The following is a 144179-nucleotide window of genomic DNA, read 5'->3' as shown; positions in this document are numbered from 1 at the left end:
GGTTACTTTAGTAACCTCGAACGTTCCTCCACTCTGTTGGTTTTAGGGAAGGAGGAGGGTGGGTCAGTTAGTCAGCCAGTCAGTCAGTCAGTTGACAGCGGCCTCAAGTGGATTTTTGTGAGATGAGCAGGCACGAATGGCAATCACAAGAGAATACTAGAAAACAGAGCCCTTTGGTGAATTTGTGAAAACAAAAACTGCAAAAAAAAAAAAAAAAAAACATGCCTCCTAAGAAATATTTGGTGCTCTAAAGAAACATTAAAGGAACAGGTCACTGTTACGCACCGTCTAGGGATGGTGCACAACATGAAAGACAAGACAAAAAAAATGAATTCAAAGATTTATTGGGGTTTGAATTCGGGAGCTGACAAGGCCAAAATAACAAACAAAAAATTCCTTTATATTAAATCTCTAACTTACCTGATCACAAATAAAAGAAAAGAAAGTACAATTCACTTCCCTAACTACCTAACACAAAAACAGAGGCAAAAAGGTTTTACAAAGAAAATGGCGTCAAACTCCTTACTATCCCAATATATACACTATTTACAATCTATTTACAAAAACAGGCAACCATATTTGAAGGACAATCCAAAATCAATGTCAGCAGGCAACAAAGGTCAAACAAGCCGGTGGAACAAAGTATCATAAACAAAGCAAACACTAAAACAAACAGTACTCACAATTCTCAATATAATCTCAGAACTCAAACAAAACAAACAGTACTCACAAATCTCAATATTCTCTCAGAAGTCAAACAAAGCAAACAGTACTCACAAATCTCAATATAATCTCAGTCCTAACACATCCAAAAACTCTGCACTATACCACAATCAAACATTTCAACAAACACAAGCAAGTGACCAAAAACAAGATGGCTGCCAAGGAAGTGGTGTCATGGCTTTTTAAAACACTGTAGGCCAATCAGGATCAAGCAAGCTGGAAGTGGCCAATTGGATGTGTTCTAAGCAAAACAGGAACAAGAAAAAAAAACAGATGAGACAAGACAAACATAGGATTGTAACACCCCCACACATAAGTGTAAACATGGTTACAAGTTTACAAATGTGATCTAGACAATGAATCTGCAATTATATTGTCAGTACCTTTCTTGTACTTAATTTGTAAATTAAAACTTTGACAAATGAGAGCCCACCGCATCAGTCTTTGATTTTTGTTACACATTTGTTGAAGAAACACAAGTGGGTTGTGGTCAGTAAATACTTCAATGGGTTTTGGACGGGATCCGACATATACTTCAAAATGTTGCAATGCTAACAAAAGAGCTAGTGCTTCTTTTTCAATGGTACTGTAATTAACCTGATGACGATTGAATTTTTTAGAATAGAAACACACAGGATGGTCGATTCCTTGTTCATCTTCTTGTAGCAGGACAGCACCAGCCCCCGTACCACTGGCATCCACTTCAAGTTTAAAAGGTCGGGTGAAGTCTGGGGCAACTAAAACAGGAGCATTACACAACAAATTTTTAAGACATTCAAAGGCAAATTCACACTTAGAGTTCCAGCTGAAGGGTACATCTTTGCGAAGGTTATCAGTTAGAGGTTTTACAACATCAGAAAAGTTTTTACAGAAATTTCTGTAATAACCAGCCATTCCAAGGAACCGCCTGAGGTCTCTTTTAGTTTTGGGCACAGGAAACTCAACAATTGCCTGAACTTTAGCCCCTAGAGGGCGAACAGTACCATGACCAACTTCTTTTCCCAAGTATGTTACAGTGGCATGACAGAACTCACATTTAGCTAAATTAAGAGTAAGATTAGCTGCTTGAAGTCTTGAAAATACTTCCTCCAGTGTTTGTAGGTGATTACCCCATGTATCTGAGTAGCATACCACATCATCTAGATATGCTTCACAATTTCTTACATTAGCCAATACTTGATTCATCAAGCGTTGAAAAGTAGCTGGAGCGTTTTTAAGGCCAAAAGCTAGAACTTTGTATTGTAAAAAGGAGTCTGGGGTGGCAAAGGCTGAGATTTCAGAAGCACGCTCCGTGAGCGGCACCTGCCAGTATCCTTTAAGCAAGTCTAACTTGGTCACAAATTTAGCACTTCCAATGCGATCAATGCAATCCTCCATTCTGGGAAGAGGGTAGGAATCGGATTTGGTTAATTGATTCACCTTTCGGTAATCTGTGCAAAAGCGGTAAGTTCCATCAGGTTTTGGAACCAACAAACATGGAGAACACCAGGGACTACAGCTTGGCTCTGCCAAACCATTCTCAACTAGATACTGGGTTTCTTTTTTCATTATTTCACGCTTGACTGGATTCACACGGTAAGCATTCTGCTTTACTGGACGATGGTCACCAACATCAATGTCATGCATCAACACACTAGTCACAGTTGGGACATCTGAGAAAATACTAAAATACTTGTCAATTAAGTGTACAAGCTCACTTTGAGATGAACTTGGCAAATGGGAAAGTTTTGAGGCAAGAGATTCTAAAGTTTCAGAATTTTGCAATTTAGCACCAGAAAGATAAGCACTTCCTAAATGAAGATCATCTAGGCAAGGAGAATACTCTGGACAAACCACATCTATGGATGTTACAACAGCAGGAGTTACCACCGGAGAACTGACAGAGTCTTTACAATCAGGGCGAGAGACATACAATTTAAGCATATTGATGTGGCATATCCGAGTCTTTCTTCTTCTTTCAGGAGTTTGTACGACATAATCAGTTTCACTTAATTTTTCCTCAATCACATAAGGGCCTGTGAATTTTGCTTGTAGAGCAGAGCCGGGTAAAGGCTGCAATACCAGAACTTGATCACCAACCTTAAATGAGCGTTGGACAGATTTCTTATCATATCTGCTTTTCATTCTGGACTGAGAGGTTGCTAACGACTGTTGTGCTAGTTTCCACACTAAATGTAAACGTTCACGAAATGAACTCACATGGTCCAATACATTCTTAGGAGGAGTGACTGACTGACCTGTAGAAAGTAACTGTTCTTGTAACAGTTTCAGTGGTCCGCGAAGAGTATGTCCAAATACTAATTCAGCTGGGCTGAATCCAAGTGATTCCTGTACTGTATTACGAATAGCAAACAATAAAAGTGGGACATCTTCATCCCAATCTTTCTCACGTTGCACACAGTAGGTTCTGATAAGGGTTTTGAGGGTCTGATGAAACCTTTCAAGAACACCCTGCGACTGCGGATGGTACGCACTAGAGACACAATGTTGAATGTTTAGCTCTTTCATGACCTTACGGAAGATTCTTGACATGAAATTTGACCCTTGGTCCGACTGAATAAACTTTGGCAGGCCAAATGTGGTACAGAACTTCACAATTGCCTTCACAATGGTTGGAGCCTTTAAGGAACGCAGTGGGATGGCTTCAGGAAACCTAGTAGCAGAACACATCAAAGTTAACAAGTAGGAGTGACCAGATTTAGTCCTTGGTAAAGGTCCAACACAATCAACTACAAGTTTCTCAAATGGCTCAGTCATTACTGGAATTGGCTTTAAGGGAGCTGGGGAAATAACCTGATTTGGTTTGCCAGCAACCTGACAAGCGTGACAAGATCGACAATAGTGAGACACCGTAGACTTCATTCCAGGCCAAAAGAAATGTTTCAAAAGATTGTTATAGGTCTTCCTTATACCTAAATGACCAGACAATTCATGGTCATGAGCCACACTTAGCACATATTCTCTGTAATCTTTTGGAATGACTACTTGAAATACAGAGCTCCAGTCACCCTTCATGTTTTCTGGACTCCACTTGCGCATAAGTACCCCGCCATCAAAAAAATAAGCAGCTGGATGATTGGGTAAGTCAGATATCTCAATCACAGCAGCAAAACATGACTTCAACGTATCATCTGCACGTTGTGCATCTATCAAGCGCTGTTTGTCAAAAGGAAAGTCAAATTTAGATTCTAGACTCAGATTCTGTAAACAAGCATCTTCAGTTTTGTTCTCAACATCTGGTAAATCTGAATTCATGAAGGAATTAGAAAGATCAATTTCCTTATCAAGTTTACGAGCTTGTGCACGAGTCACAACACAAGAACGAAATACACTGGGAAACTCTCGAGTCAACACATCCTCTTCTGGCACACAAGGTACCTCAGTAACCTCAGGAAGACAAGAAACTTTGTTCCCTGCTAAATCATTCCCAAGGATAAGGGAAATTCCCTTCAGTGGTAACTGAGTACGTACAGCCACTTTAACTAAGCCAGTCACAATGTCAGAGCGTAAATAAACAGTGTGCAAAGGAACCCTAACCACACCAAGTTCAATTCCCTGAACTAATACATCTGAATTACAGCTGGACTGTGAAGAGAATGGAAGCACATCTGCCAGAATAAAAGACTGAGCAGCACCTGTATCCCGAAGGATGTGAACTGGTTTTTGCTCCTGATCTAATTCAGAAAATGACACTACACCTTCAAACACAAATGGATAAAAAGAGGGATCAATAGAGTCTACTAATTCAGAAGTGTGAGTACTCGCAAAGGCCACAGTTTTAGATGCATCCTGAGCTTTTCTCTGATTTTTGCGCAGTAACACAGGACAACCAGCAATTAAATGCCCCTTTTCATGGCAGTAATAACACTCGCGGGACCCTGTTGAAGATTCAGCAATGCGATCATCTTTTGACACAGCTACTGCTGTTCTAGAGCTACCCCTGCGATCTATAACAGCACGAGATGAACGTGGGGACGTGAATGCAACCTTGTGTGTGAGCACAAACTCATCAGCAAAAATCGCAGCCTCAGATAGTGATGAAACTTTTTGTTCATTCAAATAAACTACAATCTTTTCTGAAATGCAATTCTTAAACTCTTCCACTAAAATGAGTTCTTTCAGCTGCTCAAATGTGGTAATTTTGCTAGCAGCACACCACTTTTCAAACAGTGTGGTTTTCTCACGTGCAAACTCAACAAATGTTTGACTGGGGTTTTTCACATGCTTCCTAAACTTTTGTAGATAGGCTTCTGGAACGAGTTCGTAAGCTCTTAACACGGCAGCCTTAACCGAATCATACTCCAAACTATGCTCAAGTGTCAGTGCAGAACATACTTCTTGTGCTTTGCCAACCAGTTTGCACTGTAACAATAAAGGCCAAATATTTCTTGGCCACTTTAACGTGGCTGCAATACGCTCAAAAACAGTGAAATATGTGTCAACTTCACTCTCTCTAAATGTAGGAACCAATGAAATTTGTCTGCTAATATCAAAATCAGTGTTAGGACTTACCGGTGTCACAGATGGCACTGCAGGAAGAGGAGAGGAGGCATTTACTGGACTCTGCACAGGAGTGCTTCCCTTTGTCAGGGAAGAAGGTGGACATGGATTTTGTCCAGTCTTTAATTCAAGTTCCAGCTCTTTCAGCCGGATGTCTCGTTTTGTCTCAAGCTCAACTGCTCGAACATGTAAAAGCTGGCTCTGATACTGCTGTCGACTTAACTCCACCTCCAGTTCTTTCAACCGGATTGCCAGCTGTGGATCTGTTAGCGAAGGCGGATTAATGGGATCCATGCTCGCAACATCCGTAGGTTTGAACTCTGCCTCAGCAGCTTCCAACTCTTCAGATAATGCTGTATTTGCAACACCCAAACCCTGCACATTCGCATCAGGTAAGATCTTTTGTTTAACAAGCTCCATGTACAATGCCTCTCTGATCTCCTTTTTCAGTGCATTTCGAGGTACGACTATATCAAAAAAATCTGCAATCAAAAACAAATCGTCTTTGCGACATTTATCTAATTGCTCCTCTGTTGGTGCAATTGTAAATTTATCAAGTTCAAATTTTGATGCCATGCCAATCAAAGTAGTTGGGCCAATCACTATATTTCCTCCCTTATCAAAAGAAAAACCCCAGGCAAACAAATGCAAAAACAAATGAGCCAAGTAAATTCAGCTAATAGAGCATATAACCAATGAACGAGCCCCCAATTTCATGTTACGCACCGTCTAGGGATGGTGCACAACATGAAAGACAAGACAAAAAAAATGAATTCAAAGATTTATTGGGGTTTGAATTCGGGAGCTGACAAGGCCAAAATAACAAACAAAAAATTCCTTTATATTAAATCTCTAACTTACCTGATCACAAATAAAAGAAAAGAAAGTACAATTCACTTCCCTAACTACCTAACACAAAAACAGAGGCAAAAAGGTTTTACAAAGAAAATGGCGTCAAACTCCTTACTATCCCAATATATACACTATTTACAATCTATTTACAAAAACAGGCAACCATATTTGAAGGACAATCCAAAATCAATGTCAGCAGGCAACAAAGGTCAAACAAGCCGGTGGAACAAAGTATCATAAACAAAGCAAACACTAAAACAAACAGTACTCACAATTCTCAATATAATCTCAGAACTCAAACAAAACAAACAGTACTCACAAATCTCAATATTCTCTCAGAAGTCAAACAAAGCAAACAGTACTCACAAATCTCAATATAATCTCAGTCCTAACACATCCAAAAACTCTGCACTATACCACAATCAAACATTTCAACAAACACAAGCAAGTGACCAAAAACAAGATGGCTGCCAAGGAAGTGGTGTCATGGCTTTTTAAAACACTGTAGGCCAATCAGGATCAAGCAAGCTGGAAGTGGCCAATTGGATGTGTTCTAAGCAAAACAGGAACAAGAAAAAAAAACAGATGAGACAAGACAAACATAGGATTGTAACACCCCCACACATAAGTGTAAACATGGTTACAAGTTTACAAATGTGATCTAGACAATGAATCTGCAATTATATTGTCAGTACCTTTCTTGTACTTAATTTGTAAATTAAAACTTTGACAAATGAGAGCCCACCGCATCAGTCTTTGATTTTTGTTACACATTTGTTGAAGAAACACAAGTGGGTTGTGGTCAGTAAATACTTCAATGGGTTTTGGACGGGATCCGACATATACTTCAAAATGTTGCAATGCTAACAAAAGAGCTAGTGCTTCTTTTTCAATGGTACTGTAATTAACCTGATGACGATTGAATTTTTTAGAATAGAAACACACAGGATGGTCGATTCCTTGTTCATCTTCTTGTAGCAGGACAGCACCAGCCCCCGTACCACTGGCATCCACTTCAAGTTTAAAAGGTCGGGTGAAGTCTGGGGCAACTAAAACAGGAGCATTACACAACAAATTTTTAAGACATTCAAAGGCAAATTCACACTTAGAGTTCCAGCTGAAGGGTACATCTTTGCGAAGGTTATCAGTTAGAGGTTTTACAACATCAGAAAAGTTTTTACAGAAATTTCTGTAATAACCAGCCATTCCAAGGAACCGCCTGAGGTCTCTTTTAGTTTTGGGCACAGGAAACTCAACAATTGCCTGAACTTTAGCCCCTAGAGGGCGAACAGTACCATGACCAACTTCTTTTCCCAAGTATGTTACAGTGGCATGACAGAACTCACATTTAGCTAAATTAAGAGTAAGATTAGCTGCTTGAAGTCTTGAAAATACTTCCTCCAGTGTTTGTAGGTGATTACCCCATGTATCTGAGTAGCATACCACATCATCTAGATATGCTTCACAATTTCTTACATTAGCCAATACTTGATTCATCAAGCGTTGAAAAGTAGCTGGAGCGTTTTTAAGGCCAAAAGCTAGAACTTTGTATTGTAAAAAGGAGTCTGGGGTGGCAAAGGCTGAGATTTCAGAAGCACGCTCCGTGAGCGGCACCTGCCAGTATCCTTTAAGCAAGTCTAACTTGGTCACAAATTTAGCACTTCCAATGCGATCAATGCAATCCTCCATTCTGGGAAGAGGGTAGGAATCGGATTTGGTTAATTGATTCACCTTTCGGTAATCTGTGCAAAAGCGGTAAGTTCCATCAGGTTTTGGAACCAACAAACATGGAGAACACCAGGGACTACAGCTTGGCTCTGCCAAACCATTCTCAACTAGATACTGGGTTTCTTTTTTCATTATTTCACGCTTGACTGGATTCACACGGTAAGCATTCTGCTTTACTGGACGATGGTCACCAACATCAATGTCATGCATCAACACACTAGTCACAGTTGGGACATCTGAGAAAATACTAAAATACTTGTCAATTAAGTGTACAAGCTCACTTTGAGATGAACTTGGCAAATGGGAAAGTTTTGAGGCAAGAGATTCTAAAGTTTCAGAATTTTGCAATTTAGCACCAGAAAGATAAGCACTTCCTAAATGAAGATCATCTAGGCAAGGAGAATACTCTGGACAAACCACATCTATGGATGTTACAACAGCAGGAGTTACCACCGGAGAACTGACAGAGTCTTTACAATCAGGGCGAGAGACATACAATTTAAGCATATTGATGTGGCATATCCGAGTCTTTCTTCTTCTTTCAGGAGTTTGTACGACATAATCAGTTTCACTTAATTTTTCCTCAATCACATAAGGGCCTGTGAATTTTGCTTGTAGAGCAGAGCCGGGTAAAGGCTGCAATACCAGAACTTGATCACCAACCTTAAATGAGCGTTGGACAGATTTCTTATCATATCTGCTTTTCATTCTGGACTGAGAGGTTGCTAACGACTGTTGTGCTAGTTTCCACACTAAATGTAAACGTTCACGAAATGAACTCACATGGTCCAATACATTCTTAGGAGGAGTGACTGACTGACCTGTAGAAAGTAACTGTTCTTGTAACAGTTTCAGTGGTCCGCGAAGAGTATGTCCAAATACTAATTCAGCTGGGCTGAATCCAAGTGATTCCTGTACTGTATTACGAATAGCAAACAATAAAAGTGGGACATCTTCATCCCAATCTTTCTCACGTTGCACACAGTAGGTTCTGATAAGGGTTTTGAGGGTCTGATGAAACCTTTCAAGAACACCCTGCGACTGCGGATGGTACGCACTAGAGACACAATGTTGAATGTTTAGCTCTTTCATGACCTTACGGAAGATTCTTGACATGAAATTTGACCCTTGGTCCGACTGAATAAACTTTGGCAGGCCAAATGTGGTACAGAACTTCACAATTGCCTTCACAATGGTTGGAGCCTTTAAGGAACGCAGTGGGATGGCTTCAGGAAACCTAGTAGCAGAACACATCAAAGTTAACAAGTAGGAGTGACCAGATTTAGTCCTTGGTAAAGGTCCAACACAATCAACTACAAGTTTCTCAAATGGCTCAGTCATTACTGGAATTGGCTTTAAGGGAGCTGGGGAAATAACCTGATTTGGTTTGCCAGCAACCTGACAAGCGTGACAAGATCGACAATAGTGAGACACCGTAGACTTCATTCCAGGCCAAAAGAAATGTTTCAAAAGATTGTTATAGGTCTTCCTTATACCTAAATGACCAGACAATTCATGGTCATGAGCCACACTTAGCACATATTCTCTGTAATCTTTTGGAATGACTACTTGAAATACAGAGCTCCAGTCACCCTTCATGTTTTCTGGACTCCACTTGCGCATAAGTACCCCGCCATCAAAAAAATAAGCAGCTGGATGATTGGGTAAGTCAGATATCTCAATCACAGCAGCAAAACATGACTTCAACGTATCATCTGCACGTTGTGCATCTATCAAGCGCTGTTTGTCAAAAGGAAAGTCAAATTTAGATTCTAGACTCAGATTCTGTAAACAAGCATCTTCAGTTTTGTTCTCAACATCTGGTAAATCTGAATTCATGAAGGAATTAGAAAGATCAATTTCCTTATCAAGTTTACGAGCTTGTGCACGAGTCACAACACAAGAACGAAATACACTGGGAAACTCTCGAGTCAACACATCCTCTTCTGGCACACAAGGTACCTCAGTAACCTCAGGAAGACAAGAAACTTTGTTCCCTGCTAAATCATTCCCAAGGATAAGGGAAATTCCCTTCAGTGGTAACTGAGTACGTACAGACACTTTAACTAAGCCAGTCACAATGTCAGAGCGTAAATAAACAGTGTGCAAAGGAACCCTAACCACACCAAGTTCAATTCCCTGAACTAATACATCTGAATTACAGCTGGACTGTGAAGAGAATGGAAGCACATCTGCCAGAATAAAAGACTGAGCAGCACCTGTATCCCGAAGGATGTGAACTGGTTTTTGCTCCTGATCTAATTCAGAAAATGACACTACACCTTCAAACACAAATGGATAAAAAGAGGGATCAATAGAGTCTACTAATTCAGAAGTGTGAGTACTCGCAAAGGCCACAGTTTTAGATGCATCCTGAGCTTTTCTCTGATTTTTGCGCAGTAACACAGGACAACCAGCAATTAAATGCCCCTTTTCATGGCAGTAATAACACTCGCGGGACCCTGTTGAAGATTCAGCAATGCGATCATCTTTTGACACAGCTACTGCTGTTCTAGAGCTACCCCTGCGATCTATAACAGCACGAGATGAACGTGGGGACGTGAATGCAACCTTGTGTGTGAGCACAAACTCATCAGCAAAAATCGCAGCCTCAGATAGTGATGAAACTTTTTGTTCATTCAAATAAACTACAATCTTTTCTGAAATGCAATTCTTAAACTCTTCCACTAAAATGAGTTCTTTCAGCTGCTCAAATGTGGTAATTTTGCTAGCAGCACACCACTTTTCAAACAGTGTGGTTTTCTCACGTGCAAACTCAACAAATGTTTGACTGGGGTTTTTCACATGCTTCCTAAACTTTTGTCGATAGGCTTCTGGAACGAGTTCGTAAGCTCTTAACACGGCAGCCTTAACCGAATCATACTCCAAACTATGCTCAAGTGTCAGTGCAGAACATACTTCTTGTGCTTTGCCAACCAGTTTGCACTGTAACAATAAAGGCCAAATATTTCTTGGCCACTTTAACGTGGCTGCAATACGCTCAAAAACAGTGAAATATGTGTCAACTTCACTCTCTCTAAATGTAGGAACCAATGAAATTTGTCTGCTAATATCAAAATCAGTGTTAGGACTTACCGGTGTCACAGATGGCACTGCAGGAAGAGGAGAGGAGGCATTTACTGGACTCTGCACAGGAGTGCTTCCCTTTGTCAGGGAAGAAGGTGGACATGGATTTTGTCCAGTCTTTAATTCAAGTTCCAGCTCTTTCAGCCGGATGTCTCGTTTTGTCTCAAGCTCAACTGCTCGAACATGTAAAAGCTGGCTCTGATACTGCTGTCGACTTAACTCCACCTCCAGTTCTTTCAACCGGATTGCCAGCTGTGGATCTGTTAGCGAAGGCGGATTAATGGGATCCATGCTCGCAACATCCGTAGGTTTGAACTCTGCCTCAGCAGCTTCCAACTCTTCAGATAATGCTGTATTTGCAACACCCAAACCCTGCACATTCGCATCAGGTAAGATCTTTTGTTTAACAAGCTCCATGTACAATGCCTCTCTGATCTCCTTTTTCAGTGCATTTCGAGGTACGACTATATCAAAAAAATCTGCAATCAAAAACAAATCGTCTTTGCGACATTTATCTAATTGCTCCTCTGTTGGTGCAATTGTAAATTTATCAAGTTCAAATTTTGATGCCATGCCAATCAAAGTAGTTGGGCCAATCACTATATTTCCTCCCTTATCAAAAGAAAAACCCCAGGCAAACAAATGCAAAAACAAATGAGCCAAGTAAATTCAGCTAATAGAGCATATAACCAATGAACGAGCCCCCAATTTCATGTTACGCACCGTCTAGGGATGGTGCACAACATGAAAGACAAGACAAAAAAAATGAATTCAAAGATTTATTGGGGTTTGAATTCGGGAGCTGACAAGGCCAAAATAACAAACAAAAAATTCCTTTATATTAAATCTCTAACTTACCTGATCACAAATAAAAGAAAAGAAAGTACAATTCACTTCCCTAACTACCTAACACAAAAACAGAGGCAAAAAGGTTTTACAAAGAAAATGGCGTCAAACTCCTTACTATCCCAATATATACACTATTTACAATCTATTTACAAAAACAGGCAACCATATTTGAAGGACAATCCAAAATCAATGTCAGCAGGCAACAAAGGTCAAACAAGCCGGTGGAACAAAGTATCATAAACAAAGCAAACACTAAAACAAACAGTACTCACAATTCTCAATATAATCTCAGAACTCAAACAAAACAAACAGTACTCACAAATCTCAATATTCTCTCAGAAGTCAAACAAAGCAAACAGTACTCACAAATCTCAATATAATCTCAGTCCTAACACATCCAAAAACTCTGCACTATACCACAATCAAACATTTCAACAAACACAAGCAAGTGACCAAAAACAAGATGGCTGCCAAGGAAGTGGTGTCATGGCTTTTTAAAACACTGTAGGCCAATCAGGATCAAGCAAGCTGGAAGTGGCCAATTGGATGTGTTCTAAGCAAAACAGGAACAAGAAAAAAAAACAGATGAGACAAGACAAACATAGGATTGTAACAGTCACCCATAAACTTAAACTACCCCATCATTTACTCTCCCTCACGTGTGTTTAACCTTCATGAGATTCTCTCTTTAATTGATCGCATAATAAGATATTTTTGAAGAATGAAAAATACAAGTGAAGGGTGAATTACAGTTTTTTACAATTGCTATGACACTTTTATCAATACATTTAACAAGTTTCCTAAACTCTTAACACAGTTAGCACAACATCCGTCTTCGTAGGCTATACAATTAACACATTTCTTGTTGTTTTGACACAAAATGCATCCAGTTAACACAAATTTAAAATGCTTTAACTTCTTTTACACACAAACACAACTAAGAACAAAACAATGTAATTTTACAGTCAAATTTACAAATGCTTTAACACAGTATGTCAGAACAGATAACACCATGTTCTAAACAGAAATTAAATAGGATAAAGTCAAAGTGAACAGCTGTTCTAATTGTGAATTGAAACAAATATATTCCCTGTATTTTATTCAATTGCCAATGAGAAACAGCATATTGCTGTTATTGAAATATATATATATATATATATATATATATATATATATATATATATATATATATATATATATATATGTGTGTGTGTGTATGTATGTATATAAAACCGCAATATGCAATATGTCGCCGTAGGAAGAACATAATAGGCCAAAGGGCCACAGTTACCGTGCCGGGCCACACAAGATATCAAGTGTAATGTGGATGAGAACATGTGGCAAAAGACCGGGCAGAATAGAAGATTACTTTGTTATGTTATTATAATTGTGGTGCTTTTTCTGTTTGCAGTGATGTCCTTCTGCAAAAAAAGTCTGTACTGCAGAAATTCTGTGTCTGTATTTTTTTTTACATAAACTGTAAATTTTATAAAGCAATTTTTTTCTTTGTTTTGTATAGAATTTTTGCAGTAAAAGAAAGAAAATGCATGCATTTACTTAACCCAACAAAATGAAAATGTAGAGAGTCTTCATATATAAGGGCAGAGCTGACAAATAAACTAATGCAGTTTCTGTAATGTCAGCTGATGATAGTGTTTTTATTGTCAGTGTGTTCTGATTGACTGAATGTTTCTGTTGGAAGAGAACATGTGTTTGTGTTTTGAACAATAATTTCATTTTGAAACATGTTTGCAGTGTTTTGTTAGACATGGTTTATTGTGTTTGTTTATTATTGTATTTTGAAAAGTAGTTTAGAGGTTTAGTTTACAATGTGTGACTTTGAGCATAAAATTAACTGTTTTGTCAATTGTGTGTTTTAGGTGTGTTGCTGCGTTAAGAGTTTAGCAAACTTGTTAAATGTATTGAAAAAAGTGTCATAGCCATTGTAAAAAACTGTAATGATGACAAATATTCCATTTTTGGGTAAAACCATTTATTTAATTCTGCAGCCAAACTTAAACTTGCAAACTAGTACCAGTTTCAACATCTTCCAAAATAAATAAATGTAAAAGTACCATGTTTATTAGCATTCTTAGTGGTAAAACAAACTTTCAAAACATCTCCTGCAATTAGTCTGATATACAGATGTGAAGCATATTGGACTTCAAAATAAATCCACCGTCCTGTCGCCGTCAGCTGAAAGAATCCTCAAGCTACAGCATTGCTTTTGATGAAAAACGCAGCGCTGACCTCGCGATGAAGTGTCTACCTCTCAATATCCGCTCAGCGTCCTGACCATGAACCCATACGCGAGCGCACACTTACCTCTCCCTTCATAAATCAGCAGGCAAGGGATTAAGGATGTGATCTTCAAAGGAGCTTAGAGCTGCCTGTTATTTACCTAAACTGTCCTCTGTCTGGCTCCGCTCCCGTGCAGCCGTGCGACTGCTTTAACCCACATAAGAAAGGGATTTCAATACCAGATCAAGGTGCGTCACAAAGCATAAATAAAAGTTTTTGATATGAGTGACACGAGGAGAAGAGGGTAACGATGTACACACAAACAGTAGCATCAGAGCAGGTATATGCCACTCCAATAAGGATTTCCTCAATCCGTAGAGAGAGCGAGAAAGACAGTGACAGGTAAACCAGACAGGGATCTCTCAGAGGACTACGGCTTGGCAGCTCTTAAATTTTGAAGGTTACCAGAGGTTTGGCTGGGACAGGAGGTGGAGAGAACCATATGGCCCTACTGTGAGAGATAGCGCAGAGTCACTGGCGAAGGGCCTGTGAGAAATCAAGCGATAGCGCAAAACACAACTTGCCCTGTCAGCTGTTCCACACTCTTTCCGTGAGGCTAAAAAAGGTCTTAAATGACACCTGTTCACCAGGTCAGTGACATTAGGACCCTTTAATGCTCTTTACTCATCTTCAAATCATTATTTTTCAGAGAAGGGCAGGCATTGTATACACTATAATGTGTAAGCTTGAAGTGCTAATCATGCTAAGTGCTAATTGTATTGTGATTATGTAGTTTTGTATCGATTGTGTAGTTTTTAATGGCTGGCTATCATTTAATATGGATGATACTTGACATCCATTTCTATATAATGATGTCCTTTTGACCACCAAAATAACAACACAAAAAAATGTTATGAGAGAAGTTTTATTTATCTGAAAGCTCAATTACAGCGGCACAGTGACTCAGTGGTTAGCACTGTCGCCTCACAGCAAGAAGGTCACTGATTTAAGTCCATGCTAAGCCAGTTGGCATTTCTACCCTGCTGACCAAACCAGCTTAAACCAGCCTAGGCTGATTGGCTGGTTTTAGCTGGTCGACCAGGCTGGTTTTAGAGGGGTTTTTGGTTATTTCCAGGCTGGTTTCCAGCCATTTCCAGCCTGGTCTTAGCTGGTCAGGCTGGGAGATGACCAGCTAAAACCAGCTTGACCAGCCTAGCCAGGCTGGGAGCCCAGCCAAAACCAGCTATGTCCAGCTCAAACCAGACTGGTCAAATTAAACCAAAACAATCCATTACAATTGGCTTAAGATTGGCAAGCAAAATTTGGAACATTGCAACCTGCAGAACTTGGGTTTTTTTTCTTTTTCTTTTTTTTTTTTTCAAGGGCACAAGAGTCAATTGGCATTTCTGTGGGGAGTTGGTTTCCTCCAGATGCTCTGGTTTTCCCCACAATCTGAATTGAATTAGGTGAATTGAGGAAACCAAATTGGCTGTAGTGTGTGAATGTGTATGTGTGAATGTATGGATGTTTCCCAATACTGAGTTGCAGCTGGAAGGACATTCGCTATGTAAATCTTATGCAGAATAAGTTGGGGCTGTGGTGACCCCCGATAAATAAAGGGACTAAGCCAAAGGCGAATGAATGAATGAATGAATGAACAGCTTTTTGATAAACTTTATCCAAAAAACATACAGATGACAATACTAATCAAATATTATATACAATCTTTCAGTTTAGTTATAAACATTCAAGCGACGCAGTGGCGCACTAGGTAGTGCTTTCGCCTCAAAGTAAGAAGGTTGCTGGTTTGAGCCTTAGCTGGGTCAGTTGGTGTTTCTGTGTGGAGTTTGCATGTTCTCCCTGTGTTCGCGTGGGTTTCCTCCAGGTGCTCCGGTTTTCCCCACAGTCCAAAGACATGCGGTACAGGTGAATTGGGTAGTTTAAATTGTCTGTAGTGTATGTGTGATAATAAGTATGTGTGGATGTTTCCCAGAGATGGGCTGCGGCTGGAAGAGCTTCTGTTGCGTAAAACTTGCTGAATAAGTTGGCGGTTCATTCTGCTGTGGTGACCCCAGATTAATAAAGGGACTAAGTCGAAAAGAAAATGAATGAATAATCAAATTTATTCCATGAGTCACCTTTAAACATTTTCCTTAAAATATTGACTGAATTAAATGATCTCTGACATCCTTTGCAAAAATACATTCTATATGATTTATAGTCACAAATGGTTTACTCCTCTACTTTTAATAAATATGAGTGGGTACGACTTAAATGGCCAATTCTACATCGTGCATGTACAACCTGGGTCATGTCTATTTTTGAAACGGTAGTAATTTATTTCATGTACTAATGGATGTACTTCATACAATTTGCTGATTGTCTGTTTGTACATTCATCCCATTCCATTCGCCATTTTCTCATTGATGTACAAATCGAAAGCAGGTTTGACATCTGATACAGGAATTTTACTTTTCTGGTGCGTCCAACTGAAGGTCTTCCTTAGATGCTTTATCTGCTTGTTCATTTCCAATTAATCTCATATTGCCAACAATCCAACATGCAATCATAAAATGAGTTTTTATTGACTCAAGTACTTATAAGCAAGACATAGAATCTGAGCACATTTTTAAAAAAATTACATTGCTGTTAATTTTCTATTTGTTCAAGAGCAAAAAGTAATGCACAAACGTCCAACACAGTCTCATTGTGGATACATACCCCTGTCTACATTTCTGGAAAGCATGAATTCAGAGGTATGTATGGCTTTATTTTGTTTTTTAAATGAATGATACGGGGTAGTATGATGCCGCCGATGGCTTCTTTTCCTTTTAGCGCTACCAGCTGACCGCTTACCTCCCTGCGGACGGCTTTTCTGATGTTACAAGTTTACCATAGCTCACTGTGTACCCTGATAGGCATGGGATATGGAGCTGACTTGACCATGACGACGGTGTATACAAATAAACAAACAACAACCTGAAAACATGGTAAAATCACGTGGCCGCAACTGCTTTTCTTTCTTTAGATTGCTTTTGAAAACACCATTGGTTGGATTTATGCAAGAAGAGAAGACATGAATTCAATTTAAAATCATCAAAAAGTATACACAGCGGTCTCTGGTGGATTTACAAAAACAAACTTCCAGTTGCTTATTTCGCTATCCCCAGACTTGGGTACGTATCTGTAATGAGCCTGGGTTACAACAAGATTCACCTGTAAACATAGAGCTTTGTCCAAGAATACTCTTTCTTAAACACTTTGAACCAATCAATACTGCAACAGATGTAGTAGTAATATACATTTATTACCTACTGTACTATGTTATAAATTGTATAACATATTAATTAGTAATTTTTTTCTAAAATGTAAATTTGTTTCGTTCTTGGTAAAATAGTTTTTCCTATGTAATTGTGTCTGATGATAGATAAAAATGTTTTTTAAAATGTCAATTTGTCTGCAGCTTTGTAAAAGTGTTTCACACTTTGTAATGTTGTTTTGCACTTCCCGGCCACCGTAAATTTTGTGTTCAACCTTCCAACACCATTTCGGCACTTACTTACCAGTACATTAAAATCCAACACAGATCACGAATGAACTTGGGGGATGATCTATGAGTGGCGATATCCAAAACTAAACCAAGAATGGACTTACTGTGCTTTAAACATTGTGCAATATGTGAATGTTGAAATAAAACATTGGTATTAATTACTTTTTTTTTTTCAGCTCAGTCCCTTTATTAATCTGGGGTCATCACAGCGGAATGAACCACCAACTTATCCAGCAAATGTTTTGTGCAGTGGACGCCCTTCCACTGCAACTTAGTACTGGGAAGCAACTACACACTCATTCACACACATACAGTTGAAATCAGAATTATTAGCACCCTCTGATTTTTTTTTCTTTTTTAAATATTTCCCAAATTATGGTTAACAGATCAAGGAAATTTTCACAGTATGTCTGATAATATTTTTTTTCTTCTGAAGAAAGTCCTAATTGTTTTATTTCGGCTAGAATAAAAGCAGTTATTAATTTTTTAACACCATTTTAAGGACAACATTGTTAACCCTTTTAAGCTATTTTTTTAATAGTCTACAGAACAAACCACTGTTATACAATAACTTGACTAATTACCCTAACCTGCCTAGTTAACATAATTAACCTAGTTAAGCCTTTAAATGTCACTTTAAGCTGTATTGAAGTGTCTTGAAAAAGATCTACACTGTTAGACCTTACCGGGCGTTTTTACAGTAGAATACTGGCAACACTGTTGCCAGTTACTCACTGTAAAAGTTTGGTTACAGTAAGTAACTGGCAACAGTGTTGCCAGTTATTTACTGTAACTGAACCAATACAGTGAGTAGCTGGCAACAGTGTTGCCAGTTAATTACTGTAATAGAGCAGTAGTGGTAACTAACTGGAAACTGTTTAAAGTTAATTACTGTACTGTAGTGTTACAACTCACAGCATTATACTGCATACACATCAATAGTATGTCATAGTCTTACTAAAAATAATTAGTATTCTTACCTGTTATTAAAAATAGAAGGCATAAAAATTTAGACAAATGTATTTTATTGTTTTGGCAGCAAACAAATATACAACAGAAAATGTATAACAAAATTAAGAAATCAGCAGATATAAATGTCATCTTTCATATTACAGGTCTGCACAGTAAGGCTGCGGTCACACTAACGTTTGAGCATGCAAAATTCTGTCATACGGCACTGCGAAAAGAAGTGGGATTAAACAAAATAATTAGAGATTGAAAAAGCAAGCGACTGGTCCATAGTTTAAATTTTTGTTCAGACAGGTCATGTTTTGATCTTTGATTGGTCTCAAGCAATCACATGATGTGATTTCGCAGGTCAGAGATCTCCAAGTTTGAACTTTCCAATGCTGCGAACAGTTACATTTTTCGCATGAGCTATCATTCCAGTTCTGCAGCATTCATATGCGTATGAATGGAAGTCTAAAGGAAGAAAAGTGCAGTGTGACTGGGACTTTAAGCTGTAACTCTAATTGAACACACCTGATCAAACTAATTAAGGCTTGTTAGAAATCCACAGGTAATGTTGAAGCAGGGTGTGAACTAAACTCTGCTGCGCTGCAGTCCTCCAGGAACTTGGAGTTTGACACCCATATAGCATATTTTTAAAGCAACTGCCAACATTTATCACAATCACATATCAAATAAAAAAATGCACACACACACACACACACACACACACAGAAAGTGCTGCAGTAAAATGTGTTTCTCTCTCCTCAATGCTGACCATGCAAAAAAAAAAAACTAAACAGCAAAAAACACAATATTTATTTTATTTTTTAAAGTTTCAGATAATTAAAAAATAAGCATATGAAAAGAACACACACATACTCTCTCTCTCTCTCTCTCTCTCTCTCTCTATATATATATATATATATATATATATATATATATATATATATATATATATATATATATATAGAAACATGTTTGTCAAACACAGGCAGATACTGTGTCAATTCTCAATAAAAAGTTTAAAATAATTCTAAAAAACAAAAACAAAGTCGGCAATACCGAAAATCCAAAGGATCCAATCTTTTATTGTTATAATTATTATCTACTTTAAAATCTCATGACAACAAACTTTTCTATTGTTTCTAATATAAATTCATAGGTGGAAACACAGCTCTGAAAAATACTTAGCAACAAACTCACAACCTGTGACCTGACAGTGGAGCTTTAGTGTGTGGATAGTTATTTGAATCCTATTTTTTTTTGATTCCCTGTGATTATTTCTGTGCATGTTACCTTACTGAGGTGATGGAATTTATTGGTTTTTATGTGCATAAACTTTTAGCATCTGTACATTATTGCAATATGCAATATCCAATAAATAAATATACTTAAAAGCGAGGAGAGGCTAACTAGCTAACAATGTAGCTTTCAAGTACACAGTTCAAGCCTTATTTTAGAAACCCTCAAAAACATTTGAACACATTTTACTTACTCATTGTAGATTCTTATTTAAAGCCTAAAACATCAGACTCTACATCTGAATTGATAGACAGAGAATAGAGCGCACTCAGCAGTAAACAAATCAAACACCTGGCTCCCTTAAAGAGCCAGCATTTTCTGAAAACTTTTTCTAATACCTTTGTGTTTAGAATAAGACAGCCTGTGGGAGTGTGGTGAGGCCTAAATCATTGTCTTCTGCCTTTAAAATGCACGTCTCTATAAACAGCAACATAAAGCATCAGAGTATATGGGACAGTAATGGTTGAACAGTAATTTGCCATTTATTGTCACAGTACATAAAGTAAATTACTGTAATTTATCCTTTGCATTACACAATTTTATACAAACTCTACTCCTTTTACAGTAAAATACTGTTTCCTTTCATTACAGCAAAACACTGACAATTTTGCAGTTATTTACTGCATAATCTACAGGGTAAGAGTGCAGTTAAGCTTTACCCTAATTAAGCACACCTGATTAAACTAAATCTTAAGGTAGTGTGTTGAAGCAGGGCTGGAACTAAATTCTGCTGGGCTGCGGCCCTCTAGTAGTTTGACACCCCTGGAGCATAGCATATTTTCAAAGCAACTGCCTACATTTATCACAATTATGCACATATTGTTTAATAAAAACAATTAAAATATGCAAACTTCATCCATAGGAAAAAAAAAATGATAATAAATAATCTGATCCTCATGTCGTTCCAAATCTGTAGTAATAATAAAAAAACACAAAAATTACATGATTTATACATTTATTTAGGAAAGCCTTTATACTATACTGTTAATGCCACTTTTACTTACTTTAATTGAAGTTTTCCAAACAAATTCATTGAGTCTCTGCAAACATGTATGTACGTGCTGTTTAAGATATTTTTTTTTAAATAACACATTTTTACTAGTCATTTAGCAAAATACTAATATTCAGTTGAAAGTGCAATTTAAAAGCTGAACTATAGGTTAAATTAGGCAAATTAGACTAATTATAGAAACGTAAACAAAGTTATAATAATTATTATGACAATTTCTTTGCTCTGTGTGAATATTTTTGCCTTTAAATGCATTTTATCCATATCTTATGCTTAGCTTTTAATGATCTCTGTGGCATTGGTTGACTCCTGATACTCAATGTTAAAACATAAAAGAAACCAAAGAAAACACATGGCTGCAGTAAAATTCAGCTTATCATCAATGCAATGTCCCACTCTCCCCTCAATACTGACCATTCACATATCAAAACTGAACAGTAAATATATGTAAATATATAAAATTATATAATAAATATAAATAGCAACATAAAGCATCAGATTAGATGGGGCAGTAATGGTTGATCAGTAACTTACCATTTATTATGGCAGTAAATATCTGTAATGGGTACATAGAGTAAATTATTGTGATTTATTCTTTGCATTACAGAATTTCATACAAATCCTGCTTCTTTTACAGTAAAATACTGTTTCCTTTCATTACAGCTAAACACTGGGTATTTTACAGTTATTTACTGCATAATCTACAGTAAGGGTTAACAGTGTAGTCAATTTTAGTCATCATGGCAAAGATAAAATAGATTTTTTTATTAGAGATTTAGCAGAGATGAGTTATTAAAACTGTTATGTTTGGAAATGTGTTGAAAAAAAAATGTTCTCTACGTTAAACAGAAATTGGGGAAAAAAATGAACAGGGAGGCTAATAAGTCTGACTTCATCTGTACACTATGGACAGTTTAGCCTACCCAATGCACCGCATATCTTTGGACTTGTGGGAGAAACCAGAGCACATGGAGGAAACCCACGCAAACTCTACACAGAAATGCCAACTGACCCAACCAAGGCTCGAACCAGCAAACTTCTTGATGTGAGGTGAACATGCTACCGTGTATTGTGGCACAGGCAGCCTGGTATAAATTACTATGCAAAATACAGTCTGTTGCATTTTTGTATTCATGTGTGTGTGTATGTGTGTGTTTGTGTGTGTGTAATGTAAGTATGCTTGTGTTTATATGCCCATGTGGTGTGTGTGTGTGTGGCATTGCATGCATTGTTTATATATTTATAACCTCCTCCAAGGATAGTGGGGGTTGCGAGTTACTGGCATTGATATTCTCATGGTTTTGGGCTGTATATTTTGAGAATCCCTAAGCTACAGAACAAACCAGTGTTGTCCAGTGACATTCCTCATTAGCCAAGCTTGCATGAATATCAATTTAAATCTTTAAATGAAACTTTAAGGCGAATACTAGTAATCTAGTGCAACATTATTTACCATCATCATGGCAAAGACAAAATAAATGAAAAAGTTCATCGTTTTCTCTGTTAAACAGCGCTTGGAAAACATTTAAAAACGAATAACAATTTTACGGGAAGGCTAAGTGTTTGACTGTATGTGTGTACTGTGGAGATACAAAACCTGCCCTGTCAGAAGGTAGGAACTATAAGCAGATGAACTCTGTCCTGAATGTGACGGCTGGTGGGTTGGACGTCCCCCCAGAGAGGTCAACAATTCATCCAATCCGCTGGGTCGAGACCTGATGGGCTTCTGACACAGATAAATAGAGAGAGAGAAACAAACAAACACTCTCCTGTCCCACTTCTTCAGTTAACTAACATCTGGCCTAAATCTCTCTCACTCTCTCTCCTCTCTCTCCTGCTCCTCTCCTACTCTGTTTTCTTATGAGCAACAAATAGAGTTCTATTATTTCTCCCCCCTCCCGAGCACACCGTTTGTCTGGGACATAGAGAACTCTGGGTAACAATGATTATGTTTGCTTGTTGTGTATATGATCTCTATCCACTCTCTATCCACTAATCGCTTTTTTCTAGGTCTTCATTTTCACTGGTGACTAAAGCAATTTTCATTAGGAGGTGGAATTATTGGTAGATAGAGCTTTTACTGTGTTTAAAGCATATTTACATATTTGTGTTAAAGTGCTCTAGGTAAGATGATAATGAAACCCTGTGGAGCCCTCAAACTCGAACGGGCATGCAATTTACATTCACTTTTGTGTTAGAAAAATAATTATGCCCTCATGCGTTTTTTTCTTTTGTTAGGACTAGGATTAATCAGTCATAAAACAATATATTTTTAAAAATTGTTGAAAACCTATAATCCTGTAAAAAAAAAAACTGTTTTTCCTACTATAATTGTTATATAAGGTTACAGGTTTCAAACATTCTTTAAGATAATGTATTTTGTGTTCAACAGAAGAATGAATCTCAAACTGGTTTAGAACAAGTGAAGGGAGAGTAAATGATAGTAGAATTTTCATTTTTGGCTGAACTATTCCTTTCAAGGAATTGGCCACCACTTTTCTTTCTGTGAAATGTTAATGTACATGAATATAAACAGTACATGCATCAATACATAAATTCAACTCTGTTATTTTAATTGTTTTACAATTCTTTTCACAATTCTGACCAGGAAAATAGAGGAAAGCAAGTTAGAAAAGTATTTAAATTCTATATCTTACAGTTTCCCCTTCAAATAGTTAATATTTGGAAGGAAAATAATTAAATACTCGTTTTATATATATATATATATATATGTGAGCAATATCACACTAATAGCAGTGCGATATGGCTTTATATCCGCACTGGTGGGAGGCGTGCATTTAGTGCCCCCACCAGTGCCGATATACAGCCATATCGCACTGCTACGAGTGTAATATTGCGTTTATACAACAGTTTGACGGCATAATTGTGTATATAAAAACAAAATCAAACATGGAGAGACTCAAAAACCCTTTTGTATGAGGAACTACTTTCTTCCGGATTCAAATCATAAGCTGACAGTTAAACAGATGAGCAAGCATCTTGTCAACTTAAGATCTGTTGTGTCTGCTTTTTGCTTTCTGTATGTGGGCAGAGTAATACACAAAGGGTAAAGAGGCTGTACGGGTGCTGATATTACTTAAATATATCACGGCTATCAGCCAATCAGATTCGACAACCAGAAAGAATAATGGTGAATTAGACATCTCTTCTTTTTTGTAAAACAGTTTTTCTATAGTTTCCCAGAGATGGGTTGCGGCTGAAAGGGCATCCGCTGCGTAAAAAGTTGCTGGATAAGTTGGCGGTTCATTCCGCTGTGGCGACCCCGGATTGGTAGGGGGACTAAGCCGACAAGAAAATGAATGAATGAATGTTTTTTTATAGATGCTTTACAGATTATCATCTCTCTCTCTCTTTTCCCATATATGCAAGTGGGTGTTTGTGTATTTATGCCAAATTTATGATGATAGTAGACTTTGCTTGTTAAATTATTTGAGTGCCATTTGAGATGTTTAAATAAGTCATGTGACCGTAGTACTCAAAAGAGACTCTAGACGCACCTGATCACTGTTACCCTGATGAAGGCAGACTTCTGCCGAAACGCGTAGGTTTTTAGAGATTTAGTCGTGTGAATAAAGGCTTTTTAAATTTTTCACTTTATTCGAGTGCCTTGGACTGATTCTTGTTACCAGACAGAACTGTTGTATAAATGAATATATATATATATGGTGGTGGGGTGTTATTGGCGCTAACGTGCTGCATTAACGCAAGACTTATCGTGTGATAAAAAAAATAGGCGTTAATCTAATCTTAAAGTTAGGTTGGGAGTTGGGTATGTTCTACGCAAGCTATAATGTCTATGATGTTTTTCACCTTTTAGCGCGGATGTATACCTGACCAGTGAGCCGTCTGACAAAAAAGTGCCCTTCTGAATCAAATCAGTAGGATGCCTGACTTTAAAGGTACAGTAGGTTATCTTCCACAATGGTAACAGCTTAGCATAAATCTCTGAATCACAGTCCCTCCCTTGCCATCCAAAGCCACGCCTCCTGAAAAACGAGCACGTGTACCCTAAAGATGACTGTAGAAGAACCCTCTCTCATGTGTTAAAAGCAACTAGTGCTTGTCCGGCGGCTTGCAGGAATTACACTCATTACTAAGCCAAACTGACATGCTATTTCAAAGCGAATATTTAGAGTTGCAGTATAGGGAGAGACTAGGCGGAATAGCTGTATTTACTTGTGTTTTGTTGTTAAACTAATTAAAATCTACATTATTGATGCTGTAAAAGGTCCCTTATGAAAATGAAAATAGTCTTATCAATCTTTCACTGGAAAATTTTTAGTGGCTGAACAACAGTCCTGTGAAAATATAACCCATTTGTAACAACAACATCTAACGCTACATCAGCTTTGCGTGAAGCTAAAATAGTTTTAAAACAGAAACTTACCTTCCTTAGAGAGAAATCCTTCAGCATGGTGTCATTCTTTCTCCAGTGTGCAAAGGTAACTACAAATATTGATTCAGGATTTTAAAAAGTTTTAATTCAGCATGTTTTACTGATCGCGCGCGTCTGCTCTCTCTCTTGTGAACGCGCAGCATGTCTATGCACAAACCTCGTTCGGCAGAGCTGCGTACAAATGGCTGCGGTTGTTCAAATCTGCATTTGCTGACAGAGAGTTTGAGCTACTTATCGTAATTATGAGAGCTGTTGGGCTGATTCTATTTAATTGCATGAAGGTTTTTTTTGTTTTATGCCTTACCCAAAATATAAAAATAAATATAAACACATTTAGATCATTTACTTTAATCATTACTATTGGAATGTGAAGAGACTTTCAACCAGCATAACAACAAATGTTTCTGAAGACAATCACCTACTTCACCTTTAACTGCAGTTTGGCAGTTTCACTTTAACTCATGAACATTCATTAATCCCCCATGAAAAACTTGGGTATTAGACGCAAATAAGGTGTAAGGACTGGTGAGAGTGTTATGGAATTTAATAACGCACGCCAATTGGAAAAAAAAAAAAAACTTCCGCAGCAACCTTCTTGCTGTGAGCTGACAGTGCTAACCACTGAGCCACCATGTCACCCCACTATATTACAATGCTCTCCAAATGTACGATACGATTCGTTCTGATGTCTTTTTAAAGGTCAGAGACCATTCGAAATCATTTAAAGGTCAATCAGTGGTCAGTTGAAGATCCAGTTTTACATTAAAACTCACGAGGGAAGATCATCCCGCATCGGTCAATACAAGATTGATGTTCAATTCCAACCTCATCGTCAGAAAGTCATGACCTGCACCTCTGGTTTTTAAAGCTCTTCGTGCTCCTGGAAATAAATGTCCCTGTCAATATCACAGCGCCACGGCACATCGACGGTGCTAAATCATATCCATTGATCAGCATAATGCTTTGCAGAGGGGCAGATTATGGTATAATCTATAACAAGCCAGATTATGAAATTGGAGAGACTTAATCCGTGCAGAGTCATTCACCGAACTACAAGTCATCAATCGTAGAGTCAAGCGGTGTCTTGACCTTCATCGGGTCGCAGCGCAGAGCATCACCGCACACAGCAAGTGCTGATCCAGCAGCCCTGCGCATCAACTTTGCAGGTCACGAGCTGCTCTGACTCTGCCTGAACAGCACACAAACACACAGGTACAACACACACTACAAAACAACTCAGGTGTATGTATATCTGAAGTTAACTTCAGGATTTTGGACAGTATACAGTATAAGACTATAGTTTTTAAAATGGATAGATGGAGATAGATAGATAGATAGATAGATAGATAGATAGATAGATAGATAGATAGATAGATAGATAGATAGATAGATAGATAGATAGATAGATAGATAGATAGATAGATAGATAGATAGATACTTGAATAGGACCTACCTGACGAAGTGAAGTAGACCAAAAGATCCTCAAAATATAGTTAGATAGACAGAACTGAGTAAACTAAATTGGCCACAGTGAGAGATTTGTTGGATAATTAGGAGAGTGTATGGGTGATTCCCAGTAATGGATTGCAACTGCAAGGGTATCTGCTTCATAAAACATATGCCAAAGTAGATGGGGGTTCATTCCATTGTGGTAACCCCTGAAAATTCAGGGACTAAGATGAAGGAGAGTGAATAATATAGATTTTAACTGCTATATATGTGTCAAGATGCTTTTTTCTCTTATTTGTCTAAAGCCAGTTAGAAACTGGTTCAGGTTAGCAAGTTCGAAAAGAGTCAGTCAGCACAATACATTTGTGAAAGCAGTTTTAATCAGCGGGGCAACACGGTGGCGAGGTAGGTAGTGCTGTCGCCTCACAGCAAGAAGGTCGCTGGTTCAAGCCTCGTGTCAGTTGGCATTTCTGTGTGGAGTTTGCATGTTTTCTCCAGGTGCTCCGGTTTCCCTCACAAGTCCAAAGACATATGATATAGGTGAATCGGGGAACCTAAAATTGTCTGTAGTGTATGTGTGTGAATGAGAGTGTGTGAGTGTTTCCCAGTGATGGGTTGCAGCTGGAAAGGCATCCACTGAATAAAACATGTGCTGAATAAATTGGCGGTTTATTCTGCTGTGGCAACCCTGGATTGATGAGGGGACTAAGCAGAGAAGAAAATGAATAAATGAATGAATTTGGATCAGCATCTTATCAGAGTGGATGAAAAATTGTGATAATTGACTGTTTTTTTAAGAAATGACCACATATGAAGGCCTGATGCTGTAAATTTGGTTTACAACCAATTAAAACTGGAGTAGAAAACAATGTAATCTACAGTAAATAAAAAGTTGATTCGACAAAAGAAAACATAAAGAAGTGTAGCAAATTATGATCAAAGAGCCCAAGAGAGTATACACTAACACCTTTCTGTATCTTTCTGCAGTTGCCAGTAAAAGCTCGGATCAAGATCAAATCATTGATTTTTGGTTACAGAACAGTCACTGGCACTACACCCTCCTACCTCCACCTGCTCCTAAAGGTGTACATTCTCTCCAGGCACCTCTTGTCGGTGAGTGAGTGTTGATCCCATGACAGGCTATACAGTAAGTGACTTTTCAAAACCTTTTCATTTAATGTTCCTGTTCCCACATGAGCTGCATATTTACTCCCTCTCTGAGCACAAATAGTTCCTTTGTATAATTAGCACTTCTTGTGTATGTATTGCCTCTTTATTTATAAGTCGCGTTGGACAAAAGCTTCTAAAAGCTAAACGAGAGAGAGAGATGTCAGGGCGCCCTCTACACCCACTGTGTACTATTGTAAGGTTTGATATTTACTTTTTCACTATATTTTAGACCCGTTCGTGATAATGAAACGATTGTAATGATTACACAAATATTGATTTCTTTATTAGTTAGATAAATAACTATTTAACAAATATTAACAAAAACAAATATGAAAATGTTGAGATTTATGTAGCACATAACAGTGTTGGGATTTATATAGCACATGACAGCTGCACAAATAACGTACATTGTAATATACCTGTACATACTCTTGTCATTTTGTATATTTGCATTCAATATACTTCTATTGTAAATATAATTTATTATCTGTTTTTGTAATTCTGTTGACCTGAAGCTCTGTCATGAAAACAAACTAATCAAACAAATTTCTTGTAAGTTTGAACATACTCTTTCTGAATCTGATAAGAAACTAAACAGATGCCTTTTACATTTGAGACTAGGGGATAATCAGGTTCAGGGGTCTGTGACATCTAAAACACTGAAAAATATTGTATTATTAGAGCAGTGATGCCCAAACTAGGGCCCAGGGGCCAAGGTTGGCCCATAGTAACCTCTGATTTGGCCCATCTGAGAAGAAAGGAAAAATTATGAAGATGTTTCGATATTTTATTGTTAAAAATGAAATTAAATGTTTTAATTAAATGGTGTACATTAATCAGATTTTGTTTAAATGTATACATGCTATCAGCCGTAATGGATGATGAATAAGGTTGATGAAGAATAGTGGGGATGTTTAGTGCATTAACTGAACTTCACTGTGTTTTAAATGTGATAAATGTGATGTGTTATAATTTAAACGAATTTAAGTTCTAATTTAAAAAAGTTATACTGACTTAGTTAATGTGGTTTAAAGTTGTTGTTTTTTTTTTTTAATATGAAATGAAATTTTTAAATATTGTTATATAAATTAGGAAATTGCCCATTGCAACCTTAATTGAATATAGCTTGGTATATTTCCCTTTGGCCCACAGATCAATGATATTTGGATTTGGCCCTTGTTCTGTCGATTTGTCCTACCTTGTCAGATTGTCCTACCTCCCATTTAAAAAGCACATTTTGATGACGCAATATGCTACCCGTCAGATTTTGCTGTCAGTGTAAATTTTAATGTAGAGGAGTGTGAAATTGAGCTGTAATATCACCCTAACCTAATCCCTAACCCCAACCTCAGAACCATTCAATTACAGTGTTGGTAGCATAATCTGATGGGTGCGACAGGCCAATAGGCAAGGGGATGCTCGGGTGGTTTGAAAAACCCGCTCATCACAGACTAAGGTCTAAAGTTTGTCCCATACACAAGCTCATTTGTCCTATTTTGACTGCTATGCCATAATAAATTGTTAAAATAACCATCAAATGCTTTAAGACCAAGCAGAATCCTCTTTTGGCTGTCACTTCAGTGTGAATGAGGAAAGTTGAATGTGCTGGGCAGTTTGTGTTTGCCTAATACATGACAATAGGCCAGTTTTTAATTTAAAACTTGAACAGCATGCTTTTTATCTAATGATATAAGATGCAATAAATTTGTATTTGAAAAAAACAAGTATTATTCTCATACTTTTATTACTAAATCTTAAGGAAATGTTCAATCAAAAGGTGTGGTTGATGACCATCCGACAAGCCAATCCACCAAAAAAAAGTACTTAAAAAGTATTTAAACCTTATGATTAAATAGAAAATGAGGCTAATAACTGCAAAAAGGTCCATATTTTAAGAAAAAAGAACAACCCCTTTCACCACAGGCCTGTTTGATAAAATGTCAGGACACCCTTTTTAAGTTTGGGCACCCCTAGAGAACGCTACTACACAAATTTTACCCTGTTAAAATTTTTTTAACCAGATATATTGAAGACATGGATGTCAATTGTTCATCCTGTTCATATACCCACAAAAAGTACCTCATATTTTCTGGCATTGTCACAAAACGGTTATGGGGGAAGGTATCAAAATTTATAATTGATAAAGGGCTGTCAAATTTTCTTTTACTGTATGAATATGTTATTCATTAATTCATTTTTTTGAAATATGATAAGAAGTTGAAAAATGAAGCTTGTGTGATTAATCTTCTGATCATACCAAGTTTTATTTCCATCGTTGTAAATTTAGCAATAAGAAACCTCTGTTTTTAGTGGTACTTAAAGAACTAAATATTTATATAAGTACCATTAAGGAGAGTACAAACAAAAAAGATGTCAAAGCTGTATACTCGTTTGACTCTAAGTTATTGTCAGTTAGCAAGGCCTAACAATATTTATCTGTAACATTTTTTTTTAAAATCTTTTTTGTATTATTTTGTTTTACCTATTGAGTTCTTGGATCTCTATATAATTTTTTATATACTTTTCATTTTTGTATACCTCTAGCATTGTTCTGTATGTATCGTTATTGCAATGATAAAATAAAAAAATAAATTAAAATAAAATAAACCTAGAGAACGCTTGTCTGCAGGATGTTGCACTGTCTGTATGTGAGCGCCATCTAGTGCTGAAGCGGCGCCATCAAAACCATCACATACACTGGATTTTATTTATTTATTTATTTATTCTTTAATTTATTTATTTTTGTCATCTTAAAGTTATATTTCACCAAAAAAATGAAAATATACTGTTTACTCTCATGTAGCTCCAAACCTGCTAAACACCAAAGAAGATATGTCAAAGAAAGCTGAAAACCTTCAATATTCCGAAAATATGAGCTATGGAACTTAATGGTTGCAGGTTTCCAGCTTTCCAAAAATATGTTTTGTGTGTGTTCAAAAGAAGGTTAAAAGAAGTAAATGATGACAGAATTTTCTTTTTTGTGTGAACTATCACTTTAATAATCTGCTTCAGGTATGTTGGAACTGAACTTTGCATAAATTAAGATCTCCAGGAATGTATTATTATATAACAGGCGAATCACAAGTGTGTCCCATTTCATTTATTGCGCAAAGTATGGGTATTTTCACATTTAACATGTTTAAAGTGCAGACAAGAGCACAGTCAAAGACAAGGACAGAATTATCTGTTACACATTTTCTATTATGCAGCATAAATACATTGAAGAGGCATTATAACACTCATAGAAAAATAGCAGCATAAGGAGACAGACAATCAGGCAGCATCACACGTCAACACCAAACAGGGTGTCTGAATCGATGCAGAAAACACCCTCTGGCCTCTTTATGACATGCTGATGAGGATCACGATCACAAACACAAAGCTGAGTCTTATCACAACATCACAGAATTACAAGACCAAGACTGAGGGAAGAACAAAAAATCATGTCGCACAGATCACATTTAAATACATTGTTTTTATAATGAAAAAAGCTTATAGAATCTCTAATCTCATGTTTGTGATGACTGAAAATCATTCAGGAGTGTTTCACCTGTACTGTATGTGATATATGGAGAAACACTTGTGCACAAATAACATAAATAAAGTATATGCAAGTGTTTATCTTAATTACCAGATTAATCCTTTTAATTCTAATAAGGTGACTGGATTTTGTTTCTTGTCTTTTTTCTCTCTCTCTTTTTATAAATTAGTTAATTTGTTAGTGAGCTTGTATGGAAAAAAAATTAAGTAGCCACAAGTTGTGAACACACATATCTACTGAAATATAAAAGCAATATAATGGACACAGAAGTGTAGAGGGCTTTCTCAAAATACATACAGTTGCTTTACTTATTTTAAATAGACCATTAGCATGTGGGCAATCAGGATCTGTCTGAAACCCAGTTAAATATGTACAAAATATATATTATAGGAGTAGCATCATTAAGCTATAAGTACTAAAATATTTAAAATGACATACATTACAAAACTGTTAACGTTTTAGGGAAATAAACAGTGTTTCCAATAAGCTACCTTATACAGTAAAGTGCTAAACCTGCTTTAAATTAATATAAACATTACACAAGAGTGAGTCTCAGCCTTATAAATACCAAACTATGTGAGAAAACTATAAAAATGGAAACAACTTGCATAGATAAAACTACAAAAGAGTTATTGCAAAAGTGCTGTAATGCTTTCATTTTGATCTTGTGTTTTACCTTGAGGCAGGCAATTTTCTTTAGTTTTGCGAGCAAAATCAAAAGGCTTAAGGCTCCTACCAGTGCAAAACAAATATAATTTCACTCGTCTCATGGTATTACGCATCTCAGCAGAAGAGGATCAACCTCCTGCTGGCTATATTATCCTGTGATTACTGTAGAAATGGCAAAAAAGTGAACAGATCTGCGAGTCAGACTGAACACATTACAATTGCTTAAATTTCTCAGTGGTTTGCAAAAATAAGAATGCAGAAATATGAGTTCAGTCTGCAGGTGAGGAGAAAGCTAAATAAAAAGTGTTGCACAGAATGATTTAGACAAATAGCTACTATTTTAAGTTATCCAGCAACCAGATGATTAAAAGCTCATTTTTAGCGTGTTTATTGGCAGAAAGGGCATCCAGAATACCTTTAGATCTGCTTCAGAGCCAGCTGTGGAAACAAAGAGATACTGAATGCTTAATATTGTTCAGATAAAATTCACTTTACAATAAAAACAAGTAATAATGAATAAAAATGAATAAATAAGTTACGCTGCTTGTTCAATCTACTTATTCAAAATTAGTTGAAACAACTCAATTCTTGAGTTTTTTGGAGGACAACTTTATTGTTTTTGCACAATCCACTCAAATTTGTAAAAAAATAAAAAAATAAAAAATCAGTTACCTAAATTGATTTGTGTTGGGACAATATGAAGAAATTGTGTGAAACCCAGCATTTTTACAGTGCACTGAAAATTTATTGGCTCTACATTAGTTAAACACATTTATAAGTTAGGAGTTTCTTTCATAACTTTAACCTTTTATTCAGAAAAAAAAAACCAGTAAAACTTTTACATTTTTACTGTAATCATGTTTACTGATCAAAAGTTTGGGGTCAGTGGGATTTTTCAACATAATCTCACGGCAATTCGTAACTTGTTGATTTAGTGGCTAATTTGTATGAATTTGTAATCTAATTCGTACAATTTAGTACGATTTGCTCATCCCCCAATGACGGTTGGAGTTAGGGGTGGGGTTTGGTGCCACGCCTCCTTTTTAAAAATAAAACATTTTCGTACAACTGAATTCGTACGAATTAGCCACTAAACTGACAAAACTTAAAATACTTATGTTTTCTCGTGAGATCAGGCTGGATTTTCAAATGTTTTAAAATAAGCTTATCTGCTCTCTAAGTGTCATGGTCCTGACCTTACAGTCTTGTCTGTCCTGTCAGTGTTTAATGTTCGCCTGTTTGTCCTATGCTTATGTACATTGCTGTGTCTTAATTTGTATTGGCCATGTGCTCCTCTTGTCTTTCCTCCTTGCTTTCAGTTACTCCGCCCTCTTATTTAGACCTTGTTATCCTGATTGGCTTCACCTGTTTCTTGTGTGCTTTGTTCTATATAATGTGCTGTGTGTTCTCATTTCTTTGCTGGTTCGTTCCATATGAACTTGTATCCTTGCCTTGCATCTTTACTGAGCTTTTGGTCTTGCAGGTTGTAGTTCACTTGTCTACTTATTATATGTTTGTAGCTACTACTTTCTTTTGTTTGTTACTAGTGTTTACTTAATGCTGTGTTATAATCTCTATTATACTTTTATCCTTAGAACTATTGTTCCCCTTCGGGGGGAACTCCAGCACTATAAGTGGATTTGATTGTAAAATCCACGCATTGGGAGGTTCGGTTCAGAAGCTACTCGTCTGAAAGAGTATTGAACGGGCCAATTAAGAATGAATTGGCAGCGCAAGCCTGTGCAGGTGAGCGGCATAAGCAATCAACTGAGTATATAAGCTCACCTGGCGCCAGCAGACGCTATCCTTTTCGCTTCAGAGCCTTTTCTGATCGAGCTTATGAGGGTTCCTCCTGCTGATCTACAGCCATTTCGAGAGAACGATTTCATCCCGGTCCAGAGCGAGTCCACGCAGCGGCAGACGGTCGAGCTGGGTATCTCACTTGCCTGGCGTCCCTTTGGGTCCGGTCCTCCAAGAGCGGTGCGTATTGTTGCAAATCCTAAAAGAGCAACACAGTCGTGCAGCACGTCCTTTTCAGGATGGCGCTCCGACTGTGCGTTTCTGGTTGCGGGGGTTTCCTGGCTCCGGATGATGGACACGATCACTGCATTACATGTTTGGGGGTCCAGCATGTTAATGTGGTGCTCGGGGGCGGTTCATGTCGTCACTGCGATGCCATGACCGTTGCGCAGTTGAGATTGCGGTTAGCTTTCGTAAGAGAGCGAGCCACCCCAGTTGCCTCCTGCTCTGCAGCGGGCGCTCGGGCAGATCTGAGGGCTTCAGCGAGAGACAATCCGCCGCCCACGGGCTCGCGGACCTCTCGCTCCTCCAAGCGCTCCATCCAAGCTTCGGGTACTGAGAGTGATCCGTCTAATCAGATGGTAGCTCTCACGCTCGCTGACACCGGAGATCAGATGTCCTCCGCGGCATCGGAGGGTGGGATTTTATTGTCCGACGATGATCCGGACCCGCTCGCCCCCTCTGGGCAAGCGAGCGCCGTCAAAACGGATCCTGAAGCGGACATGTTGGCCGTGCTTTCTCGGGCTGCTTCGGCCGTCAGGTTGGAGATGGTTTATCCCCCAGCCCCGCGGCCGGACCGACTAGATGGGTGTTACGTAGAGGATCAGAAGGCGAAGCCTTCGAAGCCTCTCGTCCCCTTCTTCCCGGAAGTGCACAGTAGGCTCACGCAGTCCTGGAGGGCACCTTTCTCTGCCCGCGCTGCGTCCGCCTCCGCCCTCACCACCCTGGATGGTGGAGCTGCCAGGGGGTATGAGGCAATCCCGCAGGTGGAGCGCGCCATTGCGGTCAATCTTTGTCCGCGTGGCACCCCCGCTTTGCGTGGTCCGCCCCGTCTCCCGTCCAAAGCCTGTAAGTTTTCTGCCTCCCTCGGAGCTAGAGCTTACAAGGCTGCGGGCCAGGCAGCTTCCGCCTTGCATGCGATGGCCACCTACCAGCGCTACCAAGTGCAGGCGCTGGCCGAGCTGCATGAGGGTGGGTCTAACCCAGGCTTGTTACACGAGCTGCGTACGGCAACCGACTATGCTCTCCGGACCACTAAGTCCGCCGCCTGCGCACTGGGGAGGACGATGTCCACACTTGTGGTCCAGGAACGCCACCTCTGGCTAAACCTGGCAGATATGCGCGATGTCGACAAAGTTCGCTTTCTTGACGCGCCCATATCCCAGGCTGGCCTGTTCGGCGACACCGTCGGTGAATTCACCCAGGAGTTCAAGGCGGTGAGCGAGCAGTCGGATGCGATGGGCAAAGTCATCTATCGGCGGGGCCGTAAGCCCGCTCCATCCCCGGCCGAGCCATCCACCTCCGCTGTTCCTCGCCGAGGGCGCCCGCCAACGGCCGATGCCCCGCCCCCGCCTCCGGCGAAGCGAGCGCGTCGAGCACGGCGAAAGTCGGTAGCCCCTCCTGCCCAGGGCGCCGCTAAGTCCGGTAAATGGACCGCGAAGCGTTCCTGAGACAGGCCATCCGGAGAAGAGGAGACTTGCTCTTTCCCCGCTGGAGGGCGGGGCCCAAAATCCAACGGTACCTTTCAGTGCCACCAAAGTTTCGATCAAAGAGCATTTTCTCCGTTCCCCGGATGTGACAGCTCAAGCCCCGCCAGTCTGGGACGCGCTGCCTCTCAGCTCGCAGGGCTTGCATGCTCCGCCAGCGGCTCTCGGGCGCTGGGGGGACGGTCTCCCTTCTCCCAGCCCCCAAGCCCCCTCTCAGGAGTCAGGGTGCGGAGCCAGAGCGAAACGCTCTCCTCCAGCTCTTCTGTGGGACCCTCGCGCTCCCCGGATCAGCACACCCGCTCCTCGCTGCCCCTCCGCGGGTACGTCAACGATTGCTGCGATGATGTCTTTAGCGAGGGCTCTGCCTGCCTGGTTAGCGCGGGCCAGCCCCTCGCGGTGGCTCATACGCACGATCAGACTCGGCTACGAACTACAGTTCTCCAAACGGCCTCCCAGGTTTACGGGCGTGTATTTCACCAGGGTCAATCCCCTGTCCGCCCCTGTCTTGCGAGAGGAGATTGCTGCCCTCCTGGCGAAGGGTGCAATCGAGCCGGTACCTCCAGCCGAGATGGAGAGCGGGTTTTACAGCCCGTACTTCATCGTACCCAAAAAGAGCGGTGGGTCACGGCCAATCCTAGATCTGCGCGTTTTGAATCGCTGCCTTCACAAGCTGTCGTTCAGAATGCTTACGCAGAGGCGCATCCTCCGATGCGTTCGTCCTCAGGATTGGTTTGCAGCCATAGACCTGAAGGACGCGTATTTTCATGTCTCCATTCTTCCACGCCACCGTCAGTTTCTGCGGTTTCCGTTCGAAGGTCGAGCATGGCAGTACAAGGTCCTCCCCTTCGGGCTCTCTCTGTCTCCGCGGGTCTTCACCAAACTTACGGAGGGTGCCCTAGCGCCTCTGCGGCTTGCGGGCATCCGCGTACTCAATTATCTCGACGACTGGCTGATTTTAGCCCACTCTCGGGAGCAATTGACTGCGCACAGAGACGAGGTGCTCCGGCACCTCCGCCTATTGGGGTTGCAGGTCAACTGGGAAAAGAGCAAACTCGCCCCGGTGCAGAGGATCTCTTTTCTCGGGATGGTGCTGGACTCGGTCACCATGGTAGCGCGCCTCTCCGGAGAGCGCGCTCGCCTGCTGCTGAACTGTCTGAGGGAGCTCAACAGCAAGTTAGTGGTCCCACTGAAATATTTTCAGAGGCTCCTGGGGCATATGGCTTCCGCTGCTGCCATCACGCCGCTCTGATTGCTCCATATGAGACCACTTCAGCACTGGCTTCAAGATCGAGTTCCGAAACGCGCATGGCATGTGGGCACACACCGAGTCTCTGTTACTGCGCTGTGTCGCCGCACCCTCAGCCCCTGGAACGACCCCTCGTTCCTGCAGGCCGGTGTGCCTCTGGGACAGGCGTCCAGTCATGTTGTTGTTTCGACAGATGCTTCCAGCACAGGCTGGGGAGCCGTGTGTCGCGGGCATGCAGCTGCGGGCCTGTGGGTAGGTGCCCAGCTGCATTGGCACATCAATCGCCTAGAGCTGTTGGCAGTGTTCCTTGCTCTCCGCCGTTTTTCTCCGGCGCTGGGGCAGCAACACGTGCTGGTCAGGACAGAGGACTCTCGCCGCATGTCTCAGCTCGCCCGCCGTCTGCTCCTCTGGAGTCACCCGCGGCTGAAGTCGCTGCGCGCCATTCACATCCCAGGTATGCTCAACCGTGCAGCCGATGTGCTCTCACGGCAGCAGATTCACTCTGGAGAATGGAGACTCCACCCCGAGTCTGTCCAGCTGATATGGGCGCGATACGGGGAGGCCCAGATCGATCTGTTTGCTTCCCCCGAGAACGCTCATTACCAGTTGTTTTATTCCCTGACCGAGGGCTCTCTCGGCACGGATGCACTGGCCCACAGCTGGCCTCGGGGCGTACGCAAGTATGCGTTTCCCCCAGTGAGCCAGTTAATGTGCAAGGTCAGGGAGGACGAGGAGCAGGTTTTGTTAGTTGCTCCCCTCTGGCCCAACCGAACCTGGATATCAGAGCTCTCCCTCCTCGCGACGGCCCTCCCTTGGCAGATCCCTTTGAGAGAGGACCTACTTTCTCAGGGACAAGACACCGTCTGGCACCCTCGTCCCGATCTCTGGAACCTCCACGTGTGGTCCATAGACGCGAGTAAGACTTAGGTAACCTGCCGCCCGCGGTGGTTGATACCATCACTCAGGCTAGAGCCCCCTCCACGAGGCGCGCCTACGCCCTGAAGTGGAGTCTATTCACTGAGTGGTGTGTCTCTCGCAGAGAAGACCCCCGATCTTGCCAGATCAGTGTTGTGCTCTCTTTCCTTCAAGAGAAGCTGGACAGCAAGCTGTCGCCCTCCACTCTCAAGGTTTACGTTGCTGTCATCACCGCTCACCATGAAGCGGTGGCTGGCGGCACCGTGGGAAAGCATAACCTCATCATCCGGTTCCTCAGAGGCGCTAGGCGAATTAATCCAACTCGCCCCCCTCTCACGCCCTCTTGGGATCTCGCACTCGTTCTCACGAGCCTGCGATTTGATCCCTTCGAGCCACTCGATACAGTATCTTTAAGATTTCTGTCCCTGAAGACAGCTCTGCTGGTCGCGTTGGCCTCCATTAAGAGGGTCGGGGACCTGGAGGCATTTTCGGTCAGTGACTCGTGCCTGGAATTCGGGCCGGGATTTTCTCACGTTATTCTGAGACCCCGCCCGGGTTATGTGCCCAAAGTTCCTACCACTCCTTTTAGAGATCAGGTAGTAACCCTGCAAGCGCTGCCCCCGGAGGAGGCAGACCCAGCCCTGTCCTTACTTTGTCCAGTTCGCGCTCTGCGCATTTATGTGGACCGTAGTCAGAACTTTAGATCTTCTGAGCAGCTCTTTGTCTGTTATGGCGGACGGCAGCAGGGAAGTGCCGTGTCTAAACAACGTTTATCCCACTGGATTGTGGAGGCCATTTCATGTGCTTATTTGAGCAGAGGCCAGCCGCGCCCCCCAGGAGTGCATGCGCACTCCACTCGGAGCGTTGCATCCTCTTGGACGTGTGCGCGTGGCGCTTCTTTAACAGACATTTGTAGAGCTGCGGGCTGGGTGACACCCAACAAGGGTGTTAGGTACCTTTGGCGATTGAGGAAACAACTCGGTAGGTGTTGTACACGCTTGCGGTGCCTTTTTTTCCCTAACACGGAGAGATGTGCACCCTCCTGTCTGTCAGTAAAGTTCCCCATTTGGTGAGCCCTGCAGATTCCTCCGAGGCCCCCAGCACTGACTCAGCGGAGGAGTCACTTACTGGCCCATTACGTAGTAGGTCTGCCCGCTGGTCAGCCCGCGTTTTAGGTATAGGTGCCTGCTATGGCCGATCCCCGCTGGTGATCCCCATATGCTTTTTCCGCCACGGTTAAGTTCCCCCCCTGGGCGGACCCGTGCTTTCCCTATCTGCTAACCACCTTCTTATGCGCACTCCCCCTTCTCAGGGTTAGTCCATATGTAATTCCATTTGTTTCCCCCTATTGGGTGCGGATGGTCTCCGCAGCGTCCTCCCTACTGGGATGGCACGCTTCCCAACGTACTGTTGTGTATTCCTAGAATCATCTAGACGCTAGCGACTCCCAAAAAAGATACCTATTCCGTAAAACTTCTTTTGAAGTAGGATAAGTTAGGGCCAAGGGCACGTTGGAGGACCACGCCTCTCGTGATCTGGGTGCGTCACGCTTGCCTGACCGCTCTCTCATGGTGGGTGTTGGTAAGGTGCAGTCATTATGGCGCTTTCAATGGGCTCCCAATGCGTGGATTTTACAATCAAATCCACTTATAGTGCTGGAGTTCCCCCCGAAGGGGAACGTTCGAGGTTACTAAAGTAACCCTTCGTTCCCCGAGGAGGGGAACGGAAGCACTATACTCCGTCACCATATTGACTGTCCATTAGCTGTTAAAAGTCTCTTCAGCTTAAAAAGGATAGCGTCTGCTGGCGCCAGGTGAGCTTATATACTCAGTTGATTGCTTATGCCGCTCACCTGCGCAGGCTTGCGCTGCCAATTCATTCTTAATTGGCCCGTTCAATACTCTTTCAGACGAGTAGCTTCTGAACCGAACCTCCCAACGCGTGGATTTTACAATCAAATCCACTTATAGTGCTTCCGTTCCCCTCCTCGGGGAACGAAGGGTTACTTTAGTAACCTCGAACGTTTTTGTTTTGTTTTTTCCTCTCTGTCATTCCCAGTCTTCCTAGTAGTTGATTATTAGTTGGTGGAGTTTTCTTGGCCTGCTTCAGGATCTACGGTAGCTCTGGTTTTGACCACTGTTGCTCCAACTCTTGGCTGGCTGTTCATTTTAGTACTTGTCACTACCACTGGCTTCCCTGTGTTGTTGCCTCTACCGTTTGGACCTTGTCATCCCCTTGTGAGTCTACTTGTGCCTTATTCTGTCAATAAACCCCTTTGTATAGTTCATTGCTTCAACCGGGTCCGTTTTCTTGCAATCCCATGTGACACTAAGGCTGCATTAATTTAATCAAATCACAGTACAAACTCACGGTAAACTGTACACTGTAAAATGGTAACTTCTATTTGAAATAACTTTAAAAGTAGTTCATCATTTATTGATTTTAAGATGAATTTTCAGCTTTATTACGCCAGTCTTCAAAGTCAGATGATCCTTTAGAAATCACTTTAATATTAATTATTGTTAAAATTATTGTAAAAATAAAATAAATATTTTATTGGAAAAGAGTTATTAAAACTATTATATTTAAAACGTGTTGAAAAATTCTTCTCTCCGTTCAACAGAAACTGGGGAAAAGAATTAACAAGCGGTCTAATAATTCAGGGGGGATAATAATTCTGACTTCAACTGTATATGAAAAAAGACTCTGACCTCAAACTTTTGATGGTAGTGTAAATTATTGTACATATTTTTAACTATTCTTAAAAATGCTTTTCAGCAATTAAAAATGTTTTATTCAATTGTTACCAGAAATGTGTCATTATAATAAAATACATTGTAATGGTTTAAATGGATACATTATATAAACGCTTATATCCTTATACAAACTACTTATAAAATTGAAGTCTGTGCAGCTTAAAATGCCTTATGCCAACTCGGGAATGAGAGTTTTACTTAGAAAACCAATAGTCATTTTGGAATAAATAAATAATTTTTTTTTTTTTTTTAAATGACCAGTCATTTTGCTATTACATTCATTTATTGAATTGGCATCATTTAGAGCCCTTAGAAGCTGCACAAAAACAGCTGTTTTAAGACTTTTTTTTTTTAATAATCATGAAGTTTTTTTTAAATGAAATTTGAAAGAAAACTTTGATCCTTCAAAATGTCAAAAATAGGTAGACTGAAACAAAATGGATTAATTCTAAAGAGATACAACAGTTTTATGAAATGTTTATATATAACTTAGGATTTTAGCACAATAAACTTCTAATTAGCTCTTTATTATTAAACATTATTAATAAACAGCCAATATCTTAATAACAGGCAGATAATGAACCACTAGTTAATAGTGAGAATTGATTCCTATACTAAAGTATCAGCCAGTTATTTTATTTTATTCTTAAAATAACTTTTTTTTTTTTTTTTTTTTTTTTTTTTTTTACCAGAGCAAGGAATTTTTCAGTCTTTCCTATAATATTTTTTTCTTCTGGAGAAAGTCTTATTTGTTTTACTTTAGCTAGAATAAAAGCAGATTTTAATTTTCTGAAAACCATTTTAGGGTCAATATTATTAGACCCTAGCAATATTGTTTTCTCAGTTGTCTACAGAGCAAACTATCATTATACATTAACTTGACTAATTACCCTAACCTGCCTGTTTAACCTAATTAAGCCTTATAAAAAAATATGTTGAAAAAAATATTTTTCTAAACAGAAATTGGGGGAAAATATACAGGGGGCTAAAATTTAGGAGGCCTAATAATTCTGAAAATAAATATATGAAAATGAATATGAATATACAGTGAATGAGTGTTCTGATCAGCTCACCCTCTGAGCAGCCTCTGCAAAATGTCTGGCCCCGTGCAGCATGTGGCTGGTCTTGTCGTCAGCCTTCATCAGACGCTCACCTCGCTCACTCAACACTTGACTGGCCCTCCGCATCACATTCCCCATCTTTCTCACTGCTGGAGGAGATGGACTGCTCTTGCTTCTGCTCCTGGAGGATTTACCTGCTGCTGTAAAAATCACCAGAAACACATGCAAGTATTACTATAGCTTACAAAAATGCTCTTTATTTGATGTATCATGTGATGCATGCACACTTAAAGACACACACAACTTTAAAAGACATATACAAGCACTACACAGTTTAAAACAACCCTGGCTCACTGGAAATGTCCACCACTGCCTACATTTTTGCAAACCGTAATTTATTTTAAACCGTAATTTATAATTAATTTTCTTTTCGGCTTAGTCCCTTTATAAATCTGGGGTCGCCACAGTGGAACGAACCGCCAATTTATCCAGCACATGTTTTACACAGCAGATGCCCTTCCAGCTGCAACCCATCTCTGGGAAACATCCAAAGACACTCACTCACAATCATACACTACAGACAATTTAGCCTATAATTCACCTGTACCACATGTCTTTGGACTGTGGGGGAAACCACTGAGAGGAAACCCACGCGAATGCAGGGAGAACATGCAAACTCCATACAGAAACGCTAACTGACCAAGCCAAGGCTCAAACCAGCGACCTTCTTGCTGTGAAGCGACAGCACTACCCACTGCGCCACTGAATCGCCCAACTCTTATTCACTGTTGTTACTTTCCTCTTTTGTCTCTAATGCAGTCATTAGCATTTATTTTCAGCTCTAAGTTCACCTTCTAGCCAACAGCAGAACAGCACCTACCGGGTAGGTGCGGTATAAAGATAATAAAGTCTCATTTGGTTTGGTCAAATTTGGACCACAATGTGGTTAGCTGCGCTTGTTTGTCTACGAATGCTGTCCATCTCATGCATTCTTTATCATTACATGATTTCTTATAACAAAAGCAGGAATTTTTTAATGCGCATACTGGAATTTATGTTGTAAAAGTGTTTCCATCAATGCAAATATGTTGTTTTAAATGCATTTACAACATCTCTTCACCTTAGAATTATAGAATTATCTTATAATTTTTTTCAAAATTAAGTTGGCATATTCTTATTAAATGACAACTTATTTACATTATGGAATGTTTTCTTTTTTAAGTTGTTTACATTTTAATACTTTTTATTTAAAAAAAAACAAATGTTACACACATACTGTTTGCTATGAAATGCAAAAACTTTGAAACTCAATATCTCAAAGTCATTCAGAACACAGATAGAACCTTATAATTCCAAGGTGACGATTTTATGCGCATCTTGTTTCCATCAAGCATTTTTTATGCAATAATCCAAAATGTGCATAAAATATATGGATGGTAACTTAACTTTCAATAGTATATACTCCACAGTATGCTGAACACTATTGTGTTTTGGACATCCTGAGTACGCCCCAGAATTTTCTTTTTGGTGCGTAAATATTTGCATGAATTTTGCATTTACCATTATTATGATAATTTTTGCATATATGGTACAGTCCTTCACTAATGTATGAAGTGATTCTCCACAGGTTTCATTTTTTGTATTTTTTAATTGGAGCACCTTCAGTAGTGTTTGGACTCTTCAGTGTATGGACTCTCAGTAGTGATTATTAAACCACACCGAACTGAGGTGAACTGAACTGAACTTAAACTCTGAAAAACTGAACTGACACTGTTTCAATTTACTATGATTTTTCATGTGAAGCTGCTTTGACACAATCTACATTGGAAAAACGGTTTACAAATAAAGGTGAATTGAATTAAATTGAATAAAAGCGTCCAAAAAGAGATCCCAAACTATCATGCGCATTGACCCAGAGACTGTTTAGATGCATGTCGCTGAAGAGAAGATGACAGATGTTTACTTTATGTTGCTTGAATTGGCCTTAAACACCCAGCTGGCAACTGGGTGATGTTCAAGATGATGTCAAATTGATGTTGTACACCAACGTTGTAGGAACGTTGTTTGGAAATTAAAATCGGGGTTGATGTCAGAACCCAATGTCAGGCTGACATCAATGTCCAATATCCAACCTAAAATCAATGTCTAATGATATTACAGCTTGACTAGTGTGGACTCTAGCACTATGACGTTTATTAGACCTTGGATCGTGGTAGCCATACCTGACTAATAAATGTCAGTTTATGACATTAATATGACGTTTGTTTAAGATGTTGACTTAACGTTAGATTTTGTACAGTTTCTAACACAACCTAAAATCAACCAAATATCAACATCATTTGATGTCATTATTAGACATCAAACTAACGTTGTCCTTAGACACTGGTTAGACATTGCATTTTAGTCACCTGACATAACCTAAATCTAACCTAATATTAACTACTTATGATGTTGCGTGTCTGGTGGGCAATAACTAAATGCACTACAGAATGTTACGCTCACACACATCTACAAACTACATGTACATGCATCTGTAACACTTTACAATAAGGTTCATTAGTTAATGCATTTACTAACATGAACTAATCATGAACAACACATGTACAGCATTTATTAATCACAATTGAACATTTACTAATGCATTATTAACATTTAAGTCCATGCTTGTTAACATGAACTAACAATGAACAACTGTATTTTTATTAACGTTTATTAACATGAATAAATACAGTAGTAAATGTATTGTTTATTGTTTGTTTATGTTATTAAATGCATTACTTAACATTAACTGATGAACCTTGTTGTAAAGTGTTATCAATGCATCAGCCATTTACAGCATAATACTCACTACTCTTGAGTAATTTTGAAAGAGCTACATTTAACTCATACTTTAAGTAATATTTATATCAGATACTATTACTCTACTTTTAGGCAAGTATTATTACTGAAGTTTGATTTTTAAGTACTCTTTCCACCACTGATAATCATTAATATGACAATGTGTTGTGTGCTGGTTGTCAATGTTCTGCAGAAAGTGTCTACAGTGAAAAACACAATTCCGCATTTCTGAACTCACTAATTGCGAAAAAACAGACATGAACTCTGAGGTGTGGATCATTGCATCGAGCGCCTCTAGAGCAGCTTGGCACGTCTCCCATTCATTACACACCATTCATCCATGATCTGCAGTGAAGGCTGGTGCCACTTCACTCATCTCCGCTCGTCTCCCCCGCCTCAACGCCTGTCTTTGTGTCCCTGCGCCTGCCTTCATCAGAACAAAGTGGCCTCTGAACTAATCTGGCCCTCGCTGCAATGGAACCATTCTCTGGCTTTGCTAAGAGATCTATCAGAAATGCTACAAACAACCAGCCGACGACAGGCCCACAAAGAGCCTTCTCTTCCTGCCTGGAGCTTGACTGATCTGACCCAACACCAGCAGACAGACAGCACAGGATGCAAATCCACACAATCCCTTAAAAATTTCAGTTATAATAATTTATTTATGGGTTGTGTGATGTGAGGCTCATTTATACAATTCTGTGAATATATTTTAATCAATATTATCATTATGAAACATATTATTAAATGCGTTCTGAAGAAATTATGTTAAATGGTTACAATTATAAATTAAAGTAATTTGAATTCTAACATTTCTAAATTAATATTAACCAAATTGTTATTCTTATAATAATAATAATAATAATAATAATAATAAAAATTATTATAATAAGTATTATTATTATTATTATTATTATTATTATTATTATTGCTGTTATTATTATAGTAGTATTTATATAATTGTTTGTATATCATTATTCATATCATATGTTAATGATATACATAATAATGATAATAATGACATAATAATAATGATGATATGTATATCATTATTACTTAATATTAATATTATTAATAATAATTATTATTATTGTTAATCTTAGTATTATTATATTAAAATTTATATCCTTAAACAATTATATAAAATGTAATATATATATATATATATATATATATATATATATATATATATATATATATATATATATATATATATATATATATATATATTAGTATTTACACTACTAATTATAGATGAAATTATTGTACTACTACTAATAATAATCATACATATTTTTACTAATAATTATTATTAGAACGTTTTAGAACATTATTATTTAGGGAATGTATTATTATTGATAGTGGTAGTGGTTATATTTAGGAATATTACTAAAATGTAAAGATTCTTTACGAAATGTTCAAAAACATATATTTTCTATGTAAAATTATTATTATTATTAATGTTGTTGTTGTTATCATTAATAGCAATCGTTGTTGTAGTAATAGTAGTATTTGATTAGTATTATTGATTTGTTTTTAAAAAAAAATTGTTTTGCTTGTCAACAGCAACTTGTTTTTATTTTTTATTTGCAAAACATACACAGCAATTTGTCTTTTCTTTTTCAATTCAATAAAAATCCCACCTACCTTCACGCTGACGCCGATCTTGGTTTGCAGTCATACTGGTCTTCATTCTATTCAAAAATATCTTGCAGCGGTAGATGACCATATTAACAGAGCATGCATCTAAAATATGAGGAATAAAACAGGCTTTTCTCAGATAGACTCACCATATTAGGCTGTTGAAAGCTTGATTCTAATTGGCTAATGAGCATTTTATGGTCTGTATTAATTAACAAAGCCAAAGAAGTTCCAGGCAGATCTTGACCACAATACAGTTCCGTATCAGTACGCTGAATGATTTTAGTAATTTCAGGCAGTTATTCCACTAAATACACTATATAAAATAAATAAATTTTATTAAACATTGAATAAATCAGATTAAAACGTGACAGAAGACTTGAAGACAGAAGACGAGATGCGTAATAAAATAGTTCTACACACAAGAGCTGTTTGTGGACAAATATCACCTAAACACCTCAACAGTGGTGTGTTCAGCATAGTAGAAGTGGAATAATTAACTGTAGTCCCTAGAATTATTACAAAATATTGACATTTTTATCACAATCTTAGGCATGCATTATTGTCTAATAACTCAATGACCATCATCACACTGTAAATTAATTCTTCCTACCTTAAATTTCTTAATTGAATCAAATGAACTTTTCTAGTCATCTCAACTTACAAAAATAGTTATTGTAAAAAGTGCTATACAAATACACTTGAATTGAATTAAAATCAGTCAAACTGACCAAAAATATTACATTAAACTTTGTATAGTTATTATTATAATAATAATGATAATAATAATAATAATAATAATAATAATAATAATAATAATAATAATAATAATAATTATTATTATTATTATTATTATTATTATTATTATTACAATTATTATTATTATTATTATTATTATAGAAGTAGTAGTAGTAGTAGTAGTATTTATATTATTAATACTTAATCATAACATTATTATTATTATTATTATTATTATTATTATTATTATATAGTTAATTATATCATTAAACAATTAAAAAAATGTAAATAATATAAATATATTGCTATTATTATCACTACTAATTATAGATGAAATTAGACTACTAATAATAATAAATATTATTACTAATAATTATTATTAGAATATTTTAAAACACTATTATTTAGGTCATTGTTAATGTATTATTGATGAATAAACATATAATTAGCCAAACTGACTAAAAATATTATGCTTAACTTTGTACAGCTAAAAAAAATTGTTAAAGCCTGATGAATTAATTTAATTAAGTAAAAAGCATTTGTTGTCATGACTTTTTGTCAGATCATTTTTACAGTGCAATTATTCCTCAGATATTAAATCTGCCTTAAGGTCACTACTGGCATCCAATTTTGTGAACTCACTGACCTCCCATCAGCTTCGGCTGGCAGTTGATGAAGTTGGTTTGGTTTGTTGCAGCAGGGCTCTTCTTGCTCTCCACAGCTCCTGGTGTCTTCTGGCCTCCAGGGGATGTTGGTTTTTCCTGGCTGAGCTTCGCCTCCCAGAAGTTCTGACATGCATGGTACAAAACCTGCACAAACATGCACTTCTCTGCGGCTGAGCTGGCCTCCCATTGGTCGGTGGTGCGGTCGAACACTAGGTCAAACTCAGGAGTGTCCTGAAAGATTGTTTAAGCAAGTCAAAACAACAGAACATACTGGGTAACATGAGCTGAGTTTAGCAGGATGATGCTCGCCTTATCAGGGTTGATGCCATTGACCTGGCGAAGCTGCTCCACAGACCACTGAGATCTTTTAGCATACTGCCGCGCGCCTTGGAATTTCTTCACTTTAGTGATGAAGACTTTAGCTGGTCTGCTGTTGGTGACTGCATGAAAACATCAAGTCCATCATCTTCAAGAAGTTCTGATTGCAAACTAATGGACCTTTTCCAAACTCAGCTGTTTGGATCTCTGAAAAGGCTGGGTTGCTTAGAGTCAGCATAATCAATCACAATGTGCTCTTGATTTTATATGTATTTACTAGCGCTTGTTATAAAGAATGCACTGTATCTTGTATCTTCATTATCTTATACAAATCTGAATCTTTAATCAAATGCCATAACCTTCCCTTCACCTTCGAAAGGACTTTTCTTTATTTCTGGTCACATGGAATGGCTTTAGGGCGGAGCTATCAGGGCATGTCTTGATTTTGTCCATTCATCAATCTCCCTCCATTTGGTTATCAATGCCCACTTTCTATTATCCAATCAGATCATCAGATCAAGTCATGCACCACCCTACATTTTCTTTCTCATTTCAGGACCGTTTCCATTGGGTGTATATTGCAATATGAGAAAAAAAGACAATCTTAACTTCTGTTTCTTTACCAAAGATGGGTAAAATATGGACATATTCAACGGCTGGGTTCAAATATATTTACTTTTTTTTTTTCAAACATTAACAATTATTTTAGAGTGTACTTTAGAGTAAACGAAGAGACATATTACCTGACAAGCAGAGGAAAGTCAAGTACTTCTTATTGCGCCCTTTGAGGGAAAGTCCCGTCCTCTTCATCCTCCTCCTCACCTCAATGGAAACCAGTAACTTTTCATCTCTTGGGACAAAAATCTCACGACTGATGGCTGACTGAATGTTCATCTTCAAAATGCCTTGGAAATCAATATCAACAATGACTTTTGTGTTGGAATCGACAACTTTGTTTCTTTTTAAAAATCATTTAACATAATTGATTGCAAAATCATTAAGTGAAACACGCTCTGTACTTTTGCTTGCTTCAAAGAAGGTAAATACACACAAATCCAACATTGGGTTATTTTATTTATATATTTATAAATAAAAATTAAGCATTTTAATTATGTACCAAAAATATTTTGATTGTTATAATTTCAAACTTTCGAAACATCTAACAATTTTGAAAAATGAATCACCGTTTCCACAAAAAATGCAGTTTTCCACTTTTATAATAATAAAAATGATTTTTTGACTTGAAATTCAGCTTTTTTTCAAATAATTAAATTATGTTTATAGAAATAATTTAATAAAATGCTATTTTAAGGTATTTTATCATATTTAATCATAATTATAGTTTTTATAATGACTACTTTTTTCATTTTAGTTAAATTGGTCATCAAAACCTGAATTAGAGGTCTTGATTGATACAGATTAATTTTGTGATCCCTTAATAACTATTTTTGGACCTTCTAAAGTTTTTATTAAATTAACTTTCAGTGGAGGGACAGAAACCTTTAAACATGATCAATAATAATAATAATCTTAATTTTGAAGATGAACTTATGTCTTATGTGTTTGCAACCACATGAGGATAATTATAACTTTTCCTTTAAGATAAATTGTCATCTTAGAATAATAAGGTTCTATCTGACATTTTTGTCAAAATTGAGTTGACATAATTATTAAATGACAACTTGTTTACATTATGGAATGTTTTTTTTTAGTTGTTTACATTTTTAAGAATTTTTATCTATAAATAAATAAATACAAATAAATAAAAAAATGTTAAACACATACTGTTTGCTTTGGAATGCAAAACCTTTGAAGCTCAATATTTCAAAATCATTCAGAAAGCAGATAGAACCTTATAATTCCAAGGTGACGAAATGTGGATACTTAAAATAACTTTTATTTTTGGGTTGGGTTATCTTTAAATAAATTAAAAATCTAGCATTTTGTCTTAATTTACTCTTCCTCCACTTGTTTATTTGTTTATTGTTTATTTCAAATTAATGTTTATTTCAAATCTGTTTATTTTTTTATTTATTTATTTTTTTTTTATATTTCGACCTCTGACTTCCATGGTATTTTTCCTATAGATTGTCAATTGCTACTGGCTTCCAATATTCCTTCAAAAAAAAAAATAATAAAAATAAATAAATAAATTAATTAAAACAAAGAGAAACTCGTAGAAAATTGGGACATTTTGAGAGTGAGCAAACAAAATGTAAACTTTCATTTCTTTAGGGAACTATCCCTTTAAATTTGACCCCTATAAGAATTACAAATAAGTATACATTATTATTATTATTATAACTTTTTTTTTTTTGCTAGTTAACATTAGCTCTTAATTTTTTCCATCTCAGACCAACTTCTATTTATAAAACCACAAATAACTTTGAATAAGCAGATACATCTACAGACCTTCTGCTTGATCTTCAGTCGATTTCTTCCTTCCTGGAGCCCAGATAAGCAGTGAGAAGTTTGCAGCAGATCAGTGTGTCAGCACCTCAAGCCATCTTTATCCCGCACAGAGTCTAATGAAAGTCCTCTGGGCGTGTGGAAAGACCCGGAGAAAACCCAGAGGCTGTGTGCTTTGTCCTAGTGAACTCCCCACTGAGACAGCACTATGAGGATCATAAATGCATCTGAGCCCGCTGTGGTCTAGGTCAGCAACTAGAATATGAGACAGAGCCACAGACACACACACAGAGAGAGACACACAAAAGAAATTGGATTGCCATTGACTTTATATAAATTAGACTTTAAAAGCTAAAAGACAGTTGTAGGCATGTGGTAGCCAAACTTTCTGTATTAATAATTTTTTTTTTCTTAAATATTTTCTGGAATTTGAGCAATTAAACAGCCATTATAGACCGAATATAGTTGGTAGACAGATAGACATATAGATATTTTACTTTCATGGGACTTTTAGGGGAAAAAAGCTACTTAGCCATGTGTGAAAAACACAATTAGTGCCACATCTTATTAGTCACTTGAAATCACTTGAATAGGACCTGCCTGACACAATGAAGTAGACCAAAAGATCCTCAAAAGATAGATGGACAGACAGATACAGACGGACGGAGAGACAGACCGATAGATAGATAGACAGACAGACAGACAGATAGATAGATAGGTAGGTAGATAGATAGATAGATAGATAGATAGATAGATAGATAGATAGATAGATAGATAGATAGATAGATAGATAGATAGATAGATAGATAGATAGATAGATAGATAATGTACAAACATGTCTCATTTTCTATCTAGACCAATAGGGAGAGTTTAAGACTTGGCTGTAGAATATGACTGAGTCAGGAACCGTTTTTCAGCAAAGAGCCATTTTAGATTTTTTTTGGCAAATGCATTTTTATAAAGAGCCATTGGGGATATATATGAGGCAATACATGTTGAGCAAGTCCATGTATTAAGAAAGGACAATTTATAGAATTTATTTATTTACAGTATTTTCGCCATCATGAATGTTGTTTGAATTAACAAGTGCAAGGTTACCATTGAAATGTAAGTTGCATGCCCTTTATTGGTGTCCTTTTAATCTTATTCAAGTTAATCCACAGCGAGGCACACGCATTGGTTGAAACGTTCTTTTAATCTTATTCATTTTGCTGTAAAAAATACAATAAAAAGGTCATTTTAAATGTATTTTCAATAGGAAACTGATTTTTAGTGACAGTTAAAAATTTTTATTGATGGTAACCACATGTGGCTCCCGACCCATAGGTTCCCTATCCCTGATTTAGCTAGTGTGAAACAATGACTGAGTCAGAATCACCTCCAATTTTGAGGCCATGGTGCTCAACTGGAAAAGAGTAGCTTGTCTTCTCCATGTTGGATGAGAGTTCTTGCCTTAGATAGTAGAGTTTCAGGTTTTTGTTCCCAGGTGAAAGAAGAATGCAACGTGAGCTTGACAGATAAAACGGTGCAATGCCAACAGCAATCCAGTTGATACTAGTTTGTTACAGTAAAAATGTAGCAAAAGCTCTTTGTTTAACAGTCAATCTAAATTCTATAGTCTGACCTATGGTCGTGAGCTTTGGAACATGACTGAAGGACAAGATCTCGGATATCCCTCAGAAGGAGGCCCCAGGAAAGACCCAGGACATGCTGCAGGGTGTACGTCTCTCGGCTTTGCCTAGGAATGCCTTGGGATCCCTCCAGGGGAGCTGGAGGAAGTGTCTGGGGAAAGGGAAGTCTGGTGCTCCTTGCTGAGACTGCTGCTCCCCACAACCCACCTTTGGATAAGCAGTAAAAATGGATTAATAGGTTTATTTATTTATTTATTTTTTTGCACAGACCTTGTGAGAAACTTTTTATTCATTCATTTCAGCTTAGTCCTTTTATTAATCAGAGGTCATCATAGCAAAATAAACCTGGCAACTTATCCAGCATATGTTTTACGCAGCAGGTGCGGTTCCAGCTACAACCCATTACCGGGAAACACCCATACACTCTCATTCATACACATACAGAAAATTTAGCTTACCCAATTTACCCATACCACATGTCTTTGGACTGTGGGGAAAACCGGAGCACCCAGAGGAAACCCACGCCAACACGGGAAGAACATACTCCACAAAGAAATGCCAACTGACCCAGCCGGGACTCAAACCAGTGACCTTCTTGCTGTGAGTGGTTAGCTAACCACTAAGCCACTGTGTTGTTTAGAAACGTTTTAGTGTAAGTTAAATAATAGTATACATTTCTTGGCAAAAGGTAAATACTTGCTTATAGGACATGTATTTTGTTTTACAATTTTGCAACAGTTGCTTATCAAATAATTTAAAATACAATAATTCAAATTTTATCATTCATTGTGGACCGCAAAACAAACATTAAAGTGATAGTTCACACAAAACTGAAAGCTCTGTCACAAACCTGTTAGAATTATTTTATTATGTTGACCACAAAAGAAAACATTGTTTAAATGTTGCAAACCAGTAACCTATGACATACCTGTTTTTCCTACCATGGAAATTGCTGGTTACCAGTAACATTCTTCAAAATATCTTCTTTTTTGTTCAAGAGAAAAGAATACTCATAATGGTTTGGAACCATTTTAAGGAGTAAATAGTGAGTACATTTAATTTTTTGGGGCAAACTATCACTTATTTCTAAAGTTGCACACACAAAATGAAAAAATAAAAAGTAGAAGAATGACAATTGGGGCATCACAATGGTGCAGTGGGTAGCATGATCACCTCACAGCAAGAGGGTCGCTGGTTAGAGCCACGGCTGGGTCAGTTTCCGGGTGCTTCCGTTTACCCCACAGTCTAAACACATGCAGTTGTGAACTGAATAAGCTAAATTGGCCGAAGTGAGTGTTAAGGCAAGAGTGTGTATGGGTGTTTCCCATTGTTGGATTGCGGCTGGAAGGGCATCCACTGCGTAAAATATATGCTGGATTAGTTGGTGGTTCATTCCGCTGTGGTGACCCCTGATGTATAAGGGACTAAGCCGAAAAGAAAATGAATGAGAATTGCAACATTTTTTTTCAATCTAGCCAAGTGTCTTATTAGGCAATAAATGTGTACACTTAGAATTTTCACACCCGCTGCAAGACTTGGACAAAATACAGTACATATGATGGAATTAGTATATCAGTCAAATGTATTGACCTCAAATGAGGGTCATGTAAGTGCACAGTGTTTCTTTAAAAAGTGTCATCGCCATCTAATGGCCTGACATAAATAATGCAGCTTTTAAAATAGTGTTTGACAATGTAATTATCTGTAGGTAGGCGAAACATTTCACTAACGCAATGAAAAAACTTTTCCGTTTTTAGTGCATCATTGTCAAGTATAAATGAACCCTAAGTGTACATACTAAGAGTAGCTGTTTATTGAATCATAACCCCCCATTTGAGAACAACGGCTCTAGTGTACACATTTGATGACTCATTGTGTTCGGCTAAAGCTAAATTACGCCTCAGAGATGAATGAAGTTGAACTGTGTTGTTTTACATTCCATCAACGTCCACAGCAACACTATTTACTAAAGTCAAAACAACTAAAGAATAAGTCAATACAGGCGGTCAATATCAATTTTAATGAAAAACACGAGGTTCATAAAAGAGGAACAGCTCGGTGTCGACTGAAGCTAAACATGAAAAGACGCTGGAGTCCAGTTCTGATATGTGCACCTCCCGCTGAAGACTGGCCTATTAAACACCTCACGTCGGCTAAGTTTATTGGCACATCCAAGGGTGAGGTAAGGAGAAATGTTAAGTGCTTTTCTCTCGTCATCATAAAGGCATGGGGGTGTTGCTTTGCAGGATTATTGTAAACAAATCATACAAAATTATTACATAAAACATGGACGTAACACAAAATGAGGGTTATTTCAAAATGGCAAAATGTGGTGCTGTAAAACATTACAAAACAACTAGTAACACATAACAACATGTCAATGACATAAAAGAGAATGAAAAATGTTAAGTGAGTCGACATGGAAAGAAAGAGGAGATCCAGTTGTAGGGATTTTAGTCTAACAGCTTCAGTGGAAAACATCCTGACTTTCTCTTTCATGCATGTTAAAGCATAAACTCTTAATTCATGGAGATCATAGCAAAGAGAGTGCATTCAAATATGCAGTAAATAAATATGCAGTTTAAGTGTCTGTCATGCAAGTTTAGAGGAGAAATAATGCCTCAATATATCAGAAAAAGACAAAGGAACAAGACTGCAAAGTCTTTAATGTTCACCCAAAAAAATAAATAAATTCATTTTTTCTCTACGGTGTTTCAAACTCATTTCTTCTAATGAAAACAAACTCAGAGTTTACAGATTTCCTAAGTGGTTGTTTTTGCTGTACTCAGATCTCAGATTCAGTCAGTTGAGCTTGGATCACTCTTGTATGCTGTCTTTAACCTCATCAATTGAATATATTTGACTCAAATAAAGGTTCCTTTATAAAATATACATTTGTTATGATTTATCTTGACTAAAAAACAAGAGCTCGGGCGAATGACAGCATTTTAGGAAAGAAATATGTATAATGTAGTTGTTTTCTCACGTAAAGTCTAGAATATTTGACCTTTTATGAAACAAAGTCTCAACAAGTGTTTGTTAATATTAGATAAAACTAAAACAATAAACAAAATTGATAGCTGAAATAAAATTAAATAATTGTTGTACTAATAAATGAAATAATTCAAGTACTAAAATACTAATTAAAAACTAAAACATATAAAAAGTATATTTAAATGACAAAGACTCACAGCAAAATGGCTAATATATATATATATATATATATATATATATATATATATATATATATATATATATATATATATATATATATATATATAAAAATAAACACTGTAATTGCCATCATTGCTATCCACAATAATGGATAATATTCAAATTTACCTAATGACAGTTACAATTTATTTCTGCTATGTAGCTCCTCATTTGTTTCACTGAAGAAGCATGGATTTGAAACAGCGTGAGGGTGAATAAATCATGCCAAAGCTGGGTGAATTTTTGGATGAACCTTATCATTTACTGATGCTTAGTTTTTCATCAGGTCTATGTGCACTTGCTCCCATTGACGCTCTGCTCAACATTTTGCCGTCTAATTATTGTAAACATATATTAATGCTTAATTTATATATATATATATATATATATATATATATATATATATATATATATATATATATATATATATATATATATATATATATAGAATAAATAAAAACAAAATAATTAAAACTATAAATTTTTTGGCAAGGAAATCAATCACATCAGACACATTCCTCTAAAAACCCCTCTGATTGTGCAATTCAGTTGAATTCCTCCAATTCAGTGAGCCATACCATAATAAGTTCATACACATCGGTCAATATGAAAAGTTTGCTGCTTTTGGGAAACGTCAACGTGTGAATGGTCGGAAGTTACTAGTAGGATCATTAACACCGTTTCATCAAACAGTCCTAGTTGGGGGACGTAGAGGAGAGTGTGAGTCTCCTCGATGGATGTGCTTCTGAATGAAGAAAAAACAAGACAAGGACAGGATCTCTGATGCACAGTGAATGAGGTCTGCTAAACTAAATTAGGAGGGTGATTGAGGGTGAGAGTTTGTCTGTGAGTGTGTGTTAGGATTCGAGATTGTCCTCTGCCATGTCATTGGCTTCGTTTGGCCTGTACAAGAACGTCAGCAGAAACAGAGCCACGTCGTGCGAGCACCAGTAGGCCGTGTGTGACGTTACTGCTGACCAGTAGCGGCTCTCCACCAGACCCTCCCGCAGCTCAAAGTCAATGCGCTTCTCCAGCTCCACTGCAACACAGGAACAACAAAGATTACATAGAGGCCTGGAGATAATATAGTCATAATTTTATCCCGGTGTGTACGAGCCTTTAGGTGGCACATCAGCTAAGTGGTTAGCACAGTTGCCCCACAGCTAAAATGCCACTGGTTCAAGTCCAAGCTGGATTAGATGAACTAAAAATTGTCCGTAGTGTGTGTGGTTGTTTTCCCTCAGTGCTGGGCAACACCCACACACACTATGGCCACTATGGTTGTGGAAGAAAGGGCATCCGTATCACAAAACATACACCAGAGGGATTAGTGGTTCATTCCACTGCGGCAACCATTATTGAAGCAGGGAATAAGTTGTAGGACATTGAGTAATAAAATGTAAAGCCACTTTTTTAGCTTGGCAACTAAGGGCTCTATTTTAACAATCCATGTGCAAAGTGCAGTGCGTAGGGTGCAAATGCTTTCAGGGTGTGTCAGAATCCATTTTTGCTAATATAAGGATGGAAAAATCCACTTTGCGCCGTGGCGCATGATCTAAAAGGGTTGAGCTTATTTTCTAAATGAGTTATAGGTGTGTTTTGAGAATAAACCAATCAGAGTCTTATCTCCCATTTCCTTTAAGAGCCAGTTGCGTCGCGCCATAGCCCAATTGCTATTTACATGACGTAAAGTAAGTGGAAAAACTGAAGATTTCGGTTGCAAGAAAACAGTTAAACAGAGCATCTACAGCGAGAGATAAGGCCTCTCATAATCTACTTTCACTTTCGCTCTCGTGGATAGGGAAACTTTTACGCACAGACATCAATTGGCCTATAAATAACTAACTTAGTTATTTAAGCACACAGATTTGTTTTAAAACTATTTCTAAATTCAGTTCCAATTTTAAGCAAACAAATAAATTCACAATAATAACGTAGTGTGTTCAAAAAGCTTTGGTTTTTCATATTTATGTATGCTAGAAAACAATATGTTTTGTTATATATTTTAATCCTTTATATTTATATCCTATATATATTCTTATTATATCCTATATATATCCTTAATATTTTATTTCTTTTTCATATGTAAAGATATTTGCGTATTTCTCTACATCTTGTGCGTATTAAGCAGTGTGTAAGCGTGGCGCAAATCTGCGCTGGACTTTAGACTGGGTTTGTTTTGGTCTATTGAAAAATCTATTATAGTTTCTCAAAATTGCAATGCGCCAGCAATACACATCAGAACGCCTTCCTTTTTAGACCAGACTGCCTATGGGCGCACATATGAGCGCAAATGCCTTTGCTATTAAAACAACCTGGCACAACACCTCAAAACGACTCTTGCGCCAAGCTGAAACTAGCAAACAACTATTGCGTCGCGCCTTGCGCCACATTGCGCCGGGCGTATGATAGGGCCCTAAATGTGTTGCTTGGTTACTTTTAAAGAAATTAAATAAATTAAATTGAGAAAGTATGTGTTATATTATTATTATTAAGAACAAAAATATCTGCAAATATAATTTACGTTTTCAAACATTCTTTTTGTTTATTATTAGCAATTCAGTTATATATTAATATACACAATGAGTCTGACAGCAGCTAGTGCAAGGATGACGGTAAAACATGAACGCGGTTATAAATATATTAAAACGTGTTTGTTTGTCATAAAAATTCTTAATAATAACAAAAAATACAAATTTGTGGAATTCCTTACTTCTGGGTTCAGCAATGCTCCCGTACTGGCTAGTGCATTCTGGGAAATTTTCTTACCCCTTGTTTTCGAGTTTCTTTGTTTGAAGGGGTTGCCCTTAACCCTACACCTTCAAGCTAAATAAAATTGGGACACCCCTACCTTTTGGCGTGCACGCGCAAAACAAGGGGTAGGGGTAAGGGGAAGTTTGAGATCGACGTGAGCTCAATCTGCCCTTGCCCTGCGAAAGGGGGGAGCCCTGGGCCAGAAGATCCCTTGAGCTCAGGGCTCTCTCCATGGACAGCATGCCAAACAAGCTATGTATAAATCATGAGATAAGTGTGAACTCTTGAAACGTTAAAAATGGTTACATTAAATGTTAATTTCATTTAGTAAATAAAACTGAATTAATAATCATCATTTTTAAAAGCATCATGCAACTTTATACCTTACTGTGCAATTTTACATTTGCAACAGGATTTCACATCTAGCAAATGTAATTTTAGATGAATATCTTCAAATTAAAAGTTTAAATCTTGATTTTTTGTAACTGTTACTTGACTTTATATTTCAGGTATTAGTTAAAGGTATACCTCCCAATTAAAACTCTTTTTATTTTGTACTCAAATGTGAAAACAGGATACATATATGTATGATATATATATGTATATGTATATAATATATATATATATATATATATATATATATATATATATATATATATATATATATATATATATATCATTAAAAACTACAAAGTATTAAAAATTAAGGTTTCAGAAAAATTCTGAAAAGTGCAATGTATAATTTGTGTGCCACTAGGAGCCACCCAATAAGATTCTTTTCAAAAAGCAGGGAATGAATGCACAATGACTTCTTGGTACAGATGCTTACAGGAGGAATAATCCATAATGGTCGAGGCTGATTGTGACATGCTGGTGTCTCCCGTCTTCTCCTCAATTTTCTCCTCTGTCTTCTCGTCTGGTTTATCATCTAAATCCACAGACCTGTTCTCGTCTCCTTTCTCACACGTCCCGCCTTCAGAGTCTGACGTCTCCTCCTCCACACCACCGACCTGTCCACTGGAGCGAGAAAACCTGGAGAACAGGATACCGCCAATGCCTTTGCCTATACTAGCCGCTCCTGTGGACAAACACACACGTTTAAACAGTTAAAATTAGTCAAGTCTACCACGCGGGTCATTATTACTGCTGAATTGGTATGCTGTCCAAATTCTCTCAAGATTTTGGACATGTAAGATAATTTTATACCAGTATTTATAGGTTTATTAACTTTACTGGAGACTCCTATTTTAACACTCAAAAATGCTGATGACCCCTCTCCTTAAAAAAAAACAATCACCTAACACATACACACACACACAAACATAATAAATACAGATATGGAAAAGACCATTTTTTTAAAGAATAGGCCCTATTCACAAGACTGTAATGATGCTTTTAATGGTCATCAGAATTTTAAATCCTTGAAAGTTTTTTTTAATATATTGATATTTAAAAATATGTATGAACTTTATACATATTCATTTATGTATTATTTCATCTTTGCATCAAATTACAAAAAACTAATTACCTCTTGTTTAAAAGTTCAGGACACCCCGGAGAACTTTTTTTTTATATTAACAGATGTGTGTGTGTTGAGCATCAGTTAAGACAATGTTAGCACCTGTCAGCTTTAATTGTGGGGAAGACTGGATAATTTTGAGCTTTTGTCAGCTAATTTCAGCTTCCGGGTTTAAAATGATTTTTGGGGCGGGATCAAAATCGGCGACGTAGCGCAGAACTGCAAGTGCAATGATGACGCGTCGGTTTCTCATTATTATTCATAGCTGAGTTTCCTTATCCTATGAGAAGAGCCGGCTGCTTAATTATTCATGAGACCTGCCAGACCTGCCAGTGTCAAGCCCGAGCTGAGAGACATGGAAACCACGGCACACTATTTAGCCGTTCATGAAGGCTCATATGCATTTGTTTCCATCATCAACGGGGTTTGTTGCATGTTTTCCCCCGCAATCTTGTCAGGGCCGATCATACAGCAAAGCTGTGTGCGTGCTGCTAGAATTTTTGTCGGGAGAGCAGCACGAGAATTAGAGAATGGCGGACGCTGTGTTTTATCAGGAGTTCGTTCACATTCAGACACATCGCCGTGCTGCTGTGTTTGCCTAAATCCTACAGATTACCAGCAGGGTTAATGGTTAAAATAGATGGGTCAGGAGACCTGCTGCACTGAGTCTGCTGGATACGGGAATTGAGGGAGAAGTCATCATTTATAGTGTTTACATGAACACACATCTTTATAATGATATAAATTGTGGTTGTCTGTATATAAAATTACGAATAACAAATGTAGCAGGGCATTAAATCACTGTTCATTTCTTTGCATTTTAACTTTGTAAACTATAAACTCATGCGTCTCCTTTGTGTCTCAATTTGTGAGCTAAATGACAACAACAGTTATTCGCTCCCCTTCTCCCCTGCTGGCCACGCCCACTCCTGCCCGATGCTCGCGGAGATCCACGCCCATTAATCATGCATCTTTTGAAAAAATTCTTAAGTAGACTTTAACTGAAAGAGGGGGGTGTCATGGCCCTTTAAGGTGTTTGTAAGAGTGCATGGGTGGGACAGTATATTTGACGTTGTTCTCTCTTCTCTGCCGTTATCAGTCTCACACATTTGTCTTCCTTTTTCTGAAAGTCTTGATAACACCATTGCAGAGTTTTTACTCTATTATTTCAGCAAATAGGATTGTAAAAAAAATGTTTGTTGTACTCTCCCATTCACTGTGCTTTAAGTTTACCCAACTATGATGACTTCCGCAGCCGAGAAACCCTGAAAATGTTAAAAGGGATCCATTTCAACTAGTGTACAAAGATTGAAAAAATAATACAGATAAAGCTGAGTCCAAGGGTCATAGTTGTTTTGCATATTCCTAATAGTAAGCAGTCTTTTAAACTGTCTATATCAGGGCTGTCCAAACTCGGTCCTAGAGGGCCGGTGTCCTGCATAGTTTAGCTTCAACTTCCTCCAACACACCTGCCCGAAAGTTTCTAGTAAATTATCTAGTAAGAGCTTGATTAGCTGGTTCAGGTGTGTTTGATTAGGGTTGGAGCTAAACTCTACAGAACACAGGTCCTCCAGGACCGAGTTTGGACCCCTGGTCTATTTAAACATAAACAGGAATTACAGAATTATCAAAATTCCGATAATAAATCGTAGTTTTAATCATAATGGAAATTAGAAATTTTTATAGAAAATAGAAATTAAATATAATATAAATATAATTTTAATAGATTTTTTTGTAGAAAATTTACCATGGTTTACCTTGAAACTGGTATTCATGTCAACACTATTTACACACTGCAAGACTTTACTGCGTTACAATTACTTCACAATCAAACGCATGTTGCAATTATAAGTGAGATCAGAGTTTTTGTGTGAGACACGAAATGGTTCTCTGTTTTTGTACAGCTTGAACAAAACATTAGATAGGCATCAAACTTTCTTTGGGTTTTGATCCTTTTTCAAAACTGAAGGCATGTTTCCTGCTGTTGTGGTCTATAAGTTCCTGATGTTGTGGTCTATAAGTTCTTGATGTTGTGGTCTATAAGTTCTTGATGTTGTGGTCTATAAGTTCCTGATGTTGTGGTCTATAAGTTCCTGATGTTGTGGTCTATAAGTTCCCCTTCGGTTAGGGAACTTCAGTGCCATAAGTGGATGAAATCCACGATGGGAGGATTCGGATCAGAAGCCGCTTGTCTGGAGAGTATTGAACGGGCCAATGAATGAAATTATTTGGCAGCGTAAGCTTGCGCAGGTGTGCGGCATCTGCAATTATCTCAGCATATAAGCACACCTGAAGCCAGCAGACGCCATCCTTTTCGCTTCAGATCCTTTCTGAGTGAGTCGATGAGGGTTCCTCTTGCTGATCAGCACTTCAGAGCGAACGAGTGTGCCTCCCGGTCCAGAGTGGGTCTTCGCGGTGGCAGACGGTCGAGCTGGGTTTCTCCCTTGCCTGCGGTTCTTTGGGTCCGGTCCTCCAGAGCGGTGCGTATTGTTGCAAACTTTCCTAAAAGAGCAACACAGTCGTGCAGCACGTCCTTTTCAGGATGGCTCTCCGACTGTGCGTTTCTAGATGCGGGGGTTTCCTGGCTCCGGATGATGGACACAATCACTGCATTGCATGTTTGGGGGTCCAGCATGTTAATGCGGTGCTCGCGGGCGGTTCATGTCGTTATTGCGATGCCATGACCGTTGCACAGCTAAGATCGCGGCTAACTTTCGCAAGAGAGCGAGCCACCCCAGTTGCCTCCTGTTCTAAAAAAGCAGCGGGCGCTCGGGCAGATCTGAGGGTTTCAGCGGGAGATAATCCGCCGCCCACGGGCTCGCGGACCTCTCGCTCCTCACGGCGCTTCATCCAAGCTTCGGGTAGTGGGAGTGATCCGTCTAACCAGATGGTAGCTCTCACACTCGCTGACACCGGAGATCAGATGTCCTCCGCGGCATCGGAGGGTGGGCTTTCACTGTCCGACGAAGATCCGGACCCGCTCGCCCCCTCCGGGCAGGTGAGCGCTGTCAAATCGGATCCTGAAGCGGACATGTTAGCCGTGCTTTCCCGGGCTGCTTCGGCCGTGGGGTTGGAGATGGTTTATCCCCCAGCTCCACGGCCGGACCGACTAGATGGGTGCTACGTAGAGGACCAGAAGGCGAAGCCTTCGAAGCCTCTCGTCCCCTTCTTCCCGGAAGTGCACAGTAGGCTCACGCAGTCTTGGAGGGCACCTTTCTCTGCCCGTGCTGCGTGTGCCTCCGCCCTCACCGCCCTTGACGGCGGAGCTGCCAGGGGGTATGAGGCGATCCCGTCAGTGGAGCGCGCTATCGCGGTCAATCTTTGTCCGCGCGGCGCCTCTACGTGGCGGGGTTTGCCCCGCCTCCCGTCCAAAGCCTGTAGGTTGTCTGCCTCCCTCGGAGCCAGAGCTTATAAGGCTGCGGGTCAGGCTGCTTCTGCTTTGCACGCGATGGCCACCTACCAGCGCTACCAAGCGCAGGCGCTGGCCGAGCTGCACGAGGGCGGGTCCAACCCAAGCTTATTACATGAGCTGTGCACCGCGACCGACTATGCTCTTCGGACTACTAAGTCCGCCTCGTGTGCGCTGGGGAGGACGATGTCCACACTTGTGGTTCAGGAACGCCACCTCTGGCTAAACCTGGCCGATATGCGCGACGTTGACAAAGTCGCCCATATCCCAGGCTGGCCTGTTCGGCGACACCGTCGGTGAATTCACCCAGGAATTCAAGGCGGTGAAAGAGCAGTCGGATGCGATGGGCAATGTCATCTATCGGCGTGGCCGTAAGCCCGCTCCGCCCGCCGAGCCATCCACCTCCACTGTTCCTCGCCGAGGGCGCCCGCCAACGAGTGCTGCCCCGCCCCCGCCTGCGCCTCCGGCCAAGCGGGCGCGGCGTACACCTCGAAAGCAGGCAGCCCCTCCTGCCCAGGGTGCCGTTAAGTCCGGTAAACGGACCGCGAAGCGTCCCTGAGACAGGCCATCCGGAGAAGAGGAAACTTGCTCTTTCCCCGCTGGAGGGCGGGGCCCCGATAACAACGGTACTTTTCAGTGCCACCAAAACATCAGTAAAGAGCACTTTTTCCCTTCCCCGGATGTGACTGCACGAGTTTTGCCAGTCCGGGACGCGCTGCCTTCCGGCTCGCAGACTCTACGTGCTTCGCCAGTGGCTCACGAGCGCTGGGGGGACGGTCTCCCTTCCCTCAGCCCTCCAGCCCCCTCTCCGGAGTCAGGGTGCGGAGCCAGAGCGAATCGCTCTCCTCCAGCTCTTCCGCGGGACCCTCGTGCTTCCCGGATCAGCACACCCACTCCGCGCTGCCCCACCGCTGGTACGTCAGCGATTGTAGCGATGACTCCATTAGCGAGGGCTCTGCCTGCCTGGTTAGCGCGGGCCAGCCCCTCGCGGTGGCTCATACGCACAATCAGACTTGGTTACGCGATTCAGTTCGCGAAACGGCCCCCCAAGTTTACGGGCGTGTATTTCTCCAGGGTCAACCCCCTGTCCGCCCCTGTCTTGCGAGAGGAGATTGCTGCCCTCCTGGCGAAGGGTGCAATCGAGCCGGTTCCTCCAGCCGAGATGGAGAGTGGGTTTTACAGCCCATACTTCATCGTACCCAAAAAGAGCGGTGGGTCACGGCCAATCCTAGATCTGCGCGTTTTGAACCGCTGTCTGCACAGGCTGCCGTTCAGAATGCTCACGCAGAGGCGCATTCTCCAATGCGTTCGTCCTCAGGATTGGTTTGCAGCCATAGAACTGATGGACGCGTATTTCCATGTCTCCATTCTTCCACGCCACCGCCAATTTCTGCGGTTTGCGTTCAAGGGTCGAGCAGTACAAGGTCCTCCCCTTCGGGCTCTCTCTGTCTCCGCGGGTCTTCACCAAACTCGCGGAGGGTGCCCTAGCGCCCCTTCGGCTCGCGGGCATTCGCATACTCAATTATCTCAACGACTGGCTGATTTTAGCCCACTCGCAGGAGCAATTGATTATGCACAGGGACAAGGTGCTTCGGCATCTCCGCCAACTGGGGCTTCAGGTCAACCGAGAAAAGAGCAAACTCGCCCCCGTGCAGAGGATTTCTTTTCTCGGGATGGAGCTGGACTCGATCACCATGGTAGCGCACCTCTCCGAGGAACGCGCTCGCCTGTTGCTGAACTGTCTGAGGGAGCTCGACAGCAAACTAGTGGTCCCACTGAAGTTCTTTCAGAGGCTCCTGGGGCATATGGCATCCGCAGCCGCCGTCACGCTGCTCGGGTTGCTCCATATGAGACCACTTCAGCACTGGCTTCACGATCGGGTCCCCAGACGCGCATGGCAAGCGGGCACACACCGGGTCTCGGTTACTGCGCTGTGTCGCCGCGCCCTCAGCCCCGGTGTGCCTCTAGGACAGGCGTCCAGCCATGTTGTTGTTTCAACAGACGCTTCCAACACGGGTTGGGGGGCCGTGTGTCGCGGGCATGCGGCTGCGGGCCTGTGGATGGGTGCCCAGCTGCATTGGCATATCAATCGCCTAGAGCTGTTGGCAGTGTTCCTCGCTCTCCACCGCTTTTTACCGGTGCTGGAGCGGCAACACGTGCTGGTCAGGACGGACAGTATGGCGGCGGCGGCGTATATCAACCGCATGGGGGGTATGTGCTCTCGCCGCATGTCTCAGCTCGCCCGCCGTCTGCTCCTCTGGAGTCACCCGCGGCTGAAATCGCTGCGCGCCATTCACGTTCCAGGCACGCTCAATCGTGCAGCAGATGCGCTCTCACGACAGCTGTTACGCCCTGGAGAATGGAGACTCCACCCCGAGTCTGTTCAGCTGATATGGGCGCGATTCGGGGAGGCCCAGATCGATCTGTTTGCTTCCCCCGAGAACGCTCACTGCCAGTTGTTTTTTTCCCTGACTGAGGGCTCTCTCGGCACGGATGCACTGGCCCACAGCTGGCCTCGGGGCATGCGCAAGTATGCGTTTCCCCCAGTGAGCCTGCTCGCGCAGTTTCTGTGCAAGGTCAGGGAGGACGAGGAACAGGTTCTGCTAGTTGCGCCCCTTTGGCCCAACCGGACCTGGATATCAGAGCTCTCACTCCTCGCGACGGCCCTCCCCTGGCGGATCCCTTTGAGAGAGGACCTACTCTCTCAGGGACACGGCACCATCTGGCACCCTCGCCCCGATCTTTGGAACCTCCACGTGTGGTCCCTAGACGCGAGGAAGACTTAGGTAACCTACCGACTGCGGTGGTTAATACCATCACTCAGGCTAGAGCCCCCTCCACGAGGCGCGCCTACGCCCTGAAGTGGAGTCTATTCACTGAATGGTGCGTCTCTCGCAGAGAAGACCCCCAAAATTGCCAGATTAGTGTTGTGCTCTCTTTCCTTCAAGAGAAGTTGGACAGCAGGCTGTCGCCCTCCACTCTCAAGGTTTACGTGGCCGCCATCTCCGCTTATCATAGCGCGGTAGCTGGCGGCACCGTGGGAAAGCATAACCTGGTCATCCAGTTCCTTAGGGGTGCTAGGCGAATTAATCCATCTCGCCCCCCTCTCATGCCCTCTTGGGATCTCGCCCTCGTTCTCACGAGTCTGCGATCCGATCCCTTTGAGCCACTCGAATCAGTATCTCTAAGATTTCTGTCCCTGAAGACAGCTCTGCTGGTTGCGTTGGCCTCCATCAAGAGGGTCAGGGACCTGGAGGCATTTTCGGTCAGTGACTCGTGCCTGGAATTTGGGCCGGATTACTCTCACGTCATCCTGAGACCCCGCCCCGGTTATGTGCCCAAGGTTCCTACCACCCCCTTTAGAGATCAGGTAGTGAACCTGCAAGCGCTGCCCCCGGAGGAGGCAGACCCAGCCCTTTCTTTACTTTGTCCAGTTCGCGCTCTGCGCATTTATGTGGACCGTACTCAGAATTTTAGATCATCTGAGCAGCTCTTTGTCTGTTATGGCGGTCGGCAGCAGGGAAGTGCCGTATCGAAACAAAGATTATCCCACTGGATTGTGGATGCCATTTCACTCGCTTATTCGAGTCGAGGTCAGCCGTGTCCCCCGGGAGTACGTGCACACTCCACTCGGAGCATTGCATCCTCTTGGGCGCGTGCACGCGGCGCCTCTCTAACAGACATCTGTAGAGCTGCGGGCTGGGCGACACCCAACACATTTGCAAGGTTTTACAATCTGGAGCCGGTTTCCTCAAGGGTATTAGGTAACCCTTTGGTGATTGAGGAGACAACTCGGTAGGGTGTTGAAACACGCTTGCTGCGCCATTCTCCCTAACACGGAGGTACGTGCGCCTTTTTATCTGTCAGTAAAGTTCCCCGTCAGGTGAGCCCTGCAGATTCCTCCGTGGCCCCCAGCACTGACTCAGCGGAGGAGTCACTTGCTGGCCCACTACGTTGTAGGTCTGCCCGCTGGTCAGCCCACGTTTTGGGTATAGGTGCCTGCTATGCGTGATCCCCACTAGGCGATCCCATATGCTCATTCCGCCACGGTTAAGTCCCTCCCCGGGCGGACCCGTGTCTTCCCTCTCCACTAACCACGCTTTTGCTATGAGTACTCCCCCTTTTTAGGGCTAGTCCATATGTAAATTCTGCCATCTATCTCCCCCTTGGGTAACGGATGGCCTCCGCAGCGTCCTCCCTATCGGGATTGCACGCTTCCCAACGTACTGTCGTATTTCCTAGAATTATCTAGATGCTCACGACTTCCCAAAAAATATATCTAAATCCGTAAAACTTCTGTTGAAGTAGGATAAATTAGGGCCAGGGACACGTTGGAGGACCGCGCCCCCCATGATGTGGGTGCGTCATGCTTGCTTGACTATCTCCTCATCGGGGGTGTTGGTAAGGTGCAGTCATTATGGCGCTTTCCATACTTCTCCCATCGTGGATTTCATCCACTTATGGCACTGAAGTTCCCCAACCGAAGGGGAACGTTCGAGGTTACAGAAGTAACCCTTCGTTCCCCGAGGAGGGGAACGGAAGTGCCATACTCCGTCGCTATAATGACTGTCCCTTAGCTGTTTGAAAGTCTCTTCAGCTTAAAAGGATGGCGTCTGCTGGCTTCAGGTGTGCTTATATGCTGAGATAATTGCAGATGCCGCACACCTGCGCAAGCTTACGCTGCCAATTAATTTCATTCATTGGCCCGTTCAATACTCTCCAGACAAGGGGCTTCTGATCCGAATCCTCCCATCGTGGATTTCATCCACTTATGGCACTTCCTTTCCCCTCCTCGGGGAACGTTCCTGATGTTGTGGTCTATAAGTTCCTGATGTTGTGGTCTATAAGTTCTTGATGTTGTGGTCTATAAGTTCCTGATGTTGTGGTCTATAAGTTCTTGATGTTGTGGTCTATAAGTTCCTGATGTTGTGGTCTATACGTTCTTGATGTTGTGGTCTATAAGTTCCTGATGTTGTGGTCTATAAGTTCCTGATGTTGTGGTCTATAAGTTCCTGATGTTGTGGTCTATAAGTTCCTGATGTTGTGGTCTATAAGTTCCTGATGTTGCTGTCTGTAACTATAACCCTGTTGTCCCATGTCTTACTTTTCTAACTTTTTCTTTGGCTGTAGTGGGTCATCACTGGTGTGTTTTTGAGTCACAACTCATTTCACATTGCATGATTTTGAATCATTAACACATCCAGATAATTTTTTACAGGCTAAATATCTGACAGCCTTTGGCAATTCTTGTTGAGTATGTCTTTGATTATTCATTGTGTGACAGTTGCTTGTGTGAGTAAACACCAGTTTGCATCCGTTTTCAGGCATTTGATGGCAATTTTACAAAACCTGTCACTAGACTAACAACACAACATGCATGCAAATTTCTACATTTACATTATATATATAAAAGCAGTATCACTTGTAGCAGTGTGATATGGCTGTATATCGGCACTGGTGGGAGGCGTTCTTTGTCACAAATGCTTAAGTGTCCCAACAGGGATGATATAAAGCCATACGAGTGTGATGTTGCATTTATACAACAGTTCGACAACATAATTTCGTATATACTGTATATTAAAAAAAATTCTGACCCAAAGAGTCTAAAAATCCTTTTGTATGATGAACTACTTTCTTCCACCATTCACTGTCAGAACAGCAGAAACAGTTGCTACTTCACAAACCTCACTTTAGAGCTAGTATTTGAATGATTATTTGCATAATACCTACAGTGATGACAAAACTGGTGATTCTGCTCGTTTATTAATATTATAAGGCTAAATGACATGACATGCCATCAGTCTAGAGACATTTCCCAGTATTTCTCTGTTACAATCAAGAGGTTACAATAATTAACCCCGAGCAAGCCAAAGCAATGCAATCACTACTACATTACTATTGTGTTTGCAATAAGGAAAAACACTAAACAAATGTGGGCTATTTTAACTGAACTAGTCTGCAGTAATGAAAACAGGAGCTGCATTAGAAACCATCAGATGACCAACTAAAAAGTTTTTACCAGAACGGGTTATACAATGAGTGGCCAACATAAAATACATATGCTGCGTCCCAATTCGCATACTTATACTAGGCCCTAAAAGTGTGTACTTTTTTGTGAAGGAAAAATATATACTTTTGAGTGTGTAACAAAAGAGTATGCACGTTTTGGGACATACTACTTCCTCGTTAACAGATCATTGTGTTGCTTAGTTATGAGCTCTGTCAATCATCCACACGTCATCCACATTTCTTTCATATTTAATTTCCTACCTTATAGACAAATTACCAACCTAAGTCACACATGACGTCACACGGGTCCCCGGTTGCAAAAAAAGGCCGGTTGCAATAGCAAACATGTTGTGTTGTGCGGTAGGATGCCAAATTCAAAAGTAGAAAACTTAACTTTTACCGTACACCACACTGCTTTAATGTCAACTGCAGATGTCTTTGGCTAAAAGAGAGCTGTATGAATTGACTCTTCACTAAGCCCCGCCCTCCTTAGTTACTGTTGCTACGCCTGTCAAGCTTTCGTGCCTGGCAAGGCTTTTACAATTTGTATGTGCCGGTGTCAGACATTGCCAGGGATATAATGTCCTTTTTGGCGAACAGGTAAGATATGCGAGAAAGCCAGACAAAAAAGGACTGCAGTATGCATTACAGGGGTATATTCACCACATAATTGAAGCTAGCTTAGCCTAGCCGCCTCATACGCTAACCATTCAACAGCTTAGCTCATGTCCAGCAGGAGAGGAGGAATTTAAAAATAATCTAGTAATAACAAATCCTGATTTCTCTATTTTTAGTCAAAAAGCCTGATAGACTACTTGTTGTGCAATGAAATATAGCGTAACTTACCAACGAGGAAACACACCTGGACAGTGCTTTTACATAACATTAGTTCATTCATAGTAAGAACAGCAAGAAAGGGTAAACAGATGAATTTGTGCCAAATATTAGTATCATTGGCCCATAACAATGTACAGTAAGTTACCTATAACTGTCAGTATTTTTTTGTGCTCTTTATAAATTACTCAAAAACATCTACTGGAAAATTATATTATATAGTGCTCAGTTTGTGATCATATCTTGGTTTTGTTCTGTTGATTTGTAATTCAAATATTCGTAGCTTGAAATAGATGGAGATATGAAGTTCAGTAAAGTTAGCAACGGACTCGCAGATTCGTATTTACCGGATCAATCATAACCTATTCGCTATTCATATGACTAAGTTACTATAGTAAAGGCTTAAACAGACCAGTGTCTATAGTATCTAGCGAAAAAAAAAAGAAAAAGACAGCTGTGAAACATAACCTGCTTTGTATTTTTGTAGGAAACACAGTTTTAATCTGTTTAGGGTAAGAGGTGTGTGAGTTATTGCTGTCGGTCTATCACTGAATGTGTCAGGAATATCAAAACAAAACCAACTTAACTCCGCTCCTTTAGCGCCCCTCACCCAGCTTGATCCACGCAGGCATTTCTCCTCATGGGCTTTTAGTTTTGAAAAGGGAAAAAATTCCACCATCCCGTCCAAACTTTGAGGATACCGGGTGTCAGATTTGCACAATCCATATGTACTCGCTCGAAAGCTTGACAGAGCCCCTGTGCTTAGCTACACTTGCTAAGCCACGATTGGTGGGTGATGGTTTTTGGGTGTGGCTTAGCGAAGGATCAATTGACGACCTAATTAGAAATGCTGGACTTTGCAGTTCTCATGTTATATTAGGTAAGTTCACACAATGCTGAATCATACACATTACTTGTTTTTAATTGCAGCAATGGTTTCAGCAAAAACAGTGTAAGTTATTCAGATAAACTTGTTTTTATATTCAAACATTCATTCAGTGACAACTTGTGACACACTTCCTATATTGTTTACACGGCACTTCGAATATTCGGTCTGAAATAACCTGCAAGTGTGACTTGAAAACAACATTAACACTGTTTATTTGACTGTAAACAATGTTGTAGTTTGAAAGTCATTGGCTGCTAATTTGATTTCGCTATTTAGAGTTTGTTAATAAAACTTTTATGAAATTATATTATTGAGAAAGTCCGAATGTGCGAATACAAAACCAACTTTACCTTTATGTTTAAGCTCACATACCCTGCCGTACAGGTGTAGTTCAGCAGTTGTTCTGCTTGTTGATGATTAATTACCCAGGCTTTGTACAGCTCCGTCTTCTTTCCTTGTCTTTGGCTTGGCAGAACCTTATTTCTTGCACATGACCACACAGAACAACATTGTTGGCATCCAAAGACTTGTAGGCCTTTAAACTTCTCTCTTGTAAAATCACTTGGAGCTTCAATGAGATTGTATATTTCGGGTTGGATGCTTGGTCGTTTTGTTTTATCCAATATCCATTGGGAGGGAGCTATCGCAAATGGTCCTGTTAGATGAACACCGCACACTTTAACGTTAATTTTGCCGAATCACTGTGCTTATCACTGGGTGACAAGCTGTTATAATATGCTTAAAGCATTATGTAAATAATTTATATAATATGTAATCAATATATCTTATTTCAAATACAACAACAAACTCTGTACTGTATTGAATGTCATTCCCTCGGTGTAAATGCAAGCAATCCCATTTTTTTTTTCTGCCACCTCCCTGCATATGCATCCTGAATGTTTAGAAACATGGTAATTCGTTTATTGGAGAAGCAGCAGCAGGGGTCCGTTCTTCGTACCTCGCTTAAATGATCTAAGATGATTTGGCAGATCCTGGATCTTTTAATCTTGATAACTGATCTCTCGCTTATTTGGTTCTTCAAACAAGTTCGCGAATCAGATTAGAATGTCTGGATGAACTGATCTGAGATCGCTGCGTTTGTTGTTAAGAACAGATCTATCGATCCTCGAAATCATGATCAGCAATGCAACGATTGGCTGACGGCACAGCAGCGTAATGACATCATCTGATTAATATTCAATTATCCATGTGAGCAAAATTACATCAAATTAGCAGTAAACGGCTTGTTAAATAAGACACGCAGTAACTTCACATTTGTTGTGAGCTGCAGGCTTTACACTTTCATTTGTCAAGACAAGAGTATTCATCATGTATTTCAATGCAAATCAATGTATTTAGTTCTACATTTAGAAAAGATTTTCTTTATTATAGTACAGTTTTTTAATCGGTGTAAAGAATAACTGGTTGTTTCCAAAAGCATTTTGATATTGGTAAAGGCGTCTGCAACTTTTGTGAAGCATCAAATCACTGGCATATTAACTGTCAAAACATGTTTATGACTGCATAAATGTATTATTGCTTTTAAAAAAAAGTCACATATTGTGCATTTCTATTATACACAATTTGTACTAAAGCGATCTAAAAAGTTCATATCAATAAGTTTTCTCTTTGCACCACCAGGTGGCAGTCTTTGTACTTTCATTTCGAGGGTGCAGATTGCATACGTTTTATTAATATGTAAAACTTTATTTATTTTATTAATGACTATAACTTTAAATATATAGTTAAAAACTACTATTTTCCCAAGTGTATATAACTTTTACTGTAAGAAAATATCAGAACTCGGTACATACTTTCTGTATTATCTTTGCTTGAACTGAGCCGATCTAATCCTGTTTATATGATTTGAACCTGCTCCCGATCAGGTTTGACCTAGCAGATCTGTTGCCATGACAACAACTCTCGGATCAGCTTTGAAGAACGAAACGATCCTGGATCGTGTCAAATCGTCAATATCCAAATCCAGCTAACTGAGTAATCCACGTACGAAGAACAGACCCCAGGTTAATCTCCCATTGACGAGTCTTTCATGCAGTGAAATCTCCTCAGGACTTTGGATTATGCATTCAGACATTAATGTCCAAACACATCTTTATATAAGTTCAATATTGTTGTTGCAGATGAAATAAAATACATAAAAAGCCATTTAAATATGTTCCAGTTGGATAGAGATTAATTAAAAATCATACAAACAACTTTATCGAAGACTCTACTTGACTGTTGGTCTCGCACGTCCATCATATTTGTAGTTTGTTTACACTTTTCTCTTGCATTTGTAGTTCTAATCGAATTCACGTCCAATGTACTGTGGGCAATATCAGCAGTTAGAGTATTCTACACTTAAAACTTTAACCGGAAATAGTAAACCATCCGGGAGCCTTTAGCAGGTCGCACACCAGAAGCGCCGCTCGGCGCCGCGACACGGCGCGTACATGACAGTTTAAAGTATCACACACCAGACGCGCACATTCGAATGATATTTAACATGAAACTAATCAGATGGCGCTCTGTGGCGCGGCTGAAAAATGAACTGCGTCCTGAGCCGTCGCCGGGCGCCGCCGACAGCCGCCGACTTGCGGCGCTGGTGTGTGTATCCTGATAGAAACCTATGTTTAGAATTCTAAAATACATGGCGCTGCGTGGCGCTGCACGGCACGCCGCCGAGCGGCGCTTCTGGTGTGCGACCTGCTTTTGGCATACTGTTTTCAACATACTATGGTTTGGGACATACTAATTCTATTTTCAAATACTATTTAGGATGGATAGTATGCGAATTTGGATGCAGCAATACGTTCCTGATATGTGAGTCCTATCTCACACTCAACAAACTACGATTACTGTGGTATAAATTTATACAGCACTACAACATACAAAAGAGAGGGATCGACCTAGAATGTCACTTACCAGATTTATAATGATTTGATCAGCTGTAGTTTGTAGTTTTATGAGAGCTTTTCCTCTAAGGGCTTATTATGCACTCCCTGTCACGATTTTGGGGATGGACAACTTCAACCTTCTTTGCTCTGCTCAATGACAGGCTGATGGATGCCGACGAATGTATCTCCGAAATTATAAATACTTAAAATAGGAACTATCTTTATAAATAAACTAAATAGTTGCAATCTAAATAATTGAGTTCTTGACTAAAAAAATCCTCAAGCACATTATGTTGTCCAACAGCTGCAAATTTATCAAACTGTGGTCCTCTGCTTGCCACTCGTGTGAGCTGAGTAATACACAAGAGTGAAGAGTTTGTACACATTTCAATAATTCCAAAGGTTGTAAAAAATGAAACAGACATTTATGCAGTTTTTTTTAAATATATGTTAAATATTAAACATATTTAATATATGTGAAATCTAAATAGAAACATGTATGTCATATATGTAATTTGCATATATCAAATTTCTATATGGGCAGACAAAATTGTAGACTGAATGTAAAAGTCATGATTATCAATATCCTGTTCTGTCTTATTTCCAAAAAAAAAAAAAAAAAGCAAAACCAACACTGCGTGTCACACCTCTGCTCTTGACTGTTGCTAACAATAGATAAGATACAGATTTATTATTGGTAAGGGTTTTCCCAAATCTCAATTTGTGTCTGTGACACTTCTTAATTACTTTCTATTGATCTGATGCCTTGCTGAGCTGTTTCTGTTTATTGCTTTCCACACTCAAATAAACAGCTATAAACTCCAGATACACAGTAATTGTAGGCAGGCTGCCATTATCTATAATCCTCCATCACGTTCTACAACACCCTACATGTCCTGCTGGGGTTTTTCTTCAATAGTCTCTTACCCATTATGCTGGCCTTGCCCAGGTTGGTGATGGACTCGCTGTAGTGTCTGCGAGGCTGAGGTGGAGAGGTGCAGGGGCTTGGCAGACTCTCCGTATCCGACACTGACGCATTTTCCTTTGATGGATTCAGTAGAGTGGGACGGATCTGGTCATACGGTGTGGGGCTGGTGGTGTTGTACCTACAAAAAAATAGATAAAAAATCAATGGTCACATTCAGCTTAAACCAGAAGTTTACATACATAGTATAAAGACACATAAACATGAAAAAGTCAGATGTTAATGTGACTAAACTTATTCTTTTTTAGGTAAGTTAGGATTATCAAATTTGTTTCTGTTATGCTTAATAGCAGAACAATGAGAGATATTTTTTGCGAAATTGCTACAACTTTTCTTGAAAGTCAAGTTTACGTACAATAAAATAATTATGCCTCTGAAAAAGCTCAGATGATGGTGCCAAGGTTTTGGAAGTTTCTGATAACATTTGACAACATTTGAGGTAATTGGAGGCACAACTGTAGAATAGCATTTAAGGAAAACCTCAAATACACTGCTTGCTGTAGTGACAACATGGGAAAATCAACAAGCCAGAATCAACAAAAAAGCCAGATTACAATTTGCTAAATTACACTGGAAAAAAGACTAATTTTTTGCAGACATGTCCTGTGGTCTGATGGAACTGAGATTGAACTGTTTGGCCATACTGACCAGTGTTACATTTGGAGGACAAAGGGGAAAGCTTACAAGCCTAGGAACACCATCCCAACTGTGAAGTATGGGGGCGGCAGCATCATGTTGTGGGGCTGTTTTGCTGCAGGTGGGACTGGTCCACTTCACAGCATAGATGGCATCATGAAGAAAGAACATTATGTGGAAATACTGAAGCAACATCTCAAGATATCAGCCAGGAAATTAAAACTTGGCCACAAATGGGTCTTCCAAATAGACCATGACCCCAAGCATACTGCCAAATTAGTTAAAATATGCTTTAAGGACAACAGAGTGAATGTTTTGGAGTGGCCATCACAAAGCCCTGATCTCAAGCCTATAGAAAATTTGTGGGCAGAGTTGAAAAAGCTTCTGCAAGCAAGACAGCCTACAAGTCTGACTCAGTTACACCAATTCAGTCTGGAGGAATGGGACAAAATTCCTTCAGAATATTGTGAGAAGCTTGTGGAAGGATACCCAAAACATTTGAAAGTTATACCCAAAATTATATAGTTAAAAGCAAAGCAAAAAAAAAAAAAAAAAAAAACAAGGAAATGTATGTAAACTTTTGACTGTCTAGAAATTAATAAACATTTTTTTTAAATGTTCTCATTATTCTGGCATAAGCAAATGTAAATAATTTAGGTAGTCCTAACAGATCTAAAATTGTAAACATTTAGTATGTTTTACCATCAGACAATTAAAAAAATGGTTGTGTTGCTTTTTTACAGTGTATGTAAACTTCTGGTTTCAAATGTATGTAGAATAAACAAATTACTTTTTTTTTTTAAGTATCAAAAATAACGATGGAAGTTATAATAATGATGACGTGTTTCTGCTTAAAGTTTTAAACTAGAAATCGACAGACACACAATGACATGATATTTACCATCTATTTGACAATTACTCATGATATGTTAATGAATTAGTTTGCTCACAGCAATTTCTGATATTTTATAAGGAAACAAGCAAGCAAATAAGTAAGTTACACATCATTTTACTTACCAGTGAATCTGGACAGGTGTTATATTACTATAATGCTTCAGAATGAGAGGCTCCAACCTGTATGCCTGCCAAAAAAAAATAAAAAATTCCAAGTTATTTATTGAAAAATTAAATAACTATTTACACAACAACAACAAAAAAATGTTTGTATAAGAGAGTTGGTATAGTAGAGAAAAAAATTAATAGCAATATTGTTATATTATTATATTCATTCATTTTCTTTTTAAATATTATTCATTTTTAGTCCATTCATTAATCCAGGGTCGCCACAGCGGAATAAACTGCCAACTTATCCAGCATAGGTTTTACGCAGCGAATGCCTTTTCAGCTGCAACCCATCTCTCAGAAACATCCATACACAATCATACACACTTATACACTACAGACAATTTTAGCTTACCCAATTCACCTTTACCGCATGTCTTTGGACCGTGGGGGAAGCCGGAGCGCCCGGAGGAAACCCATGCGAACGCAGGGAGAACATGCAAACTCCACACAGAAACGCCAACTGACCCAGCCGAGGCTCAAACCAGCGACCTTCTTGCTGTGAGGCGACAGCACTACCTACTGCGCCACTGCGTCACCCTTATATTATTATATCGTTTTTTTTTTTTTTTCATATATAATATTTTAGTTTACTTAAAAAGTCCAATTACTTCGGATCCCTTAACAAGTGGGAGACACATATGCAAACTGTTGTAATTCCGACAGTGTTCACCTGATTTGTAAAAACTTTCAAATTAAAGCTGACAATCAGAAGTTAAAGCACATCTTGTTTGTTTAATTTCAAATCCATTGTGATGGTGTATTTATTTTAAAACAACTTCACACATTTTGCAAATCTTCATCACAACTTTTTATCAACTGAATTTGTCTTTGCTGAATAAAATTGAGTTAATTTATAATCTTACATGATCAATGTTTAAATGGCAAATTCTGCAAACAATAATTTTATCATTGTTACTATTAAATGTTTCTTGAGCAGCAAATGGTCATATCAGAATAGTGTGGTGTAGCAGGTGCAAAACAGAAAGGTAAAAATGTTCGTTATTTTGTGACTTCACTTGTCATGACCATAGTTGGGGTTTCCTGTATCCATGTTGATTTGGGGAGTGTGGGCGCTTTGCTTCTCCCCAGTCTGCATGAGATTCAGCAGCCGTAGGTCACACAAGTGTATGTGGTGACATAAGAGTGTCATATTTCGTTCAACTAATGAATCCTGATGATGTGACTGTTTAATTGTGATCTAAGGTCTGTTTGTGAAGTATACACAGATGCTGGTCGATTATTTCTTATAACTTTTTGTTATGTTTGTTATTTTTCTCTCATAGTGCGAGTGAATACATCATACATGCTGTTAGGCTGCACAAGTCCTCTTATATGTTCCTTTGTGTTATCCAGGTACATGTTTTGTTGTTATATGTTCTAAAATATTTATGTATTGTAAATGACTTTTGCTAAAGTCCCCCAGTCTGCATAAGATTCACCAGCGTGCGATTGTGTACATCATATATGCTGTTAGGCTGCACAAGTCCTCTTATATGTTCCTTTATGTTATCCAAAATAAAGGAGAACGTGATATAAAGGCAAAGATTCGTATGATGTGTCAGTGATTTCAACACAACGAAGAAAACATGACGCTACAGTGGCACTGAAAAAGACCGTAGTGATAATACTGAGAACTCAGCTTTGCCACCACAGGAATATATCTAATCTATTACTGTTTTTACAGTATTTTTCATCAAATTAATGCAGCCTTGGTAAGCATGGGGAAAAAATCGGATGCATCTGATCCGAGGCTTTATTTACACAGCAGTCTAATCACACTCACTACAGGATCAGTGGGATGGAAGATGTTGAATAGCCGCTGGCAGATGGATGTGGGCAGAATGTGGTCCTGTGTTCCGCCGCTTCCAGGACGAACCCCTCGCAAAGCCAAAAACACAGCCAGAGGAGATCCCATACAGAAGAAGTTCTCCACCTTCAAGCCCAAATCACATGCTTCAGACACAAACAGACGGTGGACAGGGACACATTTATGCTAAACAGTGTTGCCAGATCTCGCATGACAAATGAACAACCAAAGCTTCAAAAACAAGCCCAGCGTTAATAGGTTTATCATAATCAATTTTAACTATTAAGTTATTCATTATCAATAAACCAATAAAAAAAATCAAAACCACGTTTGAGTCTGTACGTTAAAAAGCAAACATCATTTTTAACAAAAGCAAAAGAAGAAAAAAATGACACAAAACAGCCAAATATTTATAATAAAATCTAATGATCAATTATTGGCTGTAATAATTAATACATTCCCAATACATTACCAAAGTTGTGATGAAAACATACCTTGAATTTTAGGGCTGGAGATGGTCTTGAGGATGAGGTTTGGAAATTCTGAAGCCTGTCTTCCAAATCCCTTATTCTGCAAATGAATTATTACATTTTGGAACATTACACAAGCCAGATTAACAGAGGGCTTGCCACTCTGGAGTAGAGTGCACACAAAACTAAAAACCCATTAATATTACATGACCCTTGAAATGCATGGGGAACAAAAGGGCAGCACTAAAATCAATGCAACCGAATAAATGTATGATGCATTAAGAACTCACTAAAAACTATTAGAAAAAGTGATCTTTCCTATGGTGTTATTGGGCTGTTTCATTATATAGAAGCCAAGGTGTTCTGAGTGGTTATTAATATGTTTGTAGGGTTGTGTTATTTAATGTTCTGAGTGGATATTAACATGTTGAATATAGTGTTGTTTGCTAATGTGTTCCGTGTTTATGTTAGCATGTTGCTATATGGTAACTGCAGTGATCTTTGAGGTTGGTTTGTTATGGTTGTTTGCGTGGATGTTAGCATGTTGGTAGCTGCTACAGTGGTATTATAGGTTAGTTTGTTTGGGTTTTCTGTGTGGATGTTAGCAATGTTGCTACATAGCCACTGAAGTGATTTTCATGCTTAATTTGTTAGGGTTTACTGGGTGGATGATGGCATGTTGCTATGTAGCCACTACAATGGCATTAAAGGTTAGTTTGATATGGCTGTTAGCGTGAAGGTAAGCATGTTGCTATGTAGTCGCTACAGTGATATTAAAGGTTAGTTTGATATGGTTGTATGCGTAGAGGTTAGCATGTTGCTATGTAGCCGCAACAATGATATTAAAGATTAGTTTGTTTGGGTTTTCTGTATGGGTTTTGGCATGTTGCGACATAGCCGCTGAAATGATGCTAGAGCTTAATTTGTTAGGGTTTTGGGTGGATGTTAGTATGTTGCTATGTAGCTGCTACAGTGGTATTAAAGGTTAGTTTGATGTGGTTGTTCGCGGGTTGGTAAGCATGATGCTATGTAGCCGCTACTGTGGTATTTAAGGTTAGCTTGTTTGGGTTTTCTGGGTGATTGTTAGTTTGTTGCTAGGTAGCCACTGAAGTGATGTTAGAGCTTTATTTGTTAGGCTCAACAACCCTATCAATCTAATCGCTAATATGATTGTATTGGCTAAATAGCAACAGGCTAACATTAATCTAGAAAACCTTAGCAAACTACCCCTAACATATCTAGTGGCTACCTTAACAACATTCACCCTGGGGACTCTAACAGAAAACCTCTAGCATCACTGTAGTGGCTACATAACAACATGCTAACATCCACCCAGAAAACCCTCCATGATGAGAAAACAGCATATGCTGGTAAAGTATGTTTTGATGCTGGTCGTGCTGGTTTCAATGCTGGTTTTGCTGTACAGGACCAGGCCTGAGACCAGCAAAACCAGCATTGAAACCACCAAGACCATTATTTAAAGCATCAAGACAAGCATACCAGCATCAAAACATACCTTAGCTAGGGTTTTCTAGGTTAATTTTAGCCTGTTGCTATGTAGCCACTACAGTGACATTGGAGGTTAGATTGATAGGGTTGTCTGGGTGGATGTTAGCCTGTTATTTAGCCACTGATATTAGAGGTTAGTTTGTTGGGGTTTTCAGTGGATGTTAGCATGTACATTACATAGCCACTATAGTAATGTTAAAGGTTAGTTTATTATGGTTGTTTGCATGGATGTTAGCATGTTGCTGTAGCCTCTACAGTGGTATTAAATGTTCATTTGTTTGGGTTTTCTGTGTGGATTCGCATGTTGCTACATAGCCACTGAAGTGATGTTAGGGCTTATTTAGTTAGGGTTTTCTGGGTGGATGTTAGCATGTAGCTATGTGGAGTCCCTACTGAAAAAAAAAATGCTTAAACCAGCCATGGCATGTTTGCATGGAGGTTAGCATGTTTCTACGTAGCCGCTACAATAATATTAAAGGTTTGTTTGTTTGGCTTTTCTGTGTGAATGTTTCCATGTTGCTACATACCCTCTGAAGTGATATTAGAGCTTAATTTCTATGGGTTTTCAGGGTGGATGTTAGTATGTTGCTATGCAGCCACTACAGTGATGCTAGAAGTTTTTTGTTAGTCTCCAGGGTGATGTTGTTGAGGTATACCCACTTTAATATGTTAGAGGGTAGTTTGCTAGGGTTTTCTAGGTTAATGTTAGCCTGTTGCTATGTAGCCACTACAGTGATGTTGAAGGTTATATTGATAGGGTTGTTTGGGTGGATGTTAGCCTGTTGCTGTTGCTTTGTAGCCACTGATATTGGAGGTTAGTTTGTTGATGTTTTTTGGGTAAATGTTAGCATGTTGTTACATAGTCACTGTAGTAATGTTTGAGGGTAGTTTTTGGGTTAACTGTTAATGTTGCTATCCGCTTGTTAAGTGGTGACGTGTTTGTGACGTATGTAATACTCTTTCCGGGTCCAAGCCACCATTCATTTGAGTGGAGAAATCATTCGTTTATGATCACTTTTTATTCCTATCACACATTAAAGTTAATTTTACATAAAGTCATAGTGTACACAACAATCGCTGGGCTTGCTGCATAACAAATACCAAAATCTTTAAAATTTATAAAACAATGAATCACTTTCTGGCCATCGGATATTAGGCATGGACATATATATTGCGATCGTGACTTTCGAAAGTATTAAATCGCTTTGTAAACGTTTATTATTACCATTTCATGAATCTCCCCATTCAGTTGAATAGAGCGCTTGGACTCGGAAGCCGCTCTGCGTGACGTCACACTTAACAAGCGGATAGCCACTGCAGCTATAGAGTGTAGTTTGTTAAGTGGTTCTGGTTGAATGTTAGCATCTAGCTATGTAGCTGCTACAGTGATGTTTAGAGGTTTGTTTGTTCTTTGGGGTGTAAGTTAGCCTCTTTATATAGCGACTACAGTGTTGCTTGTGGTTGGTACTGTAATCCTAGTTTTTGTTCTGCATGGTTGATAGCATGTTGCTTGTTTTCTGGGACTGTTTTAACATGTAGCTGCTACAGCGTTGCTTATGGTTGCTAATGTGTTCTTTGTCAATATTAGCCTGTTGCTATTGGCTATTAATTTGTTGCTAATGTGGTCTGGGTGGATGTCAACATGTTGCTGTGCTGGTTGTAGTCTTGCTAGCTTGTTTTGCTTAGATGCTGAAATTTTATTAACTATAGGGCAACTCTCTCAACTTCAGGATCCACTTTCTTGCACAGTCTGGCTCTATTCATGATGAAACTCATATAATTTCACCTTGTAATAATCCCGAAAGCCTTAATTAGTGTACTCTGTGTGGTTGTCATTGTGTAATTTCTATAGTGTCCTGAGCAGTGGTAGTGTTTCTATGTTATTTTGAGTGGTTAACATTTTCCTTAGCTAAATCAACGCTGCATCCATCTGCAAATACTGTGTGCAACATGATTTTCTACTTGTGAATAGCATTTAGCAGTCATCGTGTGTATCCTGTACTTATGTAGACTGAATTAATGATTGGCTAAATGTTCTGAATCAACTTTAAATGGTTTAACAATTACATAAATGCTACTTTTATTTTTTATTTATATTGCAAAAACAGACAATAAACTAGAGTGGAACATTCAATGTAGCCGATTACCATATTGGACTGTGTGTGTACCTTAAGTAAGTGAGCCGAAGCTCTTCAAGCAACTGACGCTCTTGTCTGCTCACATCAGCCTCCATCACATCTGGCACATCTTCATGAACAAAGCGGACAGGATCCCAGCCTGTCATGATGTCGAAGGTGATGACACAGCCGAGCGAGTGCGAGACGATGGACACTTTTCCTTTCTCTGCAAATTCTGGGTTGCGCTCGCAAAAGAGCATGTAGAGGCGGTTCAACTCTTTGGTCAGACCCCGGGTGATCTGAGAATGCAAGTGCAGTGAGTGTGAAATTAACAAGTATGACATTTCAACTGTGTACAAGAAAATGTGGAACTGAGTGAGAGTTTTTGTTTGTGTGGGATATTTAGGTTTTAAACACAAGAAAGGGAGAGGTGCTCTGCTCTGAAACCTAGTCAGCTGCAATGCTAACTATACTGCCTACATGTGCATATGATTAATAAATTAGCTTAAATTACAAAATGAAACCTATTAAGTGGAACACTTATCATAACAAATAAAAACAGTAATAGTAGCATGTATAAATAACATTAGCCTGCAGCTAGCTCTCTGCAACTCTCACATGGTCTCCCACTGAAGCAGGGCTGTGCCTGGTCGGTACTGCAAGGGAAAGCTAGGCTGCTGTTGGAAGTGATGTTATTGAGACCAGCAGGGGGTGCTCAACTTGTGGTCTGTGTGGGTCCTAAAGGCTGACTGTGCGCGTACCTCTCTAAACAGATGAGTCTTTTTTGAGTTGATGCGTTCACTGTAGTGATATTCGTTAAAACGACAGGGGGCGGTCAAAAGGAACCCACCATAAAATCAGACAGATAAACAGAGAAGGAGAAAGTTTCCGAAACTAAGTCATAGTATTAATTTTAAACTAATTATTTTTATTATTTGTATAATTTACTTTGATGATCTTAAAGATTTTTATGACCATTAAAGATTTTTTATATCAAACTTTGATGCATCAGTTGCTTTTGTTTATATCTCAGACAGTCCTACCTATTAAAGTTAAATATCAATGACAACAGAACATGGGTTGCTCTACATATGCTATATATATATATATATATATATATATATATATATATATATATATATATATATATATATATATATATATTTTTTTTTTTTTTTTTATGGCAAGAATAAAAGCCAAAAAAAAGTACACTTACTAAAACATACTGACGTTTTCTTCTCTTTTTTTTGGTAATATAGACTTAACCCACTCCATAATTCACACGCTACTGTCTGGCTAGTGGGTGTCCTCTGATTACATGCCAAGGCAATAATGGTCCAACATTTCTAATCATTATCAACAATAAAGCCTAGAAAAATAGGGCATGGTTATATTGTAAGCTGATAGGTTCAAATATTCTTTTCCAGTTATAAAAGAAATAATTTGTTCCTTCATTTTAGTTTTGTAATTATTAAATTTGTTTTAAATTCAAAATTGTAATATATACATCAGTGTAAAACCTATAAATGGTGAAAAAACATATTCTTTTATTATGTATTAAAATCAGCTGGGTCTCCACTTTTGCCATGGCTTCTCTTTTTGATTTTTACAAACTTGTCCCAAGTGTCCTCCTTTCCCACTGTTGTTGCAATTTCTAGCGTAGATTATTGGCCATCTGGTTATTCCTATGATTATGCAATGACAGATCATAAACATGTCTGTACAGGCGAACCTGTTTTAGACAAAATCTCTTCAAAGTGTTTCATAGTCAACTCAAACGAAATGCGGCATCACATGAACTGTTCGTTCGAGCCTCACAAAATTTGGTTTCACATTGACAGCGTGCACTCAAATGAACTAGCGAACGCGTCGAGTATAAATCAGGCTTAACACCCAAGTATGGAAGGGGTCTCTATACTGCTCAGAGAATGCTGTCTATCGGATGAGAAGTTAAAACCTCTCTGTGGTTGTGAAAAATCCCAGGATATCCTTAGAAAAAGAGTAGGGGTATTAACCATGGCATCCTGGCCAAATTTGCCCACTGGTCTCTGTCCATCATGGCCTCCCAACCATCCCCATATTATAATCACTATAAAATAGTCTCCTTTCCACCAATCAGCTGGTGTGTGGAGTGCAGACTGGCACAACATGGTTGCTGTCGAGTCATCCAGGTGGATGGATGAAATTCCACCCAAAAATGTGTGAAGCGCTTTGAGTGTCCAGAAAAGGACTATATAAATGTAAGGAATTAATGTTGTTATTACAATTTTAATAATATCGGGCTATATGTATATTAAAATATAAAATATATAAATATATAAAATTACCTATGTATTTGGAGTCTATTACATCCATCATCCCTCTGTTATTTTAATATGCAAGTCTATGCTAAAAAAACAACCATGGCAGTGGGTGTTTACTGGCAAGTCTTTAAGCAGGAATGTCTAATAAAATGGTCTGTTCAAGTGAGAGGGTCAAATACAGAACATGAACACGACAATCAGGTGTCCAAAAACATTACATTTAATTCACACTGAATATCTCTTTAATAAATACTCCTCTTAGAAATATGCTTGATTGTACTGGGGTTTTTTTTTTTTTCTCATGGGAGTTCCTTCTTTAAAAATATTGCACAAGATGCTGGCTAAGTATTTTAGCAGGTAGCAGAAGTATGCATAATTTAAAAGCCGCATTTGCAACAGCATCATGGTTCCTATGATTTAAAAGCATTTGTCTGTGTACAAGATTTTCAAAAAGAGAAAAAAACAGATAAATACAAATGTGTACAAATGTACCTCATCCCTGTACAAAGGGCTTGTGTAGTACATAATGTCCATTGCGCTGCTGTTCAGCATATCTCTCAGACCTCGCACTTTGTCTGGAGTAATGGAGTCCACAGTGTCTGAAAAAAACAATCATAAATATCAAATCCAACCCTGTCTATCAAGCATAAAGTACTTTATGTGTTTTTTATCATTGTCTACCAAAAATACCTCCATCGAGGGCGAGTTTAGACCGCCATTCCACAGGAAGGAACTCGACATGTTCATTAATTCGGTCAGAGAAGTGCTTCTCCTCCATCTTACGGGCAGCATCCCGCATCCTAATCATCAATGAAAAGTTAGTTTCTAAACTTTTTTTAATACACTCAGTGGTGTGATTTTGTGGACTCACATGCTTGTATTTCTAATGATACGCCCCTGATCCATCTTTTGGCCAATTCCATGTACCACAAAGACTATGTGTGTAGTTTCAGGGGGCGTGTCCTCTAGAGCCGCCTCCTCTACGTAACCCCGGTGGAGACGCGTCCCACTGCTGGAGGCTAAGGAAACAGGAAGGAAGAAACTTCGGTAATTTAATAACCACCGTCTTTTATAACAATTTTCGAATGTTTCCCAGGTGATGAACGATAAAAAACATTGACAGCCAATCAGAAAATGCTATAAATAGACAACACCTGCAGCACATGCTTATTAAAACATTGTAATGTTATTAGCATCAAACCAAAGCATAATAGTTACATTTATAGTCACCGTTCTTGGTGTGAATGAGCCATTCGATTAATGAACATCAAGTACATAGCGTTGGATCCACGTCTATTTATTATAAAATCATCTGAATGCTAATACTCTTCTAAAAGTGCTTTAAAGTCCACATGAACTGAAAGCTGCAAATGTTTATGTATTATGATGCAGTTCCTAGAGAAACTAAATATTAAATGAGAAAACAGTGGGTGTGGCTTATTTTTTCTACTGCGAGCTGATTGGATGTAGTCAAGTATTTCATTCAAAAAGATCAGGAAAATGGTCTCGGAAACGTTATTACAATCTAACAGACTCTTCCTCACCATTTGGGCTTTTTTGTTTTAGCGCTGTCAAAACGGGCACCTTATCTTGACATAACGTGATGTTATGGAGCCATGTTAAAACTATGTTATCAGTACATCAGTTATAAACATCTACACCTACACCAACCCTAAACCCAACCATCAGTTAGTAACAACTACACTTTCCCTAAACCTAAACCCAACCATCACAGCTATTAATGTCTACACCTTCCCTAAACCTAAACCAAACCATCAGTTAGTAACATCTACACTTTCCCTAAACCTAAACCCAACCATCACAGCTATAATGTCTACACCTTCCCTAAACCTAAACCCAACCATCACAGTTATTAAGGTCTACACCTTACCTAAACCCAATCATCACAGTTATAACGTCTACATCTTACCTAAACTACACCATCACAGTTATTAACGTCTAAACGAGGGCTATTTAATTGGCGACCCGCGGGCCGAACCCGGCCCCCGAGCCAACTTGTTCCGGCCCTCCAAATAGTTAGACCAAGACATCAACAATAAATTTAGTTCTGTCGAAAAACTGAAAAAAAGCTAATCTTCGCTGATTGGACCGATGACAGCCTTTTGCAATTGGTCGACAGCGTTCAACGCGAGACAGTAAAATGCCCAGCGCGGTTTATCAAGCCCCTGGGTCGCCAACATTGGTATTGGATCCGATCGCAGCACGAAACACGCTTCATAGTAAACCTACTAATACCACATTAAACAGTACCCGGTTCTCAACAGTGTTATTTAGACACCTCACACCCGAAAGCAGTGAAACTAAACACCAGCATATTGCTCTATTTTTAAATGATACACAATCAGTATTAATCCACACAGTGGCAAAAGCTGAACTATTCTGAACCTTGACCACTGCGCGTGGGTAAGAACAGCTGACGGTGGCCAAAGCAACGGCAAACGGCAGTGGAACACAAGTTCACAAACGCATTTTAAATCCGTACACAAAGCGACAAGCGTCGCCTTTTCAATGTATAATTAGACGCGATATGAGAATATAAAGAGTTAACCTGATACAGTGCAAGCGGTTACAAGTAACAAAACACAATTAAATACATCATTTGCAAGCTAAAGAAAACAAGCAGGCAACCACTTACTTACACTTATGAAGTGTGTCAATGGGCCAGATCTGATTTCCTTAATTATCTTTCATATTGGAGCTTTTCTCCCTTCTCAGCTGTAGATCATTTCTATTTGCAATCATTGCTGTGGCACCTCTTGCGTGAAGTGTTGTATGTTCTCAGGGCTTACCTGTACTCTACTATGTCCAGAGATCAAATCCCCAGCCAGGGGGTTGTAACGCTCACCAGTGCTTCTCCTCAGCATGCAACAGCCTGCCTTTGTTCGACTGTGTGCCTAATAAACTGGCCTTATTTTGCACGCATCCCTGGTGTATTGTCTGTCCATTACAAAATGGAGGAAGAAACTAATCCATGAGCCGTGTACTGAAGTTCCTGTCGAGCTCTGTTAAAGTTTCATACATCAGTAGTCTGATCCTTCCTTAAACAAACGAAAGAGTTGCCCATTGTCTCGCCCCCCTCACACTTCCAATAATATCCAGGTAAGCATCTTCATGACTCAAGACTTCAGGATCTGTCTTTGCTGCTGTGTTTGTGGGCGGGGCCGCAGGTTTAAATTTTCCCAGGTTTATGCTAGCAACAATTGGGCGGGGCTTATGTTTCGTAGCCACGTCACTCCGAAACGCCTAATAACTCGCTAACAAGACGATTCATTTTAACCACATTAGTTTTAAAAACTGTCCACTTTCAGATTTAAGCCTTAGCTGGATATTTCACTTCACTTAGCGCTATGTTACACACTACATGGAAGGTCAATTTCAAAAACCCATTATAGGGGCTCTTTAAAGAAAAGAAATTCAATTTTTGTAATCTTTTGAAATAACAAGTTTTATATGTGTAAAATCCAAACATGAACTTGTATATTAAATATGTGATTTGCATTATTTTAGATTTGATGTGTTCTATTAATTAGCAACACGTGAGAGTATTTACTAATCAAATGTTTAACAAACCTTTTGAGAATCCCAGCTTCTGAGTGACCGTCCGTGCAATCTTAGAGGTGGTGGCGTCGCTGTAAAGGTACACTTCATCCACACTGTGCCAGTCCACGTGGCTCCGGCTCAGTTTCAGACTGTGAATGGCTGAGTGAATTAAGGGCACAAGTCAAACAGGTCTGTTTCAAATTACCTCCTGTTAAGTAAACTTCATGTCTGAATAGATTAGATCATTCCAATTAGGGTCTTTTTTAAACATTTGCAAAAACAGCTGACAGCTGATACCCCATCAGTAATAAACGTCCCACCGGTGTTTGACTTGTGTCACATGAAACAAACAGGAAGTCTGGTTTGTGGCTTATTTAACTAAGCGACTGTCTCTGAGTGAGCTGAACTAAGCGTCAATGTTAAGTCGTTCTTTTTGTGTGCTTGACCCCTAGCACAAAGCTTACCCTAAACCCTAAACACTAGTCATGGCAGGGTCTGTTACCGTCTTTGCTGTCCACTGTGGTGGCCACTGCTTCCGTGTCAAAGGTGTCCTTCATCTGCTGGCCCCGGAAACAGGCTAAGTGCTCCAGTTCAATAAGGTCACTGTCCTCCTCCTCCAAGGGCAACCAGGTGCCGTCTGTGAACCACTGGCCTCTCATGACTGGGATGTGGTCCTGTTCTGTAAAGCGGAGTGGTTTGAATTGTTATCTATTTCTAAAGTATGACTATATCTAACATCATACAATGGCAATGCTATATAAGGATCAGGGTGGACCAGTTAAGTCACAGTCCCTTTTTGCACTTTTCGCCACATAGACTTCCATTCATATGCATGCGTATGTGGCAAACTGTAAACATAAGCTCATGCGACAAGTTTCCCTTGTCGCTGTATTTTAAAGTTAAAGCTTGGTGATTACTGATCTGCGAAATCGAATCACATGATAGCGTGAGACCAATAAAAGATCAAAGCTCTGTACAGAAATTTAAAATATGGAGCAATTGCATGCTTTTTTAATGTCTAATTACTATAATTTTCCCGCCCCTTTTCGCAGTGACGTACGACAGAATTTTGCATGCGCAAGCTCTAGTGTGGCTGCAGCTTTAGACTGACAGCTAATTCACCCAATCAAATTACGCAAATCCTGCATAGTAAAGATGTAAAGAATAAGTAAGAAGAGACTGGTGGATGATTGGATAGTGGATTGATTTTTCTATTGTTGTTATTCAGTTCTATGGATGATTGGATGGTGGACTGATTTTTCTGTTGTGTTCTTCAGCTCTATGGTGAATAGTTAGCGATTACAATTCTAAATATGAATGAGTATTAATAGAATATAAAACACTTTTCAAAATCTAAAGATTACAGGCCCAACTTAACATTTTGCTAAATATAATTCAAGGCTATAATACCGTAATATGTCATACCGCAGTATCTAAAAATAGCAACGGTATTAGTTTCAAAACTGGTATTCCATCATAAAAACAATGCACCTATATAGGAGACAAGGAATAAATATTCAATATAATTTATTTAATGGCTAAAGATGCGCATGTGTGGTCGTCATCACGAGACAGCGTGGAGGAGAAAGAGAGAGTTGGGAAAAAATGGTAAGCTGTGGACCAAGTGACAACGCTGCGTATGCACAAAAAACTTTGCGTACGCCAGGTTTCACGCTCAGAATCGCTCACGTTTGGATTTACTAACAATGAACTGAACATGGGAATGTGCACAGCTTCACAGCAGCTTTCAGGCAGGCGTACGCACATTTTTTGTGTGCGTCTGTTTTATTTCCATTGGTGACTCCTAGAGGCAGTTGTGTTAAATTCTTCTCTACAAAGTGTCTGAGCCTTGCAATGGCCCCCCTGGGGCCTCATGTATGAAGACTTGCGTGGAAATCTTACTAAAACATTGCGTACGCACAAAGCTGTAAATGTGCGTACGCAGAAAAAAATTCAGATGTATGAAACACTGCGTACGCCGAATCTCACGCATATTCTTTTGTACATCTGAATGAACGTGAAACTGAGCGCAACATGCACGAGCACATAACCCCTCCCTGCCTCCTCCCCCGTATGAATATGCTAATGACTATGCTAATGGCAAAACCCAACGAAAAAGCAATGTCAAAAGCAAGCAAAAAGAGAAACTTTGAACAGAATGTGAATTGGAGGTGCTGCTTTCGGAGGTAGACCGGAGAAAAGCTGTGTTATTTGCAAGTTTGTTCTCCGGAATTAACAACAAAAGAAAAAAATAGAGTGGGAGAGTTTAGCTGATACGGTTAACACAGTTGGGTCTGAACATCGCACTGAGTGCATTAAAAAAATAAATAGTGTGGTTTATATCTGTAAAATGTTGCAAGACACTTAACAGTCTCAGTGGCGCTACTCGTAAGACGCATGTGATCATGAATTGATACGTTCGAGCATGAACTCGGCTGGAATCCAGCGTCTGATGAACTCTTTCTTGTTTTTTCCCCCGCTACATATCAGATTTTGCCCACTATTTATCACGAGAAAGACAAGTAGAAATCATCAATAAGTTCATATCAATAAGCATCATATTTTATTTGCACATTTATTGAATGGAAATGTTTCTGATTCACGCATGCAAATTCATCTTCAGATAGTGTCTTTATAGCAATGTGCGTGCGGTAGATCGCTCAGATTACATTGGGAAAACAGGCGACTGCTGCAAATTGTGCTTTAATGTTTAGCTGGTCAAATGTATGGTATAGAAACTTTATATACCTGCTGAACCCGTCTCATACAGCTGCCATTGCAAGGCTCAGACACTTTGTAGAGAGGAATTTAACACAACTGCCTCTAGGAGTCGCCAATGGAAATAAAACAGACACGCACAAAAAATGTGCGTACGCCTGCCAGAAAGCTGCCGTGAAGCTGCGCACATTCCCACGTTCAGTTCATTGTTAGTAAATCCAAACGTGAGCGATTCTGAGCGTGAAACCTGGCGTACGCAAAGTTTTTGTGCGTACGCAGCGTTGATACATGAGGCCCCTGGTCTCGAAAAAAACAACTTCTGCAATTTGGCAGTACTTCAGGTTTCGACCAAACGAGAAGGGAGAAATATAGATGATTTTTTCAATTTTATAAATTTTGCAACAAAAAGGTGACCGCGAGAGATGGAAATACCTCAAACCTAAAGTTGCATACACGAAACTACCATCCACTAACTGATACGAGAAAGGACCCGAGTTCACTCAGACCAACAACATCTAAGTCCAGTACGCAGCCAATGGTAATTGGGGCCTTCGGTAAAACAACAAAGTTCAAAAGGGACAGTGTCAGTTGGAAAACCTGTACTGATGTAATGACAAAAAGTCCTTTAAGGACATGGTAAAATACAATTGATTTGTGTGCACGAAAACTGTTCTATTCAATGCTGTTTAACTGTTATATTTCCCCTTTTTTATAAACTTCTATTTGTTGCTAAAAAAAAGTTGTTAATATGGTTGTGCATGTTATTTTGTTTTTGTTTCAGTATTAGAGTTCGGTATTCAGTTTCTGAACCGTTTAGGCACAAGCCAACAGTTTGGTGATGCTGTCTGAGTCTTATGTAATAATTTTTTTTATTATTCAGGGTAATACCATATATTGAGGTACAATAGGGAGAAGGTTTGACGTATCAAAATTTGGATAGCGCCCAAGCCTAGTGTGTTTTTATTTAAAGTGTGTGCTGTGCACTATTGAGAATACTGAACTGAAGCTTAAACTCATTTATTCATTCATTTTATTTTCTTAATTAATCAGGGGTCACAACAGCGGAATGAACCGCTAACTTATCCAGCATATGTTTTACGCAGTGGATGTCCTTTTTAGCCACAACCCAGCACTGGGAAACACCCATACACTCTTGCATTCACACACATACACTACAGCCAATTTAGCTTATTCAATTCACCTCTACAGCATGTCTTTGGACTTGTGGGGGAAACCGGAGCTCCCAGAGGAAACCCACGTGAACATGGGAAGAACATGCAAACTCTATACAGAAATGCCAACTGACCCAGCCGAGGCTCAAACCAGCGACTTTCTTGCTGTGAGGCGACAGCACCACTGTGTTGCCCCTAGCTTAAATTCACAACATTACAAATCAAATCACAATATCAGTTGGGAAAATCTAACATGGCAATATTTTGTTAATTAGCTGAAAGTGCATCCCCTGCTTAAAACCAAAGTCCTTTTAAGGCAAGTGATTTCACTCTGCGGCCATCTTTGAAACACCTCTTGGGCAGTATGCTCGGGCATTTTGTCTTAATGGGGAAACATCAAATTCTTCAAAACTGCTTGCCAAGCTTACCATTGAATTTCATATTATGAATCACCAATAAAATTAAACATCAGCTGTGTCTTTATTTTCATTTCTAAACATCCAAATCACACAAAATCTGCAGAAACTCACGTCTCGTCCGAGCCCCTCCCACTGAGCATTGTCAGTCTATAGTGATGGATGATTGGCTCTTGTACTAGAAGGCAGACTTTATTCGCCATTAGGCGATTGATGATTGCCTCCTGTACTAGTAGGCAAGGCTTTATTTGCCATGTAGACTGTTACACTTTTCCCCATTCACCAAGATTTGAGTGACATGTCTTTTGTATTCTATAGTCTGCTGGATAAATTGGCAAAAGAAAAATGAATGAATGAATATCTATTTGGAAAGAATATATAATTGTTGGGATTGTGATGATTCTGTAAGTGTGTGCATATGCCTAAAACCTAATAAACTAATTAAAAGCAGATAAATACAATAAAGACAAGTTACATTTGAAATAAGCAGTGTTTTTTCCTTTTTCTGAGTCTAACAGTATACAGGCACAGTAACTAAATAATAAAAAAAAACAATAAAATAAAATTAACGATTATTTGCGTTACTAACAGTACAATTTCTTATGCCTGAATGCTTTGAAAATGCTCATAGTCGCAGGCCTCAAAATCACATCATGCAAATGATACATGTAATTAATACAGACTCAACATTGCATATCCTGCGATGTGACTATTATCGATGACGAATATATGTGACGAATAATCACATTGCAATTTCAATGCTGAAACAATATATTGTGCTGCCCTAAATCACACAAAACTTTCAGATAGGCTGCCTTATTTTGTGAAAAACAACGAAAGCATGGATCCCTGTGAGGTAGTTTTCCAAGCGCAAGTTTAACAATACCTTAAATAATAAGATCGAATGTACCCACTGTATTAAAATAGATTAAAAAGAAAACAACCAAAGTACATGAAATATAAACATAAACCAATCAAAATGTAGAAATCAATGCTTATCTTGTTTGTTACAAAATTGCACAAAGCTGCAAATTTTATCTGTTGTTAGTTCATTCTCAGATAAAAAAAGAAGGTCATTTGAACAAAACTGTAATAATATTGATAACTGTCGTCATTTTCATGTGAAACTTTCATATCTATCTCTATTTTGTTCTATGGTAAAGTACTATGGTAAAAGATAAAAAATCTGCAAGACCTTAAAAACAGCTTTGATTGGTGTTGTTCATACGTCACCATATTTGAGATCCAGTTTCTATCTGTTGAACTTCTCACCATTTTTAAACGATGACAAAAATCACAGCATCATAGATTTCCTGTAGGTTTAAATAAGCAGCCTGCAATCACACTCTATGAGGATTATCTCAAGATCTGTCTTAATTTGTGTGTGGGCTTGTTTGAACTTGTCGAGAACATCTGCTATTAAATCTACTATGGTTCTTTGAATGTTACTAATGTATTTTTTTTCTGCCGTATTTATACTATTTTGGGCTAGTTTCTTTTTAATCATTTAACGCAGTGGTTAGCACTGTCACCTCACAGCAAGAAGGTCACTGGTTTTAGCTCTGGCTGGACCACTTGGTGTTTCTGTGTGGAGTTTGAATGTTCTTCCGTCTTGGCGTGGGTTTCCTCTGGAGGCTCTGGTTTCCTTACAGTCCAAATACATGCAGGATAAGTGAATTGGATGAAGTAAATTGGCCATAGTGTATGAGTGTGTTTGTGAATTTGAGAGTATATGGGTGTTTTCCAGTACTGGGTTGCAGCTGGAAGGGTGTCCACTGCGTAAAACATATGCTGGAAAAGTTGGTGGTTCATTCCGCTGTGGCAACCCCTGATGGGTCTGGGACTAGGCTGAAGGAAAATGAATAAATAGTTTTACTGCCTTTTTAAACTTTACTGTTGTTTTTTTGACAGTGAAGCTGTTATGAAAGACAAATTAAAGGAACACTCCATTTCTTATAAAAATAGCCTCATTCAGCCTCCTAGAGGTAAACAGTTGAGTTTTACCATCTTTGAATACATTCAGCCAATCTCCCGATCCGATGGGAACACTTTTAGCTTAGCTTAGCATAAATCATTGAATTGGATTAGACCATTAGCATCTCAAAAAGTCACACTTTAAATAGTTAAATTCATTTATTAATTTTCCTTCGGCTTAGACCTTTTAATTATCAGGGGTCGCCACAGCAGAATGAACCGCCAACTTATCCAACTTGTGTTTTACACAGTGGATGCCCTTCCAGCTGCAACCTAGTACTGGGAAACACCTATACACACTCATACACTAGGTCCAATTTAGTTTACTTAATTCACCTGTACCGCATGTCTTTGGACTGAGGGGGAAACCGGAGCACCTGGAAGAAACCCAAACAATAACAGGGAGAATATGCAATCTCCACACAGAAATGCCAACTGACCCAGCCAGGACTCAAATCAGTGACCTTCTTGCTGTGTCACTGAGCCACCGTGTTGCCTAATATTAAATTATCAACCTTTTTTTTTTTTTTAGCAAGATGGTATGGTTTAATCTAATAAAATCATTCAATGAAATGACTTGGCTGTAAGTTATTGTGCTACATACATGAGCAATATCACATGAGTAGTAGTGCGATATGGCTGTATATCGGCACTGGTGGAAGGCGTGCGTTGCCTTAGTGCCCCCACCAGTGCCGATATACAGCCATATCGCACTGCTACGAGTGTGATATTGCATTTATACAACAGTTTGACGGCATAATTGTGTATATAAAAACTAAATCAAACATAGAGAGTCTCAAAAACCCTTTTGTATGAGGAACTACTTTCTTCCCCCTTGGATTCAAATCATAAGTTGACAGTTAAACACCTTTAAAACAGTTAAAAGCATCTTTTAAACTTTAGATCTGTAGTGTCTGCTTTTTGCTGGGTGTATGTGGGCAGAGTAATACACAAAGGGTAAAGAGGCTGTAGGAGTTCTGTTATTGCAGAGTATCGCGAGGCTATCAGTCAATCAGATTCGAGAACCAGACAGAACTGTTGTATAAAGTATAATAATGCACTATTGATAACAGACAAGGGACTTTTGCCTTGAAATTTAGCTAATGCTCTGTCTGGAGAGTTTTCAGTATCCTTCCTCAACACAGATCCTTGAAGTGAACTTTTGCCTGTAAGATGATTAGATTCACTATCTTGGACTTTAAACACAAACTCACAAAAGTGTGAGACACGAGGACAGAATGATGCATCTGATGCGCAATGACTGTCAGCTCTGAATCGTGGCTATAAGCCTCGGCTAATATTGGCAGGAATGACTGTACACTTCACAGTTCACACAGACTGCATTTCTGTCTCTTTAAGTTCAATTGTAAATTCTGTCATGGTAATATCTTAACAGATACAAACACTGAGTGTAGTAATCTCTGTGAATATTACAGGGAAAGAACTGCATAGTCTGTTGTCAACTGTGATGTTTGCAGCACTGCTCACACACTAGTCTAAACTGTGCAGCTTTCTGTTAAGGATTTGTGACCAACTTGAACGTGTTGCAGAATCTGTGAGGGGAAATTCCAGATCAAATGACTAAATTCTGCCTCACAGAGCATCTCTAAATATGATCACAATTTTGAAAGGAGTACAAAATTAAAATTCTACGAATGTGCCTTATTAAAAACACAAAAGGAGGATGTTAAGATATCAATATAATCTGTTGTGATCCTTAAATCTCTTGAAGATGGTTTGAATCCGATTTCACATCAGTACTATTGGTTTAATTGAATAACATTATACATTAGTCTGTTCCTTAATCAAAGGTAATTTGACTGCATTGTTGTTTTATTGGTCACTTATATTGTGAGATTTGTGCCATTAAATTACAATTGTTAACCAATCAAAATATCGTTTTCCAGAATAACTATAAATCACACTAGTTAGGTAGCCTACTTTTATATCACTTTTTTTGACCTGCACTTTCACTGTACAGGTAAGAGCTGTATACACATTCAGCGAAAAAACTCTTTTTGTTAGCCAATGTCATGGTTTGGATGATGGCATCATGCCTGTTCTCTTTAAAGTAAGCTTGTAAAGAAACTCACGGTTCCAGTACACAGGATAGCAGCTCTTTCCTTTGATGTCCACCTCATAGAGTCCTCCACGCACACACACTGCGTCCACGTTGACGCTGTCTGACCTGAACACCGAATCGTCCGCTGAGCATCCCGCATCCGCGCTGTCGGGTACCGGCTGAGCTGCCACCGCCGCCGACTGCCTCCGAACCGCCGGTTCCTCGCATCCTGAAGAAGACTCGAATAAATCCTCCGCTTCTTCCGTCGCATCCCTCCGTTTGACCTCTTCCGGATTAAGTTCGCAGTATTTACGATACGCCAGCTCGATTTTTAAGGAATCGTGGCCAACGAACGGTTTCCAGGTCCTCTTGTCCTCCTTGTAAAACCAGCGCACCTCCTCGGGTCCGAGTTCCGTGACAACTTCCCCGCGGTGGCGCGAGCTGTTGGAGCGGTTGCGCTTTTTCGTGGCGACGTTCCCGTCACTTTCGCTGTAATTCGGGTCGCCGGGGATGTCGAGATAATCAGTGTCCGGATCAGAGCCGAGATGGCTATGATAGCCAGCGAAACCCTCCTCCACCAGGCCTAGCATCAGCTGGCCTGGGGGAAGCGGCAGATGTCCGTCCAATGTTATGCCCGGCTGCACCGCGTCCATCCCGCCGTGAATCGCGTCGCCCGTGGGGTCGTTAAAGCAGGACGCGCAACCATCATCCATCCTTCCCCATTCACTACCGCTGACATTTTCTCTGCTTTCCGAGCAACTCAAAGACGATTTGTCCTGACAAGCGCTCATTACTGTCGCCGCTTTCTAGAAAACAGCAAACAGAGCGGTTTCAGCACCGGTCAGCTGATTATAATAACAACAAATCTAACGGTGTCAAAACCTCTCCTTCCCCCGGCGCCACTAAAGCGGCCAGCATCTGTCCGGAGGCGTCAATCACACACGCTGGACTTGGACTCCATGAATTACTAGCAGATATCACTCGGGCAGTCCTCAAGTTATAGAGCAGACACGCCAACCTGTTCACTTTTCATTTATATGCCGACTGTATTTCTCCCCGTGGAGCCCCTCTGCTCTAAAGCGACGTCCAATTCAAAAATGAATCTTTATGTTGAGTCGAGTCTTTTTTAACGGGTCCAAAAAATAGTTTGAACGAGTTGTCCTGAAATGAATCTGTCCGAACTCGATACCATACTAAACCATACTCGAATCTCAACAGTCGAGGAGGACCTTGGTTTAAAATACATTATAGTATGATTGTTTTTAATTGAAGTAAACATTTTGTCATGACTGTATAACGAACGTAGGACGTTGTTTGATGCAGATGCAATTTAATGCTAACAACTTGATGCAAATAACCCTTCATATTTTTAAACACAATAGCTACAAGCTTATTATTCTTATTATTTTTATGACAGTATTATTATTATTATTATTATTATTACTATTATGAAATTATTATTATTATTATTATTATTATTACAGTGTTATATTAATAATAATAATAATAATAATAATAATAATAACAACAATAATAATAATAATAATAATAATAATAATTTATTATTATTATTGTTATTATTATTACAGTATTATTATAATTATTAACAACTACAGTACTGTCATTATTATTATTAATATTATTATTACGATAATGACAGTATTATTATTACAGTATCTATCATTATTATTATCACTGTATTATTATTATTATTATTATTACAATCTGTCTAGGTTGCTTCTCTGTGGTTTCTTCCTGTGATAAATTTCATAAAACCACCTTGCATTTAGTAGCCACAATGTGGTATTAAATGCAGTTTGAACATGTTTGTGGAAGTTTTTGAAATTTGGCTTAAATGAATACTAAGAAATATATATATATATATATATATATATATATATATATATATATATATATATATATATATATATATATATATATATATATATAAAATAAAACAAATCATCGTTACATATCATTAACATTAACAGCAACAACAATAATAATAATAATAATAATAACATTAATAATAATTGTTAAAAACATTTAAAAATGTCCACATGGTGAAGCACATTGAAACTAAACCGTCTTTGATCCGGATCGTTAAAAGGATCTGTTCAAAAGAACCGATTCGCAGAAATGAATCATACTTCCCTCCGCTATCTTGCTGTAACGCTCCTCCCTGTGCGTGACGGTTTGTCATGTGCGGTTTTGTTCCTCTGAGCTTCCGTAGCGGCTGTCACAACCGGAAGTTTACGTTGGTGATTCCTGCAGGGTGACAGACAGACGCAAAGCAAGACAAGACTCAAAGCAACCGCGGTTTAATAAAAGAAAACAGTATTTATTCGCACCGTATTAATGTAACATTTTAAGCATGGCCGCGGAGTTTTTAGTGATGTTGTATGAATACTCTCCTCTCTTTTATATTGCTGTTATATCATTGTGTTTCATCATCACTGTGGCGGTTGTGTTGGGCTGGTAAGTCCATATTTTTAGCTTTAAATATTATGATATTAATCCAATGTGAGATAGTTTAGTTAAGTTTAGAGGGTTTATAGAGATGGACAATGTCTGGTTTCACTTTATTTTACAGTAGGTGTGCGTAATGTGTACTTATAGTGTACTCACCTGTGTTATTACACACTCTACCTACAGCTATTACACGCTTTGTGTAATGACTTTGATTAACATGTAGACGTGAAACAGGTCTTTAAAATAAAGGGTCTAAATAATATCTTATCAGGTTGAATCTCCAGTTAGTTCCCTCTTGAAAGCAGAAGTTGACATTACACCCTTAAAGGGATAGTTCACCCAAAAGTAACATTTACTCACTATGTACTCACCCTCAAGTGCTTATAAACCTTTTTGAGTTTCTTTAATTTGTTGAACACTAAAGAAGATATTATGAAGAAAGCTAAGAATGTGTAACCATTATAGGAAAAACAAATATTATAGTATACAACAGTTGCAGGTTTCCAGCATTCTTCAAATTATCTTCTTTTGTGTTCAACAGAAGAAAGAAACAAATTTTGAAAAAGTGAAATGTGAGTAAATGACGATGAATTTTAGTTTCTGCGTGAACTCTCCCTTTAATCTCTGTCTGACTAACTTTAGTGTCTCCTGTCAAGGTTTGGGTTTGATGTTCCAGTCATTTTGCGCAGTTCAGATGAGTCTGAATCTGTCATTCCTGTGCCTGAGAGGAAGATGGTGCAGGTGATCAATCCCTTCGCCTTGGAGGTCAACTCTACTTCTGCTTCAGTAACCGGTGAAAATCAGCAAATGTTGAAATGATCTAAAATAAGTGAAATGTTTCCGTGTTGACATGAACCAAGTAGTTTTTTTTTTCCAAAATTATGTTGTTGGTGTATATTTGTATTTTACAATACTGTAAAAATATCTATGTCAGTGATTTAAAACCATTTTATTTAAATTAAAGTCATACAAGTGCCATAAATGCAAAAAATGATAAATAAAAAATCTAAATGTTGTTTTTTTTTCTTTTTTTTCTATTGAGAGCCAACTTTTAGTTTTTTTTTTTTTATTTGGATTAGACCTATTTATTTTGGGTTGTGCAGTTTAATTAACAGAATTACTACTAAACATGTTGAAAACTCTAAATTCGCAATTTTTTTTTCCAATTCATAACACGTTTATTTCCCTTGATTAAAAGAATAAAACATATACTGTGTTATACTGTTATTCAAATACTGTTAACATATATGTTCTCTGTGATGTTTCAAGTTTTAACTGCAAATGTCACCTCCATAACGCTGAAATTGCTCCTGTCTTTCCTCAGAGGGTGTGAGTTTGCTGCCATGCTGTCTTGAAGACTGTGTCCTGAGCTGTTTCTGGGGCTGTGGAGTCCAGGCTCTTCAGACGGCCCTTCAGAGTCACCAGCTTGAGCTACGGTTCAACACTGCAGAACTGTTTCAAGAGGCTCTGGGGTCGAGTTGCCGTCACCACCAAACATTCAAGTATCCTTTTTACTTAGAATTAGGTCATTTTATGCAATATTAATGTACAAATTAAATGTGTTTATTCTGACCTTTCCTGAAAATGTATATAATGTATAGTCGGGGGGAAATAAGTATTGAACGTCATGTTTTTTTTTTTTTTTCTCCTGGGAATAATATTTCTAAAGGAACTGTTGACATTGTATAAAACCAGATTTTGGTAAAAAACAAAAAATGAACAATACAAACAAAAAGAAAAAAACCTGAAAAAAAGTTATGGGTAATAACAACGGAGTAGCACAACTTAAAGACGCCTCTAATATGGAGAATGAAGTCACATGCATTGCTCAGGTGTGAGTTTTTCCACAGACCTTAACCGAGTGTAAAAATCTTAATGGTTCCGTGGCTCTCATCTATTAAATCACATCTTTATTTTGTGTTTTATATTAATAATAATAATAATAATTCCTTACATTTATATAGCGCTTTTCTGGGCACTCAAAGCGCTTTACACAATGGGGGGGATCTCCTCATCCACCACCAGTGTGCAGCATCCACCTGGATGACGCGACGGCAGCCATTTTGCGCCAGACCGCACACCACACACCAGCTGATTGGTGGAGAGGAGACAGAGTGATGATATGCCAATCATGATATGGGGAGGGTTAGGAGGCCATGATGGACAGAGGCCAGTGGGCAGATTTGGCCAGGATGCCGGGGTTAAACCCCTACTCTTTTTCGAAGGACATCCTGGGATTTTTAACGACCACAGAGAGTCACTCACTGAGCAGTATAGAGTCCCCGTCACTATACTGGGGCATTAGGACCCTCACAGACCGCAGGTTGGGCGCCCCCTGCTGGCCTCACTAACACCACTTCCGGCAGCAACCTAGCTTTCCCATGTGGTCTCCCATCCAGGTACTGACCGGGCGCAGCCCTGCTTAGCTTCAGTGGGCGACCATGTGAAAGTTGCAGAGAGCTAGCTGCCGGCTATTGGATTCAAGTCAGGTGATTGGCTGAGCCATTCTACAGCCTGATTTTCTTTCTCTGAAATCATTTGAGTTTCCTTGACTGTCCATTGTCTTGCTGTAATGTCCACCCTGGTTTCATCTTCAGCATGTTTATAATGTACATGTTGGACCGAAGCAATTAGTATTAATTTACAATGACAAACAGAGGTTTGCTGAAGAAATACTGAGATATTTCAGCTGCTGTCTCGGCTTTCACTGCCTTTCTACATCTTCCTTTCTTCATGTGTTCAATAATTCTTCCCTGCGTCATTTCTCTTTATTACACACAACATAATTTGTAATCTAATTAGTTTTATTTTCTTTGCAAATATAGATGTCATTAATTTTACCAACATCCGGTGAACATTTCAAGTAATCAGCACCTTTAGAAATATGTTTTCTGAGAAAACTGGTGACGTGCTCAATACTTATTTTCCCCAGTGTTTAGAATAAAAAAAGTGGTAATTTAAAATGTTACATTTTTGAATAATTAATTAAAAAAATTATTGCTGACAAATGAGTAAAACCTTGTGGTTATAAGAATAATATCAGAGCATAAAAATCAACACTGTGGATATATGCTCACATGATAAAACATGTGACGAATACAACATTAAAACTAACTATAATGGAACACAATTGCAGGTTTTGTCCTTAACATCATGTTAGTGTACAGAAAGAAGAAAGGGAAGAATATTTCACCCAGATGCCACCAGCTCTTGAAGTAACAGATTTTGGGCTGCTTCCTCGGGATCGATACCCATTGGTGGCTGTGCTGACACTAGCCCATCCGGAAACCAGGGATAACTACAACATTGTAAACAGCACATAATCTTTATCAGATTTGCCCAATATGAACTAAAGAAATGTGTTCTATTAACCATTTACTTGTTATTCTAGGCATCTAGTGTGACTGTGATCCACGTTCCTGATGACAAGTACAGGCTCTCCACCAGAATCTTGTTCCAGTATCTGCTCACAGCACACGGGACCTTGTACGATCTGAAGGTATAAATATATAAAACTCACACTCCTATCTTTTTTTTAATGCTCTTCTGGGAGCTGTGGCTTTTGTAGGCTTACTTTGATCACACTTAACCTTCCTCACCTTGTGTCCCTAAATCAAAATGGAAGTGTTTAATAATTATGTGCCTTTAATTAAATGTCTAGAGCCAGACTGTGTGCACAAAAATATTCTCTTTTCTTTTCGCAGCCTCTATTCATGTCAGCAGACAACAGCAACTTATCTGGAAGCTCTGAACCTTCTCGCACTCAAGGGGCGGAGCTACAGCCAGAAAGCTCAGGTGAAAAGGGGGAGGAGTCTGATTCAGAAGGGGAGTGGCCTGATATTCAAGGGCGGGACTGTGTGGTGTGTCAGAATGCATCAATAAACAGAGTGCTTTTGCCATGCAGACATGCATGTGTATGTGACGGCTGTGTGTGCCGCTTCCAGCACTGTCCGATCTGCCGTGCGTTTGTCTTTGAATCATTTGCTCTGGCTAACCGACCTGCTCATAATGATGATGAAGATGAAGAGGATTTTACCGATTGAAATTGTGTGAAGATGCAGTATTAAAAGCCTTAGCTTGGAAGCATAAACATGAAGAAGAAACATTGTAGCATCTCTATATTGTAAAGAGATGCAGGCAGCTGACCTGAAAATATGGACACCTCTAGCGTTATTTCAATTTTAGACTTCTTTGACCTGAGTGTGCTTGTGAAATGTGCTTAAGATAGAGATTTTAAGCTGTATAGTTTATTTATTTATTTTTAATATATATATGGTAAACTAACAAATATATTTCAGTGTGTAATCGTGCATTTTTTCTCAGCAAATGAGAACAACATGAGGTTTGTTTTATTATTTATTTCTTAAATGATGTGGAAAGAAGCAGGCCAGGCAAACACAGTTTATACAACTGATCACACAGAATGCTAAAGAGCCGAATGATTTTACAGATCCACATACTTGGCCAACAGGTAAAGCTTTGTATCAAACTGGGGGGGCTAAACAATGCTTTAACTGAATAACTGAAGTCGCTTGATGGTAGTGATGGAAACTGAACATCAGAATGCTTTCAAAATGTTCTCAAAAAAAACATTGCAGTAACTTTAGAAAAAAGTTTTATGTCCATGGACAGTATATAGATTACTGACCAGAAACCCCTCACATTTATACTCTGCACAAAATAATTGTGTGTATGGTTTTATACAGGCTTGTAGTCGAGTTTGGACTCCAGCTTCTTCGAGTCAGCCACCTTCCTCACAGCTTTCATGAAATCCTCCTGGGTCACATATTCATGGTCCGCACGGATGGCAAACATACCTGTTAGATTAAATAGATAGCAGTCAAACACCTTTATCAGACCCTTTACAAGCACTATATTATACTAGGGGTTGAACGGTTTTAGATTTTTGGGGGTCGACTTTTATGTTATCGTAGTCAAGTTGACTAGTCGCTGGTGACAATCAATAAAACACAATGCACATGTTTTGCAACATACTTCAATTTGCAGAAAATATATATTTTAGAGCTGCACTAGTAATCGAAGATCGTGATCTCGATTCGACCCCCTAGACCAGTGGTTCTCAAACTTTTTTCACCAAGTACCACCTTAGAAAAAAGTTGTCTCTCCAAGTACCACCTTACGACGCTATTTTTTAACCAGTATTAAAAAATAGCGACGTAGGCCTAATTAAGCAGCTACAGGTGTGCACATTGTTAAAAACGATGCAGATTAATTTCTATTATTAAGAATATGTATTATTGTCAGTCACTTTAAACATTTTAAATAGTCTGAACATTAACTGTGCTTGCAGGTAAAAAAAAAAAAAACGTTTTAGTTAAAATGTGCTTTTAAAAAATTAAAAAATGACACTGTTCTTAAAAAGTAAAAAGAAAACTGCTGTACTTAAATCTAAAGTATTCATAGTAGCCTATTCATCAAAAGTTGGAAATGTTGCTTGGATCTCATAAATATAGGCTAAATGTCATATTCATACACTTTCAGACAAATCTTGAAATATCTGTTAAATGTACATATGACAGGGTTCATACAGGCACAGCCTAATGAAAATCAATTCCAGCACCTATTTTTTTCAAGACTGACATGCTATGTATTGAAGACCTGAAATGTATTGTCAGCAACCCATAAAACATTACATAGGAATAGATACAAATAAAAACCATTAATAATAATAATAATATTTATTAACCATATAATAATAATAGAATAAACCTGCACTAAATGCTTGTAAAATCTTTTTTGTACTCAAGTAAAAATACTATTACACTGCTAAAATAACACAAATTTTAGTAAATAATACTAATATTAGGTAAAAGTACAAAGTACTCTTTTAATAAGTACTAGTTAAAAAAAAATCTGATTTTCATTATGAAATCACTTTTTTTTAAGTGTAAACCGGATTGAATGGTTTAATTGCTTAAATCCCAAAGCTACATGTATAGGAACTTGCACTAACAAAGGAAGTGTGACCGATTTTTTCTTTCATGACAATTAATCTTTTTCAATAGCACTGGTAAAACTACCACATAATCTTTAAGGCCATCAAGACAGTTTTTGCCCATTTTTAAACAATATTTTCAAGCTTTGAAAGGTTAAATTAAAGTATATGGTAAAAAGATTTAAATTTAGCCTTTTATTTGCATATTTTTCTTTACATTATGGCAAATTTATTTTCTTAAATAGCTGTACATCACATGGAGATTTTATTTTACACCTGATCTTAATCTAAAATACAAACTTAAAAAAAATACAAGTACACTGTCAGTTAAAAAAATAAAACAAATGACTTCATTTTACTTGAGGTATTTGAAATATGACAACAGTACATTTATCAAAGCAGTGCTTTAAGAGCCTTATTGTTCATTTTGATAAATAAACAATAAGTAACAACGGATTGCTTTGACCTGTAATGCCTTAAGACAGATCAGAATACAGCTAAATGTATAAATCACACAAATACCTCATCCAGAAACATTTCCAGCATAATTCTTTTGTCGTAAAAAATTTTTAAAAAAATACCACCTTTGCTAAAAGTAAGTTTCACTTCACAACACAGCCAAACAAGAAGACCATTAGCATTGTAATCGATTATGCATCAATCTATTTCTAAATACTTGATAACTTTGAATACTTTTGACTAAATTTAGTCAAGGAGCAAAGATAAATAATGTCTACTTTAATAGTGGAAAGATCGCGATTGTATTCAATCTGAGCACGCAGGCGATCATGAGAGCACTTGCAGTTCATTTGAAAAAAAGCCTATTTAAGAGCTCGCATGTCTGTTTTAGCGATTTGCGTACATGAATGTGCTCTCGTGATAAAATAAAGCACTCGCCGCATTTGCAGAAATGAGTTATTGCGCAATACCTCCATTCCCGCGCCGCCATTCAGACTGTATAGAGGAGTGACAGGTCAGAGGCGAGTCGACTCGCTGTCGTAAGGCGAAACGTGTATGAAGATAATAAAATAGGCAGGAAATATGTCCGCGGTTTAATAACTATGCTAGACATTTCTATAGTGAAAACATCCGAGAAGCATTATTCCAACAAAACATTTGTTTTTAAGTTGTTTTCTCTGTCTCTGCAACACAGAAAGCCTTTGTCCCGCCCTTACGTTTCACGCAAAACTAGGTCGACTGTGATTGGCTACTTTTCATGTCAGTCAAATTACGCTTCAGAATCAATTCTTAAGCTGCTGAATATCAGTTTCCGAAGTTTATGACACAATGCACTAAAATAAACACTCTAAGCACAGAGCTGTTATCGTATGCTTCACTAAACAGAAAATGCTGATCACATCGATGTTATAGTACGCATCAAAGGATTAAAAGTGTTAATTATTTATTTCATTATTTGGCGATTCCTCCGCGTACCACTAGGAGGAAGCCCGCGTACCACTAGTGGTACGCGTACCACAGTTTGAGAACCACTGCCTTAGACGATCTTAATCCTGCATTTCTACGATTCTTCCAATCATATTTTCAAGTTCAGGAAAGAAGAGTCTTTTCATTGTTTCACACGCGTTGCTCAGCGACATGGACTCCACCAAATAATTTTAAAAGAGTCACATACTGTATTTTTAAAGTATAATTCACCTAAAAATATCATTTTTGTCTTCATATATGATGTATATGCAGCCGGAAAATCACACATGACGTGAGCTGCTATATGTGCGGGCGCGCGCCCTACTTATTGATAGACGCGGGCGCGTCTACTTTAGTCAACAGAATCTGCATATGCTGTGAGTAACAGGTTATAAAGTTGTAAATAATATTCAGTTGGTAGCACAGAGTTATCGTTTGAGAGTCGCACGCGAAGTATGAACAGCATTTAGCAGTAAAAATGAAACCGAAAGCGTGCATATCATTTAAATAATTCTTTCATAGCGAACACACAGTTGTGCATGAAAATAAATGTTTACAGTATCGGTATAAATAATCTAGCCCATATAATGTTGATTTTACCAGTGAATTAAATGGTCTAATAATGTTGTCAATGACAGATTGCAAGCATAGGCCAATATCTCAAACATAATTCAACATCAGAATTATTATAAGTAGAATATAATTATGTATAGAAACAATAAGACCAACACATAATAATAATATTGTTGTTTTACCATATGTTTGAGAAAAAACAATAATCTCATATTAAGCTTTATTTTATATCTACAGAATCTTGAGAATCATGATCTTTATTTTAAGCAAAAAAAAAAAAAAAAGTTAAAATTTGCGATTCTCATTTTAGCCAAAATCGTGCAGCTCTAAAATACAACCCATGCTGCTTGACAGCTCATAACACGATGCATAAGCAATGCAATGTTACCAAGCACTAGAGCCAGACAGAATCTGTGGACATTGTTTGCTATTTTTGCAGAGAATTTTGTTAAAAATATAATATTTTATTTACTTTTATTTGTTGTTTACAATGCAAATCTAATTAGATTCACTTATTTGGTAAACAAAGCAAGTCTCATAAATATATCTACTAAAAGACAGAAGGGATTACTTTACAATCTGTATTGCAAACAAATCAAATCAACATTTTAATATTACTATGTTATTATTTTACATTAATTACTGAAATTAATTATTTTAAATTTACACACATTTACTCAGATCGGCTGAAAATCAGCAGATTCCTTGTGGGCCTACCAATCAATAATTTTAGTGCAAAACAAATGCACTGTCAACTTTTTTATTTAGTTTGTAATGCAACATTAACACCCAGCCTAGTTTTACTGCTAAATAAATGCAGCCAACAAATTGATCACTGCAAATACTACTAAGAATGTGACAATAACAGACTTTTTAGAGCAGAAGTAATGCATACAGCATCGGCACACAGATTCATGTAAAGTTATTTCATCAATAACAGCCTTATTACACATCATGGAGCTTTGAGTTTGATAAAAGCGCAATATAAATAAAAAGTATTATTATTAGTGCTCAGACACATTTTACCACTAGAATGATGCTCAAAATCCTGCTCAAGTCAGGCATTTTTCACAGTCACTGTCTCATCTTGGTTAACAGACATATCCTCGATCCACATCTTCACCGCGTTCATTAGGTATGATATTACACTTGCTATTAAGTTTGTCACATCTCAGGCAGTTGCGCATTTCACGGTTCAAACTACGTCGCAGTCTCTATAGGTCTCTTATTACCTTTTATTTCATAGAATTAAAGATGCATATCTGTAAATTTGTACACTGTAAATACTTAATTTACAATGTGGAAGTAAGCTCTTTTCTGTCAACGTGTTAGACTTCTGCTATGGGTAAATGACTAGAATAACAAATAATACAGTAAACGGTCAAACTTACTTGTGCTTCAAACCAGTGCGTTTACGACGAAACATTAAAATAATACAAGTTTGCATCAAGACAAGCAGTTTTGTACAGCTAAAAATCAATAGAACTGAATGAGACCAGATGCTCTTACATGGAAAATAAGATGGATAGTAAAAAAAAAGTCACAGTACAACAAATTAAGTAACCAATGGTTTGTTCTGTATTGTGGCTTATAGCAGTGTGCGATATTTGTCATCTATGGATGTATCAAAGTTGTTGCATAAGTAATTTATGAACTGACTAGCGAGAGAACATTACATTCAAAGCCAATACAAATATGCAAAAAGACATGCATTTCAATCGGTTAACACCAGTGGCGCAAGATAGCCAATTACAAATACTCAAATTACTGTAATTGAGTAGTTATTCTCAGGAACTGTATTTTACAAAGTAGTTTTAAAGGGTCACGAAACACCAAAACACATTTTTTGAGCTGTTGACATGTCCCACGCTGCTAAAAAAACTATTAGGACACACATATTTCACTAAATAGTGAAAATTGGTTGTTTTTGCGTTATTTTGAGCAAATTCGTACTTCTGGTTTAAAAAGAATTTTTAAAGCTGCGTCACGGGCCATGAGATCTTAGCAGGTATTCCAGCGTGTAGCTAGGACGTATGTGCCTGGTAGTACCTTATTACGTCTCTGAGTGTGCTGCATTCATACATGAGTAAGACTTGGTTCAAAACAATCAGCACGCTCTATTGTGTATGTGTTGCAACTTCATTAATATGCATGCTAGCTTTGAACACTGTACCTAAAACAGTGTTCAGACGGCAGAGAGATGACACCTTGTGTTGCCAAAAGATGAATTGTTTTAAGATATGGGTCGTCAGTGTTGCTTTTATAATGTGCTGCAATGAAGGGTTTGTTTTAATTTTCCCGCTATGAGAGCACAATTGGACTCTTGTGTGGATTACAGTGCAAGCGATACGCAGCAGAAATACGTTTGTACGGAACATTTTTCACTCAAGAGCTTTTCGCATCTGGAAATAGTGAAATCTGGATTTGCTGCTCATCTCCTTTAAAAAAAAATGCGACTCCAGTATGTGTTGATTGTTCTGTCTCTACAGATTTGGTAAGTGTGTGCACTCTGCACTTTCTTTGTTTATTCAGATGGCAAAGTTATAGTTTGTATGGTCAGCAGTACTCTTTCAGTGTTTAAAGACAGACCTTAGTCAAAATGATTTCTAAGTAACTCAAGTTTACATTAATATCACTACAATATTATAGACTGAAAGATCTGACATAAATGCTGCTCTCCGAGTGTAAACATGTGAACACTGCAAGCAAACTATTACTGACTGTCCTGTTTAATTTTCGCCGCATTTTGTGACAGGATAGTCTACACACACACACGGCTTTCTAACCTACCGAGTGCATCTGTGTTACCGAGAAATGCAGTTTTTTCTCTTATACAACGTGCTGTATTAAACATTTAACTGTCATTGAACACAGTCACTGTCTTTCTCCTCTGGGTGTCTGTGTTTGTTTTTCCCCATGTAAAAATCAGCGCGTGCCCAAATGGGAAATCCCATTTTTATTCAAATCCTTCCCCTTTTCCCTCCCCTGACACTCCCACCCAAACAGAGCTAGACACATCCACTTTCCTGACTTTTTTTAAACTAGAGGTGTGTAAACACCCTGCTGAAATGGGAGGTTTCAAGGCCCTTTAAAAATGTGTACTTTTACTTTTCCTTGAGTACATTTTTAGTGCTGTATCGGTACTTTTACTCCACTACTTTCCTTCAACCTGCAGTTTATTTTTTCTGTCAATGAAGATTAGAAAAATCAGTCCTGTGATTCCTGTCCAATCAAATCACATATAGAAGGTAAATCACATCATAATAAACTACCTCAAGACATGGGAGATTTATAATTGCAGCAAACTGTTTGGAAGCATTAAAAGTGTCCGAAAAGATGTCCAAAATCTTTACACGCATTGACCCTTTTACTCTACTTGCACTACATTATTAGGCAAGTAATGGTACTTTTACTTAAGTATGATTTTTCAGTACTCTTTCCACCACTGGTAACAGGAATAAGGAATGTACAATGCATTCGCCTGTTATATAAATTGAGCAGAAAAGCGTTTCGAAGAAAGCAGGAGTTAAACAATTTTACAGAGATCCGTTTGTCATTTCAAGGCAAGTGTGTTAAGACAAACACAAAGTGTGATGTTTCTCACCAGCTTCAGTGCACACATTCCTCAAATCTGCTCCATTAAAGCCATCTGAAAGCTTGACAATGGCTTCATAATCTAAAAAAAGAAAATGTGATGAGAGAGGAAAAGCATTTCCAAAAAAAAAAAAAAATGTTAGCAAGTCAGGGATGCGCACCTATATCTCCATGCTTGGTTATTGGACCAGAATGGATCTTCAGGATGTCCAGTCGAGCCTGTTCATTGGGCAACTCGATGTCTGTTGTACATATAAAAAAAAAAATTCAAGTTTCCAACCACAGTGACAGAATGTGTGAAGGATAGTAAAAATGCAAACATACGAATTTTTCGGTCCAGACGTCCAGGACGCAGCAGGGCAGGATCTAAAGTGTCTGGCCGGTTGGTGGCCATGATCATCTTGACTCTATGAAGAGTGTCGAATCCATCCATCTGATTCAGCAGCTGATAGAGATTTTTTTTTTAATATTATGATTATCATTATAGTAAAGTTCAACAGATATCAATGTGCAATAACAGACAAGCATTTTTTTTACAATTTTATTTAGGCTGCATAAGTGGACATTTACATTTTTAACAACAGTTTTCAGCCGTTGCAAGTTGAAAAATGCAATGGTCATCAGTGTCACTTTTGAGCTAACCAACAAATCACAGATCAGCGTTTTTTTTTAACAGTGGTCACATTTCAGTGGACATGCAGCCTTATTTTATTCCAGAAGAAGAGAGAGCTCCAAACCATACCTCCATCAGTGTCCTCTGGATCTCTCTATCAGCTGAGGTTCCTTCAGAAAACCGACGTCCACCTTCAAAAACAAATTATGTGTTGTGTTAAATCAGTTTAAAACAGCCATTACTTTTTATAAGAGAGACTGGAACAGTTAGCATTACCAATAGCATCGATCTCGTCCATGAAGATGATGCAGGGCTGATGGTCTCTGGCGTAGTTGAACATCTCTCTGATGAGTCTGGCACTCTCACCAATGTACTTGTCAACAATGGAGCTGGACACAACCTGGCAAACAACATGTTTTTTAAAACACTATGACCTTTTAAGATTTGCCATGTCTAGCAGAGCCACATTAAATGGTATGACCTCACAACAAGTTCATTTACAGCACCTAAATCAGCATACCTTAAGGAAATTGCAGTCCAACTGACTGGCCACAGCTCTGGCAAGAAGAGTCTTTCCAGTGCCTTGAAAAACAAATAAATACCATTACATGCAACTCTCACTTAGATATGTAAATATCTAGTAAAGTGTGACTCAGTGGCGCCCCCAGAATTTTTTTTTAGGGGTGGCCAGAAGAGGCCACACCAAATATTGGGGTGGCACACAAAAAAATAATGAATTCAGTGTGATGTTATATTTTTGCTTCAGGTAAATTAAATAATGTGGTTTTAATTCATTTAATTAATTACTCTTGAAATATTGCTATTTATTCCTTTATTAATAATTAAGCAAGCACATGTGCAAACCAAATAAAAATCAATATTTAATTTAAAAACACTTCATATATAAATAACTGTTCAGCTATTTTTCACATACATTTATTGTACAGCATACAGTACATGCCATGTCTAAAATTAATGAAGATTAAGGAGTTAATTAATAAAACAAACAAACTGAACAATAGGCATTACTATATAATAATATCCTTTATCCATATTCCTTTTTGAGCCACTTTATTAATGCAGCTTCTTCTATTGATGAACCTTAAGGTAAATATTAAATTGCCATTGCTGTCTATTGAAGGTGCGTGCTTGCTGTCAACAGAGGCCAGTGGTGGTTCTAGTTTAAATGACACCTTGGGAGAACCAACCCATACACACCCCACCACCCTTAAATAGTTAAATTTATTTTTCAATAAATATAACAATTTATTTATATTTATTCTAAATAAATACAATTAATATTAATATACAATTATTCTAAATAAACAACAGAAATCAATCCTAAATGTTACTAGAAAACAATGTAAAAACTGGAGTGATATGCTAAGATCATTTTAAATAAATCTTTTGCATGAATATTAGTTCATTATATCAACAACAAAATCCTATTGGGGTGGCCAGAATTTACCCAGGGGTGGCCGTAGTGTGACTGACCTGGAGGTCCGTAGAGCAGGCAGCCTTTGGGAGGAATAATGCCCACCCTCTGGAACAGCTCAGGATTGGTCAGAGGAAGCTCAATCACCTGCAAAAATGATCAACAAATTAATAGCTGCATTCACACTGTAATGCATGCATGATATTTAAACATTTTCCTCACAAATGTGATCAATCAGAACATTAGGATGTATGATTTATAGATGATCTTAATAACACAAGGTTATAAATAAAATAATAAGCTAATAAATAGGGCCAGACAGAATCTGCATCTAGCACAGCCTTTTTTTTTTTAAATCTGTGGATTTGTGCAGATCAATTAGTGTAAGAGCTGAAAACCCAACACATAAAAAAAAATAGCAATCAAAAACCCCTTGTTTGGTAAACAAAGCTACAGCAGTTTCCTCATATAATACACCCAATAAAGGGCAGAAAATATCACTTTACAAATTGTATTGTACATAATATCAAAACATTTGCATGTTGTACAACAATATTTCTCAAATTAATATAAAAAAATGTATATTAAAAAAAAGTATTCAGATGTCATGCATATGAACATTACATTTTTGGTGAAAACTAAATAAGAATGCCCTTGCATAGTACACAGTAGGTGACTATATACAGGGATGATATATAGAGCCCTATACGGTATATAGGACATTGTAAAATTCATCCATTTATGAGTCAATAAATTCAGCATTTATAACCATGAAATAATTTCCCAAGCTAAAATACGTCCTTCCACCCCAAACTTTTAAACAACCATGTATTAGGTTATTGTGTTTCTGACCTCTCTCAGCTCACGAATCTGCTCAGACAGTCCACCAATCTCAGAGTATGAAACGCTACCAGGGTCTTCATGGGACATGTTGTACACTAGAGGATCCACCTCACGAGGCAAATACCTTTAAAAAGAAGTGTTTAGAAATAAGTTTATTGTGTAAAATAAATAAATAAATAAAAATAAAAAGATCTGAACATTAAATGATGATCGTTTATGCCCAAAGAGCAGAGAGACTTACCTCATGATAGTGAGAGTTGTCATGTCCAGAGCCACTCTAGTGCCAGGCTTCAGCTTGGATTTATCCAGCTAAAAACAAGAAAATATGAGCACATAATGAGACATAGGTTTTTAAAAATCACACACATTATACTTATTATTATTGTCATCATTATCATTATTATTACCATCTTTATACAGCTTACTGTACCCAATTACAAAAACAAATCCACTTTAAACTAATGTATTTTATCAAACATGAGCATAACTTTTAGGCTGTTAATGATCCTTTCAGTCCTTACTGGACTGAAAACAACTCATGTCTCCCTGATTGTCCACTATTAAAACTAAATACATATTAATCGAAGAAGTAGACTGATAACATTTATATTTATTTAATGTAACTCTAATTAATCTGCTTTGCAGTTATACAAGATCTCATTCATCTAGATTAACAGTTTTTACATTCTCAAAGATTTTCCATCATACTTTTGACATTTAAAAATCAAAAGACTGCACCAAGCTGCATGGTATTTTTAGTTTAGACCTCCAACTTAAAAAAGCAAATCTCCTCAATTATGAGCTATATAAAACATACTTAAATATCAAACTGAAAAAAAAAACATCTAGGTTTTAATTAGCTTTACAAGCATCTCTCTACAAAATACTGTTGTGTTTATTTTGATACTTTCACATTTTAATTTTAGAAGCATTTGTCTTTTTTCTCAATATTAAGTTCAATAACAAACACAGGCTTCTTTTATTGAAAATATCATGAGTTCAAACATACAACAGTTCAGAACATAGTAAGTTATTGTAGTGTTATATTTAAGACACAAAATTGTATTTGTAAGTTTAGCCAATGAAAATATTAATCAACAGTTATATACTTGTATGTATGTATGTATGTATGTATGTATGTATGTATATACATACATACATAAAAGGCATTATTGGTAGACATAATAAAAGGCATTATTGGTAGACAAACTATTTTTGACATTTATCCACTTTGGTACTTTAAAAGAAAAAATAATTAAATTAAAAAACTAGTCTAAATTTGCATAGAAACCTTTCTAAAAATGAATTCACACCAGAATACTTTTAGAACAAAATTTTTAATTATTTATTAAATTATTATGGCTCAAATGATGATTTAAAGTGGTTCATTTAGGTCAGTATTTTACTTAATATTTTTACTTAAGGTAAATAAGTTAATATAGATCAGTATTTTTGCGTGAGAAGTGGCGTGCGCACATTTCCGCCCCTGTTTTGTGCGTCATCATATTTATAAACCAGATCAATCTTGACGAAACAGCAATATGATACAAAGGTTTTACACATACAAATAAACATGTCTCTTTGTTGACTGGACCTAAATGTTTAGTTTAATAAATTCTCTGTTGAGATTACTTTATTTCTTTCGTTCTAAAATTACTTTTACTCACACACACACACACACACACACACACACACACACACACACACACACACGTTTAGAATTGATATTACTTTTTTAATATTGAAAATTCTAATCTGCATATGGTTTTATCGCTGGATAAATAATGGATTTATCTGACCATCAATACAATAAACTACTATTGTAAAAGATTAACAAACATATAATAGCTGAACAGTTAATTTTTTGTGGATACAATTTAAAACGGTATTTTTCTATAATTTGACTGGAATTTTCAGCATCATTAGTGAAAACCTAATATGAGTGTAACAAAAAAGTAATTTTTTTCAAAACTTTTTACTGAAACTGTATGTGTGCGCGTATGCATGTACATGCTCACCTGTCTGCGACATCCAACCACATATCGTGGTCCATTAGTTGCTTTAACAATAACTGCAAAAGAAGAATACATTAAACAATGAACAGATAGACACAAACTATAATTATCTACAGCTCAATAAAGAGAATCTGGCCTTACATTTCTCCTCAGTCAGCTGTTTCAGCACTTCACCGACAATCTACAAAGACAATGCAACAATTTAAATAACGTTATAAATGCACTGATATAGTCAAATCCCTAATGTGGAAATAAGAAAAACAATGATTTACAGAGCAGATCTTACCTGCCCCACACTCTGTAAAGCCTTCAGGTCATTCTCAGACTTCTCATATTGTTTAGTGAGCTCCTTCAGCTGCTCTCTCACTGCAACACAGAGCGTTTATTTACATGTGCAAACATTAAGTTCAACTTCCATCAGCTTCATGTGTCAGAGATGCTAAATGTTATCGTGAGATAGCATGATACTGGAAAACAGCTGTATTGAAGGCTCTTTTTTTATAATATATGATGTTTTCAGATCGGGAGATACGTATAATCATGTTGTGTGTCTCTAATTATGAATTTAAAGGGGATCTATGGATTATTTCAGCTGTTACCATTAGCGGCTAATTGATTTCAGCACTGCATGACAAAGCGACTTACAGTACAGGCTGCTGAGATAACGCAAACAACAGCCTATGAAGATGTCAAACTGCTCAATGACAGTCTGACGTGAACAGAAAAACATCGAACTTACACTCTTTGAGGCGCCCGTCAATCTCTTTATGCTCCAGTAATTTCTTTCTGTAGTCTTGTAAACCTTTCTCCCTGTTTTCCGCCATGTTCACTGCCGCTTCGCTCTCGCGCTTCTTCGTGATGTTTAATAGTAGCGCGTCACAAACCAAACCGAGGCGCGTCAGCGCTCCCTGCTGGACGAACAGCGCGATACAGTGTTAATTTGAGGCGGCAAGCAGCTGATTTGTTTTTCAATGATTTATTTAAAAGGCTAATTTAAGGTGAGATACAACCCGAAAAACGACAATACAACACTTACTATGACAATCATCAGCACTTTAAATAGTTTATTTTACAGACATAATTTGCTGTTGTTCTATTGGAGTTTTTATTCCAAAATGGCCGCCGCGCCATCTAGTGGCTGTTTACCAAGTTGTACTAGAATGTCACCTCTGGGTGATTCTATGCTCTGTGGTTATACAAAGTTTTGCCAATTTAGCAAGTGTGTAGCTAGATTTAGCAACTCTTCATACTACCCTAGCAACTTTTTTTTTTTTTCGAAAAGCAACTAGCAACAAATGTAGCAATTTTTAACATTCATTTGTCTACTTTTAGCATTTTTTTAAACAGTGACTCAAAGGAGCAGTGGCTGCAGGCTTCACTCAGTAGAGTAAATTGCTAGCTCAGATTGTTTTTCATAACTGTTAATTTAAAGATATTTGTTAACATGTATGAATGTTGGTAATTTAGGTGGCAATAAAATGCAATAGTACTATAATTGTTGTCACTTTCACAAATGTGTTAATTTCACAAGTTAAAAAGAGTAAGTACACAAGCTGTGATTGTTTAAAAGAATGTAACTGTTCGCTATCAGTGTTATACAAAAAATAATAATTGTATTACTTTTGGTGACACAGTGGCGCAGTAGGTAGTGCTGTCGCCTCACAGCAAGAAGGTCACTGGTTCGAGCGTCGGCTGGGTCAGTTGGCGTTTCTGTGTGGAGTTTGCATGTTCTCCCTGTGTTCACGTGGGTGTCCTCCAGGTGCTCTGGTTTCACCTGCAGTCCAAAGACATGTTGTACAGGTGAATTGGGTACAGGCTAAATTTTCCATAGTGTATGAGTGTGTATGGTTGTTTCCCAGTGATGGGTTGTGGCTGAAAGGGCATACGCTGCATAAAAACATGCTGGATAAGCTGGCGGTTCATTCCACTGAGGTAACCCCAGATTAATAAAGGGACTAAGCCGAAAAGAAAATGAACGTATTACTTTTACAAATAGTCCATATTGTTGTTCCAAATGTAGTTTACTTTATTTTTCATAAACATCTAAATGGACATATTTCAAATAATGTTTTTGCTGAGATGGCCAGTCAATTTGAGAAAACATTAATTATTTTGTATACTATATAAAGTTGTTTGTTTTGAGTTGTTATTACGCAATGACATTATCATGCAAAGTGATATGTAAATAAGAATCTATTTATTGTGTATCTGGATGTAATGTTTTAATATAATATAATACACGGCACCTCAGAGAGAGTAGACAGGACAGGTTTAAGCTTGTCAGATACTTCATGATGACATCACTGATTTGCAAATTAGTGTATGACGTTACCCGGCAACATTTAGCTACTTTTCAGGCAGGCTTTAACTACTTTTAATTGTAAATAGTTAGCAACACTGCTTATACACAACTTTCACAACAAACACCATGTTTTGTCCCCTGTCCAGTCTCCACTCTTGATTGTTGCAGTTGCCTTTTTTTTATTTTTTGACACACTTTTAATTGAAAGAACAGTTTCAAGCCACACAGTTTACTTCAATAAAAAAGATGGGTTGATGTTTGGAAAATTGGGAACCACTGAAATTAATTGACAAAAAATTCTAAGCCTTTACAGAACTTTTTTTTAAAAAGATTAGTTCACCCAAAAAGAAAAAAAAAAATGTTATTATTTAGCCACGTTATGTTCATCTTCAGAACACAAAATATCCCCTCATTGATATTGAAACATTCAGACCAAAACATTCTGCGTGACTTCAGTGGTTCAACAGTAATCATACAAAGCTCAATAAACACTTTCATGTTCAAAAAACTGTAGAAATTACTTAATTCATTTGTTCATGTATTTTCTCCCACATCAGGACAGGGTGCACATTTACCATCAGTACACATTGCCATTAGAGACAACAGCGCAATATGCAAGCATGATACCCATGGTAAATGCCCACCAGGACACATTCGAAATCACAAAACTTGAATAAACTTTTTTTTAAATGGGAAAAACGCTAATCAGTGTAATAATCAACTTCTAATTCATTTTTAAGATTGCCATAAAAAAAAAAAAAAACTGACAGTCACAAAAAACTCAGAAAGTCAAGCAAGTCAAGGCCGTAATGTGACTCATTATGAAAGTCATAATGGTTAAAAAAAATTGCCATTATGGTTGTTTTTCAGGGAGCCTGATGGAAAATAAAAAAATATTTCTCAGCTTTTAATTACATTTGAAAAAAGGTGGCATGTACAAAACAATTCTAAATAAACAACAGAAAAGCCTTTGGCTATTACAGCAATCAAACGCTTCCAATAATTACCCATCAGCTTTTTGCATGTCTCCATTGCTATGTTTTCCTATTCATCTTTAGCGATGAGCTCCAACTTTATTAGGCTGAAGGGTCTTCTTTACCCTGATTTTTAGCTCCATCCACTGTTCTCAATTGGATTTAAGTCAGGACTCTGGCTGGGCCACTTTAAAAGGTTAATATCTTTGTCTGCTAGCCATTTTTCATACGTTTGCTGTATGTTTTTGGTTGTTGTCGTGCTGAAATGTCCACTGGTTCTCAAGGCCACGTTTATTATTCTTATTTTTATTTTTTTTGCAGACTGCCTGATGCTGCTGTTGAGGATTTTGATGTATTGCTCCCTTTTCGCTCGTCCTGATTTTGCCAAGTGCTAGTTGTCCTGAGACCAACATATTTTATGATCACCCAGGGACAACATCTCTATCAGCCAATCAAATGTTATTACATCATCATTATGAGCCTCCTGCAGAGTCCGCCAAAAAACGCAAATTCAAATAAGAAAACACACCCACCCACACACAGGCAACTGCCATTTTCACCAGTGAAGAGGACAGGTGAAGAGGACAAGTGAAGAGGTGAGATCACCGGTTTTCTTCTGTAAGTTTACAGAAGCAGTAATGATTGTAAAATTCGTATGTGTTTATGGATTTGTCCCTTTTTTCCAGCGAAGTGAACGAGCAACGTTTAACTTTTGTTTGCATTAAGTTAGCCTAATTAGCCGTCCCTACCTAACGTTAGATTAGCGTGCTGCTCTACCGTTACTGTGACTTACTTTCTGGTATTAATTAAAACAAGCTAACAGTATTTTTTTGAATATTTAAATCTAGCAAACGTTATTAAACGCGACTAAACTTGCCCTCTTGCTAACTTAGCGCCATTTTTTCTAATAATTCGGTTTTTAGCATGTATTATGTATGGTCATGTAATGTGGACCAAAACAGCACTAGTTTAAACACAAGACAGTAACGTTAGTACAGTAACGTTATTTGAGGTGTTAACTTATCTACTGTGAATCGCTGCAAAATTCAACTAACGTTAGTGATATAATTTAATTATTCTGTTAATTATGTTGACCTCAGGTCATGATCGCTTATATATATATATATATATATATATATATATATATATATATATATATATATATATATATATATATATATATATGTATGTGTGTTAATCTCAGGCCATCATCACTGATTTATTAATATTATTAATACGTTAATCTCAGGTCATCATCACTGATTTATTAATATTATTAATGCGTTAATCTCATGTCATCATCACTGATTTATTAATATTAATAATACGTTAACCTCAGGTCATCATCACTGATTTATTAATAATAATATGTTAACTTCAGGTCATCATGACTGATTTATTAATATTATTAATATGTTAACCTCAGGTCATAATCACTGATTTATTAATATTATTAATACGTTAACCTCAGGTCATCATCACTGATTTATTAATATTATTAATACGTTAACCACAGGTCATCATCACTGATTTATTAATATTAATGCGTTAATCTCATGTCATCATCACTGATTTATTAATATTAATAATACGTTAACCTCAGGTCATCATCACTGATTTATTATTATTATTATTAATACTTTAACCACAGGTCATCATCACTGATTTATTAATATTATTAATACATCATCATCACTGATTTATTAATATTACTAATACGTTACAGGTCATCATCACTGATTGAATAATTAATATTAAAATGTTAACCTCAGGTCATCATCACTTATTTATTTATATTATTAATATGTTAACCTCAGGTCATCATTGATTTATTAATATTAAGATGTTAACCTTAGGTCATCATCACTGATTTGTTTATATTATTAATATGTTAACTTCAGGTCATCATCACTGATGTATTATTATTAGTAATTTGTTAACCCCAAGTTATCATCGCTGATTTATTAATATCATTAATATGTTAACCTCAGGTCATCATCACTGATTTATTAATATGTTAACCTCAGGTCATCATCACTGATTTATTAATATTATTAATACGTTAACCTCAGGTCATCATCACTGATTTATTAATATTATTAATATGTTAACCCCAGGTCATCATCACTGACTTATTAATATTATTAATACATTAACCTCAGGTCATCATCACTGATTGATTAATTAATATTAATATGTTAACCTCAGGTCATCATTGATTTATTAATATGTTAACCTCAGGTCATCATCACTGATTTATTAATATTATTAATATGTTAACCTCAGGTCATCATCACTGATTTATTAATATTATTAATACGTTAACCACAGGTCATCATCACTGATTTATTTATAATAATAATGCGTTAATCTCAGGTCATCATCACTGATTTATTAATATTAATAATATGTTAACCTCAGGTCATCATCACTGATTTATTAATATTATTAATACATTAACCACAGGTCATCATCACTGATTTATTTATATTATTAATGCGTTAATCTCAGGTCATCATCACTGATTTATTAATATTATTAATATGTTAACCTCAGGTCATCATCACTGATTTATTTATACGTTAACCTCAGGTCGTCGATTTATTAATATTATTAATATGTTAACCCCAGGTCATCATCACTGATTGATTAATTAATATTAATATGTTAACCTCAGGTCATCATTGATTTATTAATATTATTAATATGTTAACCTCAGGTCATCATTGATTTATTCATATTATTATTATGTTAACCTCAGGTCATCATCGCTGATTTATTAATATTATTATTATGTTAACCACAGGTCATCAGCATTGATTTATTTATATTATTAATATGTTGACCTCAGATCATCACTGATTTATTAATATAGTTAACATGTTAACCTGAGGTCATCATTGATTTATTAATATGTTAACCTCAGGTCATCATCACTGATTTATTAATATTATTAATATGTTAACCTCAGGTCATCATCACTGATTTATTAATATTATTAATACGTTAACCACAGGTCATCATCACTGATTTATTTATAATAATAATGCGTTAATCTCAGGTCATCATCACTGATTTATTAATATAAATAATATGTTAACCTCAGGTCATCATCACTGATTTGTTAATATTATTAATACATTAACCACAGGTCATCATCACTGATTTATTTATATTATTAATGCGTTAATCTCAGGTCATCATCACTGATTTATTAATATTATTAATATGTTAACCTCAGGTCATCATCACTGATTTATTTATACGTTAACCTCAGGTCGTCGATTTATTAATATTATTAATATGTTAACCCCAGGTCATCATCACTGATTGATTAATTAATATTAATATGTTAACCTCAGGTCATCATTGATTTATTAATATTATTAATATGTTAACCTCAGGTCATCATTGATTTATTCATATTATTATTATATTAACCTCAGGTCATCATCGCTGATTTATTAATATTATTATTATGTTAACCACAGGTCATCAGCATTGATTTATTTATATTATTAATATGTTGACCTCAGATCATCACTGATTTATTAATATAGTTAACATGTTAACCTGAGGTCATCACTGATTTATTCATATTATTAATATGTTAACCTCAGGTCATCACCACTGATTTATTAATATTATTAATGTGTTAACCTCAGGTCATCATCACTGATTTATTAATTATAATTTGTTAACCTCAGGTCATCATCAAGGATTTATTAATATTATTAATATGTTAACCTCAGGTCATCATCACTGATTTATTAATACGTTAACCTCAGGTCGTCGATTTATTAATATTATTAATATGTTAACCCCAGGTCATCATCACTGACTTATTAATATTATTAATACATTAACCTCAGGTCATCATCACTGATTGATTAATTAATATTAATATGTTAACAGGGTTCAACGCTAAGGATTTTTTCTACTGGCCCGATTGGACCAGTGGTTCAGATTTTTACTTGCCCTGCCAAAATTTTCACTGGCCCAATAAAAGAAATAAAAAAGTTAGCCACATATATTAAATAATGTTTCACGAAATAATGTCAGGCGGTTCATTCCACTGTGGCGACCCCAGATTAATAAAGGGACAAAACCGAAAAGAAAATGAATGAATGAAATTAATGTCAGTAGTTGTAGAATTTAAATATTTGAAAAATATTTAGCAGTAAAATATAGCAGTATGGAAAACGTGCACGTATTTTATTGCAAAACAAAAGGTGGCTGACTTAAAAGTGACGGCAAACTAAGCAAAACATCACATTTTTTCGTCATGCTGTACCCATTTAAATGTTTCCACAAAGTTAGAAACAGACATTTCCTTTAGCCTCATAATTTAATGTCGCGGTCATGTTGCCGTCTATTAAAATTTAGTGACAAGGCAGCACTGCCCCGATCGGGCCAGTAACAATTCTGTCTACTGTCCCGAGCATCTCTCACACTGGCCCCGGGCCATCGGGAATTCCTTACTGTAGAGCCCTGGTTAACCTCAGGTCATCATTGATTTATTAATATTATTAATATGTTAACCTCAGGTCATCATCACTGATTTATTAATATTATTAATATGTTAACCACAGGTCATCATCACTGATTTATTAATATTATTAACATGTTGACCTCAGGTCATCACTGATTTATTCATATTATTAACATGTTAACCTCAGGTCATCACTGATTTATTAATATAATTAACATGTTAACCTCAGGTCATCACTGATTTATTAATATAATTAACATGTTAACCTCAGGTCATCATCACTGATTTATTAATATTATTAATGTGTTAACCTCAGGTCATCATCACTGATTTATTCATTTTAATTTGTTAACCTCAGGTCATCATCACGGATTTATTAATATTATTCATATGTTAACCTCAGGTCACTATCACTGATTTATTAATATTATTACTACGTTAACCACAGGTCTTAATCTCTGATTTATTAATATTATTAATACGTTAACCTCAGGTCATCATCACTGATTTATTCATTTTAATAATACGTTAACCTCAGGTTATCATCGCTGATTTATTAATATCATTAATACAATAAACTCAGGTCATCATCATTGATTTATTAATATACTGGTCATCATCACTGATTTATTAATATTAATATGCTAACCTCAGGTCATCATCACTGATTTATTAATAATACGTTAACCTCAGGTCATCAATGTTAATATTGTGAATTTTTACTTTATATTAGCAAATTCGGGTCAAAATTGGTATTTGCTAAATGTTGATTTCATGCATTGCAAAAATAGTTTTTTCTAGAGAAGGTAAATAACAGTAAACAACAAAATGCATTCTTTGGAGAGCAAACATTTGTAATATTTTGTATTTGTTTTCTCTATCTTAAAGTTTATAGTATTTATTTTTTAGGTGTTTTATGGTTGATAAAGACCAGGCTGAAGTCAATGCCATCCGTAAGGTGTTCAACGAGTCAGACATTCTCCTTTGTTGGTACCATGTAACGCAAGTAAGTACTAAGTTATGATACTGCTTTTGTTTTTCCTCATTTTATAGATTCATATTCTATTTTTATCAACTGTCATATTAATATATTTTTTATGTAAATCTCTAACAGTATTACCATTCACATTTTTTTTTTTATCTTCAGTTGCTAAGGAATCAGTGGATTGAGCTTAAGCTTATTTCACATTGCAACATGTCACACAACATACTGTAATATTACTTGACATTATCTGGGTATTAATGTGTGTTTATGTCAGTCATCGATGCACTTAAGCAAAAAAAAAAGTTCAAACTTTTGCTGAGCTATAGCAATAACATATATTGTTTTTACTTTGATTTGAGTACCCCTTAACTTGAAGCTTATAATACTTGATCCTAATAATGTCGAATGTGTCATGGAAGTTCTGACCATATTAAATATGTTGTGTTACGTTTTTCCACCATTTATTACACACAGGCAGTAACTCGTTGGCTGTCAATATCTGAATCTGGTGTGAATGGACCTGAAAAGACAGATTCAAGAGCGCACATCATACAGTTTATGTCAGAGATGAAATGCTGTTCAAAGGTGTGTTGCTATTTGTTTTAGGGTGCTTTCACACCTATACTTTTGTTTCAGAACCTGTCTTGTTTGCCCAGTTAGCGCGGTTCGTTTGGCATATGTGAACAAGGCAATTGCGCTCTATTCCACGCCAAAGTAATCGCTCCGAGACCGCCTGAGTGAGGTAGTCTCGGCTTGATTGAAACGAACCCTGGAGTGGTTCGTTTGCAGTGAGAAAGCGATCCGATCCGAGCACGGTTATTACAGTGTTTTATGGATATGTGATAGGCATACGGCTATATGAAGAGAGAATTATGAGTAGGGTGGGAAGTTTCGCAAGTCTCCGGATGCCCGAAAACGAGTGATGACCTCCCCGTAATCTCGCATCACCCTCCCGGTCCTCAAATAGGCATCGTCGCGCACCCTTCTCACCCCTCCCCACCGCATCTCTCCTCAGACACGTCGCGCGTGCGCGCCTCGTCAATCACCACCAAACCACCACCTCCCCCTGACAGCTGAGCAGAACGCTGCAAAAAAAACCCTGGCACTCTGACCAATGTGAGGAGAGTTTACTCGCACTTGACTTGTATTAGCTCTTTTGGTCCGATTAGAAATTTTGCAGTCTGAAAGTGAACCGCTCCAAGAGCAAAGAGCAACAATGTTAACATTTTTAATCTCTTTTTCGGAACAACTAAATCAATTCACAGGTGTGAAAGCACCCTTATAGTACAATTGTATGTTCTAATGTGTCATTCTACTTTGGTAACAAGCTTGTAACATGCATTATTAATATGTGAAAAAATTATGTTAATGACAGCTAATATAAAATGGTAACCACATACAGTATGAAGAGTTCAGATGCAAAAGCCTCTAAGTCAGGTCTCAAACTGCCGACCCTCAAACCATTTGCGGCCCTGCCTCCTCCATCCGGCCCACAACTGACATCAAAAATATAATGATATTCAGCCCATCAAAACATATATTTTTGAATCGCTATCATTGTTGTGCTATCACATACTTCTGGTTTTGACTCCCCACCTACTGGACATTTAAAGTTACATTTTAAGTGACAGGGTTACTTTCGATTTCTCTCAGTGTGCGGTCAAGAGTAACACATGCAGATTATTTCCGGGGCTGATTTAAACATTGAAAAATATGTCCGCAAGCGCTCTATTTTTGTAAATATTCAAGGGTCATTTGATTATAATCCGTTTTATACCCCCTGTACTTTGTTGTACAAACACCTTTTTATGGCTTACACATGTTTGTGTAAATATGATAGTTTTGCTAATATTCGATTCAAATGGTCTCATGAATAGATTTTCCTCATATACATATTAAGATTTGGATAAATGTGCATTAGTAAAATTTTACTGTTGGCTGTATTGAACATGTTAAAGTAAATATGAATATGTACATCCTTATCCCCTCATTTTATTTTTACCAAAAAGAATGATATTGAGAAGAACGATTGCTAGCAACGTCAATAAAGTTACCCAAACTACATTCTACTGTCGTACGCTGAAAATTAGCATATTTTCCAGCCTTTATTGTTTATGCTGTTATTTAACTTTAAAGGCAATGTAAAAACACACCTTACCATTAAAGTTCAATTACAGAACCTACACACAGGAGCTGTAGAAAAAATTCTAATTTTAAGAGAAATTTTCAGATAACACTTGCATCTGGCCTCTTCTCACTCACACACAATTACTCTCCTTCAAAAATGAATTTATGCTGCTTATCAACTGTGTTCAGAAATAAACTAGGCTAGGTGTGCAGAGTTTCATAGATTAACTTTACATATTTTACACACATTTGTAAGCATTCCATTTATATTAACAACCTTAATTAATACCTTTTTAGGTCAGTTTAAAGTACATTTTACAGCATGAGCTAAATGTTTTTGTTTTAAATAAAGATATATTTTAATTCTGTTCTGAATAACATTTCAGATCATGGATCTTACATAGTCCAAAAGGAATTGATTAAATTTATAATAATTTGATTAAATGTGAAACTATGATTTTATAATTTATGATAACTTTGCAACTTTTCTTTTTTGTTATAAACATGGATTGTTTGGTGGGTCTGTTTTAGTTACTGCAAATAGTATTATGTTATGTTGTTTTATCCAGTCATAGACCTACAGTGATTTAGACAGTATAAGAACAATAAAGATTCTCAGTAGATTTACCATACACACTGGGGTATATGTCTGTGTGAAGGATTATTTAATGAGCTAAAAATCTACAGCAGTTCTTATGCTAACATCATGAAACATGATTTTCCTTGTCAATTTTTACAGGCACAAGAATTTAAGGAAAAGGCTGAGATGTTTCACTGCCAGTTTAGGAACTTCAAATATGTCTGCAAGTACTTCAGGAACAACTGGGAGACAATTGGTCATCTGTGGTCTAACTTTGGAAGATGCTATAAACAGAGACTCTGACACAAACAGGGTGACTGGTCTGAAATACGCGATAAACCCCCATGAAAAACGCAAGTGTTGGCAGGTGTGCTCACCAGTTTAATATTTGATCTGCTATAGTTAGAAATAAGACTATTATATCTTTTAAACGTAACGCCTGTTTCACACCGCAAGCGTCAGCGGCGCGTGTTTTTTTGGCATCCATGTTAACAGATTAGAACTTTCTTACCGCACGCAGCAGCGTGTCAGTGAGCCGTGAGCATCGCTGAAGCAGCAGTGCAGCGATAGCGCTGCTCACGCTCAATTAAAGTGACAGTGCATTGATAATGACCTAAATACATTGAATAACAGTAAAAAGTAACAATTTTACCCAATAAATGTCAATAATATAAACTGATTTACATATAGTCAATCAAATGAACTTAAACTAATAAAAACTGCAACAAACCTTTATTTCGGCTCGAACTACAAAACCAATAGTAAAACAGTTTTAGTATCAGTTTTGTTGGAGAGGGGAAGTGATTTACGGGAATTGTAGTCCATAGCAAAGCGTATTGTGGGTAGTGTAGTTCGACACCCATGCTGGATGATGTGAACTCACTGTGTGCTGTGCTGCTTAAGCAGAGGAAGAAAGCTTTATTCGGCTTTGCTTTGTTCGCTCAAGTTATTTCACCTGGGAGCTGTTTGCACTGTGAACCTGACAACACGAAAATAAGTAAAAGAAGGGCATGCATTGATCACTTTTATCCGTCTCATCCTTTGCACGAGCATAAATTAACATGCAGTTACTCTGCCGCTGGACATTACTGAAGTGGATTATGTATAAATATCATTATAACTACTGTATAGATATAACTATAGGCTTACAACATCCTGTCAATCAAAAACCAAATATCACTGGCGATTGTCTTCTGACGTACTCCTCATAGAGTTTGAGAAGCATACAGGACTGTTTGATCTATAAAATTTGTAAAATAAAGATTTGCAGGTGTGAAACAGCCGTAAGGACTTATTATGCGGTTCTGTCGCCATCTTGTGGATAGAAAACGTCAACTGTCGACGACGAGCTGTCTCTCAGAAATTGTAAATATTTTAAAATAAGCACTATTCTTGCAAATAAACTGCATAGTTGCAATCAAAACAACTACATTCTCAACTAAAAAAAGCCTCAAAAGTATATTTTGTTGTGTAACAGCAATAATATTTGTCAAACTGTAGTGTCTGCTGTATGTGGGCGGAGTTATACACAAAGGGTAAAAAGGTAGTACGGATGCTTAAATTACTTAAATATATCACGGCTATCAGCCAATTCAAAATCCAGACAGAATTGTTGTGTGTGTGTGTGTATGTATATGTGTGTGTGTGTGTGTGTATATATATATATATATATATATATATATATATATATATATATATATATATATATATATATATATATATATATATATATAGTTAAAAAATATTTACTATTTTCCCAAGTGTATAAAACCACTACTGTAAGAATGTCAGAATCTGGTACATTCTTTCTGTATTATCTTTGCTTGAACTGACCCGATCTAATCCTGTTTATATTAATTGAACCTGCTCCCGACCAGGTTTGAGCTACCAGAACTGTTGCTATGACAACAACTCTCGGATCAGTTTTGAAGAACGAAACGATCCTGAATCGTGTCAAATCGTCATTATCCAAATCCAGCTAACTGAGTAATCCACGTACGAAGAACTGACCCTAGATGTCGGTTTTGCTATTAAACCAAGAAGAAAACGCAAAGAAAACAAGTTTTTTTTAAATTTTATTTTGTACAGTATATCTGATATCAGTTTAGAACATAACATTTACAATAGAACAACTGTCTAAAATGAAATAAAATTCTAATTGTAAAAACGTAATCTGAGTTTTGTTTTTGTTTACCACCTTAGTTGTGTACTAAGCTTATTTCAGGCAGTCCTCTAGAAAGGAAAAGAAAACATCAACTGCGAGAGGTTCCAAGAAATGAGTTGCCAAATCAAAGCATGATTCAGGGCCCAGGTTTTGCACATTTATCTTGTTCAATGCTCCTCCTGAAAAACAAACAAACAATAATGTTACTTGCAATCACGAGTTGCCTGTTATACAAAATTACAAAAGATGCTAGATTTTCATTTTCTAGTTGATAAATTGACTTCTTGATAAAGGGACAAGACAACAGGCTGAAAAGTTTGTACTATGTTAATATTACAATAAAACACATCACGTTTAATAAAACACTATAACATCTCCAAAAACTGCTACTTTTCCATGCCATAAGAGAGTTTGTGCTGCTGGGCCTAGTAAATCTGAAATGGTTTTACACAAAACTACAATCTAGAAGCTCAATCCTTAACATGTGTTTAAAATTTCAGCTTTAAACAGACTTAAAGAGTTTATTAGGTATTAAAGAGTTAAGGAAGTCTGAACAAAATATTTATTGCTTGTTTTTATGTAAAAACACACACACACACACACACATATGTGTGTGTGTGTATATATATGATTTTTAAAAGATGATTTTAATAAATCCGAGATGATGACCTGAAGTTAACGTACTAATAATATTACAAATCAGTGATGATGACCTGAGGTTAACATATTATTATTATTAAAAAATCAGTGATGATAACCTGAGGTTAACATATTAATAAATCAGTGATGATGACATGAGGTTAAGATATTATTAATATTAATAAATTAGTGATGATTACCTGAGGTTAAGATATTAATAAATCTGTAATGATGATGTATTAATAATATTAATAAATCAGTGATGATGACCTGAGGTTAACATATTAATAAATCAGTGATGATGACGTATTAATAATATTAATAAATCAGTGATGATGACCTGAGGTTAACATATTAATATTAATAAATCAGTGATGATGATGTATTAATAATATTAATAAATCAGTGATGATGACCTGAGGTTAACATATTAATAACATTAATAAATCAGTGATGATGACCTGAGGTTAACATATTAATAAATCAGTGATGATGACGTATTAATAATAATATTAATAAATCAGTGATGATGACCTGAGGTTAACATGTTAATATTATTAATAAATCAGGGATGATGACCTGAGGTTAACATAATAATAATATTAATAAAACAGTGATGATGACCTGTGGTTAACAAGTTAACATTAGTAAATCAGTGATTATGACCTGTGATTAACGTATTAATAATATTAATAAATCAGTGAATATGACCTAAGGTTAACATATTATTATTATAAATAAATCAGTGATGATAACCTGAGGTTAACATATTAATAAATCAGTGATGATGACCTGAGGTTAAGATATTATTAATATTAATAAATCAGTGATGATGACCTGAGGTTAAGATATTATTAATATTAATAAATCAGTGATGATGACCTGAGGTTAACATATTAATAATATTAATAAATCAGTGATGACCTGAGGTTAACATATTAATAAATCAGTGATGATGACGTATTAATAAATCAGTGATGATGACCTGAGGTTAACATATTAATAATATTAATAAATCAGTGATGATGACCTGAGGTTAACATATTAATAATATCAATAAATCAGTGATGATGACGTATTAATAATATTAATAAATCAGTGATGATGACCTGAGGTTAACATATTAATAAATCAGTGATGATGACGTATTAATAATAATATTAATAAATCAGTGATGATGACCTGAGGTTAACATGTTAATATTAATAAATCAGGGATGATGACCTGAGGTTAACATAATAATAATATTAATAAAACAGTGATGATGACCTGTGGTTAACATGTTAACATTAGTAAATCAGTGATTATGACCTGTGATTAACGTATTAATAATATTAATAAATCAGTGAATATGACCTGAGGTTAACATATTATTATTATTATAAATAAATCAGTGATGATAACCTGAGGTTAACATATTAATAAATCAGTGATGATGACCTGAGGTTAAGATATTATTAATATTAATAAATCAGTGATGATGACCTGAGGTTAACATATTAATAAATCAGTGATGATGACGTGTTAATAATAATTATAAATCAGTGATGATGACCTGAGGTTAACATGTTTATAATATTAATAAATCAGAGATGACCTGAGGCTAACATAATAATAATATTATTAAATCAGTGAGGATGACCTGAGGTTAACATATTAATAATATTAATAAATCAGTGAGGATGACCTGAGGTTAACATATTAATAATATTAATAAATCTGTGATGATGACCTGTGGTTAACATGTTAACATTAGTAAATCAGTGATTATGACCTGTGGTTAACGTATTAATAATATTAATAAATCAGTGATGATGACCTGAGGTTAACATATTATTATTATTAATAAATCAGTGATGATAACCTGAGGTTAACCTATTAATAAATCAGTGATGATGACCTGAGGTTAAGATATTATTAATATTAATAAATCAGTGATGATGACCTGAGGTTAACATATTAATAAATCAGTGATGATGACGTATTAATAATATTAATAAATCAGTTATGATGACCTGAGGTTAACAAATATTAATAAATCAGTGATGATGACCTGAGGTTAAAGTATTAATAATATTAATAAATCAGCTATGATGACCTGAGGTTAACATATTAATAATATTAATAAATCAATTATCATGACCTGTGGTTAACGTATTTATAATATTAATAAATCAGTGATGATGACCTGAGGTTAACATATTATTATTATTAATAAATCAGTGATGATAACCTGAGGTTAACATATTAATAAATCAGTGATAATGACCTGATGTTAAGATATTAACAATATTAATAAATCAGCGATGATGACCTGAGGTTGATTAAATATTAATAAATCAGTGATGATGACCTGAGGTTAAGATATTAACAATATTTATAAATCAGCGATGATGACCTGAGGTTAAGATATTAACAATATTAATAAATCAGTGATGATGACCTGTGGTTAACATATTAATAATATTAATAAATCAGTGATAATGACCTGTGGTTAATATGTTATCATTAATAAATCAGTGATTATGACCTGTGGTTAATGTATTAATAATATTAATAAATCAGTGATGATGACCTGAGGTTAACATATTATTATTAATAATAAATCAGTGATAATAACTTGAGGTTAACATATTAATAAATCAGTGATGATGACCTGAGGTTAACACATTAATAATATTAATAAATCAGCGATGATGACCTGAGGATAACATATTAATAATATTAATAAATCAGTGATGATGACCTGAGGTTAACATATTAATAAATCAGTGATGATGACGTATTAATAATATTAATAAATCAGTGATGATGACCTGAGGTTAACATATTAATAAATCAGTGATGATGACGTATTAATAATATTAATAAATCAGTGATGATGACCTGAGGTTAACATATTAATAAATCAGTGATGATGACGTATTAATAATATTAATAAATCAGTGATGATGACCTGAGGTTAACATATTAATAATATTAATAAATCAGTGATGATGACCTGAGGTTAACATATTCATAATTTTAATAAATCAGTCATGATGACCTGTGGTTAACATATTAATAATATTAATAAATCAGTGATGATGACCTGAGGTTAACATATTAAATATATTAATAAATTAGTGATGATGACCTGAGGTTAACATATTAACAAATCAGTGATGATGACCTGAGTTTAACATATTAATAATATTAATAAATCAGTGATTATGACCCGAGGTTAACATACTCATAATTTTAATAAATCATTGATGATGACCTGAGGTTAACATATTAATAATATTAATAAATCAGTGATGATGACCTGAGTTTAACATATTAAATATATTAATAAATTAGTGATGATGACCTGAGGTTTACATATTAATAAATCAGTGATGATGACCTGAGGTTAAAATATAAATGATATTAATAAACCTGTGATGATGCCAACATATTTAACAGAATAAATAATGAAATCACTAACGTTAGTTGAATTTTGCAGCGATTCACAGTAGTTAGGTTAACACCTCAAATAACCTACTGTCTTGTGTTTAAACTAGTGCTGTTTTGGTCCACATTTCTGGCGTGTCTTTAAATGAAATTGACATAATACATGTTAAAAACCGAATTATTAGAAAAAAATGGCGCTAAGTTAGCAAGAGGGCAAGTTTAGTCGCGTTTAATAACGTTTGCTAGATTTAAATATTAAAAAAAATACTGTTAGCTTGTTTTAATTAATACCAGAAAGTAAGTCACAGTAACGGTAGAGCAGCACGCTAATCTAACGTTAGGTAGGGATGGCTAATTAGGCTAACTTAATGCAAACAAAAGTTAAACGTTGCTCGTTCACTTCGCTGGAAAAAAGGGACAAATCCATAAACACATACGAATTTTACAATCATTACTGCTTCTGTAAACTTACAGAAGAAAACCGGTGATCTCACCTCTTCACTTGTCCTCTTCACCTGTCCTCTTCACTGGTGAAAATGGCAGTTGCCTGTGTGTGGGTGGGTGTGTTTTCTTATTTGAATTTGCGTTTTTTGGCGGACTCTGCAGGAGGCTCATAATGATGACGTAATAACATTTGATTGGCTGATAGAGATGTTGTCCCTGGGTCATCATAAAATATGTTGGTCTCAGGACAACTAGCACTTGGCAAAATCAGGACGAGCCTCCCTTTTCATAGTGCCATATACCGTGATTAGTAGGTATTACCTTACTGGCCAGCACAGGTGTCACTTTTGGCTTCTGACCACCTCTTCGAAGGTTTTCAACAATGCGGAAAGTCTTGTAATTGTTAATTATACTTCGCACTTTAATCACTGGAACATTTAGATATGGTCTTATAAAATAGGATATGGAACTTTGGATTTTCCCATAGACTGAGTTTGTTTGCAAAGGGTATGAATTAGGATATGCCACTTTTTATTCAAAGGTAAAAAAAAAAAAAAAAAAAAAGCTGATTTTTCCCACAACAATTTTAAACTGCTCTACATTTAGGTTATACCTCAAAACATCCAAGATAGGTGACTTTTTTTCAACATTTTTTAATTGAATTGTGGTCTTTGGTGATTCATTAAAATTAATGTAAATTAATGGCTTCTGCTATACTGGTACTTTGAGGATAAATAAAAAATAACAAATTTGTCTCCTGGGCTCGGTTTTTCAAAAGTAATCCACTAGGATTTTGGATAAGGGATTGGATCAAATCTTGAAATTGGGTTTTTCAAAAGAAAAAACGGATTACCTAATCGGATTAGATCACGTAATCCAATCTTGGTTTTGATCCGGATCAAACCTTTAGTTTGAGTTTTTTAGACCTTTTTTGTAGGATTTGGATCACTTTGATCCAAAAAAACTGGATTAAACTGATACCATCAGAAGGGTGGATTCAGCGTGGATTTCATGCCTAAAATGTAATGAAAACTTAAAACTGTATTAAATAATGCTATTTTTGGATCATGCAGTATCTTACGAGATATACTATTTATTAATAAAGTTTTAATTTTATTTGTTCATCTGTCAGGCTATAGTATTATTGGCTTTAACGTATTTAGCCTTTCAGTATAGGCCTACAGCAAAGAAGAAAGAGTTTGGCCTCATAAAATAATCCCCCGAACAGCTGTCAAAATTGACCAAAAACAATATAAATTTTTCTGTCACTAATTGATATATATATATATATATATACATCACAATGGAAAATATTTTCCTTTTTAGAATATTTATTAGTGATGCATGCAATGATAACAGAATAACCAAAAATAAAAATGCAAAGAATGACAATGACTTTAGATTTCTCTTTCAACAATTGCAAAAAGAGACTGAAAGGGCAGAAGCACAGCTTCATCTGGCAGAGAACAACTGACTCTGACCAAACTGCAGCGAACCGAGGCCAGACTTGCGATCTGCCTCCTAAAGGCTTTGCTCAGACAACTGGTCTCTCCACATCAGATGAGGAAGTCTGAAATTATTGTGGAGTTTTTGACATTAAGTCTTTTATTTACATCTAAATTTGAAACTTATTATAAATATCCTCAATGTACAGTGTTGTAGGTCTCAGATGAGCGGACTGCTGGAAGAGGATGGGTGGGTTTTTTCTTGTTTTTATTATTTATTATTATTATTATTATTTTATTATTTATTAAATTTTCTTAGTTTTCATTTCAAATAAAAATAAAGTTATATTGACCCCCACACTGGCTATTATATTTGTTGCTCTTTACACAGGCCTGTCTATCTACATTGTGATTGAGCACTAGTAATCCAGATTTAGTGATCCTGAAAAGTTCCTATCCGGATCAGATTGATCCAATCCGATGTTGCTTTGAAAAACTGGCTCAAAAAGTAAGCTGGATTACGTGATCACAGATCGCAAAACAGGATTACTAAATCCGGATCAATTTGATCCGGATTAAACCTTTTGAAAAACCGGGCCCTGGCGATACTTTCAGAGGTCGAATTAAAGTTTTAATGTTGTAATTGATACTTTTTTATACGGACTTAACATTTAATTTCCGATGGTCTTTTTTTTTTTCTCCGCTTTGCTTCAGAAATAAACTCATAATTGCTTTGTTTAAAAGAATGCTTGTTTGGAGCTTGGTTTCTTAGTAGGTTAATTATTCCTTGAAGATTATATAATTTAATAAGGTCTTATTAAATCTTATTAAAAGTCCTATTATTAAAACGAAGAAAGCTCCTGGGAGGAATTACAGTAAATTAAAAAACTTTCATTTCCTGCCTATAAACTATAAACAGTCAAATGAGTTCAAGCAGTCAAGTGCAATACAGCAGTTTAACCACACAGAGGCAGTACAGACATTTGAACTGAAAAGAGAAACTATAGTTGCTGTCACATCTGAGTTTTTTGTTTGATAAATTATAATATATATATATATAAATTATAAGTACTTTGCTCACATTCCACTAAAATATGAGCACACATAATGTGCATAATGTTTGGTTCGCATTTAGGATTTCTAAAACATGATTAATAGGAATGGAAAGTACAAATGAAGTAAACAGGGTTACAATAACTGAAAACTGATGTTGAAGACTAATTCACAAGTGTTCAAAACGTGGGCATGATTCTGCAGCTTTTGCCACTTCCTCAGAGAACATCTGACCACATATCTTGTCCACAGAGAGCAGTGTTTACTGTAAGAACTTAAAAGCAAAGTTTCACACAACAAAAATGTGTCATGTCATTCCAAATTTCTGTTCTTTTGTGTGGCACGAACACACAACATACAGCAAGGTAAATTAGTTATTCATATGTGCAAGTTTAAAATAGTTATCTGAAAAGAAATAAACATCCAAGCAACATTTAACTGACAATTTGTTTTAAAATCATTGGTCTATTAAATCAGAATCGATTAGTCTTCTTTGAATGTTTTTTGATTTCATCTTTGTGCTTAAATGCAAAAGTTAGCCATGGATTTTCCCTTACATTAAAAAGTATATTATTATGTCACAGAATACTTTGTTTTTAATGCAGAACTGTTTTCATTTTTTTAAATGAAGTATAAAATAAATGTGCTGCGAAGTGTTAAGATGTTTTGTTAATAAATTGATTAATAACATAATTGTAATTGATATTATTTTTCTATCATTCTTGGAAAATTATCTGATGTAATCTATTTTAACAATTAGGAGTATTGTAAATTTACTAGAATTAAAATATACAGAGTTAAATTATATATTTTAAAGGGAATAATTTTAACTCTACACTAGTGTCAAGGAACAAAGTGTTGTACAAGTAACTATATTAACTCTGACAATAAGCAATATGTTCACTCATTTGGAGTTGACTTTTAACTTTGTTAGAGTTAAAATAACACTACTAATTTCGTAGCATAGGCTACATAGGCCAAATGCTTCCAACCAATTGTATTATTGATGGATCAATGGATTTTCTTTTCAGTATTTGGACTTTCAGCTGTGAAAAATTAAACCACACTGAACTGAACTAAACTATACTTCAACTCTGAAGACTGACACAGTTTCAATGTCAATTTACTAGAATATTCTATGCCAAGCTGCTTTGACACATCTACATTGTTAAAGTGCTCTAGAAATAAAAATGAATTGAATTATACTGGGTTATGACCAGCAGAGCCAATTCAAACATTTTGGTTTCAGTGTTCAGTGGTGTATTGTACACTCTCGTCAGTGTTCTGTCATATTTGTAACAATAAAATAAATATTTGTCCTCTAAAATTAATTTCCAGGGCATTCTTGCCTCTACAAAGACCTTTTATTCACTTAAAAGTATTCGGCATGAAATGAAATGAAAATCAACAAAATTCACCGCACAAGATACAAAGTCATCTGATGTGGTTTAAATGCATTTATAAACACTATTTAATGAGGAGGGTAAAGCAGGAAGAACTTTATTTTTTTTACCAGTGTAACAAGTTCAACATCTTAGTTGATCCTGGAACAACATTCCAATCAACCATCTGAGGGACAGACTTTACAGTTTATTTAGACTTTATATAAGTGTATAGAGGGTGAGGCAGTGGTGCAGTAGGTATGCTGTCGCCTCACAGCAAAAAGGTCACTGGGTCACTGGTTCGAACCTTGGCTCAGTTGCCGTTTCTGTGTGGAAGTTGGGATGTTCTCCCTGCCTTCGCGTGGGTTTCCTCGGGGTGCTCCGGTTTCCCCCACGGTCCAAAGACATGTGGTACAGGTAAATTGTAAGCTAAATTATCTACTAGTGTGTGTGTGAATGTGTGTGTGGATGTTTCCCAGACATGGGTTGCAGCTGGAAGGTCATCCGCTGCGTAAAAACTTGTTGGATAAGTTGGCGATTCATTCTGCTGTGGCAACCCTGGATTAATAAAGGGACTAAGCCGACAAGAAAATGAATGAATAGTGTATAGGGGTATAGTGGCGATTATGTTTTGGACATGAAAGATGTTTCATGATCAACAAATTGTCATCTTTTGCCATAAATGTCAAATTGTTTCATGACTAAATTTATATAATAGAGTCTGGTTATTACAAAACCTAAACCCAAGCATGACAACATAATATTCCAATCTTTTTCTAGGTAAATCAAAGCAACATGGTTAATAACTGTTAACATCATCTACTTAATCAGAGTCATTTTGTAGAACCACAGCCTCTGGGTAACTACAATTTATTGCTAACTAAAGTTCAACTGGTTCAAGAGACTTTTGACTGATAAAGTTTAAGATAGTTGTAAGCAGCCAAGCAAAAAAGTATAAGGACCTCACATAACATTACTGCTGATTGGCTGCAGGTGTGTTTTGGGACTCATCAGATACATGGTTTAAAGCTTTTTTCATTTTTATTTTTCAAAGACGGCTAAACCTTTAAATGTAAATGAATGTAATTTTACCATACAGCACATGAACAATGTTGATCCTGGACTTTTGATTAGATGAGGCATCTCAAACAAACTCTCACTGTAATTTGTGACTTATTCATTTAGTGGCTAATTCCGCAAGGGTCTATCCATGGACCTATTTCATTTTATTTATACATTTTACTTTTAGGATCTATTTTTCGTAAATATGGGGTGGCTTTTCACTTTTATGTTGACGACACTCAGATTTATATCCCTTTTAAAAGTAATGACAAAAATGGCCTTGACTCCCTTACGAGATGTCTAATCGAGGTTAAGACCTGACTGTCATCACATTTTTAAAATTTCAATGAAGAAAAAACTGAGCTGGTCTGGTTTGGCGATCCTAACCCTCTGCATTTATTAGGTTTTGGTGAGCTATCAACTTATCAAAAACCTGTTGTAAGAAACTTTGGGTTTCATTGTGATAGTGATCTTAAATTTAACAAACAAGTAAATTCAGTTGTTAAATCCAGTTTTGTCCATTTACAACTTGTGGCAAAAGTGAAGTCATTTCTCTTTTGTTTAATGACCTTGAGAAGGTGATCCATGCTTTTATTTTGGGAAGACTTGACTATTGCATTTCTCTATATGTGGGTATTAGTCAAAATGCCCTGAATAGATTGCAATTAGTACAAAATGTGGCTGCGAGACTTCTGACAGGGCCTTGCAAGTATGAGCATATATCCCCAGTTTTTTCGTCTCTGGGCTGGGTTCCTGTAAGGTCACGGATTGATTTTAAACTATTAATTTTCGTTTTTAAATCTGGCACTATTATTTTGATCTGGCACCACCGTACTTATCAGACCTCCTAAATGAATATAATTCTGGGTGGTCACTAAGGTCTTCTGATCAGTTTATTCTTTTGGTACCTAGGTCCCGGTGTAAGCAAAGTGGGGATTGGGCTTTTGCTGTCATCGCCCCAAAACTCTGGAATGGGCTTCCATCCCACATCAGACACGCTCCAACTCTACCTGTTTTTAAACAGCGTCTGAAACTCCATCTTTGTTCTTTCCCATTTGAGACTTTTTAATGTTGAGGGGTTTGCCTTATGTTTTAATTGTTATGTATGGGATAGGTTTTAACTTATTTAATATTGATTGTGTTTAGCACTTTGGGTAACATTGTGTTTAAAAAAAATGTCTAACTAACAAACTAAACTAACTAATTTGTAGCTCTATTCATTTGTATGATTCATTCATACAGTTTAGAACAATTTCCTATACTCCCACACTGTAAAATAAAAACTTTTTTTGTTCAGATAGTCTTGTTTCTAGTCCAAAGATCAAACAATTCTTAAATCAGGAAATATTTTCTAGACAAGCAACAAAAATATTGTCTTTTTTTGAGAAATAATGTGTCAACATTTTGTGTTTTTTTTTTTTTTTTTTTTTAAACAAGCAAAATCATTGGTGTCAATAGCCTATTGCAGGGGTGGCCAACCCTGTTCCTGAAGAGCCACCTTCCTGCAGATTTCAGTTGCAACCCATATCAAACACACCTGCCTGTAATTATCACGTGGTGTTTAGGTCCTAATTTATTGGTTCAGGTGTGTTTGATATGGGAAGCAACTGAAATCTGTAGGAAGGTGGCTCTCCAGGAATTGCTATGTCCAGGAACATATAGCACAGACGTGTTAATGTTGGCCCAAGTTCGATTCCTGGCTTGAGATCCTTTGCCAATCCTTCCCCTTTCTCTGCTCCCAATGCTTTCCTGGCTGAAATCTCTGACCTATCATAATAAAGATGAAAACCCCTAAAAAAAAAAAAAAAAAAAGCAAAATCATTTGCCAGTAAGCAAACCCTTAGGTTTCGAGTATGGTCCTAAAAAATCTCCATTTCGAGGGTATCTAGTCCTTCCCACTAGCCCTACGCCTTCAAGCTAAAGAGAATTGGGACATTATTAAGAATAAGGGCTGAGGGGTAGAATTGGGATTGGGCATAAATGTTAAAGTGGCTTGCCATTATTGCTTAAAGAGCCCCTATTTTGCATTAAAAATGTCATATTTTGGTTTTGGGGGTCTCCAACAACATGCTGATATGCTTGCAAGTTCAAAAAACACCTTCATTGTTTTATAATATGCATTTATTTTTATGTAAATATCCCAGCGAATCCCATATGAATCGTTCAGTGATTCATTTGTTCCCAAACCCCTTCTTAGCGCGAAGCTATTCTGTGCTGATTGGACCGATGACCCAGTCTATTGCGATTGGTCGACTGCATTCAGCAAGAGAAAGATAAAAAATCGGCAGTTTAGAAACGCATGTTTCACGAGATCAGTCTCGTGATTCCCCGCGCCTCTGCTAGTGTGTGGAGAAAAAGCGCGTGCATGTTTTACTGGAACTCAAAGTACATATTTGGTGATGTATTGACATTGATGCGATCAAATAAAAGATCCGAACCCAAGTCAGTTAGTTTATTTGATTCTAAGTCAACTAAAGAATCAATAGTTTTAAACATGCTGCACTCTTAGATTTAAACCTCAGCTGGATGTTTTCATTCACTTAGAGCTGTGTTACACACTGCATGGAAGCTCATTTTCAAAAACCCCTAATAGGGGCTCTTTAAAATTGCATCTAGTATGTCCTTCATATAAACGGCACTTGGGAAAATGTGTTGTCCTTTATTAATCACTGTTTATACTGAATGTAATGAAATCAATGTAAAGAATGTAAAGAAAAACCATTAAAAAAAAAACTCCCTGTAGTTATTCACATTTCAGCCAGGCAAAGTGTTTGTATTCCTTCCTATTTTTTTAATAAGAAGAAAAGTTCTTAGATCCATCTGTGATTGTGTCTGACTAAAGCTCCGTGGTTCCAGAGAGATCTGAAATCCCATTCTGGGGATTTGGTGTGTAAATTCAGTGGGCTAACATAAATGAAAAAAACAATTACAGCGGCATTATTTATTTGCAAGAATAAGACCACGGCCAAGAAGGAGACTTACAGTCTTTCATTTAATCTTCAGCTTGTTTGAAGAGAAAATATCAGTAAATCTCCACCTCTCGAACTTTTGCTCTCTCAGCAGTTCGGTTTAATGTGTCATTTTCATTGATATCAGATTAAACATTATCAGCAGCATTAAAGTTTTTGAAGTCTTCTTAGTTTAACAGGAAGTCTGACAGCATTCTTCTGTCCTCGTCAGATCCAGGAAATAAAGACAGTGGGAAACACTTGAATTCAGTTCAACACAACAAGTCCTGACACGGTTTCACATCCTCTCTCCTACTGATTTGTAATCAGTTAAAGTATGCAACTTTATATGCTTCCTAGTGGATTGTTTAGTTGGTTACAAGGACTAATTGCTAAGAGACGTATGACCTCATTGTTATTAATTATCTTGCTCATGCAAAGGAGCCTGGGAATCTTATAGAGCTGACACAGAGACGAGACATCTGGTCATTTTAAAGATAAGAGCTTGCTTCAAGAGAATGGACACATTTATTTATTTTTTGTATAACATTTAGCTGTGAATGATGAGATGGGTGAATGAAACAGCACATTTATTGAGTCAACGGTATCAGTTATTAAAATCCTGAGACAATCAACTTCAGAATGTAAATTTTAAATGAAATCTGAGAGCTCTCTGATGCTCAGTCTAAATAAAAAAAAAATAAATAAATAAAAACTTCAAGTGGTTCAACAATAATCATATGAAGCTTCAAGAACAATTTTGTACACCAACAAAAAAAGGTTCAAATGACTTTGTTCACTGTTGTCTTCCCTGTCAGAGTGTTTGTATAGACGATACATTGCTTTCAATACATTGACTCTAATAGTGTACCCTGACCTGACATGGGAGAAAATTCGTTTTACAAGAAGTGTAAAAAAGACGCTTAATCCATGAGGTGAGACTGGGTTCATCAGAATGAGACAAGAGTTTTACTTGATTTTTAAGAAATCTTTTATGATGAAATATGTAAATGGAAAATTACGGAGACCCGGAAGGGACGTGATGGTGGGGAAAAAATTGAGGTGGAAGAAAAAAAAAAACTGGGTGGGAGAAAAAAAAAAACGGAGTGATAGGAAAACATATTACCAAGGTTTTTGCGTTCCCCCGCAAAGATTTTGCGTTCTCTCGCGAAGATTTTTTTGTGTTCTCTTGCAAAGATATTTTGTATTCCCTCGCAAAGATTTTACTATTACTTCGTATTTTACCATTCTATCCCACTTTCTTTACATTAAAGCTGTGCGTCGATCTTCGCCTTTCATTTGCAACCTCTGAACCAGTGTATGCAAATATAAGCGCTGATTGACAGACGCGCTCCGTACAATAAACTAATCCCAGATCAGCTTTTGTATAAGCCATTTAAAGTGACACCTCTGTTATCAAACAAGTGAGCAGCAAATGAATCTCAAGTTTTGTTTTGTTTGATAACAGAGGTATCTCTAAAGAAATGCACAGATCTATAAAGCATTCCATTACTTTAGAAACTGTTTGTGCTCCTTTAAGAGAAAATTAGCTGTTTAAAATAAAACATGTTGGACGGACGTGTCTACAAATTATTCAGTGTATTTGTCTGTCTGTTTAAACATACCCGAATACAAAAGTGTCCTGCACTTTTGCTCCTCTTTAAATGGCGTGTACAGAAGCTGATCTGGGATCAGTTTATAGTACAAAGTGTGTCTGTCAGTCAGCGCTTGTAAATGCACTGGTTCAGAGATAGAATATAAAAGGCGACGGTCGACGCACAGCTTTAATGTAAAGAAAGTGAATGCAGACATTTTGATATTAATTTCAGCGGGCTTTCAAAATTAAAAATATATTAGAAATATGGGAAATACTTAATGATAGGATGATAGTGGGATAGAATGGTAAAATGCTGGTGAATTTCGGCAAAAACGTAAGGGTTTACATGTATAAAATGAACAGGGAGTGTTGGAGAAACAGTTATGCGAGATAACGCAAAAAATCTTTGTGAGGGAACGCAAAACATCTTTGCGAGAGAACACAAAACCTTTGCAAGGGAACGCAAAAACCTTAGTAATATGTTTTCCTATCACTCAGCTTTTTTTCTCCCACCCAGTCTTTTTTTTCTTCCACCAATTTTTTCCCCACCATTACATCCCTTCCGGGTCTCCGTAGAAAATAGTCTTTTATTCAACTGACAAAAAAAAAAAAATATTCTGGTGCTTTAAAAAAAAAGACTTGTAATGTAGATGACCTTTAAATTGTTCAATCACTGACTCTTCCACCTCCATCCAGTAGAGAGTCTTGAAACAGGGCTGAGTGAAAACATTGCAGAAGTCTTTGGTGAAGTGATTAGTTATACAATAGGAAAGGACTTTGGAGTTCCTTATAACTTGCACTACAAATAGGACATTAACGGTCCTTATTTTGGTCATTTTATGTGTTTTTGGATTTGTCTCTCTAGAAATGACATAACCAATTGTGCCAAAATTAATTCATTTTTAAAGATGTTTATATTGCAGTCTAATAGGAAATTGTAATTTATAAAGTCATAAATGCTTGTCTGCATTAAATATAGTCATTAATAGTGTTAAAACAATTCAAATTATTTAGACTTACCACTAAACAGTTTATAATTTGTACCTGTAGAGTGAATATGAGACTGTAAATGTTTATTTATCAGTTTATTGGCTTGTTATGAGCATTTGTTTAACACAGTTTCAAATATATGTGTAATGAGTATTGTTTGTTTCTTTTATTCAGCTCTTACAATGATTTATTTAGAAGATTAAACACTTTAAAAACATCAGTCCCTGAGAGTAAAGTGCATCTGTTCAGCTGGGAATGCTACATATAATGAATGTTATTTTACTGATATTTTAATTAATTCAATACTGTAAAGGCAAGGCAAGGCAAGGCAAGTTTATTTATATAGCACATTTCATACACAATGGCAATTCAAAGTGCTTTACATAAACAAGAATAAAAGAAACAAGTAAAATAAAAATAAAAACAAATAATTAAAATGCGTGAAAACAAAACAAAACATAAAAACAGGTAAAATGTGATATGAAAGAATGAAGAAGAAGAGAAAAACATGATAGTGCAATCTGCCGGACGCAGCACAGTGCTCATTCAGTAA

The 144179-nt window shown here is 37.5% G+C and overlaps 5 protein-coding genes across 13 annotated transcripts; 2 read left to right on the top strand and 3 right to left on the bottom strand.

Moving 5' to 3' along the window:
* Nucleotides 1-30913: 30913 nt before the first annotated feature.
* Nucleotides 30914-55999, bottom strand: stxbp6l (syntaxin binding protein 6 (amisyn), like). Of its 5 annotated transcripts, none has more exons than XM_073931997.1 (10): nt 55554-55999; nt 51756-51969; nt 51510-51583; nt 50135-50386; nt 48466-48627; nt 47714-47844; nt 47386-47635; nt 46008-46106; nt 41535-41722; nt 30914-32476 (listed from the first exon to the last, which is right to left on the bottom strand). In XM_073931997.1, the coding sequence occupies exons 5-10, from the start codon at nt 48614-48616 to the stop codon at nt 32456-32458; spliced, it is 840 nt and encodes a 279-aa protein (XP_073788098.1). In that variant the 5' UTR covers nt 48617-48627; nt 50135-50386; nt 51510-51583; nt 51756-51969; nt 55554-55999; the 3' UTR covers nt 30914-32455. The 5 variants fall into 5 exon arrangements, with proteins under 5 accessions (XP_073788098.1, XP_073788100.1, XP_073788099.1 ...); XM_073931999.1 differs by having other exon boundaries at nt 41535-41719; nt 55554-55827; XM_073931998.1 differs by lacking the exons at nt 51756-51969; nt 55554-55999 and having other exon boundaries at nt 51510-51590.
* On the top strand, nt 53830-102881 carry cgrrf1 (cell growth regulator with ring finger domain 1). 4 transcript variants are annotated; one of them, XM_073933197.1, is made up of 6 exons: nt 53830-53944; nt 99210-99346; nt 99878-100055; nt 101721-101861; nt 101945-102052; nt 102258-102881. In XM_073933197.1, exons 4-6 carry the CDS (start codon nt 101751-101753, stop codon nt 102594-102596), a joined length of 558 nt encoding a protein of 185 aa, XP_073789298.1. In that variant the 5' UTR covers nt 53830-53944; nt 99210-99346; nt 99878-100055; nt 101721-101750; the 3' UTR covers nt 102597-102881.
* ddhd1b (DDHD domain containing 1b) lies at nt 55833-96872 on the bottom strand. The gene is made up of 13 exons (NM_001030246.1): nt 96113-96872; nt 88242-88418; nt 87770-87898; nt 85050-85197; nt 84869-84978; nt 84671-84777; nt 81927-82174; nt 78274-78349; nt 77756-77905; nt 75925-75989; nt 74214-74392; nt 58559-58807; nt 55833-56014 (listed from the first exon to the last, which is right to left on the bottom strand). The coding sequence occupies exons 1-13, from the start codon at nt 96870-96872 to the stop codon at nt 55833-55835; spliced, it is 2580 nt and encodes an 859-aa protein (NP_001025417.1).
* A 20-nt stretch (nt 102882-102901) lies between the features above and the next one.
* On the bottom strand, nt 102902-115854 carry psmc6 (proteasome 26S subunit, ATPase 6). The gene is given in 14 exon segments (NM_001003832.1): nt 102902-103370; nt 110112-110183; nt 110263-110343; nt 110426-110546; nt 110844-110905; nt 110991-111114; nt 111235-111296; nt 112209-112296; nt 113002-113116; nt 113234-113301; nt 115011-115063; nt 115149-115188; nt 115294-115373; nt 115747-115854. Coding segments are annotated over 14 exon segments (1170 nt in total). The 5' UTR covers nt 115832-115854; the 3' UTR covers nt 102902-103251.
* A 2978-nt stretch (nt 115855-118832) lies between these two features.
* si:dkey-63j12.4 lies at nt 118833-128639 on the top strand. Of its 2 annotated transcripts, XM_073932885.1 has the most exons (5): nt 118833-118879; nt 123685-123781; nt 124235-124345; nt 126627-128103; nt 128190-128639. In XM_073932885.1, the coding sequence occupies exons 2-4, from the start codon at nt 123692-123694 to the stop codon at nt 126768-126770; spliced, it is 345 nt and encodes a 114-aa protein (XP_073788986.1). In that variant the 5' UTR covers nt 118833-118879; nt 123685-123691; the 3' UTR covers nt 126771-128103; nt 128190-128639.
* Nucleotides 128640-144179: the final 15540 nt, after the last annotated feature.

Source organism: Danio rerio, chromosome 20 (genome assembly GCF_049306965.1).
Source record: "Danio rerio strain Tuebingen ecotype United States chromosome 20, GRCz12tu, whole genome shotgun sequence".
In the NCBI taxonomy this organism is placed as follows: domain Eukaryota; kingdom Metazoa; phylum Chordata; class Actinopteri; order Cypriniformes; family Danionidae; genus Danio; species Danio rerio.
Note: the sequence above shows the minus strand (reverse complement) of the source record. Positions and strands in the feature narration are given on the sequence as shown.

Bases quoted from the DNA above. Each gene is read 5' to 3' on its own strand.
- stxbp6l (XM_073931997.1), bottom strand. From the start codon at position 48,616: ATGAACATTCAGTCAGCCATCAGTCGTGAGATTTTTGTCCCAAGAGAT. The intron at 47,845-48,465 runs GTAATATGTCTC...GTTTTCATGCAG, and splicing joins GACTTTCCTCTGCTTGTCAG to TCACCAACAGCAGACCAGCT. The intron at 46,107-47,385 runs GTCAGTGAGTTC...CTCATATTTTAG, and splicing joins CCAGCCGAAGCTGATGGGAG to ATGCATGCTCTGTTAATATG.
- ddhd1b (NM_001030246.1), bottom strand. From the start codon at position 96,872: ATGAGCGCTTGTCAGGACAAATCGTCTTTGAGTTGCTCGGAAAGCAGA. The intron at 74,393-75,924 runs GTAAGTAAAATG...ATTTTTTTGTAG, and splicing joins ACACCTGTCCAGATTCACTG to GTACAACACCACCAGCCCCA. The intron at 58,808-74,213 runs GTAAGAGACTAT...GTTTGTCCACAG, and splicing joins GGGCAAGGCCAGCATAATGG to GAGCGGCTAGTATAGGCAAA.
- cgrrf1 (XM_073933195.1), top strand. From the start codon at position 99,286: ATGGTGCAGGTGATCAATCCCTTCGCCTTGGAGGTCAACTCTACTTCT. The intron at 99,347-99,877 runs GTGAAAATCAGC...GTCTTTCCTCAG, and splicing joins TACTTCTGCTTCAGTAACCG to AGGGTGTGAGTTTGCTGCCA. The intron at 102,053-102,257 runs GTATAAATATAT...TTCTTTTCGCAG, and splicing joins GGACCTTGTACGATCTGAAG to CCTCTATTCATGTCAGCAGA.
- si:dkey-63j12.4 (XM_073932885.1), top strand. From the start codon at position 123,692: ATGGTTGATAAAGACCAGGCTGAAGTCAATGCCATCCGTAAGGTGTTC. The intron at 123,782-124,234 runs GTAAGTACTAAG...TATTACACACAG, and splicing joins GTTGGTACCATGTAACGCAA to GCAGTAACTCGTTGGCTGTC. The intron at 124,346-126,626 runs GTGTGTTGCTAT...CAATTTTTACAG, and splicing joins AGATGAAATGCTGTTCAAAG to GCACAAGAATTTAAGGAAAA.